The sequence below is a fragment of the Schistocerca gregaria genome, chromosome 4, assembly GCF_023897955.1.
Source record: "Schistocerca gregaria isolate iqSchGreg1 chromosome 4, iqSchGreg1.2, whole genome shotgun sequence".
Lineage (NCBI taxonomy): Eukaryota > Metazoa > Arthropoda > Insecta > Orthoptera > Acrididae > Schistocerca > Schistocerca gregaria.
In genome coordinates, this window is record NC_064923.1 from 312,917,095 (window position 1) to 313,040,172 (window position 123,078).

A 123,078-nucleotide genomic window follows, 5' to 3' on the forward strand; every position below is an offset into this window, starting at 1 on the left:
AATTCCACCTTTGTCACGGATAACAGTGGCGACGCGTCATGGCATGGAAGCAATAAGCCCTTGGTAGGTTACTGGAGGCAGTTGGCATCACATCTGCACACGCAAGACACCTAATTCCGTACATTCAGGGTAGGGAGGCAATGAGCTCTGACGCCACGTTCAATCATATTCCAGATGTGTTCGATCAGATTCAGATCTCGCGCGTTGGGATGCCATCACATCAAATGGAACACATCACTGTGTTTCCCGGACCGCTCCATCACACTCATGGCCTAGTGACATGGCGCATTATCTAGTTGAAGAATGCCACTGCCATTGGGAAGTATGATCATCCTGAAGGGGTGTACGTGGTCTACAACCAGTGTACGGTACTTCTTGACCGTCATGGTGTCTTGCATGAGCTCTACTGGGCCCAGGTATGTCCACGTGAATCTTCCCCAGAGCATAATGGAGCCGCCGTAAGTTGTACAGGTGTCAAGGAGCTGTTCCCCTGGAAGACGCCGGATTAGCGCCCTCCCATCGGCATGATGAACAAGGTATCGGGATTCATCGGACCATGCAACGCTCTGCCACTGTGTCAACGCCCAGTGCCGATGGTCATGTGCCCATTATAGTCGTAGTTGCCGCTGTCGTGATGTAAACATTGGCACATGCATAGGTCGTCGACTGTGGATGCCCAGTTTTAGGAGTATTTGGTGCACAGTGTATTCGGAAAAAATTTTACTCTGCCCAGCATTAAAGGCTGATGTTAGCTGTGCCACAGTTCGATGCCTGTTCCGTTTTACCAGTCTGCCCAGCCTACGACGTCCGATGTCACTGATGAGGGATGATCACCCAAAGCCACGATTTGTGGAGATGGTTTCACAGTGGCTTCGCCACGTGTTGAAGATGCTCACAGCAGCACTCCTCGAAGTCATGCAGTTTCCGAAATGTACGGGCCGAGTCTCTGGGCCCTCACAATCTGCCCTCGGTCAGAGTTAGATAGATCGCGCGCCTACCTCATTCTACCACACACTCACAGCACGCTCACTGATACCATATACATATTGCGTTTGGGTGGCTATCAGTCATTCCTCGCCAGGTGATGCTGCCATTGCCTGGACAGGTTTATATCGATAGTAGGTCGCTGGTCATAATGTTCTGCCTGATAAGTGTAACAAAAAATATTTTTTAGTCATCAGGTCTGGAGAACCAAAAGCAGACAGAGACATGGGGAGGAAATGGGAGTCCGGCGCATCAAAAAGAAGATAAAAAGCTGACTCAGTTATATCCAGCCAAGCTATGAGTTCCAGCATGATAAAAGTTCTTAAGAAATCCCTTTCATGCGTAACCGCACCAGAGGCCTCTGATGAATCTCTTCTGCAGATTTCTTTAGTTTCTGATCAGAGCCAGCTTCAGACTCGAATTAATTTGTTACGCTTTATGATACAGCAGCAGAGTTGGGTGAAACTGCTGCGACCCAACATTCTGACCCAAATAAAGAGTTAGAAAGGGAAAAGACTTGTAGCTCAAAAATGAAGAGCAAACTGTTTAAATAAGAAAGTCATTTACAGAATCAGGTTCCGGGTAGAGGGTATTTCCATGAACAGGTTCGCAGCGTCACGACTTAATTAAAAACGGCCCCCAACAAAATCTAGAGAAATCTGATGAATGTCACCCCAAAGGCGCAAATAATAGGCGTTCTACTAAATTTTATTTTACTAGAAAACTGAGTTACGGCGAAAAACAACATCACAGATATTTAGCTTACTCCATATCTCAAGATAAAAGTTTATTGCTTTACATGTAGACTTTTATTCACATTTTCAGACACAGATGGTAGAAGAAGGCTGGTCCCGACGGAGGTTCGAATCCTCCCTCGGGCATCGGTGTGTGTGTTAGTTCTTGGGATAATTTAGGTTAAGTAGTGTGTAAGCTTAGGGACTGGTAAAATTAAGTCCCATAAGATTTCACACACATTCACACACACAACGTATAAATGAAAAGCAACTTTGCAAACATTATCTGCGCCACGACATCCAATTACGTTAACATCCAGTTCTGTTAATAAAAAAAAATTATTAACAGAGTCAGACAAGTAAACTACTATGCCTTCATGCTTGATTATACTAGGGATATAAACCGTCTGGAACAAACGTAAATAATATTAATATTTTCCAATTTCGCAACTAGAGAGATAAAGGAACATTTCGTTGAGTTTATTGCCGTCACAGAAACAATTGGAGAGTGTTTAACAAATGCCAATTTAAAAGAACTAGAAAATAATGGCCTACATATCCAGAACTGTCGAGGACAGGAATGTGATGACGGCGCCAATAAGTTTGGCATTAATAAAGGAGTCAGAGAAAGAACACTGAGTTTTAATTCACGAGCATTCTTCAAATCGTGGGGATGTCATTGTAGGAATTTGTTTTTGATAGGTGCACCTAATACTTCTACAACAGCTAAAATATTTTTCGATTCGTCGATCAAGCTTACGTGCTCTTTACATAGTCAAGCAAACGCTTGGATTTTCTAGACATTAAAATTGAATTTAAAACGTCTCTCTGAAACACGATGGATTAGTAGGATCGGAGCAGTAAAAGCGATATTTTTGCAATTTGATAATGTCATCGGAAGTGTGAATTACCTGAAAAATAAAAGTGATGATTTCGAAACTCTTAGCGACCGTGAGGCAGCTTGAACGAAATGTTAACTTTTGTTTATTTTAATTTGTGTTTGTTTATTGTAATTTTTATTATTACAGTAATACTTTTGTAGTATGGCAACAAAATTTTTGTACGATTATTTTTAATGTATAATTCATCTCATTTAACTTATCGACAGGAAAATGAAAGAGGCCTCGCAAAGCTGATTTGCCGCCGACATTCAGTTTCTCATCTACGGCATTCAGAGACACCCGTGGTGTAGGGATAGAGTTATTTGATTAGTAATCAAAATGTCTTCGGTCCGAGGTTCGAAACCCACCACCACCTAAACCTTTGATCAAAATCATTACCAAAGGCATAACAGGTCCCCCCCCCCCCCCCCCCATTCTGCCAACGTCCTTGTCAAAAATAGCGGAGGAGCAGACAGAGGTTCAGGTCACTCTCTTGCCCTTGGGGTAAGAAACTGCCCCTAAAGGCGGAACAATCAGTAATGATCAACGGCATGAGGATGCAGAAGGCAATGGCAACCATTGCATTAATGTCGCTTAACGTGTATCCATAGGACATGTAGCCTTTAACTGGAAAAGTATTGTTAATGCGTCAGGATTGGCCAGGAGGGGAAAGCGGTAGGCACCCGTCGAGGTGAAGAATATAACATAGTTTAACCTGTGTGAAGTTTTAAACTCAGGTCTGGAGAAGCCACAGAGACTGAATGGACAGCCGCCCAAGAGAACAGGTGAGGAGGGCGTCTGATCGGTTTGGAAGCTGCCAGCAGAAGAGAGCGAACGGCGTGTCCGCTCCCGGCAGCTGGCCGCGGTTCCACCCCCACTTGACCACCTCCAAGCCTCCCTATTGGTCGGTCAGGTCGTAAGACGCGTAGTTCGGTAGCGTTACATCGTTAGCAACACGTGAGTTTAGCTGCTGATGGTTCAACACGTGAGTTTCAGGGTGGTTCTATCCCGTTCTGGGCAACGTGACTGAGAAGCTGCAGCTTACCGCGAGGCAGAAGGCACTGACGAACATAAAGTGAAAAAATAAAAATCAAATTTTTATATTAATAAATCCATTCAGTATCGGCCCTCACTGCACCGTATCTTGATGATCTCTCCATTGGTTAAGGATTCCGGAATAGTGCCCCAATCGGATCTCCGGAAGGAGCTGTCAAGTGGGAAGAATAACGAACAAAAGCATAACGTTCTACAAGTCGGCGGTGGAATCTCACAAAAGCAAGAAAAACTGAAAATGGAAATGTTTCGACTCAATCTAGATCAAACGGGAGTCAGTGAAGTGGAATGGCACAGGTGGGCACAGGTTAATATCAATGTTTCGACTCAATCTAGATCAAACGGGAGTCAGTGAAGTGGAATGGCACAGGTCGGCACAGGTTAATATCAATAGCGCCACAGAATGGTATAACGGGAGTAGCATTCGTTCTGAATAGCAAGAGAGGGTAGAGACTCAGTACTGCGAACAGTTCAGTGATAGGTCTGTTCTCATCAGAATCGACAGCAAACCAACATCGACAACGATAGTTCAAGCATACACGACGACGTCGTAAGTAGAAGATAAAGAGACAGAGAAAGTATATGAGGATTTTGAGCGGGTATTTCAGTATGTAGAGAGGGATGAAAATCTAATAATCGTGGGGAACTGGAATGCGGTTCTAGGGGAAGAAGTAGAAGAAAGGATTACGGGAGAATATGGCCTTTGTTACTAACGAAGAGAGTGGTGAAAGACCAAATGAGTTCTGCAATAAATTTCAGCTAGTAATGGCGAATACTCTACTCCAGAATAACAAGCGGAGGAGGTATACGTGGAAAAGGCCAGGAGATACGGGAAGAGTTCCGTTAGATTATATTATGGCCAGGCAGAGATTCCGAAATTAGATACTAGATTGTAAGGCACACCCAGGAGCAGATATGGACTCACATTACAGTTTAGTAGTGCTCAAGAGTAGTCAAGAAGAATCAATGCGCAAACAAGTGGGATATGAAAGTTCTCTGAGGTTATATGTACAGCGATAATGAATAGCTCAGTAGGCAGCTCAGCTGAAGAGGAATGGACATCTCTAAAAAGATAAATCAGAGAAGCTGGACCGAAAAACTTATGAACAAGAAGGTAGCTGCCAAGGAACAATGGGCAACAGAAGAAATACTTCAGTTTGTCAATGAAAGGAGGAAGTACATACATTTTCAAGGAAGAAGAAGGTGGTAAGTTCCTCTGGGACCAAACTGCTGAGGTCATCGGTCCCTAGGCTTACGCACTACTTAATCTAACTTAAACTAACTTCCGCTAAGGACAACATACACACCCATGCCCGAGTAAAGACTCGAACATCCGACGGGGGGAGTCGCGCGAACCGTGGCAAGGCGCTGAGACTGCGCAGTTACCCCAAACGACATACATGTTCAAGATAATTCAGAAGTACGGAAATACAAATTACTTCGGAATAAAATTAGTACCAAGTGCAGAGTAGTTAGGCGAAAGGGCTGCATGAAAAATGTGAGGAAATCGAAAAAGAATTGATTGTCAAAAGGATTGATTCAGCATACAGAAAAAGTCATAAATACATCGGGCGAAATCAAAATCAGGGGTGGAAACATCAAAAATGCAGTGGAGATTCCAGCTTTACATGCTGAGGAGAGAGCACACAGGAGAAATGAGTACGCTGAAGGCCTCTATGACGGGGAGACATGTCTGATAACGTGACAAAAGAAGAAACAAGAGACAATATAGAAGAGATGGTAGAACGATGGGTTCGATGACGGTTTGGATGTACCGTGCACTATTCAGTGTCCCCTCGACGATCACCAGAGGTGTGCGGCCAGTGTAGGAGATCGCTCCCCACACCATGATGCCGGGTGTTGGCCCTGTGTGCCTCGGTCGTATGCAGTCCTAATTGTGGCACTCGCCTGCACGGCGCCAAACACGCATACGACCATCATTGGCACCAAGGCAGAAGCGACTCTCATCACTGAAGACGACACGTCTCCATTCGTCCCTCCATTCCGGCCTGTCGCGACACCACTGGAGGCGGGCTGCACGATGTTGGGGCGTGAGCGGAAGACGGCCTAACGGTGTGCGGGACCGTAGCCCAGCTTCATGGAGACGGTTGCGAATGGTCCTCGCCGATACCCCAGGAGCAACAGTGTCCCTAATTTGCTGGGAAGTGGCGGTGCGGTCCCCTACGGCACTGCGTAGGATCCTACGGTCTTGGCGTGCATCCGTGCGTCGCTGCGGTCCGGTCCCAGGTCGACGGGCACGTGCACCTTCCGCCGACCACTGGTGACAACATCGATGTACTGTGGAGACCTCACGCCCCACGTGTTGAGCAATTCGGCGGTACGTCCACCCGGCCTCCCGCATGCCCACTATACGCCCTCGCTCAAAGCCCGTCAACTGCACATATGGTTCACGTCCACGCTGTCGCGGTATGCTACCAGTGTTAAAGACTGCGATGGAACTCCGTATGCCACTGCAAACTGCCTGACACTGACGGCGGCGGTGCACAAATGCTGCGCAGCTAGCGCCATTCGACGGCCAACACCGCGGTTCCTGGTGTGTCCGCTGTGCCGTGCGTGTGATCATTGCTTGTACAGCCCTCTCGCAGTGTCCGGAGCAAGTACTGTGGGTCTGACACACCGGTGTCAATGTGTTCTTTTTTCCATTTCCAGGAGTGTATAAGAAAACTGAGATGTGTGAGGTGACGACCAATTTGTGTTTAGGAAAGGTAAAGGCACCACAGTGGCAGTTCTGACGTTGCGGTTGATAATGGAAGACTGAAGGAAAATCAAAGCACATTCATAGAATTTGTCATCCTCTAAAAAACGTTCGACAATGTAAAATTTTAGTTTCCATTCTTCCGTATATTATTTTTGTGGTCATCTTCGATGCATGAGCTGTTAAACTAACTGAATGATAATTCTCTTACCTGTCGTCTCTTGCAGTCTTCCTAATTATGTGGATGACGTTTTTCAGAAAGTTTGTTGGTATATCGCCAGTCTCATTCATTCTACACACCAACGAGAATAGTCGTTTTGTTGACACTTACCATTACAATTTAAGAAATTCCGATGGAAGGTTATCCATTACTTCTGCCTCATATCATCTTAAGTCTTCCAAAGCTACTTTCAGTTCTGATTCTATTATTGGCTCCCCTATCTATTCCTAATGACTCCTGTTCGATCTTCTATCACATTACCAGACAAGCCCTCCCCAGCATAGAGGTCTTCAGTGCACTCTTTAAACCCGTCTGCTCTCTCCTCTGCATTTAACACTGAAATTCCCATTGCACTTTTAATGTTATCACCCCAGATTTTAATTTCACCGATGATTGTTTTGACGTTTCTATATGCTAGGTCAGTCCTTCCGAGGATCATTTCTTTTCCTATTTACATTTTTATGCACCCGTTTCAGTTTAGCTTCCTTGCTCTTCCTATTTATTTCATTCCTCAATGAGTTGCATTTCTGTATGTCTCTGAACGTTTTTGGACACCCTTCAGTCGTATGTCAGCTGAAGTATTTCTTCTGTTACCCATAGATTTCTGGCAGCTGCCTTCTTTGTACATATGTTTCTCTTTCCAACTTCCGTATATGCCCTTTCTAGAGATCTCCATTCCTCTTCAACTGTACTGCCTACTGAGTTATTCATTATCGCAGAATCTGTAGCCTCAGGAAGCTTCAAGCCTACCTCTTCATTCCCTACTATTTCCGTACCCCACATCTTTGGGCATTAGTTCTTCTTGAATTGAAGTTCAGCCCACTCTTCATCACTACTAAATTGTTTATCTGAATCTGCTCCTGCGTACGCCTTACAATCCAATATCTGATTTCGGAATCTCTGCCTGACCATGATGTAATGTAACTGAAATCTTCCCATATCTCCTAGCCTTTTCACGTATACCTCCTCCTCTTGTTATTCTTGAATAGCGTATTCTCCATTACTAGCTGAAATTTATTGCAGAACTCAAATGGTCCTTGTTCACTCTCTTTGCTACTGCCAAGCCCGTATTCTCCCGGAACCCTTTATTTTACTTCTTCCCGTGGAACCGCATTCCAGTTGTGATTCCAGTTCTCCATGATTATTAGACTTTCATCTCTCTTTACGTGCTGAAATACCCGCTCTATAATCTCATACATTTACTCTATTTCTTCATCTTCTGTTTAACGACGACATTTATACCTCAAATATTATTGTCGGTGTTGATTTGCTGTCCATTCCGACGAGAATAATCCTATCGCTGAACTATTCACAGTAACACACTCGCTGTCCTACCTTCCTATTCATAACGAATCCTACTTCCGTTATAGCATTCTGCGTTGCTGTTGATATTACCCTATACTCATCTGATTAGAAAACCTAGTCTCCTTTCCATTTCACTCCTCTGACCCCCACTACATCTAGATTGAGCCTTTGCATTTCTCTTTTCAGATTTTCTAGCTTTCGTACCACTTTCAAACTTATGACAGTCCACGCCCCGACACGCTGAATATTATCCTTTTGTTCGTTACTGATCCTTTTTCTCATAGTCAGCTTAACCTCGACAGTTGTCACCCGGAGATCCGTATGGGGGCCTAGTCCGGAATCTTTTGTAATGGGGAAATCATTGTGAGCTCTTTTCTGTTACTGGCCATGTCCTGTGGATACACATTATGTTATTTAATGCTGTTATTTCCATTACCTTGTTCATCCTCATACTGTTGGTAAACCCAAGACAAAAAGAGTGCCCTGAACCTCAGTCCACTTCTCCGTCCTGCGTGACAACGACATTGACGGAATGAGGGTGACTTCTTGTGCCGAAAGTCTTCGGTGGCCATTTTTATTCAAAATTTAAGGAGTCACACGGATTGAACCCAGGTGTTTTGATTTCTAGTGAAAGGTGCTGCCCCTTGTCCATGGGGGCAAAATTCAAGGTCCTTTCCTGTCATTGCTTATGCCCCTGAAAGACAGCGGCCATAGGTACTCTGCGGCATGCGTGTACAGTGTGTGTTGCCTATAATCCATTCATCTGCTCCACGTGAAAGGGGCTACATCCAGAAAGATTAAACTTGTCTGCTTCGCTTCTAAATTTTGTTTCTTACAGGAATTCATTCTTATGATTTTCTTGTTTACAATCACCCTATCAATTTTTTAGGGTTGGTAGTATGTACATGCAGCACTCCAGTACACTGGTTAGTAGACTTCGGTGAAATCTCGTCATCACGGTGAATTCAGTCACGTAGCATCGCCAGGAAGTGCCATCAAATATTTTATCTATATCAAAAGTTGTTTATCGTGATTTGATCTAGCACGACCAGACATTTGATATGAAGACTTTGAAACAATCTGTTTAAGTACACAGGGTCGTCCATTGATAGTGACCGTGCCAAGTATCCCACGAAATAAGCAGCAAACAAAAAAACTACAAAGAACGAAACTCGTGTAGGTTGAAAGGGGAAACCAGGTGGCACTATGATTGGCCCGCTAGATGGCGCTGTCATAGGGCAAACGGATATCAACTGCATTTTTTTTTTAAATACGAACCCCCACTTTTATTACATATTCCTGTAGTACGTAAAGAAATATGAATGTCTTAGTTGGACCACTTTTTTCACTTTGTGATAGATGGCGCTGTGGCGGTATTTGCTTCATGATACATTACCCGTGTTAAAATGGACCGTTTACCAATTGCGGAAAAGGTCGGTATCGTGTTGATGTATGGCTATTGTGATCAAAAGGCCTTCATGCGTGTGCTATATATGCTGCTCGGTATCCTGGACGACATCATCCAAGTATCCGGACAGATCGCCGGATAGTTACGTTATTTAAGGAAACAGGAAGTGTTCTGACACATGTGAAACGTCAACCACGACCTGCAACAAATGATGATGCCCAAGTAGGTCTTTTACCTGCTGTCGCGGCTAATCCGCACATCAGTTAGCAGAAAAATTGCGCGAGAATGGGGAATCTCAAAAACGTCGGTGTTGAGAATGCTACATCAACACCGATTGCATCCGTACCATATTTCTATGCACCAGGAATTGCATGGCGACGACTTTGAACGTCGTGTACAGTTCTGCCACTGGGCACAAGAGAAATTACGGGACGGTGACAGATTTTTTGCACGCGTTCTATTTAGCGACGAAGCGTCATTCACCAACAGTGGTAACGTAAACCGTCGTAATATGCACTATTGGGCAACGGTAAATACACGATGGCTGCGACAATTGGAACATGAGCGACCTTGGCGGATTAATGTATGGTGAGGCATAATGGGAGGAAAGATAATTGGCCCCCATATTATCGATGGCAATCTATATGGTGCAATGTATGCTGATTTCCTGCGTAATGTTCTACCGATGTTACTACAAAATGTCTCACTGCATGACAGAATGACAATGTACTTCCAACATGATGGATGTCCGGTATAGCTCACGTGCAGTTGAAATGGTATTGAATAGCATATTTCAGGACAGGTGGATTGGTCGTCGAAGCACCATAGCATGGCCCGCACGTTCTTCGGATCTGACGTCCCCGGATTTCTTTCTGTGGGGAAAGTTGAAGGATATTTGCTATCGTGATCCACCGACAACGCCTGACAACATGCGTCAGCGCATTGTCAATGCATGCGCGAACATTACGGAAGGCGAACTCCTCGCTGTTGAGATGAATGTCGTCACACGTATTGCCAAATGCATTGCATTAATGTGGTATTTACAGGTAATCATGCAGTAACAGCATGCGTTCTCAAAAATGAGAAGTTCATAAAGGTAGATCTATCACTTTGTAACAACCGAAATAAAATGTTCAAACGTACCTACGTTCTGTATTTTAATTTAAAAACCTACCTGTTACCAACAGCTCGTCTAAAATAGTGAGCCATATGTTTGTGACTATTACAGCGCCATCTATCACAAAGCGAAAAAAGTGGTACAACTAAAACATTCATATTTCTTTAAGTACTACACGAATATGTAATAAAAATTGGGGTTTCTTTTTTTTTAAATGCAGTTAATATCCGTTTGACCTATGACAGCGCCATCTAGCGGGCCAACCACAGCGCCATCTGGTTTCCCCCTTCAACCTAGACAAGTTTCGTTCTTTGCAGTTTTTTCATTTGACTCTTACTTCGATAGATATCTGACCCGTTCACGATCAATGGACCACCTTGCATACACATGTTCTTCAAATATGTTCATGTGTGATACCTTGTAGGAAATCCCTTTGGCAACATTACTGATGTGGAAATCATTGAAATGATTGTTTTGAAGAAAACCTATATTTCTTCAGAAAAGCACACCATTTTGTCAGATGCTGCGCGTTACTGTGATACCAACGATATCGCACCCGCCAGGTGAGGACGGCGAAGGCTCCAAAAGGCAGCATCATCAATGAACGCCCTCTGCACAGCATGGGTGCTCCCACAAGAGCTCACCGCCACCTCGTACTCTGCTCTAGTTGTTCGCCCTCGCCAGCAGCGGAAGATGTTTAATAATTTTTTCATAATGTGGGGTTACAGTCATAATACAGGGTGTTTCAAAAATGACCGGTATATTTGAAACGGCAATAAAAAATAACGAGCAGCGATAGAAATACACCGTTTGTTGCAATATGCTTGGGACAACAGTACATTTTCAGGCGGACAAACTTTCGAAATTACAGTAGTTCCAATTTTCAACAACAGATGGCGCTGCAAGTGATGTGAAAGACATAGAAGACAACGCAGTCTGTGGGTGCGCCATTCTGTACGTCGTCTTTCTGCTGTAAGCGTGTGCTGTTCACAACGTGCAAGTGTGCTGTGGACAACATGGTTTATTCCTTAGAACAGAGGATTTTTCTGGTGTTGGAATTCCACCGCCTAGAACACAGTGTTGTTGCAACAAGACGAAGTTTTCAACGGTGTTTTAATGTAACCAAAGGACCGAAAAGCGATACAATAAAGGATCTGTTTGAAAAATTTCAACGGACTGGGAACGTGACGGATGAACGTGCTGGAAAGGTAGGGCGACCGCGTACGGCAACCACAGAGAGCAACGCGCAGCTAGTGCAGCAGGTGATCCAACAGCGGCCTCGGGTTTCCGTTCGCCGTGTTGCAGCTGCGGTCCAAATGACGCCAACGTCCACGTATCGTCTCATGCGCCAGAGTTTACACCTCTATCCATACAAAATTCAAACGCGGCAACCCCTCAGCGCCACTACCATTGCTGCACGAGAGACATTCGCTAATGATATAGTGCACAGGATTGATGACGGCGATATGCATGTGGGCAGCATTTGGTTTACTGACGAAGCTTATTTTTACCTGGACGGCTTCGTCAATAAACAGAACTGGCGCATTTGGGGAACCGAAAAGCCCCACGTTGCAGTCCCATCGTCCCTGCATCCTCAAAAAGTACTGGTCTGGGCCGCCATTCCTTCCAAAGGAATCATTGGCCCATTTTTCAGATCCTAAACGATTACTGCATTACGCTATCTGGACATTCTTCGTGAATTTGTGGCGGTACAAACTGCCTTAGACGAGACTGCGAACACCTCGTGGTTTATGTAAGATGGTGCCCGGCCACATCGCACGGCCGACGTCTTTAATTTCCTGAATGAATATTTCGATGATCGTGTGATTACTTTGGGCTATCCGAAACATACAGGAGGCGGCGCCAGACATGAACCCCTGTGACTTCTTTCTGTGGGGACACTTGAAAGACGAGATGTACCGCCAGAATCCAGAAACAATTGAACAGCTGAAGCAGTACATCTCATCTGCATGTGAAGCCATTCCGCCAGACTCGTTGTCGAAGGTTTCGGGTAATTTCATTCAGAGACTACGCCATATTATTGCTACGCATGGTGGATATGTGGAAAATATCGTACTATAGAGTTTCTCAGACCGCAGCGCCATCTGTTGTTGACAATTGTAACTACTGTAAAACGGTGTATTTCTATCGCTGCTCGTTTAGTTTGTTTTGCCGTTTCAAATACACCGGTCATTTTTGAAACACTCTGTATATTTCTTTAGTCAGTACCGCCATTAGGCTATTTTTTATTTTCAATGTTACATTTACATGATCATGATTTCGGCTCCAAAGTGCCATTATCAAGTGTTTTAATGTTATACAGTGCCTAAGATGGCATACTGTCGTAATTAAAGTACACTATTAGACACATTGTCTAAGGGTCAATATTTCTGGTATAAGTCTACTGCTTTGTTTTATCACTCAGTATACCATCTTGACTGAATTCAGGCACTGTATAACATTAAAACACTTGATAATGGCACTTTGAAGCCGAAATCATTTTTGTGTAAATGTAACACTGAAAATAAAAAAAGAGTCTAATGGCGGTACTGACTTCAAAGCGGAAGGTGTGTGTGGCTCGGCACTTACCCCTCTCCCTGACGGCGCCTCGAAACCAACACCTTCATCCACCAGGTGAACTCAGTCGTCTTCTGGTAGTGTTAATGATAATGAACCTGTGGCTAGCGGTAGTGCTCTGTCCCATCCTGATAGTGTAGGACAATTAGCGGCGTCATGACCCCTCTAGAATACTCGGCTACCTCTTAAAGCACAGCAGTGCTACTAAAATTGAACGATGCTTTTACACAGAAGAGTTACAGAAGATCTCGGAACCAGATGTGTACCTCGTAGAGAAGGTCATACGGTGCCGAGGGCATAGAGCGTTAGTTAAATTGCTTGGTTTTCCCGCATCACAAATCATATGGATCGACGCGGACGATTTTTGCAGACTACAATCACCTCAGTAACATAAAATGCGTGATAGGAGACGCATTAGAGGTGGAGGCGGTATTTTCGACAAACTATCAGTCGAATTACACATTTCTGGATATAACTACTGCGGATCTGGAACAAAATTTGAAAAACGTTTGGTACGCCCTTGATAAGGTGGTAAATCTGCTCGACGAAGCATGTATGGAACACATCGCATACGCAGCAAATAAAGATCGTCACACCACGGATCGAATTTTAGCTGAGAATGCTAAGGCGATAAGTGCGATAAGGTATACTGGTATAGGTCAATGCATAGCAGCATTTGCATTTGCAAAAACTATTCGTGGTAAAGTTAAGCTGGGAGCGAGTCAAAGACTGATGATAATTGTGAGGTGGGTTGGGCTTTATATATCTTCAGACTCTACCCTCTATTTTTCAAATGGCCAATACAAACTCAACTGCCATACCAGCAAGTTATAACGTGCCTGCTTTTTTATTCGAACAGGTTTTTTGCAAGTGTTTGAGAAACAGAACTCAACTGTGAGGGAGAAAAAAGAGGTCTGAGACAAACATCCTTTGTTCGCTGGCGAATGCCTGGAAAATTGGATGCAGCTTCTATCTTTAGAAAAATACCCTTTGTTCATTCTGGGACAAATAGATAGCCTGACACTCTGAACGCCATCTGCAACCATCGAAATATATGTTTTTGGTTTCCATAGGGCACAGCAGTGGGAGGAAGATCCTAAACTTCGAAAACAAATCTACTGTTCATAGTAGATGCCTTGGGAATCGGAGGGTTCATTAGAATCATCTGCTATTTCTCTCTTTAACTGCTGGCTGCGGCCCCCCTGTGGCATGGAGGCTGAGGGCAAGTGGGTGCTTGCGTGGGCAAGGGAAGTGGGCAGGTGCGGGCAGCTGGACAGTTAGCCAAGCAACCCGCATGTCGTGGGTTGTGTCACTGCCCTTTAATCTCCAGACGCCGGAGCATGAGCAGGAGGCGCTATGCAGGTCCAGTAACAACACACAAGGCAAAGCAGCTGCAACAACCTGCTTGAATGCAGTCCAGTGGGGAAGAACGAGCCCCATGGTCACATGAGGTGGCTGCAGCCTGATGCAGTGAAGGGATGGTGCCAGGAACACAACTACTGCAGTCATGCTGGCAGTGACCCGTGAAGCGCCTTAATGAATTTGCGATTGCAGTATACGAAGCGATTCGGAGTTAAAGAAGAGTAATCCTGTCCTACGATATGCAAATTATGTCCTCTGCAGAGCATAATTCTCCGATTTCTCCGACTCTAATTTTTTTCGGTTTTTACCAGCTATTTCCGTTTTATACACAATTTCCGTCAACAATTTCCGTTAATATTATTACATCTGTATTAACAACTGAATTGTACAGCAAAAATTCGAAATTGCCCTCGAAATTCGAAATTGCCACCTGTAAGCTGCGGCTTTGCTTATTCTACAATTGAGAACAACTGTATAAGGTGAAATGACAAGTTTAATGTCGCAATTTTTCTCACAAAATTACACACTTTTACACAGTTTTCAACTCGACAACATAAAAACAGTGCAATGGATAACGCATCTTCCCAACATCAAAAAGTGAAATAATTTTATACTCAACAATGTTCAATATTAACTATCTGAAAGAACATTAATGGATGAAATGCATCACTGGCTCTTGTTCGCATGGTGTTGGAATTACGAAACACAGCTTTCTAAAGCTTTTTCTCTGTCCCTTGCGCAGATGTGCCACTACATGCGGACCTCCGGCCCGAATCACCTGGGTTGTTGTCACTGACCTCCCTCCTGCCACCCCTTTAAGTGGTTTCCGTCGTAACCCCCACAGTGCGCCTTCACTACGGCATTGTACAGCTGGCTAAAAGCGACCTTCATTTCCTGTTCCACCTTCTGCTCAAAGACATGCATTATATAGGAACAGTGTATTAATTACCGTCGATTGGCTTTTATCCCTTTTTGCATTCCATATTGATAGGCAAAAGTTCTCATAACTGTCTAAGTTAGGTGTCTTTCACCTTCTCATTGTGATGTATAAAGGTCTCATCCAAGGTGCGAATCTGAACATTTATTCTGCCGCCTTGGACATCAATAAGGTGGTCGGGGTAGGCGGAGGTGGAGGGATGGGGAGGGGTGGAGATGAACAGAAAAGCCACATGCAGGCTGAGGAAAACACATGACATCATCTGGGGGTAGGGGTGTGGGTGGGGAAGGGGGGAGATGGATGATAATTAATGGATCAATTTAATTACTTTGCATATCAATTTGATATCAGACATGTCCTAGCATCTCCCTACTACTCCCAGGAGCCTGGAGCCAACAATCGACATTTATTTCACTAGATGAAAGTGGTGACATTTTATATATCAGTATTGGACTTCCTGGCACTGTGGAACCAAACTGCTGAGGTCAGCGGTCACCTGGCACTGTAGCACATCTAACTGAGGGAAAATAGACGTGGCCTGGATAGATTTTTAATGCGCTGTCTCACTGAAACTACATATTTGAGCAATATGCAAGTGTTTTTGTTGTTGTTGTTGTTGTTGTTGTTGTTGTGGTCTTCAACCACAGACTGGTTTGATGCAGCTCTCCATGCTGCTCTGTCCTGTGCATGCCTCTTCATCTCCGAATAACTGCTGCAACTTAAATCCTTCTGAATCTGCTTTGTGTATTCATCTCTTGGTCTCCCTCTACGATTTTTAGCCTCCACACTTCCCTCCAGTACTAAATTGGTTATCCCTTGATGCCTCAGAACATGGCTACCATTCGATCCCTTCTTCTAGTGAAGCTGTGCCACAAATTCCTCTTTTCCTCAATTCTGTTCAATACCTCCTCATTAGTTACGTGATCTAATTATCTAATCTTCAGCATTTAGAAAACTTTTATTCTCTTCTTGTTTACACTGTTTATCGTCCATGTTTCACTTCCCTCCATGGCTACACCCGTACAAATACTTTCAGGGAAAGCTTTCTGACACTTAAATCTATACTCTATGTTAACAAATTTCCCTTTTCTTGCGATAGCTAGTCTAAATTTTAAATCCTCTCTACTTCGACCATCATCATCGGTTATTTTGTTCCCCAAATAGCAAAACTCATTTAGTACTTTAAGTGTCTCATTTCCTAATCCATTTCCCTCAGCAACAACTGATTTAATTCGACTGTATTCCTTTATCCTCATTTTGCTTTTGTTGATGTTCATCTAATATTCCCTTCAGCTGCTCTTCCAGGTTCTTTGCTGTCTCTGACAGAATAACACAAACCTCAAAGTTTTTATTTCTTCTCCATGGACTTTAATTCCTACTCCACATTTTTCTTTTGCTTCCTTTACTGCCTGGTCAATATACAGACTGAATAACATCAGGGATAGGCTACAACCCCGTCTTACTCCCTTATCAATCACTGTTTCCCTTTCATGTGCCTTGACTCTTATAACTGCCATCTGGTTTCTGTATAAACTGTAAATAGCCTATCGCACCCTGTTTTTTACACCGCCGCCTTCAGAATTTGAAAGAGAGTATTCTGTTCTACATTTTCAAAAGCTTTTTCTAACTCCACAGATGCTAGAAACGTAGGTTTGGCTTTCCTTAACCTATCTTCTAAAATAAGTCGTAGGGTCAGTATTGCATCGCGTGATCAAACATTTCTACGGAGTCCAAACTGATCTTCCTGATGTCGACTTCTACCCTTTTTTCCATTCGTTGTAAAGATTTCGTGCTATTATTTTACAACCATGACTTCTTAAACTGATAGTTCGGTAATTTCCACACCTTTCAACACGTGCTTTCTTTTGGATTGGAATTATTATATTCTTCTTGAAGTCTGAAGGTATTTCGCCTGTCTCACACATCTTGCTCACCAGATGAAGGGTTTTGTCATGACTATCTCTCCCAAGGCTATCAGTAGCTCTACTGGAATGTTGTCAACTGCTGGGGCCTTGTTTCGACTTAGGTCTTTCACTGCTCTGTCAAATTCTTCACGCAGTATCATATTTCTCATTTCATCTTCATCTACGTCCTCTACCATTTCTATAATATTGCCCTCAAGTACATCGACCTTGCACATAGTCTCTATATGGTCCTTCCACCTTCCTGTTTCCCTTCTTTGCTTAAGACTGGTTTCCCACATCAGCTCTTGATATTCATACAGGTGGTTCTCTTTTCTACAAAGGTCTCTTTAATATTCCCGTAGGCAATATCTGTGTTACCCCCAGTGATATTTGCTTCTACATCGTTACACTTGTCCTCTAACCATTCCTGCTTAGCCGATCTCACTTTGAGACGTTTGTATTCCTTTTCGTTTGCTTCATTTACTTCATTTTTATATTTTCTTCTTTCATCAATTAAATTCAATATCTCTTCTGTTACCCAAGGATTTCTACTTGCCCTCGTCTTTTTACGTACTTGATCGTGCGCTGCCTTAACTTTTTCATCTCTAAAAACTGCCAGTTCTTCTACTACTGTATTTCTTTCGCCTGTTCTTATCAACTGTTCCCTAATGCTCTCTCTGAAACTCACTACAACCTTTGGTTCTTTCAGTTTGTCCAGCCCGTCACCTTAAGTTCCTACATTTTTGCAGTTTCTTCAGATTTAATCTATAGTTCATAAGCAATAAATTGTGGTCAGAATCCACATCTGCCCCTGGAAATGTCTTACAATATAAAACCTGGTTCCTAAATCTCTGACTTACCAGTATATAATCTGTCTGAAACCTTCCAGTGTCTCCAGGCCTCTTCCACGTATACAACCTTCTTTCACGATTCGTAAACCAAGTGTTAGCTTTGATTCAGTTATGCTCTGTGCAAAATTCTACTAGGCGGCTTCCTCTTTCATTCCTTGCCCCCAGTCCATATTCATTTACTACCTTTCCTTCTATTCCTTTTCCTACATTCGAATTCCAGTTCGCATGACTATTAAATTTTCGTCTCCCTTAACTATCGGAATAATTTCTTTTATAGAATGATACATTTCTTCAATCTCTTCATCATCTGCGATGCTAGTTGGCATATAAATTTGTACTACTGTGACGGGCGTGGGCTTCCTGTCTATCTTGTTTACAATAATGCGTTCACTATGCTGTTGGTAGTAGCTTTTCCACGTTCCCATATTTTTACTCATTATTAAACCTACTGCTGCATTATGATTATTCACCTGACTAGAAGTCTTGTTCCTCCTGCCACCGAACTTCACTATTTCCCACTATATCTAACTTCAACCTATCCATTTTCCTTTTTAAGTTTTCTAACCTGACCGGTTAAGGATCTGACATTCCATGCTCCGATCCGTAGAACGCCAGTTTTGTTTCTCCTGATAATGACGTCCTCCTGAGAAGTCCCCGCCCGGATATCCGAATGAGGGACTGTTTTACCTCTGGAATATTTTTCCCAAGAGAATGCCACCGTCATTTAAGCATACAGTAAAACTGCATGCCCTCGGGAAATATGCAAGTATAAATACGAAATCCATAACGTACCGCAAGATATCTCCGGGAACTATGAAATCGAGTTTGCGCTTTGCGATGTGCTTCCGTTACGTAATCTGAGCACAGGTCACGCCATCTCCTCAGCTAATCAGGACGTAACACACATTGGACGTTATGTAGTCAGCAAATCACATTTTCATTGCGCGAACATACAAACTACTAAAAACTGTTAAGCGTGAAACATAAATAAAGTAAATGTTCCACAGTAATATACAAAATCCACAGTACAAAGCACAGCGACACTGTAACGTACCTTTAATACTGAGGAAAGTGAAGGCCCCGGTTTTTCCCGAAATGCACGGAATTATAGGCGTTAGTCGTGCTTGTAGCATTCTGTGAAAGAATTATCTCATTGCAATTCCGTTGGGCGGCTACAGTTTATATGTTAAAGTTATGTAATCATTCTTTCTGGCTCTGTACTCGTCGGAACATAAACCCGCCAAATGCTTAGTCTTTTTGCCGTATGTAGGATGGCACCTCTGACGTCCCGCAATATTCTCTTCACGTTCTGTGTGTGATCGGAACAATGTTTTGGATCTCCAAAGTTAGGCCAATGGTTCACTCTAAAGTGTCGAAAACCTTCAGTACTTAGAGTGTTGTGTGAACTGATGTAGTCGCTAACGATCATCGTCCCAGGGAGAATCAATTCTTTGATTATTACTATCAGCACTTGCTTTGGCCGAAATTCTACGGGCTCAAAGAAGCATCTATTTTTAATTTTTAATTTTTTAAACAATGTTTTCCTGTCACTGAATTGCGCCGAATACCCAATTTCCTACAATTCCACAACCTTTGTTGTCTTTCCTTTTCCCAAATTTCACTTAGTCTATTTGTCCGCCCCCGATAGCAGAGTGGTGAGCGCGACAGACTGTCAATCCAAAGGGCCCGGGTTCGATTCCCGGCTGGATCGGAGACTTTCTCCGCTCAGGGACTGGGTGTTGTGTTGTCCTAATCATCGTCATTTCATACCCATCGACACGCAAGTCGCCGAAGTGGCGTCAAATCGAAAGACTTGTACCAGGCGAACGGTCTACCCGACGGGAGGCCCTCGTCGCACGACATTTCCATTACATCGTCTATTTCAGCGAGAACACCTGGTCCCTCGAACGGTTATGAATTGTTTATCTCTCACTCGATACGCACTTCTCGACGGAAGGAATCCCACTCAGTTACCGTATTCTTAGACAGGCCGAAATCTGTGCAAGTCTTCGGTTAACAAATAGGGACCCACATCGCGCAGAAGTAGGAGATTTTTCGACGCACGTTCGCAAATCACCGAACCAAACACTATTTCGGAAACTGCTTTAATGTGCACTACATATTAACCATGCGAGCCGGCCGCTGTGGCCAAGCGGTTCTAGGCGCTTCAGTCCGGAACCACACCGCTGCTACAGTCGCAGGTTCGAATCCTGCCTCGGGCATAGATGTGTGTGACGTCCTTAGGTTAGTTAGGTTTAAGTAGTTCTACGTCTAGGGGACTGATGACCTCAGATGTTAAGTCCCACAATGCTTAGAGCCATTTGAACCATTTTTTAACCATTTGACTACCCTTCCGCATTTTCCGTGGGCGCCAGTGAGGAAAGAATTCTCGTTAGGCAAAAAATTAAAAGGTGCGTGGTACTTCGGGGATTCCATCGATTTTGGTAGTATATTATAGTTCACCAATCACGACCATAATTCAGCTTTCGTTAGTCTATAAAAGGCTACTTCACCTGCGGCACTCCAAATTGAAGACAGAAGTACGACTGGATAAACGATAGTCTACTTAAAATGGGCCCAAATTTCGTTAATATGTCACACCACTCGATACGGTATCGACGATGGTCGAACGATAACATCACGCTCGACTCGTCCAGAGCAACCGCTAGAAATGTGCTGCGAAGCGGTCACAACAAGCTATAACTCTGCTTAAAAATTGACTCTTTCATGAAACAGGAAATTTATAATTTAGGTTCTAATGGATAGCTGCCTCTGTCAATTGAAATTACGTTACGGAAAATCGGCGACGTATTTGGCCAAACACCTGATGATTCGTGACAAACAAGCTTACACATTTCACAGTTGTACTACAGGTTACTCATAACTGTATCATCAGAACCAGATTTTTTTGCTTACACATTCGTTGTCTTGGCCAAATCACAACCAAACTGTTGCATTCCAGCCCAACCTAGATCTCTGGCTACACTAGAGATCAGTCTGGCAATGCTCTTGTATCCCAGCCTTACCACACACATGGATATCGCAATATATTCTGAAAATACACACAAAAACAATCTTATCACACTCCTGGAAATCGCAAACTCGTCGTAGAACAACAGTTAAATATTTGTAACATTGAGGAATATAAATGTCACTGCTTCACTCCTTGTAATTTAACCCTAGATTAACAGACCCTCGCAAAATGTAAGATGCCGGTTGGTACCAATTCGCTGTTACCACCACCATTTTGAGCAATACAGTTGTTAGTAAGGGATGTAAAACAATCTTCTGTACTTATTTTGCGTTTGACATTTCACTGCACACATTGTAATCATAATTAAGTAGAGCATGAATTATATATTATGTCTTCCTTTGAATAAAAATGCAGCATTAAAACTGGCAATGGTTTAGTAACAATGTAGCGTTGTTACTAGGATTAAGTTCTGTTATTACGTCCAGCCAACAAACATCGCTACGAAGAAACAACGACATTTTCGGAATAAAACAGTCACGTATTTATCGCAAACCAGATAGGAATATCATTGCTTCGCTCACAGCATTTTAAGACATCCGAGCTTAACTACATCCCACATCTCTGATGGTAAAAAAGCAACCAAGATTTCCCACAATCGAAGTAGATATGAAGCCACAGTTCTCCTTGTTTCTACACTGCACGTATATTAATTTGTGTGTGCGCACGACGAAATAGTCATGCAATTGCCTGACAGCATCACGTCTGATTGTGCAACAAAAGCACATAGTACAGCATAACATCGATTTCACAGTTTTCAAAGCTATCGTAGTGCATTTAGTGGTCTTCGTATTTATGCGTAAATGTGCATTTCAATAATACAGCGTATAAATATCTGTCTAAGACACAACCTTTTCTTCTCGGTTTGTTGTGTTACAGTCAGAGGAAGTCCGATGACGATACATAAAAACTGTACCCCTGAAAGACTAGACCTCCATTGTAAAGATGTTGACATATGTTGCTGGTGCCAGTAGCATTGAAGCCTATTTGTTGTTAGAAAGAAATTCTGGAGTGCACAGTTGGTGGAGCAGTGATAAAGAGCCTCTTTCGTCATTTAAGCCGCAATAGATTTCTTGGCTTGTGTGCCATTGTTAATTTGGAAGGAGATTAACAATTATTTATTTTACAGAGCATGAGATGTCACATTTCGTTTGTCGTATTTCTATATGCAGAGTAGAAAACAAAACTCTGATTTGGAGACAAACAGCAATATCGAAATGGAACCTAGGCATGAATATAACAATATTTTATTTCTTTCTCACTGTATGTTGGTGAGTGAACATTGCCACTTCAATGGTAATAATATGGTATGGATTTTGATTGATTTGAAGCTGAAAATGCTAGTTTTGTAAAGTGATAAAATGGATATGCATAGTATATTAATTGATAACTGAGATCTTGTGTGTTTTGAATATTTTCTTTCTCTTTCTCCTCACAGTGACACAAATGCGATTTGATGTTAGATCCCAGTGAATCACCATATCAATTTGTATATGAATTTCTTGTTTTCAGTAGTAGAATAAATCTTTCCATATACTAGAATTAACGATGCTTTAATAATGCTTCCTTCTTTTGTACGTTTTACGCTATTTCTTAATGATGTTTCTTTTACTGGAGACCGGACGAGGTGACCCAGTGGTTAGCATACTGGACTCGCACTCGGGAAGTCGATGGTTCAATCCCGCGTCCGGCCATACTGATTTAGGTTTTCAGTAATTTCCCTAATCGCTCCAGGCAAATGCCAGGATAGATCCTTTGAAAGGGCACGACCGATTTCCTTCCCCACCCTTCCCTAATAGGAGCTCGTGCTCCGTCTATAATGACCTCGTTGTCAACGGGGCCTTAAACACTAATCTCCTCCTCCTCCCCTTTTAGTGGAAATGTCCTGTTGACTATTTTAGTATTAATTTTGTGTGTGCTCTCTGACCATACCTCTATTGATTCATTTTTTCTTGTCTATCCTAAGTGCCTTTTGTGTTTTTTGTGTGTTGTTAAAAATGCTCAGGATTATGAATGTCTTGTTATGTTTTATTTTAGTTATCTGCGGAGATTCTGCATAGCAGTATTTGCACTTCACTTAACTTGCCTTGTATTATGTTAGTTATAGGTACTGAAGCTGTGAATTTTTCACCTTGAATTGTCCTCAAATACAGGTTATGAGGACGCACATATACCGTAAATATAATTAGGATGTGGCATTATGTTCATGATATCGTTTGTAAGATTTTGTATAAATTCTGTACACTAAGTGTGAGTTGAAGGAGATGTAAGACACATGTTATGGATATGGAGTTCATGATATTTCAAGTTTCACTAACATTACTTTCATTCCCAGACACTGTGAAGGAAAAGCACGTATTATACATGTAGAAATTGTGGCGTTTAAAATATAATGATGGAGGTCCGTGCACAGGTGACATAAAGGAGCATTTCCCAAGGCAGAACATGTATTGTGGGGGCATCATATTACGTTGTTTATAAGACTTCTTCCTTATAAAGAAATTATTAGTTTGTTTAATGATTTCTGTTAACCTTCTTATGAATTTCACGTTCACAGAGTTGAGGAGAGAAATTCAGATTCAAATGGTCACTCATTCTACGGCTGAAAATGTGTCACGGCACATTGATTTGTGGTGTGTACAATATAGATTGACAGTAGTGTAGAGTTACATAGTCATAAGATCTGACGTTTGTGTATGGCCCTCTGGCACTCACCTAGGGTTGATTCTTGAGGAAGCTTCCAGACATGGTGCGGTGCTAGCTGCCAGGAAGTTGATGAGACTACCTAGGAAGCGTGGCTCATAGAAGCCAATTCGCAACAGTCATACCACACTGCCATATGGGACATCACACAGCGCCGTCACCAAAATCATTAATCTGTCTTCATTCCCTGTCATCAGAGTTTGCTCTTCAGCTACAACACAGTTCTGTTATGCCCTCCATACAGCCTTGTGAGTGCCTTATGTAGCCACAGACAGAGACACAACTCATTAAAGCAGCCCCCTCCAAAGCTTCATCCTTGTGTCAGTGACTGACCAAACTATGACGTGAACCATTTCAAAAACCCAGTTCACTCCCTCTCACTCAACAGCAAAATAATAAGTAACAGCTTATAAATTAGTTCACAGTAGGTTCAAATGTAGAGAACAATACTTCCTCCTAATTTTGTTTCCAAAGAGCAATATTAATTATATTGTATTTATGTATTCTTTTCAGATAAAAAACTGTTATTTGCATATGATTTCTATCTTGTTTTTCTATAACCATAAGGGCAATTTGTACATTTCAATTCTTTAATTTATGTCTATTTGAGACAGCATTAATTAAACATTCATACTTTGTTTGTGGCTTATCATGTGGACAATGTGGCTATTTCAATAATTTGATCTATATCCAAATAGGATATAAAATCGAAGGGGAGTGCGATTAAAGCTTCTTGTTACAACGTCAACTTTCAAAATTATTTTTTATTCCATGATTTCTAAATCGCAAGTATATTGCAAAAGTGTTATGCACCAAATGATCGATTACTGAAGGCATCACAGTTTTCCACTAGTTGAGTAAAGGCATGTTTGCCAGGAGATATTTTGGAGGCTATAGGTGCGAACTAATAATAGATTAGTGTGGCCACATGGTCTCTGAGTGAACCCCATTCAATGACACAAAGTTTACTACTCTATTACTGACTGTGTATTCGGCCCGCTTTTTGCATGCTGATCTCTCAGTTTTCTTGACTGATCTTCAACTTTTTTGGTTATGGACCATAGTTGTAGTAGCTTTCTGATCACCATTCTCATGCAACGAGTCACAAAAAATGTAGTGAGGGTACACACGGCATTTTGCAGCTCACTGTAATATATCCTTGTAGCATTTTCAGACGTTTAACGTGCCTTAACTTAGGTTCAAACTGAAAGTCCGTTGTTCAGTACATAGGGAGCGTCACACTTGAATAAAGAGGCTATTCTGAGACGGAGCAGAAGACATTATGACACTCTGAGTCTTTCAGTTGCGATGGGTGTGGTATATTATTGGGTTTCTGTTAATTCATCTGCATAGTAGGCATATTTTATTATATCATACTGCCATTTATTTAAATGCTTCCAGGATTTTACAATATATTTAAGTTTTTGTTCAGTTCTTTCTTATGTGAGGCCCTGTGTGGATCGTGGTTCTTGTAACAATCATATTACAGAGTCATAATAATCATACATTTCACTGAAGCTTCTGCGATTTACTTGCTTTCCCATATCCCTTGTGGAATTCACCTTCGAATATTTGACTACTTTGGTGGGTTATATACATTTTCCAATATTAATTTCAAGCTTGAATTATAATATGAAATCTCCCTTCTGCTGAAAGACTAGTCACTGTGAAATAGAATCCCAATCAGCATATTTACATAACTGCAGTCGGAATTTTTTTGCTGTTCTTTGCATGCTTAATAGCTTGGAAGGTAAGTGACTGTGTGGATGCTGTAAGATGCATACAACTTACCATATTGCAATTCTCGTAGTGCTGTATATCTTTATATTTGAAGTCTTGCGTAGAAAGACATTTGATGATTAGACAGAGCTGTGCATATTCATTGCAAATGATTTACCTATAAAGTCGATAACTTATTATGAAATTGCTAGACTTAATCACGGTCTTTACATTTTCTCAAATTTCAATTGTGCCCCAACCCCCTTTCTTTCCGTTGCATAAGGTAAACGCAGCCTACTCTTGAATATTTTTATTTGACATGGTCACATTGTGCTATAAGTCATTACTTGAGCCTAAACATTATGTAGTAAGAGGTATATACTGAGGGCATTTTGCTGGAGGTATATTTTCGTCTACTTAGAACATACAAGAAGAGCAGATAGCCTGAAATGCCAGCTTGTATACAAACATGTACTGGCTCAATTCCAGATTTTGAAATGATAAGTTGCTTCTATAGGCGTACCAATGGACGTGACGTGAAAATGGAGAAGTTGCAAAAACAGGTCTAGTACACTGTAAAAGTAAGCCAATGAAATTAATCTGGAAAGCTATAACTATGTGGGCAGCAATGACGCAGAGCATAAAAATTTCACGAGAAAGAGTACAGAAATCCTATTGAAAAACAAATATAGGGTTAAAATGTCTGATACAAATTGTACAAATACCACGAAAATTTAATTCAAAGTAAGTGTTATCCAAATAATAATGCTGAAGTCATCCACATATCATATTTCTTTAACCAATTACTGTCACAGAAGAAAGGAATACTAACTTTCAGTTAAAGAATTGAACATGTTGTGGTCCAGGACCTGTCATCTGATAAGGTCTTTAAACAAAATACAGGCAACATAGACTACCAAGTAACGGATGACTTTCATGTTTTATGTAGTCGAGAGGTGCTTTCAACCTTTCTGAGCCCAGTATCCCTGAATGCACTCACATATAAGGTAGTACATGCACCTGCTCTCATCCCCACCCCTCCCCACAGCATAATCAACATTTGCACACAACTAAAATTTAGAATGAACAAGTATTTTCCTTGAGCACGTATTATTAAATGACAATGAATAAATGATCCACAGGTTTTTAACTCTTTTATTAAACCAAGAACTAATGAGTCAGTCAGAAAATTGGTACTGCTTATTTCTAACAACCTTTTTTTATAGACTAGTCAAGCAATTATCAGTGTATTGCAACTGCTACCTACAACTCCCTCTCAGACATGAAAGCTAACCACCACATTGGGGGTATACACTTGTTACAAAACTTGCTTCCTCTGCTCGATTCTTCTCCATAGCGACATTTTCTTCGTCCAGACTCGGCATCCTAATATAAAATTAACCAAGCTAAAATATGTGCACTATACTTACTGTTTATAAATAACTTAATTCCTAGACTCCCTACTTTTGAAATGTGAAACACTTCCGGCTGCCAATGGTTTATTTCTAACTCCATATTATTAATAATAATAATGTGTAAGCTCTACAGCAATGTAATAGTAGTAGTCATTACAAATCAACTATTGTGTTGCACTGTCACTTAGTTCGTTTACTAGTTTCTAAGTGAGTAATGAAGCAATTTCTAATTTAGTGCAAGAACTTCCTATAACTCCCAGAAGACATTTTCATCACGTGTTTAAGCTTACATTAAGTATATTATGTTTCCATTTCACTGTCATAGATGCACTGTACAAAGTACAAACTATGTGTGCAGACGGTGGACTATGTGAGGAAGAAGACGTTCATAAATTCGTTTCAAAAAATTGTAACCGCCGCCGTATTGTATCACATGTTAATGCTAGTGCTGAAAACGCAAAGACTGGTAAATTGTGTAATAACAGTTTCGAGAATAATATTGTGTAAGCTCTACCGCAGTGTAGTAGCCATGACATTGTCAGTGTTGTATGGTGCTGTCAATTATCAGTACCACAGTCTTACGAAATATAGATAACAATAATCTTTTTTAAAAAATAATTTAATTTCGTGGTCAAAACACAATGCAAGCCTTTCGTTTTTAGCCCACAGAAAATTTTATTTTATCCCTCAAAGGGTAATTACGAACAGGTTGGGTACCACTATTTCCAACAACGAAAATACCTGACTCAGTGTATCTACCACGTCCAAAACACTTGAAAGAAGTTTACCTAAAATGTTGTATATTTTTTGAATAGAAACAAAATAGCAGTGAACGTTCGGATTTTTTTCCTGAGAAACAAAACTGCTGAACCTGATATCTTTGACGAAGCAAGTACGTAACGCTGTATAAGAAGATGACCTGACTGTTGGCTGTTTCTAGACTTATGTAAAGACTTTGATCTGATCACCCATGATCTGTTACTTGCCATAAAATGCGGATATAGTATTTGAACTCCAATAAAGATAATGAAAGGTCTGTTAAATAGGGAGTCGTACGAAACTTTTCTCCAATTTCAATGAATTTTTTCACTGATTTTTCTCATAGAGTAAAGTTAACCAGTGCAAAGGTTGAGGTCAAGATACAAAAAATTCATGGCTTTTTGACGCTTTCGTGGGAAAGGCCGATGTCATGGACTCGAGTCCCGGTCCAGCATTCATTTTTAATCTGCCAGGAAGTTTCATATCAGCGCTCACTCCGTTGCTGCTTTCCTGTTTTAATTGCTTCTGAGGAATAAAGTACGCAGCAGCTTGTCGAAGAATGTCTTGCGAAAAAAATAATGAATTTGTGGGGGAAGTTGAGTGTGTGAAATGCTGAGAGCGGAATTATGCCAGAATGTATGTAGAAACGATGAGATGAGTAGAAGGACCAGAACAATAAGAGTATCATTGATTTACCTACAATTATATTACATTTCAATCCATAAAAAAGGAAAAGACGACAGGAAATATTTTGATATTGCTGTATTGTTTATTTATTGCAGATTCATTGTATATGAAATGACGTCTTAGTTGTTACACTGTGCAGTACCATTTTAGACTGTACAAAATCAGTTTTCAGCAGTTAGGAGATGAGTGACAGTTCATATTGTTGACCAGTTATAAGCATCGTGGTGTGTCCATTTATTTCTCATGTCCGAGCTTCGTCCACTGGTGCTGTCAGAAGCGCGTTGGTGCTCATGAATGGAGGGAGGTTATCAGGTACTGGCGACTGCCCTTCTCCTGACAAGCAGGGTGTGTGCGATGCTGGTATTTGACGTACGGCGCGCCTTCAGCGGCCAGTGAAGTTCTGAAGAACAGCGTAGTACGAGTAGCCAGCGTTCAGCAGCTGCAACAGTTCGGTCAAAGTAAGACACTGGCAGCAAAAAGCAGAAAAATGGTGAAGATATCGAAACCCTGAAGTGAGAGGTCTACTGCCCGTGATCTACTTGTAGAAAAAAGAGTAAAATTCTGCTGGGGCGAAGTCATATTCGAACCGATTCTCCTTTACTTAATAATCTTCTAAATTGCTTTTATTGAATCTCTGGCAAGGTCAACTAATAGGATAACACCTCCAGAATGAAATTTTCACTCTATAGCGGAGTGTGCCCTGATATGAACATACTGGCAGAGTGAAACTGTGTGCTGGGCCGAGACTCTAACTCAGGACCTTTGCTATTCATGGGCAAGTGTCCTACCGACTGGGCAACCAAAGCAAGATTCACTACTCAGCCTCACAGCTTTCTGAAAACATCCTCCAGTCTGTGGCTAAGCCATGTCTCCGCAATATTCTTTCTTCCAGGAGCGCTAGTCTTGCAAGGTTCGCAGGAGAGTTTGTGTGACGTTTGGAAGGTAGGAGACGAGCTAATTTCCGAATTAAAGCTATCAGGACGGCTAATGAGCCGTCCCTGGGTAGCTCAGTCGGTAGAGCACTTGCCCACGAAAGGCAAAAGTCCCGAATTCAAAAAAATGGTTCAAATGGCTCTGAGCACTATCGCACTTAACATCTGAGGTCATCAGCCCCCTAGAACTTAGAACTACTTAAACCTAACTAACCTAAGGACATCACACACATCCGTGCCCGAAGCAGAATTCGAACCTGCGACCGTAGCGGTCGCGCCGTTCCAGACAGAAGCGCCTAGAACCGCTCGGTCACACCGTCCGCCTGTCCCGAGTTCAAGTGCCGGTCTGCCACACAGCAGTTTTAATCTGCCATGAAGTTTCAGGCTAAGATTCGTTTCTTTGTTCCATTATGCGCTAAACACTCCTCTGCCGACGGGATAACAGATCATTAATAAGATGTATATTACAAGGGAGAAGGAGTATTAGAAATTTCACTCAGGTGGCTTGTGGAATACGACGCTGATGTAGATGAATACTGGTATTTCGTCGTCGCACCATTCTAGAAATGAGGAAGGAATATGGAAACAGTTCACCTTATGAGTATGAACTATATTTCGAGGCCTTAATCTAATTCAGTATTAAGGATTCGAACAAACACTGTTAACCTTGTTCATACCGACTGATTCTCAGGGAACTGAAGTCACTGATGGTTACAGAAAGACTACAAGATTGCCTCCACAAAAAAACACCTAACTTCACCGACTACGATCGAATCACACAAAGATTAAGGCGTGGATATGTTCTCGGAAGTAGTAGCGCTTCAATACAAGAGCGAAAATTCGGATTTTGGGCCTTCGTAGGTTCCTAAAATCATTTCATCCGATCGTGGGATGGTCCTACCAAGAAGGCCACGATCAAATTCATTCACTGCTCTTATTCATTTGAACTATCACCCGATTTCCACTACACACAATGGCGATGGGCCGATAGTGCCTAATCTTCCTTTATTTTCTTCATTCATGAAGGGTTGACTTCGTTGTATTACCGCATCGTATTATCATGTTACCCCATGATATCCTATTATTACTCCATACAAAAATAGGCGGTTGTGGACTAGGTGGAATGATAACTCTCACACAATGCATCGCACAGTTTTCAAGGAAGCAGTAGAGAACCAGCCTACGAAGTTCGTATAAGCTTCCTGCATTCGGTAATGTTACTAAGGAAGGCTCTATAGCTAACGCATGTTAATGCGTTTGCTTTCAGGCGTCAAACCTCTGGGACGTAGTACCATTTTCACTTATCTGTTGGAAACTGGTGTATCTCTGTGACTGCAGTAAAATGGCCTACGAATCATACCGCTTCCGAACATGTGGTCCACAACTTTAATTAACGTCATCAATGTCATCCATCAGCCTCTCAACTTCCATCTGGCAAAAAATCGTAAACTATAGTCTCTTCTTTGCATACGTAGACGACACCGTATCCAGTAGTGGTTGTGAATATCCAGCCTTAAGAAACACAAATCATTCATACAGAATGCTGGAAAAAGCAGTCTCATATTCCAACAGAAGACAATACTGGGCAAAAAGCTAAAAGAAAAAAAGTAAAAGTCATTCATTCCTATGGTGCCTTCTGCCTCCTAACATTACAGGACTGCGTCCTCTGACGCCCCCCATTTCCTGAAATTTCTTTTTGAATAAATGGGAACAGCCAACGAACAGGTACAGAGGGAAGTCGACCCGCATAACACAGTGCTGGGAAGACGTTGCAAAGGAAGTGGAATACCTACAGAGAACTGTGACCAGCAAAAAACACAAAATAGTGTTTCACTAATGATTCTTTTTTCCTTTGATTAGTTAACTACGATACTAACATTTTAACCTGCCTCTGGGACACTGGTATTTGCAACTTTTGGCATGAATAATTATTAATAACACAAATAGATAATACTTAATGTCTCTAGTGCTAATGTCAGGTGGGCTTAACCTTCCCGAGACGGTAAGAGTCTTCCAACATTATTGTGTAAGGTGCTCCACTCAATGCCCAATGTAATCGGGAATACGGGGATAATTATAAACTTTTACTATCTTGACGAGTCCGTTTTCTAAACAACAATCGACCGCGAGCGTTGGAGCAGCTGCCGTCAGAAACTCTCCCCAGCACTGTGGTGTTCAGAAAGTGAAGCCTAGGCAAGAGTGGAGAGTTTTGTAGGGGCCATTAGCCTTACTATTGAGCGACAGAGGCTGGCAGGATTTAAAACACTGACACAGTTCAGATAAATAGATGAGTTTCTCTAATCAATAACTTTACAATTACGACAGTGTGGGCGTTAAGGTATCTGTCGGAATACCATAATAAAAAGAAGTCTAGTAGTCAAATACTCTAGTATTTGCTTTTGACAAGGAATCCCGTCGTTTTCAGACGAGATCCTTGGAAATATATGACTGGAATACACAGGTGACTGATCTCAATTCTGAAACCGTCCATACCTGGAAACTGGACCAGGAAAAATACTGTGTTTTTGTCAAGTTATTCAGTGTTGCCACTGTTGATAAACTGTTACGAAAGTGGCGTTATGAAGTAGATTTTGTGCATAGAAATGGTTATAAAAGTAAAGTTTCCATCTATAGAGTTGACATTAATTACAAAACCGTTCGTGTCTTAAATATTCCCATCAAAATTAAAAATGATAAGATTAGGGGACGTTAAATCAACTGCAAATGAAAGACGCTGGCCTCGCTTTAAACTGCAATGTTTCAATGGGGTCCGCTGTGTGGAGATGGACGTTAAGACAAATATTCCGTCTCACATAACTGTTTGTGGGTATAAGGCACAAATTGTTTATGCAGGTCAGCAAGCTACTTCAGACAGGAATGTCTGCGGCGAACTGCTGTTCTTTAAAAGTACTTTGATACAGCGTCAAAGACTTACCTTAAACGATTTGTTACCAAAGAACAGCCCGGATCAACTGGATGAGGATGTTAACGCAGCGGGCCAAGCCGATGTCCCCCTTCACAATAACAGTCAAATTCCCCCGTTAACAACAAAGGGAAACCCTGTTACCACTACACGTGAAACTAAAACGCAACCGAAAAAACGACCTCTGGAGAAAGCTGATAGTTGCTCAGAAGACGAGCTGTCCTGTACAACTCCCTCAGTTCGCAACCAAAAACAGTGCTATGCGGAGGCAGAGGAAAAGCAAGGTAGAATGCGAATGGACACTGATAAACAGAAAGGTAATAAAAACATGTGGTACTAGAAAATGAAGGGGGTGTAGTCAGTCTTAATTTGCAAGAAACAACAGGTGAAGTAGCTGATTGCAAAGCTATGGTTCAAATGACTCTGAGCACTATGGGACTTAACATCTAAGGTCATCAGTCCCCTAGAACTTGGAACTACTTAAACCTAACTAACCAAAGGACATCACACACATCCATGCCCTAGGCAGGATTCGAACCTGCGACCTTAGCGGTCGCGCGGTTCCAGTCTGAAGCGCCTAGAACCGTTCGGCCACACTGGCCGGCGCAGCAGCTATCTGTTACTAAATAAATTCAGGGAGAGGTTGCAAAACTGCCGTTTCCATTTGTTTCCCTCTATCAGGAAGTAAATGATATTAATAAAGAACAAGGAAGTGGTGGCCAAAAAGAAATCACGGACAACACCGCAGGGCAGGCGCCAGCAACAGAAATTACCAAAGCGTCTGCTGGTGTTCCAGATGAGCCGTGAAGTAAAAGAAACACGCAACCAAATGTGAATGTAGCACGCAAGCAAGGGTAGGGAAAATCTGGAAAGGGCGACTCAAGCCCAAAGAATGTTCGGTACCAAACGGTCCCACACGAATCACTGGAGAAAAAACAGAAAGCTTACAATGAAATGTCTGCTAGCGGTACAAGATAAAATCTCAGAAGTTGAAAAAGAAAAAAAACAGGACAGTAACTAATAAATCGATTAAAGTGTTATTCCATGTTCAGCGTTCCGAGAAACCTGTTAATAGTTTAACTGAACCCTGAACCACAGGAAACTAAATTAGTTCAGCAAAACTACTACATAGTGACAGAACAATGACGCAATCTTATTCTATCACCACTATAAACATAAATAAAATTACGTCCGGTTTGACATTATCGGCACTTAAGGAATTTTTTGTACGAATCCGCGACTGATATTGGCCTGTTACAACAAGTTTTAATGTCGGATTTAGTAATTCCCGGTTATGTGAGTTACATAAACGTAGGAGATATGCCACTGCTATCGACTGGTGGGTTAAAATGGCGAAGCCAAAGTTGAGGAAGGTTCTTATTCAATACAGTTCCCAGAGCTCAAGAGAAATGAAATGCACTATAGAATTTTACTACTCCGTTTTGAGAGTTCTTTATAATCAGGTCTCAGCAGGTTCCTCACTTCGGAGAGCAATCAAAAAAGTCAAAGACAAGTTACTTAATGTCAAGAGAAATCAAATGGAAGGGTTGAAAATAAAATCGAAGGCAAATTCGGTGTCAGAAGAGGAAACTACTTCCTTGTAAAATTTAGTGAAGCATACGAAAAAGGGACTGTTATTCATGAAAGTCCAACAAAAAAGGTACGATTCTCAGAACCCAGCAGGATATCATGGACGAGATCTATCGCTATTATTGCGAGCTATATTCTGTAAATCAAAGTAGTGATGCATCCTTGGACGTCCTAGCCCGACAGCTGACATAAGATTACAACGAAGATTTTCTCGAGGTTATCAGAGAAGAGGACGTGTATGAGATTCTGTCCGCCTCATCACCAAAAAATCCCCGGGAGCCGATGGTCTGCCAGCAGAGTTTTTCAGCCCCCCATGAACCATGGACATTGCCGTTGGTGAGGAGGCTTGAATGCCTCAACGATACAGATAGCCGTACCGTAGGTGCAACCACAACGGAGGGGTATCTGTTGAGAGGCCAGACAAATGTGTGGTTCCTGAAGAGGGGTAGCAGCCTCTTCAGTAGTTGCACATGCAACAGTCTGGATGATTGACTGATCTGGCCTTGTAACATGAACCAAAACGGCCTTGCTGTTGTGGTACTGCGAACGGCTGAAAGCAAGGTGAAACTACAGCCGTAATTTTTCCCGAGGGCATCCAGCTTTACTGTGTGAGGGTAAAAATCGTAAATGGAGACCAAGAGATGAATACACTAAGCAGATTCAGAAGGATGTAGGTTGCAGTAGGTACTGGGAGATGAAGAAGCTTGCACAAGATAGATTAGCATGGAGAGCTGCATCAAACCAGTCTCAGGACTGAAGACCACAACAACAACAACAACAACTGGCCAATAGTGGGTGCGAAAATCACAGACGTTGGAGGTTATTCAGCGTAAAATGATTCCGGCTGAGTTTGAGGAGAGTAAAATATTTCTTGCGCCAAAAAATAATTTAAACAAAAATTAAAATAATTTTCGCCCAATTTCACTGCTAAATTCTGATTATAAATTAATAGCTATAAAGTAAACAAGAGAATTTCATGCCTTACAATTAAAATTATTAGTAAACATCAGAACTGTGCACAAGGCAGAACCGTTTTTCAAAATCTAGCAGAATTGAGGGATATCATTGTAATAACTTCCATACCGAACATACGAAAACAGTTCTAATTAGACGTACGTATGAGAGTGGTAGAAGAACATAGCATTACAGCATGTGCAGCCGTTTTTTTACATTTCGTAATGTTACATGTAGTTCCTCCGCGGGTAAATGAACGATCAGTTCGCTTTCATTTAGCAGAACTTAAAGTACATAATGACCGGCTGTCCGCTGAAGGAAGAGTGTCACCCATAAATACATGTCGAATATACTTAAAATTATCGAAATTTGAAAGAAGACAATAAGCGAAGTTGTAATAGATTCCTTCGAAAGTGGAACCGTCATTGTAGACAAATGGAGAATGCAGGGGACGAAAGAAAGATTATAAAAAGAAAAAAATCGCTAATCTAAATTAATAATTCTGTTGCCGAAAAAGGAAAAGACACGATAAAACAATAGACCCGAATTTTGGAAGAATCGTGAACCGTTTCCACTTGGGTCGTATAATATGGATCTTATGTGTTTCCTCATGTGTTTAATGGGATTACTTTGTGTTAGATGTCTAGTCCATGCCCAGTTGCTCTCGTGCTCCATCTACAAGAACACCATTGTTGTCAGGTGGTGTCACCATCGCGAAATAATCCAGAGAATTAATGTTGTAATGTCCACAACGAACAGTATGAACAGTCATTAAATGCTTACCGAAAGGAAGGTGGCCCTCTGTATGGGGTAGACACCACCAGCAGTGAGACTTAGAGGTTTCTGTGCCCTCGCCATGACCAGCAGCAATGCTCTCTGGAATTTGATGTCGGTATCTGGCCAGCCACAACTGTATGCAGCCACGGACACCAGCTCACCCTAAAATCACGAAACAGACCAGTATTTAACTATGCAAACTGCAGACAACTCACTATCTGAAGGTTCACGGGAATTGTTCACTTTTGGAGCGAATTAGTGTTAATTCGTTGTGAAAGGTATTCTCTAATTACATTTCTGTAGTACAGGCTAATATGAGCCTACTTCGTCGAGACACTTCGGTAACTTTGAGAGATCACATGGATTCCTGTTGTTTCCGTCTATCTATTCTCTGAGATGATGCTATGTATTATCTGTAAATCAGACAATTTAGTTGTTCCCTGGTGTTCCACGAACTAATTATGTTATGACCACGGTACAGTACAGACAGAATAACAGCAGTCGAGTGGATTAGAAATGATAACTCTTTTATCCTGGAAGAGTAACAAAAGGAGGTAACACTTAGCAAGTAACCATCTGATTCTTAGGGGGTTACAAAAACAGATAACATTTGGCAAGCGACTCCTTGCAGAGGTCGTGATGAAGCCCTAACACAGTGAAGCAAGCAACACAAGGTTACATCTGCGGGCCGGTGTTGCGCCGAGAGGGGAGGTCCAGCCACAGTCGGCGGTATTTGGGAGCATATGTGCTGCGAATGAGGGACCTTTTAATAATCGGAGTAAATGGTCGACGAATACTCGAACGTCGACTGTCGTCGACTGTCCTGCGAATGAGGGCCGGAAAGATCGGTGTGTTCACGTGTCTAGGGTTTACTACCGAAGAGGACTGGTTGTCGGAGGCCGTGCGCCGCCCTAATTACTGCCTTGGCGAGCGACCACAGCGCGAACTATTTCCAGCCACGTGATCTTTGCAGAGGTAAATAGTCAAGCGATGGCTGCACGTTGTGGCTTCGATAGCGAGACGTGGCTGACTTGCAGGAGTTTTTGCTGGTTGCTGACGACGCCTGAAGCTTGGCTACCCGCTGCTTGCAGATGTGTGTGCAGTTGTCGACCAGTCAGAGTGTGGGCGCATGTACCAGATATTTCTCATATCAGACATTCCTTAGTTATAGTCTTGGAATGCCGTGGATCAAGACAGTCATGTAGACGCCGTATTTCTTGACATCTGGAAGCCATTTGGCTCGATACCTGTCCTGCGATAACTATAAAAAGCACGGTCGTACGTAGTATAAGCAGAAATTTGTAACTGGATTTTCGGTAGGGGGAACGCATCATTTTACCTCAGCTGGACAGTCCTCGGCCTAATTAACTTTAGGCGTGCCCAGGGAATTTTGTTGGGGCCATCGCTGTTCATGTTGCATATGAGGATTAACGATCTTGCAGACAATGTTAATAATAACTCAGGCATCTCGTAGATGCTGCAGTTATCTGTAATATACTGTCTGAAAAAAGCTGCACACGACTTCAGTTGGATCTCCATAAGATTTAAAAGTGGTGTACTGTCATGTGACCCAGTATCAAAGACTCACAATTAGAGTCGATCGCCGGCCGCGGTGTTCTCGCGGTTCTAGGCGCGCAGTCCGGAACCATGCGACTGCTACGGTCGCAGGTTCGAATCCTGCCTCGGGCATGGATGTGTGTGATGTCCTTAGGTTAGGGGACTAATGACCACAACAGTTGAGTCCCATAGTGCTCAGAGCCATTTGAACCATTTTTAGAGTCGATCAGCTCATTCAAGTACATGGATGTTACTGAAGCGATATGAAATGCAAACATCATAGGCTGACAAGGTAACATCACCGATTACGTCCGAATCTACCGTATATGCAGGGCTTAGCTGGAACCGAAAGTGACAGAAGGGGGATTTCCAGATGGCCAAGCATTTAGAAGTAAGTAGCATATTTGTCGCGGGGCCGGTAAAGCATGATGCAGAGCCGCGCGCGAATAGCCGAGCGGTCTGGGGCGGCGCAGTCATGGACTGTGCGGCTGATCCAGGCGGAGGTTCGAGTCCTCCCTTGGGCATGGGTGTTTCTGTTTGTCCTTAGGATAATTTAGATTAAATAGCGTGTAAGCTAAGGGACTGATGCCTTAGCAGTTAAGTCCCATAAGATTTCACACACATCTGAACATCATGATGCAGGCAGCGGTCGGCGCAGCGGGAAAAATGCGTAACGGTAACCTGAAAGCCTGTGGCCGAGCTCCTATAAGGAACTGTTTTTATTTTCGATTTTTACGTTAGTTGCACTGCAAATAAACCGAAATAATGCTCAATACATTGTATTTATTAATATTTTCATAAAAGTCATGAAAGGATAGACAAAAGAAACTTTGGTCGATGAGCACGTGAAAAAATATAGGAACGTCGTCATTACTTCATCAAAATCTCGTAAACTTACGTCAATCTTCTACAAAAACTTTGTTACTGAAGTGAAGAAGCTTTACGTGCAGCAGAACAAAATTATTCTGTTAACTGGGTTGTGTGGAGGACAAGCAAATCCAAAATTTTACAACGTGATTTTCCAAGATGAGTAAGGAGTGCCATCATGCAGTGTTAACGTGAATCCACAGCCCCAAATGCACTCGCTGCTGCAAGCCTGCGATATCTGTTATTATCATCAAGTTAAATACTTGATCAAAAAGCTTCAAAACTTGTTATATCACATCGAGAGAGAAAAAGAAATCACATCCCGACAACAGTGGATAAAAATACATTCAATTGACAATCTTTGGCGAAATCAGCGTTACGCGTGGTTCGCTACCATATTGTACAACGAGAGAGACCTTTTATGAATGCAAACTAAAGCTGTTTTCCTACAGAAACTTTAAAACCACCACGTAATTGTAAAAATGTGACTTTGTAGCTGTGCAAGAAGCCGACAAAATTACTGCTTCCTCTGTTTTTACGATGAAAATCACGGCAGAAATTGTGAATCATTAATTGCAAAACAATAAAAGTATGTAATTTTATGTACGACGTTCTCGTGTACGCTTTACAATGTTTTCCTAAAAATTTATTTGCAAACCCAAATTTTCTTTGACCACTCCTTTACATCCATTTTATGAAAATATTAATAAATACAATATATTGAGCATTATTTCGTTTTATTTACAGTGGAAGTAACGTAAAAATTGAACACAAAAAGAAAAAATACTGAACAGTGTCTGTAACCCCAGACCCTCCGAGTACCAATCTGTACTCTATTCGCTGCGGTAACCGCTGCTTCGAAATTACATTAACTTAAGTATCTCATGCCTCGCTTTATCCACGCCAAATATGCTATACTGTTCTAAACGCTTGGTCATCTGGAGCTCCCAATTCTGTCACTTTCATTTTTGGTCAAGCCGGTAGCAGACTTCTGTTTACAAACAGAATAAACCAGGAAAATGGAATCAGTCTGCAAAGGAGATTAGTTACATAACACACGTGTGACTCATCCTACAACACTGCTCAAGTGTTGGGGATCCGTACCAAATAGCACCAGCAGGGGATTTGTACGAATAGAGAGAGAGCAGTACGAATGATCAAAGGTTCTTTTGATCCATAGCAGCCCGTCACAGAGATGCTAAAAGAACTAAACTGGAAGACGCTATCCCTTGAAAGCTTACCGAGTGAGTTTCTAGAACCAGTTTTAAGTGATGAATCTATGAATATACTATGAGCCCCAAAGGTCACTCCCGTAGGGATCGCGAGGACAAGTTTAGACTAATTAAAGCGCACATAGAAGCGATTAAATAACTCTCTCCCGTGTTCCATACGTTAATGGAAAAGAAAGGGGCCCTCATAACTGGTACTTTGTGTAGTACTCTCTGGCATGCAGTTCACAGCGATTTACAGCGTGCGGACATAGATCTAGAAAGGTGTTTGTGCAGCCTTGACCAGTCGTGGAGCCTAGTTTATTGCATATGTCTTTGAAATGGTCTCTTCTAGAAATTTATGCTTCAAATAGTAATTAATGAGGTTCTTAACGTAGGTTCTTTAACCATTAAAAGCGGTCATTAATTGAGCATTGACCGTTTGCTTAAATTTGTTTGTTGATTACTGTATAGGATGTTCTTCGCCTGTCTCTACACTTTAGGTTCTTCTTCTGACCACAGTTTTCACACTGGCTGATACTCTGCTCGTGCAGTAGAAGTAACTGTAAATATTAGTCGAACCAGGGATATTGCTGTTGCACTTGATGAGACATGGCAACGTCGAGGACATCGTTCCTTGGATGATGTTGTAGGTGCTACTTCTCTGGAGAATGGAAAAGTTGTTGATGTTGAGTGCTTATCTAAGAACTGCCACACTTGCCATTGTAACACCGAACGACAAATTGAACACCAATTGTCTAAGAATTATTATTGTTACAGTGGAGGTATGCATAGTGATGGAGCACTAAAAATCTTTCAGAGGTTGGTGCCCGTTTATAACATTAGATATACCCAGTGGACTCTAAAGCTTTCAATAAAATTAATGAGTTCAATGTTTATGGTGATACCTTGGGAACAAAACTGGAGTGTTGTGGACATGTGCAAAAGAGGATGGGTGCTAGATTGACAAAGCTACGAAGAGAAATGAAAGGAAACTTGCTGTCTGACAGAAAATATCTGTCTGACCGAGGCAAATTGACAGAAACTGAAAGAACCTTTCTTCAGAGTTACTATGGACTGGCCATTAGACGAACTGCACCTCTGAATGATGTTACAGCAATGAGAAAAGCTGTATGGGCCACCAACTTTCATAATTTGTCTACAGATGACCACCCTGTTCACGGATATTGTCCTAAAGGAGCAGATTCTTGGTGTGGTTACCAAAAAGCAAAAAATGTGGTCAAATATACCATCATAAGCATTCTCTTCCTGAGCCTGTTATGAATGAAATAAAACCAACTTTTAGAGACCTGAGTAACCCTGTTTTGCTTAGTAAATGTCTTCATGAGGGCACTCAGAATACAAATGAAAGTTTCAACCATTGCATATGGGAAAGCTTACCCAAGAAGGTTTTTGTAGGACTAAATACATTAAAAGTTGGTGTACTAGATGCAGTGATATGTTTCAATGATGGAGTGATAGGAAGGTTGGAAGTCCTGAGAAATTTAGGAAGAATATGTGGTTCTAATATGGAATATCAACTGCTTGCGTCTGACAGACAATGGGTGAATGAAGCTGAACGATGTGCTCTTCAAGTTCCCAAAGAAGTAAGAGGTGCTAAAAGAAATACCAAGAGGAAGCTTGAAGATGAAGAAATACTGCAGGTGAAAACAATGCTTCAAGAATGTTCTGAGGTACAGTTTAATTGGACTCATATCTTCATTCGCAACTTCCCGCAAGTTGTATTTTTTTCAGAATTCAGGTACAAATATTTCCTAAAGTTTATAAAGCATTTTTCTGTAACTTGCAATAGTCAATACTTATGTAGTAGACCTAATCTTTATTGCAGAATCAATAAAATTATTGAAAAAATAACAGTTTTATTAGGAAAAAATTATAAAAATTAGAATGTAAGATGTGATATTTTTTATCCTTGTAATATACATAGTAGATGGAATTAAATAGGTCTAGTACCTTGACCATAATGTTATGCATACCTGGTAAAAATTTGGTCTCCTTCAAATGTATAACATTGGATTAAATGGTACCTCCATTTGAGGAAGCATTTTGGAAAAAAATTGCGTCAATTTCTTTGTAATTTTTAATAACCCCAAACAGGTTCAAAAATATTCAAAATATTTCTAATTTTTTTAGAAAGTGTGCTACATTACCTGACATCAACAAAAAATCTGTAAAACATATACCTTATAGGCAGTGCCTGAAAGAAATAGGTGTTGATTTTTACATAATATTCGACTGGAAAAGTACGTAGATTATCACGAATAGTGACTTTTTGTCTTCATACATAAGAGATATGCCTGATCTTGCTACTGGTTGCGATTTAACTGCTAGCCTTTCGAATGCTCAAGAACACAATTCTAGGTCTACTCGGTCAGTAACAACGCCTGTTACATTAAACATCACATCACACTGGCCAAATGTCCTTCCCAACACCTGAAGAGGTCAGGCCATTTGTGGAATTGTGAAAAAGAAAAGAGATAGCAAACAAACGAAAGAGAACTTGAACAGTGCTGACAGACACTGGAACGAAAGACACGTCACCACGCGAACCAGCAAGCCTCCACTCAGAAGAAAAGAGAACTCCATAAAGAGAAATATTTATGGTTGGCTTAAAAACCTGTTTCTTCAAAAAGTGACAATGGTAAACGTAAATTACATCATAGAGCTCCTCAAATAAAGCGCAGAAAGAAGGTAAGCATTCCTGAGAAAGTTCTTCAAGATGAAGAAGACTAGGATGATTCGTCTTAGGTGTCTTAAACCTTTTTCGCACAGCAATCCGTATGATTAACTGATACAATATTCAAGTTTTAAGAGGTAGATATATCTGTCACGTGTTAAAAATAACGTGAAATGAGTTTCTTATTAAGCAACAATTAGACTGTGGGACAGTGGAAGGGAAAGATGAATATAAAAGTGCTTGGCCGACATATGTGGTGAAAGAGATTCTTTTGAGACAAGATAAAATACCGTTACTAGTTAGAGTGATTTTGCCATGAGTGATAAGGTCCTGATATCATCAAAAGAGGAGGAGGTCAGTGAAGACAGTAGCGTTCTCGGGAAGAAAAGAAAGGAAATTCATCTACTTAGCGTTGTACAGGATATGTTACTATAATTAGACTCTAATGTAAGAGAGTTAAACAGTAAGATGGATGCTAGTTACAACGGTATGAGATTTGACAGTCAAGAATTAAGATATAAGTTAGATTCTAATACTGTTAAATCAAATTCTAGTAGTGTCAAACCGGAGGGTAGAACAGATGATAATTATAAGGTACTGAAGTCTGATCTGTACAAATTCGAGTCCAACTGTTAAGCATTCAAATCAGGTTTAAACCTAAACAAGTGAACAAAGAAGGTTTTCTTTAGGTTGACTTCAGTTTAATACAACATGCATTGGAAATGACAGTGCAGTAAGAATTGAATAGATGCCACGAGAATTTTTCAATATTTAAGGCGGGAGTCTCTTAGGAAGTACATAATTTGAGCGCTGAAACCATGGCACTGACAGGTTGAGGAAGGAACAGATGTCGGACTGTTGGTGCCAGTAACACTTAAGTCACTGAAATAACGAATTTCTATGAACTAGCTTTAAGAACAAAGCCGAGGTAATTGAAACATTATCCACTGATATAAGTAAGATGAAATCTGATGCAATACAACTGGTGGAAGAAGTACAGGAGAAATGTGTTGGCTATCATAAACTAAGGTGCTTACATCTGGTGTCAAAAACCTATAAATCAAGCCAATCGGAATCTAATGTATGTACACATGTTAGACTGCCGGCCAGGGTGGCCGAGCGGTTCTAGGCGTTCAGTCTGGAACCGCGCGACTGCTACGGTCGCAGGTACGAACCCTGCCTCGGGCTTGGATGTGTGTGATGTCCTTAGGTTAGTTAGGTTGAAGTAGTTCTAAGTTCTAGGGGACTAATGACCACACATGTTAAGTCACGTAGCGCTCAGAGCCATTTGAATCATTTGAGACATGTTAGACTGGTGTGTAAGAGGGATTCAGCGAGTAACGATGAATTTGTACTACCTAGGTGGATTAATGGTGATCCAGCGGGCAACCTACGCTCAGCAGCTATTGTGAAATTATTCGAGGGAATGGCAGAATGTAAAGTAAATTAGTATTTTGGTTGATATTCAGGAGGAGAAGTAATTGTGTAGGCAACTAAATATTTAGATAACTTTAAGCCATGAGATGTGTTCCAGTTAGCCCTTATGAAGCATTTATAAGTCTGAGCGACTATAGTGGGCTGTACCTTTAATAGATCGGTAGAAAGTAAAGACTTGCCAGAATCCCAGTGATGGATATGTTATGTTGAGGACTCCTGAGAGCATTACAGGTGCGGTGTTTCTCATGTTGCCAGTCACAGGGCTGGAGGGACTTTCAGTAATGTCAAAGCAGGAACAGGAACATTGTAGTTCTTTACATTTATTTACTTTTATTTACTTATCTCAGAAGGGCAATGGCCTTATCATGTATTTATTTACCTGCACTTGAAGGAGAAGAGTCGTAGTAAGAGGATTTTATATCACTCCATAATGCAAGCAACACTCTTAAGTATTCAGTTGTTTTGTTGGTGTTGCATGAAATTTAACGTTAAACAGAATCACTGGAGCGGCGACAGAGAGCAAATTTAGTGTTAAATTTATTCTTTGGTGGCACTAAAGCGTGGGTGTGTGGTAGGTCATGGAATTACTTTTGTGGGATCCCATACTGAATGAATATTTTACTGTCGAAAAAGATTTTTTGGTAGTATGCGTGTTTCCCATAATGTTAGTTGTAAAAATAGAAGAGCCTTTATTTTAAACCAAAGTGTAAAAATGTCATTGTAGGTATAAATTATTTGAGTCGTGAAAGAGGGGAAGAAACGAAAATAATTGTCTTCACCTGTTCCCGCACGCTGTGAGCTCCGAGACAGTAGACCAGCAGCTGCATGCTGACTGCTGGTGCCGTTACCAACACCTTGATCAGCGATCCGCTCTCGGCGTTCTGTGAACAAACGATATTCTCCTCATTTCTTCATCGATGTTTTAATGTCATACAATCTAGATTACGACGCTCGAATTTTTCCCGCTTCGGCAACAAATGGTAACGAGAGCAAAAAATGTGTGTTTTATATATTTACTAGTTATTACATAGCGTAGGAACTAAGTTGTCCCTTCGTGTTCCCCGTCAATTTGTGAAGCTCTTTCTCTTGAATAAATCATCCAGTTTTTCTAAAATTGTTATCATTTTTTCGTCTGTACAACATATGAAGTCACGGTGAGAGTTTGCGATCACGAGAGGGTCGACTTCGTTATCAGTGGACATTATTATTTTATAGTTCGTAAAGGCTGTTATACTGAAATGTCTTTCATTTGTACTTTAAAGCAGGGGTTCCCAACAAAATTTTCTCGTGAACCCCCTCATCGAGCATGATTGGTACCTTCTCATATCACAGTATCAAGTACCTAAAAAAGCCAAATTAAGAGACTTTTTATACGTTTTCTATTTTTGGTACCTAGAAAAAACATGGGTGTATTCATTATTGAAAAAATATTGAGAGGCCAAAACAAAAAAACTGTTATCATACGAAATATGTTTAATATATTTTTTATCCTAGTAGCTCGCGGACCCCCGGGGGATCCGCGGACCACCTGTTGGGAACCACTGCTTTAAAGTATAATGTACGGTTCCACAAGCTGCGACATTGTCACGAATGAAACAGTGACCCGTATATACGAGGCGTTCAGTGACCTGATGTCAGATGTGGCTTTCAGGTTAACAGCACCCTAAAACTGCGAATAAAACATGAACTGAAAGGGAAGTATGACAAATGTGAGGCTATGGAGTACACAGGATTGACTGCAGTAACTGTCACGAATATTATATCGGCCAAACAGGCCGCTCCTTTAAATTAAGGTTTAAATAACGCTCACAGCCACAGAACAAAACTGCTTTGGGAGAGCATTTATCTGAAACTGGTCATTCGTTAAGGAGCATTGAGAATTGTATTCGTATTGTAGACAGAATGAAAGAAGGCCGTGGGCGTAATTTGTACGAGGAGCTTGAATTTTATGAAGAGAAAAAGAAAGAGCGACTTCATGCCCAATACCTACTTTGCTTTAGTTGACAATGGTTAATTTTAATCTCTGAACGCCCCTGTTATATATAGTTTGTTTATAGTTTCAGCTAGTATTGAGTGCCTCACATATTTACTTCGTTTTCGTACGTTTTCCGCATGGCTCTAGTATTTCCTTCTTCCTTCTCTGTTCATTTCATAGACTGCATTATCTAGATAATGTGGATCACGCACTGTTACGGAATTTTATCATTCTTTTGTTGCAACGGAGTACCGCAGGGTACGAGGGGCTTTCTGGCAGTAACGTTCCTCCAGCCACTTGTCGCCTACGAGGAATTCTGGCGTTAGCGATAATAGAGGGCGCTGATTATGTGCAGCACTATGTTTTCTTTAATTGTCGTTTCTTTAGCGATTTGTTTTATGGTTTGAATACTATCCTGTGCACTACCAAAAGTGTTTATTATTTATGTCATTATCTAGAATATTGGCACTAGAGCATATGTCAACTACTGTCTCTTAAATCTTCCTCTTGTTAACAATCTGACTTTTGTCGTGTTCTATTTCATCGCTTTTTATTACTGTAAACCCTTTTATACGTTATAAGCTCATTACAGACTTCACTATTGTATCCCCCTTTATTTTACGCTGTTCAGTTAATTATTGAAAACTAGTGTATCCCGACATTAGCGACATCTGGTGAACTTACAACTCAAATATCTTGTGGTTACTGTACGGCAGCTTGCCTTAAACAATAGTACTACTGACAAAATTATTCGTGCATGTGATGTTATTTACATATATTTGACGATGCTGGTGCTGATTTTGCGTTTAACATTTAACGATGCCACTATGGCTCCAATACATTAGGACTTTGTTTTTGTAAAACAGGTATGCCTCTTCATACTTAAACCTCACAAATATTTATAGTTGTCAGAAGTAGGTACTTTTCATTATGCTCTATTTATTGTTTTTAAACTGTAGACAGTCTGCGAGTGTATTTTTTTTTGCCATTCCTTTATGCAGATCTGATTATGGTCATTATAGATCGAAACCGGTAATTTATTACAATACGGTTACTGGAACAACATTTGGAGCTTAATATTGTACGTGTTTTGTTCTGAGAGTTGTAGTGATGATTGGTGAAATTATTTTTATCCTTTTCTAATTATCAGACAGAAAGAGTTCGCCAAAGATCGTGCAAAAATGCGCTGGCATTTAAGAAGCAATCAGTGCAAAGTCTGATTTATTTAAAATATTTGTCAACGTCGTCCTTCGTATCAGTGATAAAGTTCGAACCTGGATATTGAACGTGTACAAAGAAGGATAACACGAATAGTCACATGGAAGACCGCCACGAACATGTTGGTAAATCTGAACTGCTCCCGTAGGGATCAAGAAGACTAGTTATAGAGCACACAGAGGCGTTTAAGCAGTTATCGCTGCCGGGCTTCTTAGGTGAATGGAATGAGGAGAAGCCCCTGTAAGTTTTACAGTCGGACTCCCTCTATCATGCACTTCACAGTTGTTTGAGAAGTGTATATGTAGATCTATGTGTAGAAAAAAACGAGTAATACTTCTGTTGAAAAAAAGCTGTTTATATAACTACATTGCGAACTTCTCTATCCGCGTTGGGGTAGAACGAAATGGATAATTAATACTTTGTAATGAAATCAGCGAGAATATGTTGTTGAGTACAGTCCTACAGCAGCTCCGTAATATTATTCAGAGCTGTAATCGGTGGATGAGAATCGAACAAAAATATAACACGTCGCTTGCTGCAAGACACCAAGAATATCGAAACATAGCCAGGACCAACATATGACGGACTAATGAAATTAATTCACCACACAAAGAGAGTACCCCGAGAAGGATCACGTAACACCATAGTTAGTGTAGACCCTGTCAGTTTCAATACAACTGCAGTCTACATCTCTACTAATACTCCTTTTCTTATTATACATATTCTAAAAAAACTCAGTTTTGTGGGTGGTTGCATATAAGCAACTTGGGTTGTGAAGAGAAAGGAGGAGGAACTGATTGAACTGCTATAATGGATGCAGCGAAAATTCAAAGCTACCTTCTCTGCGTATCAACAGTAATTACATATTTTTATATTTCGTGTATGAAGCAATGTTTAACATATTATACCATCTTCCCACTGCTCACCCACACTTGACTAAAAAAAATGGTTCAAATGGCTCTGAGCACTATGGGACGTAACATCTGAGGTCATCAGTCCCCTAGAACTTAGAACTACTTAAACCTAACTAACCTAAGGACATCAGACACATCCATGCCCGAGGCAGGATTCGAACCTGCGACCGTAGCGGTCACGCTGTTCCAGACTGAAGCGCCTACAACCGCACTGCCACCCGGGCCGGCACACTTGACTCAAATTCTTAGTTCCTGCCTAATGCTAATCCTATTGTCCTGCTGCGATTTTTATGCAAGATAATTGTATTGCAACTTCACAAATCTTGGGTTGCACATGGTATATGTTCAATAATTTATATGACCGACGCTTTTGGTTGTGGACGCTTCTTATTAGACACCAATTTCAACCTAGCGATACTTCAGTTTGAAGTCACCATCTTCGCATCTTTACAAAAGCATTTGACTCAGATTAGTGCCTATTGGAAATTTAACTATGAAAATTACCCGACTATAGATGAAACCTCATACACGACAATTATTGTTTCTCAACACTTACTAGCAATTGTGAATCTTAAACACTTGAGCAAATTCAATACGAACACAACTTTTCAATGACTTTTAATAGTACTTTTCCGCCTAAATTCTTTAATTAATATTCTATCGCCCTTGCACTTCTTGTCTCTCGTCGATATTTAATTAACTTTCAATATTTAATATTATTCAGTATCAGCTTGTTTCATTCTCCCTGCATTCCCACGAGTTGCAACCTACTGGCCGACTCTCTGACACTCGACTCTCGACTCTTGATAGACGTACGAGCGCTCAGATCGTACAACTTGTACAGTAAGAAAGAAACCGCCCAACTCATGATCGCTTGCAAAAGAAAAGTTATGGTACCGCTGTTCCTCGTGTGGTGGCTGTGTCTCGCCTCTCATACAAACTTTTTCTCGAACAGAAGTGCTGTGAACGGAAGTGGCACCGACTGTGTCTCGCATAGCTTCTCCGAGGAAAGCGGAAGTGACAGATATCCTACCCCATTTGCCATTCGATGCCGCCGTAGACAAAGGACATGATGGACGAGGGTTGCTAGTTCACTTATGTTAAAATCCGATAAAGATGAAAATAGCCCGCCAGTCTAACGCGCTGCTTCCCGAGTGGGAAGGCATGCCGGTCCCGAGCACGAATCCGCCTGATGGATTAGTGTCGAGGTCCGGTGTGCTGGCCAGCCTGTGGATGGTTTTTAAGGCCGTTTTCCATCTGCCTCGGAGAATGCGGGCTTGTTCCCCTTATTCCACCTCTTTTACACTATGTCGGCAGTTGCTGCGCAAAAACTGTCTCCACGTATGTGTACACCATAATTAGTCTACCACGCAAACATTTAGGGCTACACTCGTCTGGTATGAGACGTTCCCAGGGGGGAGGGGGCGGGGGGTGTCTACCGGGGGCCGAACCGCACAATAACCCTGGGTTAGGTGTGGGGCGGCGAAGGGGTGGGTGGGCTGCTGTGGCCTGTTGTGGGGTCGTGGACCACTGAGGGTTGCGGCGGGACGAAGCCTCTCCGTCGTTTCAACGTCCCCAGTTCAATACACAAGATCGAAATACGAAAAAACGACGCAACGCTGTGCATCATAAATACCCAACGGCTACTGTAGTTGTGCCCCACGTGACATGTTTTTTATCTAATGAAAAACCGGGAACAAAGAAATAGCAGTCGTCGTCATCCGATTTGTGTCGGTAGTTCATGCTACTGCCAGCACAAGCGCGGAGAGTTTCATCATACTGAAGAAAGTCTATCGTTTCCTTATAGAAAAGGTTTATTTTCACGAACACTGTACATGTACTCATATACATGGAATGTATTCGCAGTTGCGAATGCAAACAACCATCAGCTGTATCAGGGGATGACGACAATGAAAATTTGTGCCGGTCCGGGACACGAAACCGGATTTCTCGCTTTACATAAGCAGTTGCCTTAATTGCTTGGGCTACCCGTGCACAACTCACTGCCAGACCCAAACTTCCGTATGTCGTCGTTTCTGCGTCGCAACCTGTACTTATTCACACATTATGTGATTCCTCTACAGAGGAGAACATTTTAACTGAGAGTCACTGCATTGTATCGGTGGATAAACACGATACTTCAGCGCCCGTTATTAAGAATAACGATGCAGTGCTCCTTCGCACGTACATGCCTGATCCCAGGCAGCGGCCTTCAATTAAAATGTCCTCTCCTGCACGGGAATTACATCGTGCGTGTACGAGTATAGGCTTTGATGCAGGGACGACGACATATGGATGTTTTGGTCTGGCTGTGGGCCGTGTACTGATAGCTAAACAGCCACCTGTGCATGGTTGGTAGAAACGTGTGCGCCAAGATGTTTAACTACGTGGCGTGCGACAGGGTGCTACAGGAAGCCAAACGTGGATTATGTTTCCGTCATTCCGACGGCAACTTAGGGCCCGTTACCGTCGATCAATCCGGTCTCGGCATGCGAACGATGGAGATATACGAGCTGCCGTTCGAATTACTCGCAGAAACCGTCATTGTGGCGCTCGGATCCTACTGCAATGGGATCTCAGGCTCGTATCGATCTGCAGAGTCACTTGTGGTACTTTCTTATCGAAGGCTGCCGTGCCATTATAGTGCATAACGGTCAGCCCTGCACCTGTTCCACTTGTGGCCAGGAGGGCCATTTTCGGTAATGTGTCGCACAGCTCCCATTGTCAGAAGCGTCCCACGCTGATCACCCTACCAGTAACTTGCGCGGCGACCCTCGCCACGCCTACAGCTTCGCCCAGCACGTCGCATGGTCTCCCCGACAGGCACGTCCCTCTACCCCATCACCCTTCGGGCGGTGCAGTCGCTCCACCCGACGACATAGCCGGCATCAGGACGCCGGCGACGGTCGCCACAGGCGGGTACCTCTCCGAAATACCGGCATAACTCCTTCACTGAATCGACAATAGCCTTCGAATCAGGCCGACACTCCTCCTTGCCATCCTCAGATGCTGAGGAACATGTGAACAAACAACGTTCACCTCCTCGGCGCAAACGTCGTCGCCACTCGCTCATAGGTCCTCACGACACTCCTACCCAAGACAATGGAGGCGCTACTGAACCAGCAAACAGTCCTATGTTGGTGTCGGTGGGCGGCTCTAACGATGATCAGCACGATTTGCCAGGTGGGCAACCAGTGGAAGCCCCCAGTACCGACCGGTATACAAGTTAACATGTCTGTCTCCCTGCTGACTCTGATGATCTCTCTCGCCACAATGACATTCACATGGACACTGAAGAAACATTTACACGGGGGTGTAGGATGACAATATGGAGGAATGAATGCCTCCTCCACAGGGACCCACCCCCCAAATAGGTTGCTCGTCAATATTGGAATCGACACCTGGTGGCCAGAGTGAAGGGCTCTCCCTGAGGTCCACTACCCATACTGCCGCCAGCGATTGTAGATGTACGTCCATACCTGCTAACACGCACCTACCAGTTCGTCACATTGAACATCGACATGATCGGTACCACACCAAAGCTGCAGCTCCTCTATGGGGTATCCGGGCCTCCAATGTCGATGTCACCCTTCTTGAGGAAGTTTATGTTGCCACAATACCACGGGTTTACGGCTATGACTCATAAACTCTGTAGGAGACCACTCGGGGATCAGACTGGCATTTTACATTCGCAAAAGGATCCAAGGCACAGACATTACACTCCTCCCACCTGGCTGTGACATGGCTGACACTATCTTTGACATGCACATAGCCAATATCTATTTCCCAGCTAGCTCCACAAATCGTCGGCAGTGGTCCACATTCTTCGCAGACGATATGACTCCTCCATTTTCCAGACGTTATGATCGCTTCGTCGTCTGCTGCGATTCCAACTGTGTCGAAAGACGAGACTCCTGGCTATTAGCCATGCCCAACGCTGTGCACCTTAGTCGAAGACTATCAATTCGTAACGTTTGGCAAAAAATTGACGGTGACGTCCCTCGTTATACCAATTATTCAGCGCATTCTGCGAGCAGACGCAATTGACAAGCGCATGAAGAACAAGTCGCTGGGACCAGATGGTCTTCCAAGGGAGTTCTACTGGGCGTTCACCACTTTAATGCTCCCTCACTGGACAGAAATGCTTCACGAACTCTGTACTTCTGCCTTCCAGATACCACACGAATTTGTCACTGACGTTCTTCTACCAGTGCCTAAACCATCAGGAGCGACCAATGTCTCTTCATATCGCCCCCTTACATTAATGAACGTAGATTATAAAACCTATATGTGCCCCTTAGCGGCGTGCACACGCACTGTCTTACCTTAGGTCATTTTACCAGAACAGACTGCATATGGTTGGGATACCCTTCAAACGGCTTTGGTGGATAGCTGTGACCTCATCACGATAGCCACAGGCTCTATGTGCCGCTGATCTCCATTGATTTTGCAAGTGACTTTCATCACATTCGACACCCATTTCTCCTATCAGTATGAGGTTTCCGCGACTCTTTGTCGATGCTATTCGCCAGCTTCTGCTTCGTGGTGTCCCCGTGGTCTAGGTCAATGGGAGACTTGTTGGATCAATACCTACATGCCACTGTATTCCACTCTGTGCGTCAAGGATGCCGCATTTGACGTTACTGTATGCCATCGCACTGGAGTCTCATATCTCCAGTCTTACGACTCTCCCACAGGGTCTCTCCCACAGGCAGTCATACGTATCGCTGCAGGGCCTACGCAGATGAGCTACTGAACCACTCCACACCAGAACTCAATGACACTATCAACTGGATCAAGTAGAATGGACATATTTTGGGTAGCATCCTTAACATCGGCGAATCAATGATGCATATTGGACATGCACTCGAGGCTGTGGCGCTGGACCTGCTTCCTATCTGTACCACTCTCTGTTGCTTACAAGGGAACCTCCCCATCGCACCCCCCTCAGATTTAGTTATAAGTTGGCACAGTGGATAGGCCTTGAAAAACTGAACACAGATCAATCGAGAAAAACAAGAAGTTGTGTGGAACTGAAGAAAATAGGCAAAATATACAAACTGAGTAGTCCATGCGAAAGATAGGCAACATCAAGGACAACGTGAGCTCAGGAGCACCGTGGTCCCGTGGTTAGCGTGAGCTGCTCCCAAAGAGGAGGTCCTTGGTTCAAGTCTTCCCTCGTGTGAAAAGTTTTAATTTTTTATTTTCAGGCAATTATTATCTGTCCGTTCGATGCGAGGTAACTGCGCTGTAGTATGGGGACGCTACATCTAAACAAACATCGAAACATATGACGTCACTCGACTACGGCGCACGGAAGAGAGAGTATTCCTGCTAACAAGCTCCCTGGCTGACAGTTGCCTGTTCGCTACTTCGGACGAGAGTGCATTAAATACGTGAGTTGTATTCCGTGGGCAATATGAATCCAGCAAATATAGCTCGCTACTTCAATAATAATCGCACGGTTTTGCGGTACAGTCGCAAAACACAGACACTAAACTTATTGCAGTCAACAGAGACGTCAATGAACGAACGAACAGATCATAACTTTGAGAAGATAAATAAAGTAAACTTTTCGCTCGAGGTAAGACTTGAACCAAGGACCTCTCGTTCCGTAGCTGCTCACGCTAACCAAGGAACCACGGCGCTCCTGAGCTTAGACAATCCTTGATGTTGCCTATCTTGTGCATGGACTGCTCAGTTTGTATATTTTGCTTAATTTTTTCATAGTTCCACACAACTTCTTCCTGTTTTCTCGATTGATCTGTGTGCAGTTTTTCAAGGCCTATCGGCTGTGCCAACGTCTAACAAAATCTGAAGGGAGTGCGATGGGGAGGTTCCCTTGTTAGCGATCAACTGTAGGGGCTCCACACACTGCACCGTGGCATTGGCTTATTGCCAGTTTTTTCAGTCCATACAGCACCACGTTCACTGACATGTCCTCTGTAGTTGGTGTGAGTTTTACATCAACAGATATGTGGCTCGTAAACTGGTACACATTGCCCATATCCTCCCTACTTGGTCACCAGTTTCAATTGCTGTCGGATACTTCATGTCAGCTGGGACACTTTTCAAGGTCCACAAAACTCTACCATAGCCTCCTCTAAAAGGCGTCCTTGGACTTGTCTATGTTTAAGCATGATCCACCGCTCTCTTTGTGTATCCTGTGTTGCATCATAGGTGGGGGTCCTGCTCCTCTGTAACTCGCAGTCTCTTGAACATCCTTTGACTAGCTTCTCTGCAACTCGCTATCGGCTAGCATATATCTCTCCGTTGTTATACCATATCATACCGTATTTCGTCGAACTCAGTTACGTTTGGAACAATCTCCCAGTCACCCACGCTCCCTGTTGGCAGAACTTTTATCCTTTGTTTACATCGTCCACCCCTCCCACACCATGGAGGTACAACACCCATACATTAACTGGCACCCGGTTTGGAGATTCTTCTATGCACCCTTTTTACCATCGAACGTGTTTGTACTTTGGTATGTCATAGACAACGATACGTTTTCGTCCAATCGATGACTGCAGCATATAGGACTAGCTACGTCACCACTTTGTTCTGACTGCCAACTTGGCAGAACCAAAGAGCACCGTCTGAAGCGCTCCCTGAAATGTGAGGTATGGCTTCTCATCCAACGCATCATGGGCGGTTACTTCCGCGCCCCGCCAACGACAGTTACTTCAGAGTTTCTGCTGTTGCCCAGACTACACACTACCCTCTTGCAAAACAAGCATACCCCATTTGGTTTCGAAGAAGGCTTCAGAATAACTCTTTCACAACGGCCCACATATGGTCTTCGACTTCTAGAATTGCATTATGTTCGTGCACAGTACGCTCACCCGGTCGCCACATTACCAACGAAATTTCGCCGGATATCTGCTCCACAGCATTTTTCTTGACCCCCCCCTTCCTCCCCCCCCCCCCCCCTATAGTTGGAGTGTGCCCCGTCTCCTCATTTCGCGGCACATCCCTGATTACTTTCCACCGTAAAATGCGCTTACACGTAAAGGCCAACGAACGCTATTGCACGAACACAAAATGACAAAAAAATTTAAAGAAAAAAATCAAACCTTGTTTTATGGTTATTGCTGTCCCTCATTCATATCGCCCTTAAGGATCGACGCTCGAACGATTGCCCAGTTTTCGTTATCTTAGTTTTCTTAGGAGGGGGGAGAGGGGCGTTAGTTGTAGTTTGGACGGCAACGCCTGAAGAGGGGTCAGTTTATTTTTGTTTGGTAGGGTCCCAAGTGTCGGTGCCCCGTAAGGCTAGTCCTGATTTTTTGTTGCTTTCTGCTGTGTACCCTTAATGCGCCAATCCAAAAAAGAAAAAAAAATAGCAGTGAAGTCAAGTGATCGCGAAAAGTGGGAAATCCGGTTTCAAATCCCTGTCCGGTACAAATTTTCCTTATCATTGTTCCCTTATACAACTGATGGTTGTTCTTATTAACAACAGCGAATATATTTCATGTAGTTAATAACGGCTGTAGTCACCACAGTGCCTGTTTCTTCGGATATGCATGCATATCTGATGAAACATTACCTTGTTCTTATAACACAGATACTACAAAATCGTACATAACACTGTACAGGTAATGGGCTATCTTCCAAAGATAAGCACTGTAGAAAGAAAGGTTCAAATGGCCTTAAGCACTATGGGACTTAACATCTATCCCCTAGACTTAGAACTACTTAAATCTAACTAAGCTAAGGACATCACACACATCCATGCCCAAGACAGGAACCGAACCTGCGACCATAACAGCAGCACGGTTCCGGACTGAAGCACCTAGAACCGCTCCGCCACAGCGACCGGTGGAGGAAGAAAGATGGATGCGTTGGTTACACTGATGAGGCGCTGATGACCTCGATGTTGAGCACCCATAAGCCCCAACCCCCCCCCCCCCCCCCCCCCAAACACTGATGCACTGATCAGGCAAAACGCTGTAACCATGCCACATCGCGCGAATGAGTGCCGCCTCGTGGCATTGCGGGCATGTGACACGGTGCAGGACGTACTGTATGTTAGCGGAACAGAGACGGATGCAGCATCATTCTAGCGACGATACGGGACGCAGATGGGAAAATTTAGTGACGTAAGCGATTTTTACAAAAGCCAAATCCTTATACCCTGGCACCTGGGAACGAGCATCTCAGAAGTGGCGAAGCTGGCTATTCTTTTCCTATTGCGTGAACATCTACGAAAAGTGATTCAAGGGAGGTGAAAACACGAATAGGCTACAGAGTGTTGGCTGTCCACAATTCATCATAGAACTTGCTAGTCAGAGGTTTGCCCGCTCTATAAATCGGGATAGGCGGCGATCTGTGACAGATCTGACGAAAGAGTACAAGGCTGGTGGAGGCACGTTTCGGAGCACGCCGTTCAGTGCACGTTGTTGAACATGGGGATCCGCAGCAGACGACCCCTGTGTGTAGCCACGTTGATCCAACGACATCGTCGATTGCGCCTGCAGTGGGCAGAGGATCGTCGGGATTGGACAATGGATGGATGAAAACGTGTCACCTAGTCTGATGAATCACGTTTATTGTCACACCAAATCGATCATAGAAGCAGACCTGCTAATGTAGTATTATTATGTGCTGATATTCTCTGCTATATTGTAACCAAATGATAAACGATCTTTCCTTCTGTGTATTCGCAGCACATTACACTTGTCTACATTGAGAATCAATTGCCATTCCCTGCACCATGCGTCAATTCGTTGCAGATCCTCCTGCATTTCAGTAGAATTTTCCATTGTTACAAACTCTCGATATACTACAGCATCATCCGCAAAAAGCCTCAGTAAATTTCCGATGTTATCCACGAGGTCATTTATATATATTGTGAATAGCAACGGTCCTACGACACATCCCCTGCGGCACACCTGAAATCACTCTTACTTCGGAAGACTTCTCTCTATTCAGAATGACATGCTGCGTTCTGTCATCTAGAAACTCTTCAATCCAATCACACAATTGGTATGATAGTCCATATGCTCTTACTTTGTTCATTAAACGACTGTGGGGAACTTTATCAAACGCCTTGCGGCAGTCAATAAACACGGCATCTCGTGGATGAATAGCGCGAGCTGGGTTTCACACGATCGTTTTTTTCGAAACCCATGCTGATTCCTACAGAGTAGATTTCTAGTCTCCAGAAAAGTCATTATAGTCGAACATAATACGTGTTCCAAAATTCTACAACTAATCGACGTTACCGATATAGGTCTATAGTTCTGCACATCTGTTCGGCGTCCCTTCTTGAAAACGGGGATGACCTGTGCCCTTTTCCAATCCTTTGGAACGCTTCTCTTTTCTAGAGACCTACGGTACACCGCTGCAAGAAGGGTGGCAAGTTCCTTCGCGTACTCTGTGTAAAATCGAACTGGTATCCCATCAGGTCCAGCGGCCTTTCCTCTTTTGAGCGATTTTAATTGTTTTTCTATCCCTCTGTCATCTGTTTCGATATCTACCATTTTGTCATCTGTGCAATAATTTAGAGAAGGGACTACAGTGCAGTCGTCCTCTGTGAAACAGCTTTGGAAAAAGACATTTAGTATTTCGGTCTTTAGTCTTTCCTCTGTTTCAGTATCATTTTGGTCACAGAGTGTCTGGATATTTTGTTTTGATCCACCTACCGCCTTCACGTACGACCAGAATTTCTTAGGATTTTCTGCCAAGTCAATACATAGAACTCTACTTTCGAATTCGTTGAACGTCTCTCGAATAGCTTCGTGTAATTTTTGTTCGTCTGCAAAGCTTTGGCTATGTTTATGTTTGCTGTGAAGTTCCCTTTGCTTCCGTAGCAATTTTCTAACTCGATTGTTGTACCACGGTGGCTCTTTTCCATCTCTTACGGTCTTGCTTGGCACATACTCATGTAACGCATATTGTACGACGGTTTTGAACTTTGTCTGCTGATCCTCAGCACTATCTGTACTTGAGATAAAACTTTTGTGTTGAGCCGTCAAGTACTCTGAAATCTGCTTTTTGTCACTTTTGCTGAACAGAAAAATTTTCCTACCTTTTTTAATATTTCTATTTACGGCTGAAATCACCGATGCTGTAAGCGCTTTATGATCGCTGATTCCCTGTTCTGCGTTAACTGTTTCAAATAATTCGGGTCTGTTTGACACCAGAAGGTCTAATATGTTATCACCACGAGTCTGTTCTCTGTTTAACTGCTCAAGGTAGTTTTCAGATAATGCACTTTAAAAAATTTCACTGGGTTCTTTGTCCCTGCCACCCGTTATAAACGTTTGAGTATCCCAGTCTATATCTGGTAAATTAAAATCTCCACCCAAAGCTATAACATGGTCGGCAAATCTATTCGAAATATTTTCTAAATTTTCCGTCAGGAGTAATCGACAACAGCACGACAGCTTTGCACTACGTGAACATTATTGTAGACCATCTACATCCCTTCATACTTGAAGCCTATCCTGACAACGATGGCATCTACCAACACGACAACTGTCCGCTTCACAAGGCCAGAACCTTACTACCATAGTTCGAGGAGCATGATAGTGAATTCCTGCTGATCTCTAGGTCACCAAATTTTCCAGATATGAATCCGATGAGACATACAGTATATCGTACGCAATCGGGCGTTAGCTCTATGGCCACAAACTACTGGTTCATAATTTACGGGAATTGCGTGATCAGTACGTAGACATTTGTTACAATATACCAATCGAAAAATACCGAGGCCTTGGTGAATCGATAATACACAGAATTAATGCTGAGTTGTGTTGCAGATATGGATCCACACACTATTGAGTGGTGATCATTACGTTTTGGGACAGCAGCGCAATTTCGAGAACTTGTTATAGGCGTCACTACTAAGCGCATCTCAGGTATTTGACGGTGACGAGCCAGGTCTCACACCTCTCCGACGCCGACGCCAAGGTCATAAAAGTCGAAGCACAAGCTTCCTAAAGGTAAGTCTGTGTAATTTGAGCCCCGTTTTAAGCAAAAGCTAGTCTTTCATGCTTCTCAATGTTTATGACGTCATATCTCCTGAACTATGTATCGTGCAACGACACAAATTTGCGGGTACTTTCAGCGGTATACGTGACTAGTGTCTGCAAAATGTGTTGTGAATGGAGTCTGTAGTAAAGAAACAATAAATTAAAATATCATGCCTGATGCTAAAGTATTATTGCGTAAACTACGAAAGCGTAAGCAATTTAGTTTCGTCCTTTCATTATTTTTTGGGATCTGTCTGCGAGAAAAAGTTCGTACAGGTTGTGAAATTATGTGTAAAATGTGTTGTAAGTTGCTAAATGCAATCATTTTTAATTACTGCGTGAATATATTCTTGCTGTTTGAACGCGGTGATTTACGCTGCCCCACGGCACATACACTCAAGGAAGATTCGGTTTAACGTCCCGTCAACATCGAGGTCATTAGAGACGGGAAATATACACTCTTTCTAAGTGTAATACTTGCCTTATGCGTTAAAACTTTAACATAAGATTATACCTCTTAATGAGTAGATTATTATACCGTTTCAATTTTTTTAATCCAGTCAATAATTACATGAAAAATTGAAAATCAGATCTTTGTTGTTCTTGGAAGCAGTCAGATAGCAAACCTAGGAATGAACCGGCTTAGCAGCTCTTTAAGATTTTTCTGTATGTAATATGTTTCTATAATACTTAAAGTCAAAACGCAGAAAATGATGCGCTTGTCTGTCGCTTATACAAAGACGCAACCTTTGATAGCGCTATATCAATTTGTATGATGGAACAGTAAATGGCATCTGATTTACTAGTCTAACAGCTTTCAGGTGGAGCCTGATACCGGTCTGTACAGACTTTCGACGGGGAAAGACTGTCGGTGTCAGGTTAAGTGGTAAACCTCTAACAACAGTTTCAAATCTAGCTGGAGTACCTAGCTCTCCTGCGTTGACGTCATTCCCATTAGGAGACATCATATTCCGGGATTACACTGTCCTCTCTTTTATTCCAAAAAATTCTCATTTTTGTTCATTGCGTATTTGTTAGCATCAAACATGCGAAGTTTCCCAGTGATTCGGAGTCCACTTTAAACTGTAAGTCCCTCTATAACAGGCTGGGTAAGTCCGTTTAAAGTTTGGAGGAAGGCATGGGCATACCACCTCTAGCAGGGCCATGCCTACTTAAGCACTCTGGTGTCCAATCCAAAATTCGGATCGAAGACGGTTTTAATTTACTGAAGTAAGATTGAAATAAGCGCTCGGTGTCGAGCGCCACAATTGCGGGGTTTGAATGTTATCATTTCATAGTCGTCTGTATTTTAAAAATTAAGAACCAGTAACATTCCTGCAGCGTCTCTAAGAGAATTTAAATACTTTATTGGTGAGATATAGAACAAAAATTCATATCGGACTATTTGGGATTTATATAAGCTTTTCGGATGCTTCGGCTATCAGTATTTGGGTTACGCCCTAGTCCTTGCGTTGTAACTACCATCATAAATATTACTTAATGATAAGTGCGTGTATACTAATGGATAGGCTAAACTACTCTCCTGACAAAGGTTCGTTTTATGGGGCAGCCGCAACTGTATAAGCCCATTGTAAAATGAAGAAACCACACAACAGCAGCTTAATCCACTATCTTTTATTGTGTAGACGGCTGGTTCCGCAACACTTAATGTTCCATTATGTGGTGTAGACTGTAATAATGAAAATATTGTGTTGTACAAGAATGGGAGGGGATCCTAAAGTCTGATGAATCAGATAACAAACTATAATGCTAAAATTGCAAATGGTTCAAATGGCTCTAAGAACTATGGGACTTAACATAGGAGGTCATCAGTTCCCTAGACTTAGAGCTACTTAACCTAACTAACCTAAGGACATCAAACACATCCATGTCCGAGGCAGGATTCGAACCTGCGACCTTAGCAGCCGCGTGGTTTCGTACTGAAGAGCCTAGAACCGCTCGGTCACAGGGGCCGGCGCTGAAATTTATAAATTAAAAGAGAGAACAGGACGTTACTTAAAAATAAAATCATTCCTCTGCCCAGTGTTGTCATGGTTCCATGTCCAAAGGATTAAAGGGACCTAAAAAATCAGAAAAAACTGACTTCACGACCTGACACTAAAAGCCACCAGAATCTTGAAACACGTAAAATGCAATAAAAATGGGGGGGGGGGGGGAGAGAGAGAGAAATCGTATATTGTCTAAAATTACTTACATAAATTGCATAACTATGTTATAGTAAATACTAGCCTTAGTACATACGCTGCACACGACCCATAGCGTAGGCACGGTATGAAACTCACATGCGATTGATGACCTGTTCGAACTGGAAAAGTGGAAAGTAACAGCAAATAGGAGACGGAATCATCACAAAAACAAGAGGAAAAGAGGACCTGTACATTTTTAAAAAAATAGTGACATTATCACGTTATATGGACCATCAGATTGTTTGGATAATGTCATAATTACCTAAAATATTTTTAAGATGCAAGTCAGAGTTTTCGTTAATCGTATAGAGAGGATTGAAATGAAGACTTCTTAAGATTTAAATTTCTTCCAGGACATTGAGTCTCTGACCTTAGTCTGCGTTGTGTAAAATAGTTAAGTTACCGCTAACCTGCTGCAACTCACCCGAGTTGTCAATCTAATGCATTGTCAGAGCTGACCTGGAAATGGCCAGGTCCTTATGTTCTTTAAATCTCGTATAAAAATTCCTGTCTGTCTGACCAAATGGTTAAGTGATTTTATTTGTAAATAACGTCCTGTTATCACTTTTAATTTATTCTGGTTAGAAATTTTACCCACATAGCTCCTAATCTGATATTTCAGACTCGAGGACCCCCTTCCATTCTTACGTAAGACAATATTTTCATTATTACGGTTTACAACAAATAATGGAACTTTAAGTGTTCTGAGACTGGTCATGGTCGCAATAAAAGATTGTGGATTAAGCCACTGTTGTGCGGTTTCTTCATTTTACAAAGTGTTCTTTCCTCGCAAATGGCAAAAGAAAATAAGTTGCCCCAGGAGCAGAGGTTTAGTGCGACGGAGTGTAATACATGTAACTGTCTCTGTCAATATGAACATAAGCGTATAAATTAATTTCGCCTCCCAGAACAACAGTAAACATTCTGTAAGTTGTTAGCAGTTCTTCCTGAGGCTACTGGAACGTAACTTAGCGGACAGTGCCTCTCGTAATAAATCTGTGCATGTGACATTTTCCATTGAAGTATTATAGGATTTTTCATGCAAATGTCAGATAACCACATTCGTTTTTGGCGTGTGTTCTAAGCCGATTTGTCTGCGGTCTTCAGGGGGGCGAGGTACACTGAGGTGACAAATAGTCATGCGATAGCGATGTGCACGTATACAGATGGCGGTCGTATCGCGTACACGAGGTGTAAATGGCAGTGCACTGGCGTAGCTTTCCTTCTATGAGAAGGCGGGAAAATCCCGCAACCGGCTCGTCCTTGGCCTGGACCACCAACCACACCACAGGCCAACAACACGTTGGCCTGATCTGCTGCTAGAGTAATTTTCTCGCAGCAGACACAGAATGTCATTACCACATCATCCTTGAAAAATTCGTGTAGGTAAGGTTGTTCTTTCCCTCCCCTCAGGAGCAGCAGAAACAGCATTTCTATGCTTACACTGCTCAACACGCCGAGCAAGGAAAGCTCGTCAAAGAAGCGTCAACGTCAGGAGCTGTGATTTGGACTCAGATGATTCATGTGTAAAGGTTTCCGACGTGATTATGGCCGCACGACGGCAATTAACAGACTTTGAACGCGGAATGGTAGGTGGAGCTAGACGAATGGAACATTCCATTTCGGGAATCGTTAGGGAGTTCAATAATCCGAGATCCATAGTGTCAAGCGTGTGTCAAATTTCAGACATTACCTCTCACTATGGACAACGCAGTGACCGACAAATTTCACTTAACGACCGAGAGCAGCAGCATTTGCGTAGACGTGTTAGTGCTAACAGACAAGCAACATTGAGTCAAATAACCACAGGGATCAATGTAGGCCGTACGACGAACGTATCCTTTTGGACAGCGCGGCAAAATCTGGCGTTTAATCGGCTATGGCAACGACCGACGGGCGTCCCTTTGCTAACACCAAGACATCATCTGCTCCGCCTCTCCTGGACTCTTTGCCATATCGGTTGGATCCTAGACAACTGGAAAACAGTGGCCTGGTCAGATGAGTCCCCATTATAGTTGGTAAGAGCTGTTGGTGGGGTTAGAGTAGCGCAGACCCTACGAAGCCACGGACCCAAGTTCTCAACGAGGCACTGTGAAAGCTGGTGGTGGCTCTGTAATGGTACTCGCTGTGTTTACATCTAATGAACTGGAGCCTTTGGTCCAACTGAAACGATCATTGACTGGAAATTGTTCGGCTACTTGGAGACTATTATCACCCATTCGTGGGTTTCATGTTCCCAAACAACGATGGAAATTTTGTGGACGACAATTCGTCATGTCACCGGGCCACAATTCTTCGTGATTGGTTTGGAGAAAATTCGAGCAAGTGATTTGGTCACTCAGATCGGCCAATATGAATCCAGTCGAATATTTATGAGATATAATCGGGAGGTCAGTTCGTGCACAAAATCCAGCAACGGCAACACTTCCGCAATTATACGAGGTGCATTCAAGTTCTAAGGCCTCCGATTTTTTTTCTAATTAACTACTCACCCGAAATCGATGAAACTGGCGTTACTTCTCGGCGTAATCGCCCTGCAGACGTAAACACAACTCTGACGCCATGATTCCATGGCAGTGGCGAAGGCTTCGTTAGGAGTCTGTTTTGACCACTGGAAAACCGCTGAGGCAATAGCAGCAGGGCTGGTGAATGTGCGGGCACGGAGAGTGTCTTTCATTGTTGAAAAAAGCCAAAAGTCACTAGGAGCCAGGTCAGGTGACTAGGGAGCATAACGAATCACATCAAAGTTGTTATCACGAAGAAACTGTTGTGTAACGTTAGCTCGATGTGCGGGTGCGTTGTCTTGGTGAAACAGCACACGCGCAGCCCTTCCCAGACGTTTTTGTTGCAGTGCAGGAAGGAATTTGTTCTTCAAAACATTTTCGTAGGATGCACCTGTTACCGTAGTGGCCTTTGGAACGCAATGGGTAAGGATTACGCCCTCGCTGTCCCAGAACATGGACACCATCATTTTTTCAGCACTGGCGGTTACCCGAAATTTTTTTGGTGGCGCTGAATCTGTGTGCTTCCATTGAGCTGACTGGCGCTTTCTTTCAGGATTGAAAAACGGCATCCACTTCTCATCCATTGTCACAACCGACGAAAAGAAAGTCCCATTCATGCTGTCGTTGTGCGTCAACATTGCTTGGCAACATGCCACACGGGCAGCCATGTGGTCGTCCGTCAGCATTCGTGGCACCCACCTGGATGACACTTTTCGCATTTTCAGGTCGTCATGCAGGATTGTGTGCGCACAATCCACAGAAATGCCAACTCTGGAGGCGATTTGTTCAACAGTCATTCGGCGATCCCCCAAAACAATTCTCTCCACTTTCTCGATCATGTCGTCATACCGGCTTGTGCGAGCCTGAGGTTGTTTCGGTTTGTTGTCACACAATGTTCTGCCTTCATTAAACTGTCGCACCCACGAACGCACTTTCGACACATCCATAACTCCATCACCACATGTCTCCTTCAACTGTCGATGAATTTCAGTTGGTTTCACACCACGCAGTTTCAGAAAACGAATGATTGCCCGCTGTTCAAGTAAGGAAAACGTCGCCAATTTAAGTATTTAAAACAGTTCTCATTCTCGCCACTGGCGGTAAAATTCCATCTGCCGTACGGTGCTGCCATCTCTGGGACGTATTGAGAATGAACGCGGCCTCATTTTAAAACAATTTGTATGTTTCTATCTCTTTCCAGTCCGGAGAAAAAAACTCGGAGGCCTCAGAACTTGAATGCACCTCGTAGATGGCTATAGAGATTACATGGCTCAGTATTTCTATAGAGTACTGCCAGTCAAGTGCACTTACAACGCTAGATCTACGATCCGTTCCTGGCGTCCTAATTTTCGTTTCTATTTTCTTTTATCCTTCAGAAATTCGATAACAGCAAGTCATCCATCGAAAAATCGTCCCAAGTATGCCCTTTAATTTAACCGATGTACTTTACGGTAATGCATAACGTCTCCATATTCTTCGTTCTACAATTCCTTTTAAAACTGTTGTAACGGACAATATAATGACACGACTGACTTCTGAAAATTTGTTATTCGTACCACCAATGCTCCAAGCCTTCAAATTTAGCACATAGAGCTTCTTGATGTACAAAACACTGAATCCCATATAAATCATCTTCGATTGTAGTAATGTTATGTTCTTTCATTGTCAACTAAAACTTTAAATTGTTTCTGCTTGGCATTTTAATGCCGTTTCGTGGCAAATCCGTGACACCTGTCGTTTATTAGACTTTGCATTTGATATCTCGAATTCTCATCTTTCCTTACTGCGATTTCCATCCATTTTTATAGGTTTACTGTGGTGGTGCTCTTTTTGTACAAACAGCCACTGGACCTGTGAACTTCCTTTCAACAACGAACAAATAGCAAAGGTTAAACAGCACAGAGAGCAGGATTCTATCGAACTGAAGGAATTCATGTTGACAGGAAAATAACGCACCAAATGTCACGAGAAACGGTGCAACGTCGCATGCTAAATGATATGTCGCGCTGTACACAGTTCCGAGAAGAGCCGTGTAAAGCTGAGACGTCCCGAGGACTGCCGTGACATGCAGAATCTTGGTATGCATGCATGGAGCAACTTGTACATGTGAGCAGTTTTGCATACGGTGGCTGACACTGACGTAGATAGAGGAGAGTAATGATACGAGGGCTATTCGGAAAGTATGGAACGATAGGTCGCGAAATGGAAACCACAGTGAAAATCAAAACTGTTTTATTTGCAACGGTTAGCTACATCTCCCAGCAACTTCTCTACACAGTCGCCACTCAGACTTAAACATTTTCTACTCTGGACTACAGCTCGTTGTCTGAGTCAAAATATTGTCTTCATAGCCAGCGGTTCATTTGAGCAGAGATGAACTTCAGGGGTAGCCAATTAAGGGCTGTATTGTGGGTTATCAATCACTTCCCTTCGAAAACGCTGCAGGAGCATCTTCATTGCCCCTGCAGAGTGCTGCCGAGAATTGTCGTGCAGAACGAACGGCATGACAGTTACGCTATGTGGATTGCATAGCTTCAGGCAAAATGTTTCGCCAAGCCCTTATACTTGGCGGGAGACCCTAATTTCTAGCCACATTTACGTTCTCACTGTGAGCTCAGAACTGAAAAGAGTGACATGATGCGATCGACGGGCGTACTAGACACAGTGCCCAACGCATCTTTGTAAAGCTTCATCAGATTTTCACTGTATTTTCCATTTCGCGACAGATATTTCCTTTCTTTCCGAATAACCCTCGTATTACTGTCTCCAGAACGAAATTTTTACCCTGCTGTGGAGAGTGCGCTGTGACTTCGTGGCAGATTAACACTGCGTGCTGGACCGCGAATCAAACTCAGGGCTTTCGCCTTTCGCAGGCAAGTGCCCTACCGACTGAGACACTCAAGCATGACTCACGAGCCGTTCTCGCAGCTTTACTTCCCCAAGTACTGATAGAAGTGCAGCTGTGAAAGCGGCTAGCGAGTTGTGCTTGGGTAGCATGTGTCAGCGTAAGACAAAGTCCTCAGAGTCTCAGTCCAGCACGCAGTTTTAACCCGTCAGGATGTTTGATATCACTATTTCCTGTCGTATTGTCAAACCAGTTCAGTGCCTTATTGATGGAACAATAGCTCCCACACATGGGAAGTGATATGAATATTCAATGCTTGAGAGAATACCACCTGTCAGAGGAGGATGTGCAGTACTTATACCCATCGTCTATGGGCATTCAAATCCTAATGGTTTGAATAATGGGACACATGGAACCTCACTGGGAACTGAGACCCAAGTAACTCGAACCTAATGGTACAGATTCGTCATTTTCTACCTTCTCTGTTATTAGTAAAAGTAACGTTAATCTTGTTTGTCAACATAATCTTGCAAATCGGTTATGATGTATAGCACATAGGTTATTGATGTATGGTGTATGGTGGTATCTTCAAACCCAGTTGTTCATTTTTCTGAGTGAAACAGTAAATACAAAAGTACCGTAATTCACATTGTGACTCACCAGGTAAACGATACCGATATAGCTCGCTGTTGAGACTCGTAGTAAAGTTACTTCTTCGGCTGAGTTCTATCTTCTATGATGATGTGGATAAGAATAGTCACAGAGATATTGTTTAAGACTGTTTAAGGTTTTAAAATTCTTATTCATTTCCAAACCATCATGCTATTAAGGTATTGGGCAAAATTTCCTGCATACAATTCAACACGAATTTACTTACATACGCTGCCGGGAAAATGAGCATGCAGCCGTTGAAGACTCCGAGGGCCAGCTGCAGCATTGCGATGGGATTCATCACTCTTTCTAGGTGTTTGATGAACCTGAAAAGTAAAGAAATAATGTAAGTAACAAAATAATAATGATGATAAATGTAAATCCGTAGTCTATTCATTATTTGCATCAAAAGGGTTATTTCATTCGCATATTTGTAGATCCATAATTGTACAGGGTGTTCGGCAATTCCCTTTACAAACTTCTTCGACATGTAGAGGGGAAAGAGATACAATATTCTGAATAGTAATTCATTTCCAGAAAGGTAACGTTTCTGTGCTACAGCCGTTTAAAAACATGTTTACTAGCTGGCTACGAACAGGGTAGCTGCGGTGAGCGATGGTTACGTCGAATTTGCTAATGTCATTTGACTTCTGTCCTACTTCTCTGACCTGGTTTGAGCCTCATTCACGTGTCTGTGAGTGTTAGACCAACATGGCTGAGTCCACATTTGCAGAATAAACCGAGATGATACTACTGAATGGCCAAGCTCATGGTAATGGAAATTCTCCTCGTCGCCTTTATCAAGATCGTTATCCAAAACTTCCGACTCCATCACATACCCTTTACGCCACAATTAAGCAACGGCTTCGAGAAAGGGTAGCTTCAAGGTCAGCAGCAAGGTCAGATGTGAATGTGGAGGAGAATGGAGAGAATAAGATGGATGGAAAGAGCGAGTAATGAAAAAGTATTGTAAAGGATTGGTGAGAAAAGATGTCTGCTGAAGGTTGTAAGAGAAAAGAAAAATAACTGTTTGGAACATTCATTAAAGAGAGAGAGAATTGGTCAGACGTGACCGAGTACATCATATTTTGAGGATCCACTCGTTAATAGCCAAAGAAATTGCTCGTGTACTACTTGGCGGGTTCTCTTCAACGTGATGCAGTACCGCTTCTTCCAGTTCGGGCGTGCGGCGTCCCTTTGGAGCACTACAGTCACGCCTGCTTTCCTTCATCATCATCATCGTCATCATCAGTGGTCTGCCAATAGGCACGTTTTCACATGGTAGTTCTCCAGGCTGTCCGGTCTGCTGCCATCCTCTTCAGGTCTGCATAATTTCCTCTTCCCTTTATGTCGTCTATCATTTCGTATCTTCTTCTTCCTCTCGGTCTTCTCCCACAAACCAATCCTTCCAAAGCATCTGCGTTAGCAACCTCAACTAAGGAGGTGTGTCCACAGATCCCGAAGTGAACAGGCGTGACGTACCAACAAATATGTGGAGAAGAAATTATCGCAACGACCGTTTTGATGTGCAACTGAATTTGAATGTGCAACTGAATTTGAAACTGGATTTCCTATTTCTCATGAACAATCGTCCTAATCTTGAGCAGCTCTGGCTCTAGTACAAATTCTGATGTGTCACTTTAGCTATATCAGATTTTGTCTGAATCAGGTTGATTGACTGCCAATAGCCCAACAGCATTGTCGAACAGTGCAACCGTCTTTGCCTGTTTATGTGCATTACTTTATATTTATATACGTTCCAAGTCAACTGAGAGTTTCTGCACCAATCATCGATCTTTTGGAAATGTTCCTGCGTGTTACTACAGTGTTTTGCCGTTGCAACTTTCCTATAAATAACAACATTGTCCGCGAACAGTCTCGCCTGAGCGTCCACGTTATCTATTGTTCATTTATGTACTTGTAAACTTTCAGTATTTGAGAGGGCCACAACGAAAAATAAGCGATCGCAGAATAATGAATCAGGTACTGAATCAGATTTTGTCTGGATCTAGAACTTCCTAGCAGATACAACAAAACACGTCGTTCTTGGTGGGACGAAGTTCAAAGACGTAAAAGCAATTTTGGGAGCATGTCAATTGACTTTTATAACCTATTCACTGCTTGCGACGTACAGGATGGTTATAACTCAGTTCTCGCTATTTGATCGAATGTGGACTGCATATTCAACTTACTAGCAATGTTGTTCTTGTTGTGTGCTGAAGGATTTGCGTTGTTGGTGGTGTCAGCGCCGGTAGAGGTATGGCGACGTAGGAATGAAATGCAAGCACCAGAGTTCATTGCAGTTGCAGACAGTCGGCTTGGGTCTGCTGGACAAGTTGAGCTGTGCTTTACTCGTAAAACTTTTTAGCAGAACAACAGCAATAGTGCTGCTGCTCTTCGCGACTATCCGTGCATTGCTCTTTAGCTCCCTCGGTTACTCCGTGACACATTTGGAAAAAACCGAAACATTGGCCGGTCTTTCTAAACTGCGTGGACACTGAGATCTTCAGATTTCAACTCGTGTGACTTCAGGCTGTGGGGATATATCGAGGACAGGTTTTATCAACGAGAGGCAAATACACGTTGGTGGTTGTAGATAAGCATAGCGAGAGAGGTAGCCGACATCCCACTTGAGATGTTTCGGGCGGCAGTACAGAAAACTCTAATGCGATTCCAGGCTGTTGTGGATGTAGATTTTCATCACATTGAGCAACTTTTGTAACCTATAACGTAAACATGATACTCAGTTAACAAATGTTACCTTCTACTGTGGAAATTAAAATGTGTTTATTTCATTGGTTTATTCGTTATTTCTCTTCCGCGTGTCCTCACACATGTTTCTACAAAGTTTCATTGTCCTACGATCACTTGTTTTTCATGGAGGCCCTATAAAATAGCGAAAGTTTAATTGTAAACATCCCATATATAAATGAACAGTGGATGACGTGGAAGCACGGGTGAGACTGTTCCCGGACAATATTCTTCTTTACAGGAAGACTGCAACGCCAAAACACTGTAGTGAAACCCAGGAAGATTTCCAAAATATCGGTTATTGGTGCGGGAACTGGCAGTTGACCTGGAACGTAAATAAACATAATGCAATGCCGGCCGGAGTGGCTGCGGGTTCTAGGCGCTACAGTCTGGAGCCGAGCGACCGCTACGGTCGCAGGTTCGAATCCTGCCTCGGGCATGGATGTGTGTGATGTCCTTAGGTTAGTTAGGTTTAATTAGTTCTAAGTTCTAGGCGACTGATGACCTCAGAACTTAAGTCGCATAGTGCTCAGAGCCATTTGAACCATTTGAACCAAACATAATGCAATGCATAGGAACAGACGAGGAGGGTCCCATTGTTCGACAATTGTTGGGCTATTGGCGATCAATTACTGGAAAGAATAGCAACTGTAAAACACCTAGGAGTAACCATTAGTAGCGACGTAAAATGTAATGAGTGCGTAAAAACAATTGTGGGGAAAGCATATGGCAGGCTGATCTTCATTGGAGGAGACGTAAGGTTATGTGGCTTCAAATGGCTTCCGCTCTTGTCCTGAAGCGGTGCTAGTCCCGTGGTGGGAGAATCTCTGCATGTAAGACTCCAGGAACTCTGAAGGAATCATCAAGAGACGACGAGTAATTGGATCAGTCCAGCAGACTTGCTTAAATAGCCTAGGCGACTCCTCATGAAAGGCAGCAAATTATTAGGGGACTCATGACCTCAGATGTTAAGTCCCATAGAGCTCAGAACCATTTGAACCATTTTGGAGCAGCAAATTATTCTAGTCCCAGTCCTGGAGCAAATTTTCTTGTGGTACTTTCGAGTAAATGTTTTAAGTGGGGTAGGACGTCAAACGGGCCGACTTGGAGCAGGAGAGGCACCACAGGGCATTTTAATTTCCACTGTCTATACTTTTACAAGTAAATTCATAAAACTTTGTCAGCATGACCAGGAAGGATTCAGGATTCACTCTCGTAGCAGCGGAAGTTGAAAAACATAGCAAAGAAATTTTTTTACATGTGAAATTTCATCATTTTTTTCACTTACTATTGGCTGCATTTGTTGCTATGGGTACACTTTTCTTCATTAGTAAGAGAGACTGTTCGATGAATTTTGCACGGCATACAAACCATACTTACAGGTGTCTGAAACTTTAGAATCTATTTAATTTATGAAAAAATGAATGAGCTGTTACGTTTTGAACTTTATGTTTAGAAAAAAATCAAATTTTGCAGTTAATTACCTCAATTTTTACCATAGTTTTTAATAGATTTGGAAAATTCTAGAGTTTCATAGACCTGTAAGTATGGTTTGTATGCTGTGCAAAATTCATCAAAGAATCTCTCTTACTTGTAAAGAAAATTGCACCTATAGCAACAAATGCAGCCAACAGTAAGTGAAAAATGATGAAATGTCATATCTAAAAAGAATTATTTTGTTATGTTTTTGCACTTCCACTGCTATGAGTGTGAATCGTGAATCCTTCTTGGTCATGCTGACAAAGTTTTATGCATTTATTTGTAAAAGCATAGACAGTAGAAAATAAAATGTCCTGTGGTGCCTCTCCTGCTCCAAGTCGGCCCGTTTGACGTCCTACCCAATTTGAGTATATGTTCTACGTTCATATATACCTTGTGATATCCTGATGAGTCTGGATACAAAGACATAAATCCTTGTAGGTGTCATCAATCATTGAATCATTCTTCACTGCTACGTTTCGCGGATGCAAATCAGCGATTCGCGAGCCCACTAATTTCAACTGAGCTCCGATGAGAATCATAACTGCTGTAAAGAAGCAGTCCAAATGCACATTGATTAAACAAATGATTATGAGAGAGGTGCCCTGTAAGGCGTAGGACAGTTCGTACAGTGGGAAGGTTGTCGTATTCGCCATGGGCAGCTGCTGGAAGGGCAGTCTCTTGTCGCCAGTGGAAGCGATCAGTGATGCAACGGTCCACAGGGTGAGCAGGGAGAGGTTGTACGCGTCCAGACCTTTGGAGATGCGACTGGCGCGTTGGCGAGCCCCCCTGAAAATTGCCTCGCGCGACGGCTGGTCGCGCACGTACTCTGTCTGGCGCTCCACCAGCGCGTCCAACCAGCGCACCAGGAAACAGAAACTGCCCTCGTTACGGAGGAAGATCGCCACCTTGAGCACTCCGACGATTATCACCGACACGTTGGACAGCGCCAGTGTGTAGTCTTCCAGCTCTCCTCGCAGTGTGCAGAGGTTGATGCCGGCTTCGGCAATGTGACCCAAGCACAGTGTGACTGTGGTGGCAATAAAGATGCGAAATAGTTGCAAGTGTTGCAATGGCCACAGACCAGATACATTCAGAAAACGCACGTTGTATTTGAGAACGGAGCTAGCAGTGTACTGCCATGTCAGCGGCTGTGATCTCTGTGGATCCCAGTCCATGACGAACAACGACCAAAATCAGAGACTGCTGCGCTCCCAAAGCCCCTTCCTTGCCTCCACCGTTCTCTGCCCAGTACGAGCACCACTTTTCCAGCATCGGCTCCGTCCCCCTCATGATCGCTGCTCTTATAAGCGAAGAGTGCGAGATCAATACAGAGGACGCCGAACATTTTTATTACAAAATTTTCTGACATCCAAATAGGTCTCACCGCAAGTTAAAGAGAATTCCTAATCCGTGTAACAGAATCTCTTAATTAAATGCGCATGACGCTGATTTACGTCACACCTCCGTACATAACTTATACCAACGGCTGTACGGAAAGTATTGCGTAGCCTATCACTAAAATCCGACAAGCGTACTCAAGTACCTCTACAAATAAGTAATACATTCCGGTTTGGAGTGCCCCAGCTTGCATCATTACAAATATTATTCAAAGGGAATATTCCTCACTCAGCACAAATTCTGTTTCTCGCCGTGTAAACGAGAAAATTTATGCACGAATAATTAACCAGACTCGATTAAAACTACGAGTAATTGCAAGTCAGCTGTAAACACAGCTTGCGTACCCCGAACGGAATCAGATTTCTAAGCTAATTAATAAATCACTTAGTGCTTCTGTTTTCTAATTTATGCTCGAGGTGGACCGTTCCTCAATGTCGGTAAACTGAACGCATATTGTACTAGAGGTTTCCCTTCCCGTTCAGCACAGTAATTTACTCGTAGGACCGAATGTAGCACAGTAGACAAGAGGCGGAAGCGGCAGAAACATGTATATATAATTTCAGAAAACTGTTTCCTTCCATGGTTAAAATGTGGACTACTGCCTACACTCGGACCTATTGGCAGTACACTTTTGTTCTCAGCACACCTTGTAGTTCTACTGACATCTCCGCTGCTGGCGCTAGTGTGCCAGGATAGTTTTTTTTTGTATTTGTCAACAGTTACTGAAGAGGGATGCAGGTAGACGTATCTAGGAGTAAGTCCTTATACTTATTATTGTGTCTTTCTAATTATAAAACGTAAGCATACAGAAATATTCCTCCTCGTTTTACCTAAAGGTCGTATATTATGTAAGAGTTGTGCATATGCAAATTAAGAAATCTTACAATATGTTATTATATTTTCCAAACAACAAAAAGTCAGTCATAATTCACCCATCTCTTAACCATTTACATCTGGAAGTCGTACCCTGAATCGTCAACGTTCTTCGTCGCCGCTCAAATTCATTTTAAGCTAATCAAGACTGTGGCAGTTTTTACGTCACAGACACAACACCGACGCTCTTCAAAGAAACATACAAAGAGACCGCTGTCTTGCAGACTCTTATCTACAACCCTTGTTGTAAGAAAGGCGGTCCGAAGACTTTGTTGATATCAGAGGAACATGCAGTCTCAAACACTTTTCATTAAAAAAACTTGTCCACTTTCACTATGCATGTTGAGTGAAACGTTGAGCGTAAATACTACGATGCAAACGATTCTTCAGTTTAAAACTGTAATATTCTGGTTAGTTCTAGACATGCTGAAACTTGGAAATATCACGGTAAGACCTACGGATGCTATTCAAAATTGTTCAGAAATACGGAATACAGACTATTTGTCTATAACCAGAAGAGAGCACTCCAACCTCTAGTTCAGTTATACCTTAACGGAATTTTTTGAACGAAAATAAAAGATAATGGCAACGAATTTCAGTGAACTGCTGAAAACAGGTTCTCAAGGTCCCAATACCCTATATTCAGTGCCTTTGTGTGCAATGTTTTCTTGACTAGATCCTGGAGATGGCTCGATGTTGTTTTTCTCCGAAATGACGATGAGACATCTTATTGTATTATGTAAATTGAAAGTGGAGGGGGAGAAAAGAAAGGAAAGGCAAGGAACTAATGATGTCAGCTGCATCGGGACTGCATGCGGAATCAGCTGCGACGAGTGAAAATGTGTGCTGGATCGGGGCTCGAAAACAGGATCTCCTGCCTCTTACGCAGTTGCGTCTACTACACCCCACGCGTACACAGTGTTTACCGCAAATGCGAGAATAAACTCGGCACACACCCCAGCTGCCCCACACTTCGTCTAGCGTCACCTATTCGCAGTTCCCGTCCGCACCCTTCGTTCTTACTAGTTTTAGAGTCCTGCTCAAGGTCGAAAGTAAAGGTGCATCCGCGATGAAGGTTACAATTGTCCACCGAGGCGAATCAATTATATGAATGCATACTGTCTGCTCTTTCGGACATGTCTGAAAGAACAGACGCCATAAATTCATGGTTCAAATGGCTCTGAGCACTATGGGACTTAACATCTGAGGTCATCAGTCCCCTAGAACTTAGAACTAATTAAACCTAACTAACCTAAGGACATCACGCACACCCAAGCCCGAAGCAGGATTCGAATCTGCGACGGTAGCGGTCGCTCGGCTCGAGACTGTAGCGCCTAGAACCGCACGGCCACTCCGGCCGGCATTCATATTGCCTTTGTGTATGTAATACGAAGTTGATAGTTGAAACGAATGTGTGTGAAATGTAGAGGAGACGAATATGAAAGCAAAGGAAGGGAAGGGAAGGGAAAAATGCGATCCATAACAGTCGTATAGCCACTGCTGTCAAATAAGACAACAAGATAAATTTCCCAAATTAATAACGAGAAATCATAGACACCATTGTTACATAAAATAACCCAATGACACAGCGACTACAAAGAGAACCAAGAGGCAATGTTTTAACATCCCGCTGACAACTATATAGATAAAAACGTAACGCAAGTTCGGAAAGGACAAAACGAATAGTACCCTGCTTCAGTAACAGAATTATTGTGGTGTGATACTAAAAATGGAAGTCCAACGAAGCAAATAGCTACGGCACTGAGTCAATAATCAAACAATAAAGTTCACAATACACTTTGTCATATTTTTTCACTTTAGAATTATTTTCAACGTGTTTTAGTGTCTTTCACTTTAATGCTTAAGAGAAAGTAGACTACTCATGCTAAGTTCTACTACCTAACCAGCTGTAAGCATTCTCACTAGGAATTTTCAACGTTCTGTATGGTGAATGTTGAACATATCTGACAAGTTTTGCATACAGGTGGTACGCCTTATGAATTCTGGGAAACATCTAATGCCGCTGTTCGTTATCGTACAGTGCTTGTAATGTAATAGCTTCTTAGTGCTGATAATTTTTTCTTTTAAATATCTGTTCTCATTTAACAAATTTATTTTATTTGTGACAACTTCTTTCATTGTTTCAGTAAGATGAAACGAAGTAAGCAAATTGAAATCACTTTTGTGAGAGACACTAGAAAAGTTACGAAGAAAGCGTGAAATTGGAGAAAGTCGGCACGGAAGTAGCACTGCTGTGCCGGGTAGTTGAGGCAGTCTGGAGTTTGCACGGGAGTGGATGGAGTGAAAGCGGGCGGCGGCAGTCTGTTGTGCTGTGGCTGGGGCCGTTTGTCACTCATACATGTCGCCGACAACTGCCGCCGCTTTGTCGGCGTCCTAAGCATCTCGCCGAAAGCGGCAGGCGGGTACTCTAGAGGTACGAGTGGTTTTAAGTGCCTGTCTTCTTCTAAATATTTCGTTGGTATTCGCGATAAATTAGAAGGTCTTATATACAACCAGCTTTTCTAATGGTACAGCTTTATGATCACTCACTGCTGGTAGTTGGTGTTACAGTTTCAAGAACTGACTTCCAACTAAATTTTTCGGTAAATTCTCACATACGTTCAAAATTCTTTAAAAAGGACTATTGTATTTTGATACATGGAGGCGCCAAGTATTCAAGTTTCTAGAATAAAATGGATTTGTTTTCATTAACACAGTTAAGGTTAAGAGTCCTATACACGCAACAATCATTTCTGGAATTTGATTTCACGTATCATCAACGTTAAAAAGTTCATTCAAACGGTACATCAGTGTCCTACAGAAATCGCAAGACAGAACAATCACATGCCTGAACTTATAACTAATGCTTGCTTACGTGTATTGTACTGCTTTTTTGTTTGTTTGGTTGACATGTGGATTGTCCTTATATAATCTGCATGGGAGTTGTCTACAAGGCTGTAAAAAAAAAGAGTCGCTGTTGCTATCGTGTTGTTTTCAGCATTCCTGGCCTGTAGAATGTCTGAAGACTTAGAAAAGATACTAGTTTAATGACTAGACTGGGTGGGGATTACTACGAGAGCAAAACTGCAAATTAATGTGCATGTACGACCTCTAGTACCTACTATTGCATTGTCACGTCTACTTGCTGTCTTACTTAATCCATTGAAGCAGAAATCATCTTATATGTGCCATTAGAATGCTTTACACTCAGTATGAAGTTTTAATCATAATTTTCTCCTTTAGAGTTGTTGTGTTGTACGGTACAATCATCGCGAATTAAACAGAAGCTTTGCGTTGTATTTTGCTACGATCCACTAGCCGCCTAATTAGACTGACAAACTTATTATTTTCTAAATTACTGTTTTGGCAAGTTCTAAGCATTTTGTCCGTTGTACATTCAATTTCATTGTAATTTACTCGCGTCCCATCTTTTTTTTGATCGGTTTGGGTATAGTCGGACGTACGTCTCGAATATGGTGTTTAGCAATACCAAAGTGGTTTCCATAACATATATTACCAAGAGAGGGAGGGGTTGGATACCTTATGCTCACCACAAACAAATTAAAGGAAAACAAATTTCGTTAATTGTTTTTGATTTTTATTCACAGCATACTATTTAAAGATACATAGATATGTAAGAAGGATCCACAACTTGAAAATACGAATATAACAGTTGCAAAAGGTCACACTTGCTACCAAGACTTAAATGTTTTGACTGATTTTAGTGAATAATTAAAAAAACGACGATATATGCCATGAGAAATCCTTAAAAAACAATAAATATTTTTTATTTAAAATGTAAATTACATGACTAGGTTAGAATATTTCCGAAAGGTGGGTGCAAAATACCTCTCGCCCGCCACCCTTTGGTACTGCGAGGGCTCAGTTCAGTACCTCGATTGGCTACACAATCCAAGCCAATGAAGAATCTGGTTGAACCGTCGTATCGTATGTTCAACTTAAAGTAATCTGGAAATTTCCGAGACTGATTAAGTAAATTACAGTTTGTTCCTAGGTTTCTGTGGTGATTTAGCATTTGTTCCGTATACAGGATGATCAGAAATAGCCTAAAAAGCTTGCAAGGATATTGCAGGGTAATCTGTGCAGAGAAATAATTACTAAGAAAAAGATCCGACACGTTAAACCGTTTCAGAGTTATTTAGCATTGAAGTTAAGCAGTCAACACGTTGAGCTTGCAAAATTTGAGCGGCCCGCCAGAGACGCTGTCGCCAAACGCCTTCTTCGTTTAGTTTCCTAAAATCGAACAAGAGAGCGATACAAAAACTGTACACGGGACGGCACTAATCGTCGCCCTTGAGCAAAAGGCTAAGCAGTCTCGTATTCGGGCCGCTTGTATTTACGCGCGATAGCCTGCTTGCCCAACCCCAATGCTGATTAACTCGAAAACGGCTCAACGGGTAAAATTTTTTTTCTTAACAACTATTTCTCAGCACAGTCTCTCTTTCAAACCCTTACAAGCTTTTTAGACTGTTTCTGACCACCATGTATATTGAGATACTTTTTCTAGTACAAAAATATGATACATTGATGATTTTTATTTCGTTTTTACTCTTCCAGTCTTCTATTAATCTATCTCCTCCTTTACCCTCTTTTTTCCAGAGGTTCGTCCCCCAAGTTCTCTGTCCATCTCATGCATTGCCTCTCTCTGGCCATTTCCTGCACCCCTCCTTCCACTCTCTGTGCTATTCCTTCTGTCCCTCTCTCTGTCAGTCTGCTCCTCCCCCCCCCCCCCCAATCGATCGCCTCCTTGCCTCTCGACCATCTTCTCCTCCTCCCTTTTCCATCTCCTCCTACCCCCCTATTCCCTCTCCTCCTCCCACTCTCCTTTCCATCTGCTGCTACCCCTCTCTTTTTCTGTCTCCTCGTTCTGACTCCTCCTATCCATCTCCAGTTCCGCCCTCCTGCTGCTCATCTCGTCCTTCCTTCTCTATCTGACCATCTCCTGCTCTTTCCTTTCTCTGCCCATCTCCTTCTCTTCACTTTCTCTGTCCATTTCCATCCTATCCTCTCCACCTCCTCCTCTCTCCTCTCCTTGTCCATCTCTTTTTCTCCCTGTCTGTCCATCTCCCCTCTCCCATCACTCTCTCCGTTGCCCTCTCCCTGTCTCTGTTAATCTCTTTCTCTCCTCTATCTGTGTCTATCTCCTTCTCCTTCCCTGTCTGCTGTCTGCCTATCTCCTCACCCCCCCCCCTCCCCCATTCTCTCTCCACAATGTCAGCCCCATCCCAATAGGTGACTGGTCATTCATACCCCCCACAGTATTTCTTTCCAGATCGTGACCTAAGATGAACCAAATTTGATTGAAATATTAACTGACGTTTATTAAATTTGATTGGAATCGTTCCACCTCTTTAGGATGAGATTTTTACCCTTGGCTTCGCCCACGTATTCATATGTCAGATATATTTTACATACATTTAATACATATGACAAGTATAAGTACGCACATTTCACCTATATCTCCAGCGAATTTCACCCCGCTGTTTCATTTTCACACAGCTCCATGTTTGTGACGTTTTATCACTTGAATTGTGTCTTACAATAATTTTGCCACAACACCCGGTGGTATATGTAGATACTCTCTGCGAAATATGTTGCGAACAGAGTTAGTGGCAAAAAAGTAATAAATTTAAACTTCATACATGGTGCGGCAGTATTTCACGCATCTCAGTGTTTGACATCTTATCTCATGACCTATGTCCCGTGCAATGATATAATTTTGTTGGTACATGCAGTGGTATACGTGAATACTGTCTGCAAAATGTATCGCGAATACAGTCAGTAGTGAAGAAGTTATTAAAAAAGTCATACCTCATGCGGTAGTTTTAGTGCCTGAATATCGAAAATGTAGTAAGCGATATAGTTTTCTTTCCTTTCATCATTTTGTGGGAGTTGTTGTCGAGAGAAAATGTCGCAGAGGTTTGAAATTATGTGTAAAGTTGGTTGAACTCACGTTGTCCAATACTTGGTGAATAACTTACGAATACTCGCGCATCGTGCATTGCAATGCGTTTACACCCCCCGCCGATAGGTATGTGGTTCTTATCCCAATAGCGATTCTTTCCATTTGTAAGTGATACGGGTACCAAGTTTGGTTGAAATCGTCCAGTGATTTAGGAGAAGCTACGGAACACTAATGAATAGATTCATAAATACGTACATCCATTTATTTATTTATTTTTTTATTATCTATTTATTCGTCCACATACATTTGGTACAATAGCATTGGTCATGTCAGAAACATTACAGAAACAATATACACACTTAAAACATTAACAAAATAAGATAGGATAGGATAGGTGGTTCTTATCCCAATAGCGATTCTTTCCATTTGTAAGTGATACGGGTACCAAGTTTGGTTGAAATCGTCCAGTGATTTAGGAGGTTCTACGGAACACTTATTAATAGATTCATAAATACGTACATCCATTTATTTATTTATTTATCTATTATCTATTTATTCGTCCACATACATTTGGTACAATAGCATTGGTCATGTCAGAAACATTGCAGAAACAATATACACACTTAAAACATTAACAAAATAAGATAGGATAGGGTGAGGATGGGGTAGGAAATCGACAATAACTTTATCAAAGAAACCATCCTAACATTCGCCTTAGCGACAAGGGCAAACCATGGAAATCCAAGTCGGGGTGGTCGGACGAAAAATAAACCCTAGTCCTCCCGAACTCGAATCAAGTGCATTACGACAGGAGTAGACACCTCTTTCGGTACGACACTGGAAGGTGATTCACAAAATACATAATAAGGAAATCAATGAACAAAAAAATTTTAATACAAAAACACTACTGAAAAATGGAAATATTTGAATAATTCACATAACACTGCAGAAGAGTACAAAATACATAGTAATCAGTCAATGACGTAGGCAAATCATGAAACTCTGATCTCAAAAAGCCATCAAAAAATGAAACACACGAGCACATTATGTAGCACTGCTAAAAAGTATAACGCACGAATGCACAAAAAGCTGCCGACACTACAACCATTACAATTAGGCTAGCACCAGATCTCTTACCATAGGAGGTGTATTACACTACATCGAAAACAGAGGAAACAGAAAACCAAGAGCAGGAGCGTTCCTTACAAGACAAACATTGCATAGGTGGTACACTACCTAACAGAATCGAAATAATTCGACAGTGAGTGAGGTCCTTCAGTCTTCTGACCGGTTTGATGCGGCGCGACACAAATTCCTCTCCTGTTCCGACCTCTTCATCTCAGAGTAGCACTTGCAACCTACGTTCTCAGTTATTTTCCGTCTTCCTCTACAGCCATCTACAGCTGTCTCTAGTACCACGGAATTCATTCCCTGATGTCTTAAGAGATGTCTTGTCATCCTGTCGCTTCTTCTTGTCAGTGTTTTCCACATATTCCTTTCCTCTCCGATTCTGCGCAAAACCTACGCATTCCTTACCTTATCAACCCACCTAAATTTCAACATTTGTCTGTAGCACCACATCTCAAATGCTTCGATTCTCTTCTGTTCCAGTTTCCCCGCAGTCCAGTTTTGATTACCATGCAATGCTGCACTCCAGACGTACATTCTCAGAAAATTCTTCCTCAAATTAAGGTCTCTGTTTGATACTAATACACTTCTCTTGGACATGAATGCCCTTTATGCCATTGCTATTCTGCTTTTTATGTCCTCTTTGCTCCGTCCATCGTTGGTTATTTTGCTGCCTAGGTAGTAGAATTCCTCAAGTTTATCTACTTCGTGACCATCAATCCTGATGTTACGTTTCTCACTCTCCTCATTTCTGCTACTTCTCATCTTTCTTCGACTCATTAGGCTGTTCATTCCATGCAGAAGATCCTGTAATTCTTCTTCACTTTCATTCAGGATACCAATGTCACTAGCGAATCATATCACTGTATCGTTTATATCCTTTCTCCTTGAATTTTAATCGCACTCTTGAACCTTTTTTATTTCCATCATTGCTTCTTCGATATACAGATTGAACAGCAGAGGTGAATACATACCTGTATTACACCCTTTTTAATCCGAGCATTTCGTTCTTGGTCGTCCACTCTTATCATTCCCTCTTGGCTCTTGTACATATTGTATATTATCCGTCTCTCGCTATAGCTTACACCTATTTTTCACAGGATTTCGGACATCTTGCACCATTTTACATTTTTGAACGCGTTTTCAAGGACGAAAAATCTTATGAATGTGTCTTGACTTTTCTTTAGTCTTGCTTCCATTATCAACCGCAACCTCAGAATTGCTTCTCTAGTGCCTTTACCTTTCCTAAAGTCAAACTAATCGTCATCTAACACATCCCCGGTTTTCTTTTCCATTCTTCTGTGTGTTATTCTTGTCAGCAACTTGGATGCATCAGCTGTTAAGCTGATCTGGCGATAATTCTCGCTCTTGTCAACTCTTGCAGTCTTCCGCATTGTGCGGATGATATTTTTCCGAAAGTGGGGTGGTATGTCGCCATATTCATACATTCTACACACCAACGTGAACAGCCACTTCCCCCAAAGATTTTAGAAACTCTGATGGAATGTTATTTATCCCTTCTGCCTTATTTAATCTTAAGTCCTCCAAAGCTCTTTTAAATTCTGATTCTGATACTGGATGTCTCATCTCTTCTAAATCGACTCCTGTTTGTTTCCCCCTCACAGAGGCCTTCAGTGTACTCTTTCCACCTGTCCGATCTCTCCATTGCATTTAACAGTGGAATTCCTGTTGCACTCTTAATGTTACCACCCTTGCTTTCAATTGCACCGAAGGTTGTTTAGACTTTCTTTTATAGTGAGTCAGTGCTCCCGACAACCTTTTCTTTTTTGTTTTCTTCACATTTTTCAAGCAGCCATTTCGTCTTAGCATCCCTGTGCTTCCTATTTATTTCATTCCTCACTGCCTTGTATTTCTGTATTCCTGAGTTTCCCTGAACATTTTTGTAATTCCTTCTTTCATTGAGCATATGTTACCAATGGTTTTTTCACCCTTACCTTCTTTGTACCTATGTTTTTCTTTTCAACTTCAGTGAGTGGCCTTTTTAGATATGTCCGCTCCTCTTCAACTGTAGTGCCTTCTGAGCTATTCCTTATTGCTGTATGTATAGCCTTAGAGAACTTCAAGGGTATCTCGTCATTCTTTATTACTTTCGTATCCTACTCCTATGCATACTGATTCTTCCTGGCTAGTCTCTCAAACTTCAGCCTACTCTTCATCACCACTACATTGCGATCTGAGTCTGTATCTGCTACTGATACGCCTTACAATCCAGTATCTGATTTCGGAATCCCTGCCTGACCATTTTGTAATCTACCTGAAATCTTCCCGTATCACCCGCCCTTTTCCAAGTATCCCTCCTCTTCTTGTGGTTCTTGAACAGAATACTCGCTATTACTAGCTGCAATTTATTACAGAACTCAATTAGTCTTTCTCCTCTCTCACTCCTTGTCCCAAGTCCATATTCTTCTGTAACCTCTTCTTCTCCTCCCTCCCCTACTACAGAATTCCATTTCCCCATGAGTATTAGGTCTTCATCTCCCTTTACATACTAAATTACTCTTCCTACATCCTCATATACTTTCTCTATCTCCTCATCTTCTGCTTGAGATGTCGGCCTGTGTACCTGAACAATCGTTGTCGATGTCGGTTTATTGTCGTTTCTGATAAGAACAACCCTATCATTGAACTGTCCACAGTAATACATTCTTTGCTCTACCTTCCTATTCATAAAGAATCCTACTTCCGTTATATCATTTGCTGCTCCTGTTGATGTTACCCTACACTGATATGATCCGAAATCCTTGTCTTCTTCCCATTTCACTTCATTGACCCCTACTGTATTTAGACTGAGCATTTGCATTTCCCTTTTCAGGTATTCTAGCTTCTCTACCAAATTCAAGCTTCTGACATTCCACGCCCCGACTCATAGAACGTCGTCCTTCCACCGGTTATTCAATCTTTTTCTCATGGTTACCTCCTTCTTGGCAGTTCCCTCCTGGAAATCTGGATGAGGGACGATTCCGGAATCTTTTGCCAGTGGATCATGACACTTCTTCAACTACAAGCCGCATGTTCTGCCGATACACGTTATGTGTCTCTAATGCAGTGGTTTCCATTGCCTTCTTCATGGTCATGCCGTTGATCATTGCCGATTCTTTCTCCTTTAAAGGCAGTTTCCCACCCCATGGGCAAGAGAGAGTCCTGAGCCTCCGTTCGCTCCTCTGCCCCCTTTGACAAGGCCGTTGGCAGAATGAGAGTGACTTTATATGCCAGAAGCCTTCAGCCGCCAATGCTGATTATTAATCAAAATTAAAGCGGTGACAGGTTTCGAACCCGGGACCGACAACGTCTCGATTAATATTAGACTACCCCTTTTTTGTTGATCTCATTTTATTCGTTAGCGGTCGTTGTATTTGTTCGCGGCGGACGTCCCATGACGCTTGTTCAAGTTCATTGTTGATCCATTCACTCAGTTTTTTTATTACAGATGGCAGGTAGCCCTCTGACCGGACACCCCGAGCTACCGCGCGTGTTGTTTTTTTTATATAAAGTTACATAAACGTACCTTTGTTTTTGTTTGCATGTATATGTTCAAATGTGCGTGAATTCCTAAAGGACTAAACTGATAAGGCCACCGGTTCCTAGACCTACACCCTACTTAATTAACTTATGTTAAGAACAACACACACACACACATGCCCGAGGGAGGCCTCGAACCTCCGGCGGGAGGGGTCGCGCAGTCCATGACACATACCCCTAGACCATGGATGCAATCTGCTAAACTGCTAGCCGGTGGCCGAGCGGTTCTAGGCGCTACAGTCCGGAACCGCGCGACCGCTACGGGCGCAGGTTCCAATCCTGCCTCGGGCATGGATGTGTGTGATGTCCTTAGGTTAGTTAGGTTTAAGTAGTTCTAAGTTCTAGGGGACTGGTGACCTCAGAAGTTAAGTCCCATAGTGCTCAGAGCCATGTGAACCATTCTTTTTTTGCCAAACTGTTAGCAATCATATAAATTAACATATTCATTTACATTGTAGAAACACTTCTCAACAAGAAATGATTTTACTCTATCTAAATGCCGTTTCCATCTCCAACCTCTTAATGTATGTTGGCAGCACATAATAATGAATGACACTAAAGTGGATCACATACCTTTGAGTGCGGATTGTTTTAATTCGTTGTATGTGAAGAAATCGGAGATGATTAGTATGTCAACAAATCTAGCTGTAGTCATCAACAAACATTCGTATATGTACGAAGAGGGCACAATAAGCAGCAGGCAAAACATAACTCTTTGAAAAGGGGCTCGCAATGAGCCCTATCCCGACCATTTGACATGATTCGAATAACTCTTTTCTGTAATGTAAAAATTTCATTTAACCTACTATTTATTTCATCACAGAAAACTTTTCCAAAATCTGCAAGGGATTGGAAGTAACCAAAATAAGCCATCTGAGAAACAAACTTTAAAAATAATTCTCAGAGCAAAACACGCAGAACTAAGCTTCTGGGAAAAATTAGTCACATGTTCTTTATAGTTTACGCCTTGGTCAAGACACATTCCTAAATCTTTTGTGCATCATACCCTTTCTAACTCATTTCTACCTAGTACCAGATGGAAATCTTGGTTTTGAATCGACTTCGGAAATTATACATAGTTTGTTTTCTTCACATTTAAGGTCAGCCTGTTGGCAATCAACCATAAATCCCAGGACGTAAGGACTTTGAGTTGTAGCGGACAGAGAATCCTTAACATCACTCACTATTGCACTAGCCTTATCTGCAGACAACATGGTCTTGGCTGCAATGTCTAAGGTGTATATATAATTTACATAAATAAGGAACAGAACGGGGCCTAACACACCACTCTGGAGTACACCTATTTCGACTTTCCATGCATCAAATACCACTCTGATTTTGTGATCAGCATGGCATGATACGAGCTCCACAAGCTGTAATTTATCTTGCAAATATGTCTTCTATTCCTTTTATCCCCGCTGCATCCACCTTACCTAGAACAACTTCGTGACTGACCGTATCAAAAGCTGTAGAAAGATATAAATTATCCCTCATCATTATTATTGCAACCAGTTTACTGTCTGTTTCATCAATGTAGTCACGTATCGCTGTTTCTCTATTCCTGCCTATACGAAAACCCTGATGGTTATTATTCAGCAGGCTGTGGTCGTCTAAGTACTAGGCGATTCGTTGTTTTATTAATCTCTCAGTTATTTCAAAGAATCTCGAAAGGATTGAAATGGGTCCGTAGTTTTCAACTATTTGACTATTTTCAGGCTTCAATAGAGATACCACTTCCGATATTTTTAATCGTGGAGAGAACAAAACCTCAGTGAACGATAAATCAACAATGTGGGCAAACGACTGTGCAATTTGTGAAGCAATATCTTTTATAAGTGACACTGGTACTTCATCTACACCACCTCACTGTTTGCAGTTGACGCTTTTAAGCACCTTTCTACTTCATGCTCATTAGTGGTAATTAACCTTATGCTGTATGCTGGTGTGCAAAACCTAAGTTTATCCTGATCTGTGAAATTTAATATCAATTCCATTTTTGTAATATGTATGGATTCACAGAAATTGACAAGTTGACAGATTATATCTCTGTGTAATATAATTCTGAAGGTAATTTTGTCGTCAGTGTTCTGTGACAAGACGCTTATGCAATTGTTAGCGTTGGTCCTCCTTTTCTTTCTGTAGACTGTGATAATTCTGACATCTTAGACGTCGATCGAAGTTGTTGCCCTTGAGGCTCTCCTCAGTGAACGACATGTTGATTAGAAAACTGTTAAACACGCTTTGGAATTAACAGCGTTGTTTGAGACTATTCTATTTGTATTGCCTTCAAATCTCACACAGAAACTTACCTTTCTTTACCATGTGTTGCATTAATCAGGCTACTCAGTGGCAGTTCCTTTGCTTTATGAATGTTGTTATGAATCAAATGAAAACTGCAAAAATGACTCGCACCTTGATTTCGGAAACATCTCAATACTCATTTGACTACAAGAAATTGCTACTTACGCCACTTGTCCTGGAGATAAAAATAAACTTACCAGGAACCCCTTGAGTGCGACGTTGCAAGTTCAATGTTTATAAGGCTCATTTGAAAGTGTTGTGTTAACAGTTATGACAGGAAAAATATTAGCTGTTAACGAATCACGATGTGTATTTGGAGGGTATAATATAATAAAATGATAATATAATAGGATAGGGAATGAATGATAATAAAATGTTGGAATGTGTGGCTTTTTTAAAATGGATGAATTAAAGACATTAATTCTTTGGCATGAAGGACAAGCACAATAAGCTAGGCATTGCCTGTAACGGGAAAGGAATCATTTTAGTTTACATTTATATAAATAAATCGTCTTCCTAGTATTTTATGCGTACCCATTATTAATATTATGTCCGATCGCCGTCTCCTTGACTGTGGCCGTGTTGTTATTGGGCTTCCGTTCTTCTTATTGCATTACTACTTGAAATAATAATAACTCTCACAAATATTCTGTTAATAAAACACTACTATATTTCTGTTCGATGCACATAGAAAATACACACAATGGCGGTCTGCAATTACTCGCTAAAAAAATGGCGGTTCTCACTCGTTCACTCACTGAGCGAAACCTTCCTTCCAACTACTCGTACAAGAACAAAAACTGCTCTGTCTTTTAACATCTGAAAGTCAAAAATACCTGACGGTAGGCACAGGCTCTACGCTGGGCTACTACCACCTCATCTTTTCTCTTTGCTTTTAAAGAGGATGAAAACATAAAAGTAAGAAATGCAAAAGGTATATCACAATTGCCCCCCTACTGTATACAGTCGGGAATAAGTCTCTTTATTTAGTGAGACAGTATACAGTAGCCTTATTTACCTTGGGGCTCATGTTGAGTCATATGGTGCAAGTCAATGGAGTTTTAATACCCTTAAGCTACTACAAGTAAGTCTACGAAGTTCATTTCCTTGTTCATTACAAATTCATACATATACATTCACATACACTTATATCACATAACGACATTCACATATATTTATATTACATAATCGTACGTCCATGTCGTGCTAACGTCTTAGTCTGTGATTTTTCATTATACTTGTTAAGCTGTATGGACAGGAGAAAAATTTTACATTTCGTAAATTGTCCTCGCCATGTTTTAAAAATTGTTTTTCTCACTGGCTTTTGGTTGATTGGCCGTTCTGAGAAGGTGTCTTTTCAGCACACGCTATCTCATTGTTCGCTGCGCTTATGGCTAGCAGCAGCTCATTGTTTACCGCGCCCGTCGCAGTGACGCGATCGCCACGTGAGCAGCAGCACTGCCCGCGCATCCATCGTAATGTCGCTCCGGGCTCATGAAGTCGGTGTTGTATATGCCCTCCAGTCCGGAGACTGGATACGACGGATTCAGCTCCAACGCTCAACCCGAAGAACACAAATACATCATCTCGCGCCTGGACGAGGTTTTCGCACAGCAAGGTGAGGTAAGGGCGGCACTGCAGAACTCGGCATTGTCTTCCGTTGTTCATTGTAGTTCATCGGTCCTCACACCACAACTCGTGGTTATACGGATTTCCTCTCATTTTTCCGTCGCACACGCATCACACTCACTGTATTCACTTCGCCACATTGTAGCGTTTACTCTTACTACGGCTCAGCCGTTATTTTCACTATTATTAGGCCTTAACATTTTTGTATTACTTCACACGTGCGAGTGTTTTACTCGTCCGTCGCGTTGCACTTCACATACATACATAAATGCTTCCTTTTCAAGAATAAAATTTCACATAAAATTGACAATAGTACATACATTTTACATAGACAAAAACGTTGACAATAATAAAGTCGACATACAAATTTACAATTCATACTCATTTCATATATGGACTCCATGACATGCACCCTCTTACACACTAATATGCAAATCAGAAGGAATCTTTAATTTATTCTGAATATTTGGGTTTCCTGTTCCTTTCTTGCAAGACCGACCTCCTGCACGTTTTTACATTCACAACTACACATAGAAAACAGTACATACATACATTTTACATAGACTTCGACATTGACAATATTATAGTTGGCAAATAAATGTACAGTCCACATTCACACTTCGTATATGGACTTCATGTTAAACAGCTTGTTACACACCAATAAGTAAATTAGAAGGAATCTTGCATTTGTTCAGAATGTTGGCACCTTTTTCGTTCTTGTCTTGCAAGACCGACTTGCGCATTTTTACGTTCACAGATACACACAGAAAGCAGTACATACATACATTTTACATAGACTTCGACATTGACAATAATATAGTTGACAACTAAATGTACAATTCACCTTCAGTTTTCATTTATGGATTCCATGTTTGGTATCGTTTTACACACTAATAAGTAAATTAGAAGGAATCTTTCATTTGTTCTGAATATTTGCATTTTCTTCTCTTGACTTGCAGGCCCGACCTCCTGCGCGTTTATACCTTCACAAAAACACATAGAAAATACGTTCCAGCACTACTCACTACATGGAAAAAGAAGATTTGCTAAGGTCTGCTTCAGAGATCAAGCTACTTCTAAGATTGCTACTTGTAGTGCGTCGTTAGTGTACTTATTCTATCCTTGGCATTTGATAGACACCATACTACGTACAATATGTACAAGTGCTCGTTTGTGAGCGAGTGTGTAGGATGTTTTTTCCTTTGACAGTCCTGACTTCATCACTGCTTGTTAATCGTCGTAATATTACACATTCATGTACACATATTTCAAGTCATATTTCTGCCTTATTGATGCGACGACATGTTCGTGTTTACCCTTTGTAACGTGTGGCCGATACTTTTACTGTATTTTTTCCATGTGTAATTCCACTCATAATTCATTCCCGCGAAAGAAGAACGTGCTTATGTTAAAGTACAGTTTTCGCTTCTGCGTGTGTCAAGAACTCAGTGTAGAAAATATTGTTTCACTGCATTTTGTGCTCGTTCCTCATACGAATCGTATATCATATTTTCTTTAATATTCACCTTATAGTTACTCAAGTTGTAACAGTTAGTCGCTAAAGAAATATTTTTCATACTAATTTGTTTTACTTTCTGACGCCTGTGTAGCAGATCACTGTATTGTAGTGTACTTTAAATATAGCGTGTACCTTTGTTACTATGGACTCCACTGTTTCTTCTTTATTCTTCACTGCTTCTTCAAGATGGTCGTTTTCATAATTACTTACCGTACATACATCATCATACTTTGCTTTCCACACTCACACAACCATTCATTCTAAGACTTAAAACTATATAATCTATTCTTTCTTACGTCGCCTTCGTGGCCCTTTCCTAGGTACCACTGCAAAATTAATCTTCATATTCATCGCCGTATATCCATGTAATTATTCATTAAAAAATCTTCCACATAAATCGCCATTTATACTCATGTATTACCTGCAGGGTTCTCACACTAGAACCACCGCCCTATTTATTTCTTCTCACAAATATAAATAAACTCATATTACTCTAATACACTTTCATTCTCTTCCTAGATTCATTCATGCATGTATGTCGACCACAAACGTAGATTAACTAATTAATACCTCCAATCGAATCTAAAACTTTTCACACTCTCTCTACTTCCAAGTATTATCCAGCAGTGAAATTAATTTGTTTCTGTATATTGCTTTTTTTAAACATACAGTGCTTACCTCAGTTATTTTGTTTTAGTTCGTATAATTACGTTGTGTGCGTTTTGGTTGGTTTTCGTATTTACTTAGCTTATCTCCCGCAAGTTGTACGATTTATGTTGACAGTTTTACTCAGCTGCTTATGCTTTTCGTATAAGGTACCATGTAATTAATAGCAACTAACATAAGTGAGTTCTGTAATAGCAAATTTGTAGGTATGTATTCTCCCTATACGTCACGCTCGCTAATTCTAATGTTGTCTGTAAAGAAGTGTAGTCTTATAAGTGCACAATTGCTCCTCTCGCTAAATCTCGTACGATATGTTATTTTGTAGTTTACGTCTCCGTCACACGCACTTTTCTATGTGTATATTTCATTCTACGTTTCCCATCGTCACTGACTTGCGTGCTGTATGTAAGCCGCTTAGTTCTCAATAAAGTTCAGTGCTAATCGTGTTCTTTTAAGTGTACATGTTGTTACTTTTCTTTTAAACTTGTCTTAATACTGTTGTATATAGTCTGATAGGAACATCTGTGTATATTTTCTTCTCCTTTGAATACTCATACTTATTTCTAACTATGTACATTCAATAGCCTATGTTAAGTTCACAATTTTAGCGTATTCTACGCTCCTTATACTTTACTTGCACCGATGCGGTCCTTTTCTTAAAACTACGTATGCTTTACTTAATGATATACTCTTAAAATTAGTGCTCTTTACAGTATAGTCTCCATCTTGGGGATAAATGTCTGTTCGTTTTGTTTGTGTAACTGATTTACGTTAGAGTAATGAGCTGATAGGTACTTCATTTCGTGTCGCTTCTGTTTTGTCCAGTGGCAGCGCAGCGCGTGTGGGGTTGTCGGATGGGTTCTAGGACCCCTGTTGTTTTAAAGGACCGAGACTTAATTTAGCTCCTGCCTTCTGTCTGATAAGTTTTAGGGAACGAAACTGATGGTTTGGTGTCGTCTTGAGTGTTATTTTGTTGTGTACCTGTAGTCGGGTGTAATTTGCTTAGACGTGGAATTGTCGAGTGATTGTCATTTTCGGGAATTTGGTGATGGTGTGCTCTGGGTTTATACCGACGTTGCGGATGTGGGGGTATTGGGAGACTGCGGCTTTGGTGAAGAATGATTCGGATTTCTGTTTGATGATGTCGGTGATGTGGGGGAAGTTTGTGAGGTTGTATAGATTTCTGTTTGACTGATAACGGGGTGCATTGGTAGCCAGTCGGAGGAATCTGTTGTGAACTGCTTGTACTTTCTTCAAGTTCTTGTCGCTGGTCAGCGACCAGAGTTCCGACCCGTATAAGATGGCTGGAAATACTATCATTTTATACATCTTTAGTTTAGTTCTAATAGTTAGCCCATTCCCTTTCAGTAGTGGATACAACTGTGATATGGCTTGGGACCCCTTGTTGCAGATTTGCGTGAGGTGCTGTTTGAAGGTCATTCTCTTATCAAAAACTAATCCTAAGTACTTAACATTATCTTGCCAGACTAGATCTGTGTCGTTAAACCTAATAATGATGTTTGGACTCATCCTCCGATGTGTGAACATGATGGCTTGAGTCGTGGTGCTGTTTATTGTGACCTTCCATAGGTTTGCCCACTTCTGAATTATCTCAAGGTGCTCTTGTAGTTTCCTTGCGATAAAGTGGAGATTTGGTCCACTCCTATACAGGGCCGTGTCATCAGCAAAGAGGGAGAGTTGACCTCCTCTTAGCTGTGGTATGTCATTTGTATAAACAGAGTAGAGGACTGGGCCCATTACGGAGCCTTGCGGCACTCCAGCTTCTACCTGTTTGATCGAGCTGTCGGCTCCTGATAAGCGCACATAGAAGGTGCGGTTTCGAAGGAAGGAAGTTAGCATGTGTAGGAGGTGTTTAGGACAGCCGTATTCATTGAGCTTGTATGTCAGGCCATAGTGCCAGACGCGGTCGAAGGCTTTCTCTATGTCGAGAAAGACCGCGCCCGTACTATGCCTGATGTTTTTGGCCTTGCATATGTATTCAGTTAGTCTCATAGCTTGGTGTATTGTGCTATGTTCCTGCCTGAATCCAAACTGTTCCGGTATGATAATATTGTTCTCTTTGAGGAATCTGTCCAGTTCTTTCAGAATGATTTTTTCTAGCACTTTTCCCAAGAAGCACAGGAGTGAGATCGGCCTGTGGTTTTGAGGAAAGAGGTGGTCCTTCTGTGGTTTTGGAATCGTTATTACTTTAGCTTTCTTCCATGGGAGTGGGAAGTAGTTCCTTTCCAGGCAAGCATTTAGGATGTGCGTGATGAATTCCAGTGTGTTTGGTGCCAGGTGTTTGAGGTGCAATGGGCTGACTTTGTCTGGGCCACCTGCTTTCTTGTTGCCTATAGTTTTTATTATTACGCTAACTTCCTCCGCTTTACTGGTCTAAAGGATGTTGGGACTGGGGCCCTGAGGATCCTGTTGACACAGGCGATCACCTGCTCTTCGTGGTCGTCACTTACCTGATCGTTCGTATTTGGTGTTCTGAATTGTAACTCCAGGGAGTCGGCCATAGCTTCCGCCCTTTCTTGTGGTTCATAGACTATTCCATTTCTACCGTGGAGTGGTTGGAGCGAGGTGTTGCCTGTTTTTCGTGACTTGATGACCCTCCAGAACTTATCTGGTGTGCTCTCCATGTCCGTTAGGAGGGCTTCCCAGCAGATACTTCTGTGTGTTTGAAGTTCCCTCTTGACCCTCCTGGCTAATCGGTACATCTGTGCCCTGTCGGCTGGGTCTCTATAATTCTGCCACCTGTGCCTGTAATATTTCTTCTCAGCTAAGAGGTCCTGTATATGATGTGGTAGATCAGTTCTGGAGGTTGTATGGGCAATAGTTACCGTGGCCTTCCTGCCACACTCCGTTATGACCTCCGTTATCTCATCTATAGCCCTGTTGATGTCTCTTCGAGAGCGGAGTTGACCCACAGGTGGTGTTGACTGTTCAGTTAAGTTGGTATACCTCTCCCAGTTTGTGTGTGATGTTCTTATGGTCCGTGTATCTACCTGTCTTGTGGGGTCACCTCCTAGAGTGAGGATCACTGGATTGTGATCAGAGTCTAGGTCGTTGATGACTCTGATCGATGTCTGGAGCCTGATGTTCTTCAGCAGGTAGATATCTAGGATGTCTGGCCTATGTTGAGAATAGTAAGGGTAGTGGGTCTGAACATCTGGTGCTATCACAGCAATGTTTCTGCGTGCATTTAGGTATGGACGCAGAATCCTGCCATTTCTGTTTGTGGTTCTACAGTGCCAGTCGCCGTGTTTAGAGTTGAAGTCTCCACCTAGGATAACTGCGTCTGCCTGGTTGAATAGGATATCCAAGTCGTCCGTTTGGAGGTTGAGCGTCCCCGGCGGGTTGTAGACTGCCGCGATATTCATCAGTCTGCCTCCTATTTTAGTTTCTATGGCGGTGGCTTCAGCCCTACGCAGTCCTGGCAGTTGTACCTGGCGATAGGCTAATCTGTTTTTGATGAGCACAGCCTCCAGGTCTATTCGGCCTGTCCTTTCTGACGACTGTGTAGTTTCTGATTTTAAAAGAGGTGCTTGGTTCTAGGTGGGTCTCCGTGATTAGGGCAATGTCTACCCTGTGCGTATCAAGGAACTCCTGTGAATGCCGATTCGCTTAAATTCTAGTATGGTTTCCGTCGCGATGCGCAGTGTGTCTTTGCGCATCTAGCTGAGGACACTGAACTCAACCGTGCTTTTTTGCCTACTCGACCCCTACGATCAGCTGTTAGCCGCTTCGTATGTAATTGTTATAAGTACACTCCGCTTCAAGCGCGGCTGCGCATCTCAGTACTCTTCATCGCTCGTGCCGCTAGCTCAAAGCTCGCGCGCTGTGAATTCCTTTCTTTTCCATCGCTCTTGTTTAATTATTTTTATGTATTGTAACTACGTAATCTAATGATTTTCACTCGTCCACTATTGTGTACAATTGTTTTATTTCTTCCCATATATTTAGTGTTCTCTTAAGGAATATGAAAAAGTTTCTTGTGTTTCTATAGATATTTAAGTCTTACGAAAGCTCAATACCAAAATTACAAGAAAAATCTCTAACGACTAGTTTGCATTCTCATCTCTGCATTTTAGATAGTAGAAGAAAATTGAACATTACTTATTGACTAAACAGGACAGTAGAAGAGGGAGAGGGCAACGAAAATATAAATATTGTACCCCCTAGCTGGAGAGGAACCGAGCGCCAATCGGTTTATTCGTCATAGAGTGACAAACCTCCTACCTACTGTTGTCAAAGTTTTCCCTCGGATTCCTAATGTCTCGGCCATTGCCGTACCTATAGGGCTGATATTTATTTTCGTACCCTCGGTCACCCTGTGGCTGGTGGGTAGGCTGATAGTACGGATTGCCGTTGTGACGCGGCGGTGCATACGGATGCCATTCATTCATACGCACACGACCACTACAGTTTCCAAATCCATTGCCGTTACCATAGTTGTTCTTTCCGTTTGGGTAGTGTTCATTACCGTTACGATAACTAGGCATGGCTTGCCTATCCTCATGAATCAGATCTATTGAGTCGAGCACTGAAAGAAAATACTCAAGGTCGTATTCGGGAACAGTTACTAATTTTTCCCTAACATTTGCAGGTAACTTGTTCTTTAAGATTTTCAATACATCTACATGAGAGATCGGATTATTCCAGTAACGGGTCTTGTTTAGATATGTTTCAAAATAGTTTCTTAGCCCCCCGAATTTTGAATGATATGGTACTGGGTTAAATACATCTCGTCTTAACCTCTCCTGGATAGCTGTAGACCAGTATTTATCTAAAAATGCATTCTCAAACTGATCATATGTCTCGCAAAGTTCTGACATCTCCGTAGCCCACAAAAGGGCATCACCTTCGGTATGTCCTACTACATATTTGATCTTTTGAGCTTCTGTCCAAGTCCTCGGCAGTACATTTCTGAAGGCTCGGACAAACACTACCGGGTGCGTTCGCTTTTTCTCATTTGAGAATACGGGAAACTGTCGATGTTTTATTAAGCTCTCATCCATTAACAACGCTGTCCAGGAGGGCGGAACAGCATTTCCCTGCAGTGACGGTATATTTGTTTCACAAAAATTTTGCCCGTTGCTCGCGTCGTGCGTCGACATGCGGTCGCGCGGCGTGGGTTGGGCATTGTTGTCCGCGCCACTGATTCCTCCCACTGGCGGATGGCTGTTTAACGCTCCGCTTACCGCCCCCGGCGATGATATTACCGTACTTTGTTTGCTAACTATTTCGTCCCTTAACCTTTGTTCTACCTGTCTGATATCCTGTTCTATGCGTTTTAAGATTTCTTCTTCCCTTTCCCCCATTACTTCCTTTACCGCTTCCACATAAGTGCGCTATTCACGTACGCATTTTTCTGCGAACGTTGTGTTTTCGTCCTTTGTATTACTCTTTACCGTTTCGTAAAGCTGCACAATGTCTGAATTGATTCTCTTGTGTTCTAACTTGAGTAACCCTATCTCCACTGTGATTTTCTCTACATTTTCTGGCAAGTCGTCACAGAAAGAATGTAGTTTCGCTACTTCTGATTGTACATTGTCTAAGTTAACCTGCGTATTCTTTTGCATTGCCTGTAAATTCTCTTGGGTTTCTCTAATACCGGATAGCTCCTGTCGATATGTGTGTGTTAGTGTCTCAAAATTTTCTCTCATTATGCCTTTTAATTTCTCACCCATATCATGAACTGAAATTTGCACTTGTTCATTAGTTTTCCTATCCACCTCCGTGGAGATTTGCGAAATCTGCTGTGTGAACTTCGTATCCATGTTATTGAGTTCTGTGCGCAAACTTTGTACCTCGCCTGAAATGTGCGTCATGTTTGTATTTACCTTCGCGATCTTGGACTTTACTGTGGTCATGTCTGCTTTCATGTTAGTCATGTCTGCTTTCATGTTAGTCATGTCTGCTTGTATTATGTCTAAACTCGACATCTTTGAATTAATTGTGTTCATGTTAGTTTGTATAGTTTCTGTTGAAGCTCGAAATAATGCTTGCATATCTTCTCTATTCATTTCCGGCCTACGCCTGTCAGCATCTGCGTCTGTACTACGCGTACTATGTTCATTTAAAATATTCTCCTGCCTTGAGTTGTCATTAATTTCGTCTATTGTAATCAAAGTATTGCTGGTAATGAAATGTTCTGTATTCACGGGCGTCGAATGCAACAATGGCATGTTGCGCCCAGCATCCAAATAATCACCGCTTAACGGTTCTAAACCACTCATTGTTGCGTTTTGTAAATGCACATCCACTACATTGGCATTTTGATTTTCGAATGACATTTCCTTATTGTTTTGACTCTCCATTATAGAAACTCTTAAGGCACTACAGTTATCAAAATCAGTATTTTCTCTCTTTAGATTTCACTTTCCTGGTACTCAACGCTGAAAATGCATATACAGCTGTATGTAATTGTAATCTTAGTTGTTGTTCGGTCAATATCTTTTCAGTACTAATAAAGAAATCTCATTGTCTCTACTCAAATACAATAGCGTTACTCTCTGAAGCTTTAGGTTCTGGATTTTAGGAAATAGGTGCTTGGGTTTTCTAATATGCTTACTGGGAACGCATTTTCTATATGCATTGCGCGGTCCTACCTGATTGTTGTCTTGTAACTATTACATCCTCTATTGTGCTTTGTTGTACGTTCTTGGTATTGTCGTCCTCTTCCTTCTAATTTATTTATTATTTCCTTTCAGTATCACATCACCGTCTCCGTCACATCATCAGCGTACATGGAACATAAAGAAATTGTTAACATACATGTATATTCATTTTCCTACCAATACTAGTACTCACAGTTTTGCCCACTACGTATCGTGCCTGTCACTTGTCGCCACTTTATAATATAATAAAATGATAATATAATAGGATAGGGAATGAATGATAATAAAATGTTGGAATGTGTGGCTTTTTTAAAATGGATGGATTAAAGAGATTAATTCTTTGGCATGAAGGACAAGCACAATAAGCTAGGCATTGCCTGTAATGGGAAAGGAATCATTTTAGTTTATATTTATATAAATAAATCGTCTTCATAGTATTTTATGCGTACCAATTATTAATATTATGTGCGATCGCCGTCTCCTTGACTGTGGCCGTGTTGTTATATTCGGATCTTCATAAATTTTCCGAAGTACACAGGTGGGCTTCTGTTCTTCTTATTGCATTACTACTTGAAATAATAATAACTCTCACAAATATTCTGTTAATAAAACACTACTATATTTCTGTTCGATGCACATAGAAAATACACACAATGGCGGTCTGCAATTACTCGCTAAAAAATGGCGGTTCTCACTCGTTCACTCACTGAGCGAAACCTTCCTTCCAACTACTCGTACAAGAACAAAAACTGCTCTGTCTTTTAACATCTGAAAGTCAAAAATACCTGACGGTAGGCACAGGCTCTACGCTGGGCTACTACCACCTCATCTTTTCTCTTTGCTTTTAAAGAGGATGAAAACATAAAAGTAAGAAATGGAAAAGGTATATCACAAGGGCGAAAGAAAATGAGTGTCTTGGAGCTGTAGAGATTAGTCTTCTATTGGATATATGTATTACACTTCACAAAATGGGCATCTTCGACATTCAAGAAATGTTAACTTGTACCATGAACATCAACTGAAAAATGGCGCGCCATACTGATCATAAAGGTTCGGAACATCAAGATCAAAACCGAACTCCTTGGGAGTTATAAAGCGTGCAGGACGTTCACCTAGGTATCCACTCTTAAAGAATGCGGGTCCAGGGGTTAGAAGAGGCAAGAGGTATTCCTGCCTGTCGTAAGAGGCGACTAAAAGGAGTCTCACACGTTTCGGCATTTATTTGCTGGTCCCTTATAGGGTTTGACATCCATTTTTCAAAATTTTTCCGAAGAGCGAGCCATTTGACGAAGGGCGCCCATGTGGTTCATGATGTCCATCGTGCCTTAAGATCTGTTCCCCGCTTTCTCGTAGTCGCATTTCAGTCCCGCTCATTCTCCATCTCTTGGGCGAGGCCACCTTCCTGGGTGCGTTTTCCACCATGCACTATGCATTGTCGCTTTCTGCGACCAGGATGACCATGGACTTGTTTGCACCTGATATCTAGCATGGTGGCCAATCCGTTGTGGTGGGGCCGCCATGTACCCTGCCGGTTGTAGCCCCCTGACAACACAGAGATCGCTCTGCTGATACCTGCACCGTTAACTCCCCACGTATGCCAAGGAGTAGATACCCCTCACCCTGGGGCATCAGGACTCCCAGCAATGGACATCCTGCTTGGTGTCCATTGCTGGGACCGAGTGGCGCCTGTGGGGAAGGCCCCTGCTCAGAGTGGGTGGCAGATAGCGCGTGGTGAAGTGTACCAGGTCATCACTTGTTGGTGATCAAACACCAGCTGTCTCTAAGTGTTCTACGTCTTAGTACAACGCAAGGAAGTATGACCCTAAATCATTCCCTCTCTAGCCACACCATGGAAGGAATGCCAGGTTAAGAATGGCAGTGAACCTTATTCAACTTGGTTCCTCGTATGTACGAGAACTGATGGGGGCACCATTGTTTCAATGAAGCCACATTTTCTTAGACCATTTAGAGGACAAGTTTGGGGAAGTGCAGGGCTTGTCCAAAACGCGGTCAGGGTCAGTCTTGATAAGAAAAGCATCCACTGCCCAGTCACGGGCCTTACTCACTTGTGACATGCTGTGGGATGTTTCCGTTACCATCACGCCCCATTAGAGCTTAAACATGGTGGAGGGTATTATATTCCATAGGGACCTTCTTTTGCAGCCTGACGACGAGCTGCCCACCAACTTAGAGCGACAAGGCGTTCATTTTGAGTGGCACGTCCATCGGGATCCGAGGGATAACCAGGTTGCCACTGTTGCCTTCATACGGGCGTTCAGGGGTGACACATTGCCCGAGAAGGTCAAGGTGATGGTCTACAACTGTGCTGTAAAGCCATATGTCCCTTCCCCTATGTGGTGCTTTAAGTGCTGGAAGTTCAGTCATAAGTCTTTCCACTGTACTTCCAGAGTCACATGTCGAGATTGTGGACGTCCATCTCATCCTAGTACTCTATGGTCCCTGCCACCCATCTGCGGCAGAAAACACGATTCCTTGCTCTTTAGGGTGACCACAGCGAAAGGTAGTCCCTTGGTAGTCGCCCGAAGTCGCTGAAGCAATTAAGGAGCGTCGGGGAGCTCTACAGGGGCATAAGAGGCACCCTTGCGTGGAGAACCTCATAGCCTTTAAATGGCTCCATGCTTGTGTTCACCATATTATCAAACGACGGAAGCAGGAGTGTTGGGAGAGGTACGTCTCGACCATTGGATGCAATACGTCACCTTCCCAAGTCTGAGCAAAGATCAAACGTGTTTTCGGGTACCAGACTCCAATAGGTGTTCCCGGTGTTAACATAAATGGCTTGTTTGCTGAGCACTATGCTCGAGCCTCTACGTCGGAGAATTACCCCCCAGCTTTTTGCCCTCTCAAATGGCAGCTGGAAGGGAAAGTGATTTCTTTCACTAAACACCACATTGAATCCTATAACGCCCCATTTACAGAATGGGAGCTCCTCAGTGCCCCGCACACTGCCCCGACACAGCTCCTGGGCCAGATCGGATCCACAGTCAGATGATTAAACAACTTTCATCTGACTACAAGTGATATCTCCTCGTCATCTTCAACTGGACTTCGCGCGATGATGTCTTTCCATCGCAATGGTGGGAGAGCACCACCATTCTGGTGCTCAAACCTGGTAAAAACCCGCTTGGTGTGGATAGCTATAGGTCCACAGCCTAACCAACGTTCTTTTGTATGGTGTGTCGTGGTTGGGTTATGCCCTGGAGTACGTGGGCTACTGGCTCCGCTGGCTCCACGTCAGGGCGGCTTCCGCCAGAGTCGCTCTACCACTGACAATCTCGTGTCCCTCTTGTCTGCCATCAGAACAGCCTTTTCCAGACCTGGTTGCCATCATTTTTTATTTACGAAAAGCATATGACGCGACCTGGTGACATCGTATTCTTGCCACACTATACGAGTGGGGTCTCCAAGGCCTGCTCCCGATTTTTAACCAAAATTTCCTGTCACTTTGTACTTTCTGTGTCAAAGTTGGTGCCTCTCATAGTTCCATCCATATCCAGGCAATGGGGTCCTGCAGGGCTCTGTAATGAGTGGCCATTAACGGTCTAGCGGCAGCTGTAGGCCATCTGTTTCGCCTTCTCTGCATGTGGATGACTTCTGCATTTCTTACTGCTCCTCCAGTACTGTGTTGCTGAGCGGCGCCTACAGGGAGCCATTCACAATGCGGAGTCATGGGCTCTAGCTCACGGCTTCCAGTCGTGTGTCCAGCGCAAAGTCGTGTGTCATGCACTTCTGTTGGCGTCATACCTTTCATTTGGAACCAGAACTTCTGCTTACTGTCAATCCACTCAATGTAGTGGAGTCATATCGATTCTTAGGACTGGTTTTCGATGCCCAATTCGCCTTGGCTACCTCACCTTCATCAACTTAAGCGGAAATGCTGCAGCACCTCAGTGTCCTCCGCTACCTGAGCAACACCAAGTGGGGTGCAGATCGCTCTTGTTGCTGCAGCTCTTGTTCAATCCCGCCTTGACTATGCGACTGTGGTTTATAGTTCGGCGGCGCCCTGGGACGCGTTTACTGGACGCAGTGCACCACTGAACCGTTCACCTAGCGACCGGCTCTTTTAGAAAGAGTCTGATGACCATCACCACTGAGGCGTTCACCTAGCGACCGGCTCTTTTAGAAAGAGTCTGATGACCAATTTCCTGGTGGAGGCTCGAGTCCCTCCATTGCAGATTAGGTGTGCACAACTGCTCACCAGTTACGTTTCACACGTTTGTAGTTCTCCTGCGCATCCGAATTACCATCTTCTTTTCCTACCCACAGCAGCCAGTCTTCGGCATTGGTGGCCCAGGTCAGGCCTGACGATTGCAGTTCTCTCTGAACTGGTGTCCTTCCCTTTACTACCTATACTTGAGGTCCATTCACATACACCACCATGGTGTACACCTAGGCCGCGGCATCGCCTGGACCTTTCACATGGCCCTAAGGACTCAGTTAACCCTGCTACACTCTGCTGTCACTTCCTCTCGATTCTCGACATGTACCAGTGTCATGAAGTGGTTTATACTGATGGCTCGATGGCCCATGCTCACGTTGGCTTTGCCTATGTTCACGGAGGACATATAGAACAACACTCCTTGCCTGATGGTTTCAGTGCTGGCGGCCATATTTCGTACTCTTGAGCACATCTGCTAACGCCCAGGCGAGTCTTTCTCCTGTGTACTGTCTCCTTGAGCAGCCTGCAAGCTATCGACCAATGCTAATCCCGTCACCCTTTGGTAGCGACCATCCAGCAGTCCATCTATGCCCTGGAACGGTACGGCCGTTCAGTGGTGTTTGTCTGGACCCCAGGTCACATTGGAATCCCAGGCAACGAACTTGCCGACAAACTGGCCAAACAGGCTATGCGGAAACCGCTTATGGAGATGGGCACCTCTGAATCTGACCTGCGTTCTGACTTACGCCACAGGGTTTTTCGGCTTTGGGAGACGGAATGGCATAACAGTTCAAACAACAAACTGAGCATCATTAAGGAGACTACGAGTGTGTCGGGTGTCTTCCATGTGGTCATCTCACAAGGAATCAGTTGTCCTCTCCTGGCTCCGCATTGGCCACGCTTGGGCGACCCACGGTTACCTCCTGCACCGTGATGACCCGCCTTAGTGTTGATGTGAGGCCCGGTTGACAGTGGCCCATCTTCTGGTGAACTGTCCCACTTTGACTGCCCAGCGACGGAATCTTTGGTTACCAGACTGATTGCCGCTAATTTTATCGGACAACGCCTCCTTGGCCAATTTATGTTTTATTCGTGATGGTGGGTTTTATCATTTGATCTAAGTTTTAGCGCATGTCTTTTGTCCCTCTGTGTCCTCCACCCTAGTGCTTTTAGGATGAAGGTTTTAATGTGTTGCACAGTGGCTGGCTTCTCCTTTTTATTCTCATGGTCAGCCAGACATGGTCATCTGTCCATTTACACGTTTATTGCCCTTCATCTTTCTTGTGATTTTTCCTTTCATTCCATTTTGTGTTGTCAGTCTCGTCTGATTTAGTCTCACACTTGTGGCATTCTTTTATTCGGAGCAAGAGACTGATGACCTTGTAGTTTGAACCCTTACCCCCTCCCCCTCTTTTAATCCACCAACAAACCAATCAACCAACCTTGAATATCCATAGTTTTTTCTTATGCACTACTCGGTCATACTGCTGTGCATTTATTCTAAATCTGTTCATAATAGTCTTTTTACTATGCTGACGATACTCTTCCATGTACGTAATTATGTTTAGTATCTGCTCCATGGACAACAGTTGTCCTTTGCCCGCACAGTCGAACGTATACACTACATATACCATTGACTCATCTCCTTTCTGACTCTTCTCCTTTCTGACGAAATATCAACTTCAGCAGCTGTTGTTGTAGATGCAATACCATGTTTGCTTCCTTTATCGTTGCCTTTGTATTGTATTGTATTATATGTTAACCGGGGACCTAGAAGTGATGGAGAGGCTCCGTCCCCGCCACAGCCACAGTGGTCCACAACCCCACAACGACTACCACAGTCCACTTCACCCCTCCGCCACCACACATCGAACCCAGGGTTAATGTGCGGTTCGGACCCCGGTGGACCCCCTCCCCAGGGAACATCTCACACCAGACGAGTGTAGCCCCTATGTTTGTGTGGTAGAGTAATGGTCGGATACGCGTACGTGGAGAACTTGTTTGTGCAGCAGTCGCCGACATAGTCTAACTGAGACTGAATAAGGAGAATCAGCCCACATTCGCCAAGGCAGATGGGAAACCGCCTAAAACCATCCACAGACTGGCCAGTTCACTAGACCTCGACACAAATCCATCGTTGCCATTGATCTACTCTGAGTCAATGCCACAAGCACTGCAGCACTGTTGAGTGTTACTCATCGTCTAAGCAGTTCAACTACACTCCATAGCGTAATACTGTGATCGCTATTGGATGCCTCCAGTCCCGCCCTCCATTAGTAGCCAATATCGTGGTTGTATGGTAGACAATATGTGGAGCGTCGAATGCCATAAACATCGTTGGTCTTTCACGACCTCGCACTCAGAAGGTTCCCTGTCAGATAATCACAACGCAGTTCAGTAGAGCGTGCTTTGTCTCCCGTCGTAAATGGGACAATGCTATTTGTGTACACTTGTTCAACTTGTCAACGTGTCTCGAAGGGTCATTTTCCGATTGGACGGTGCCCCCACACTCACTTTAGGCAAGGTGGGTCGTCAGCATTTATATGTATCCTCTGAATTAGCGTACACTCCAGCGGCGCCTTTCGAAAGTTCAACCACTATAGTGAAGATCTGCCTCGTAGTGGTTGTTAGAGATCCACAACGCCTCTTGGCGTCCATTACGGATGATGACAGTACAAAACTTCCGGCACTGTGGTGAATAGACAGGCGGGCAAGGGAACGCCTGGAGTGGAGGTTTGATCTACAGCGTCTATTCTCATCGCCGGCAAGTTCAGGATTCTCCTGGTGTCTAATGATGGACGTAATAGTGTGTGTAGCCGCCCGAATTCCACCGCACGTCACGAGGCGGAATATATTCTAAGTCTGTTATGTACTAACGACGTCATCTTGCTTTCGGATTGATATATATATAGTGCATTTAAAATAAGTTGCGACTTTTACAGTTAAGCACGAAGCGAGTGGAGGGAAGCGTAGTTGCCAGCGTGTGTATGGCGCGTCAGCAGATGACCACATGCGGAATGTGACAGGGTCGCTTGACTGCGTGTACGGCAAGCTGGCCGATCTGCGATCTTCCTGAAACGATTTTAAACAATCTGTTTGGTAATAACGCTCATTCTCTCACATCCTATAGTTAAATAAGTCGTCAGCTTCATGACGAACCACCTATCATTTCGTTAATGGTCATAGTTATTGTGATTTTTCGCTAGTAGGTAAATCACTACAAGAAATTCTTAGTTTTGCAGTGAAAAACAAGTGTCGCTATGAATTTGTGTTTGTTGCGTGTTAGGTTGCATTTTGCTGTGTATTAAATGTAGATAATATATTGAATTATCCTTTCAACTTGCCAGAATATCGCTGCTTGTTTCAAATCTTGAGAAAATGGAATGTACATGGAGCACTCCGGCACGAACCCGTGCGTCAGTGAAAAAAGTATAACGAAATATTCATGAATTCTTCGTATCTCATAAATGGTTTGACATATCGAAACAAGATTTTGGTGTTTTGCCATATGATTATTATGCGGAATTTCCCATCTACAGCGATATTCAAGCGACTGCAGATTTTTTCAAAGAAATAATTTAATTATATAGGGCCATGTTGAAATGTGAACTGCTGTGGGTTTTGTAAAAATATAAGTGAAGAAGTTACACGTTTACTTTTATACTGAGAATTTGCTGTTTCATAGACTACTGAACTGACTTGCACTCAGTTGTTAGTTTAATAATACACTATTTCAGGATTATGTCGCAATTTCAACTGCATTACAAAGTAAGTGAAATGAATATTTCTAGTCTCTGCCGTGTTTTAACAAGAGAAGATTTTAAAGCGGCAGCAGGAGAAGTTACGTATTCCTCAAAACTCGTCACAGTCCTTCATGAATCAATGTCTCCTCAATTACCTTCTAGGTATTATGGCTGACAACGCAAGACCTGCCATGTCGCGTAACATTTGAAGTAGCTTCTGTTATCAGCATTTCAATCACAGTGAGCGTAAACTTCTTGCAGCATTACTTTTCACCTAGGCCCATATATTCTGTCGAATTTAAATCAGTATGATGCGGATGTAGACTGATTAAACTATGTCCTTTACCGTTTGCCAGTTCGCATGAAGTTCCATTAACTTTGCCTTATACATGCTAGGTTAAACTTCATCTCATGGAACATTTCTTTATACCTGGAGCAAAATATTCGCTTTCTTCCGTTGCATTCTTGGAGCTTTATGCACCACAACAGAATGGTATGGCGTTTCGTTCATTACTGTTGTCGAATTCCAAAAAATGTTTCGCAGCAGAACGTTATCTCCCAGCGGTTGAACGTGTTCTTGGACGACACTTTTATTGCAAATCTCGTATTCAGATGCACTGCACTGTCCTCATTAGTGGAAGGCCAACACAAAACACTTGTTCACTATACATGACGACTACAAATCTCTTCAACGCCAGAAAATACGACTTTACTACGAGAGCTGACAAACGTTGATGCATCTACAGTGTGACACCACGTGGTACTGTTCACTCACGGTCTGGCAACAGGGGCGCTTTACCAGCCGGACCTCTGGCGGCGAGTTAGGGAAAACCGGCTCGCCCTTGGTGTTACCTAGACAACGGCGTCATGTCCCCCTCTGGCCAGCCAAACATCAAAAGTCGCAACTAATTTTAAACGCACTATAAGTAACCACAGATGTGCGTAGTTGCGGGGCAGCGCTGGAAAGTAATGCCTCATTTTTTATGTGAAAACTTAAAGCTTTTGAAAATAAAACAAACGTTATTAACGTTCTACATCTTACTATTCATGCCTACATATTTGTAGCCCTCTGCCGCTAGAGGGCTCTGAACATGACGGTTTGTAAAAATAACTGTGTCGGTGCGTGAGAAACAGCATGCTGTAATCGAATTTCGATGTCGAAGAGTCCGGCCACACATGAAGCACCCTCTCCTTCGGCGTGACAATACCAGACAGCACACGAGCGCAGCGACATCTGCAACGACCCGACACCTTGAGGACACTGCCACCGATCGTCCTCCATACAGTCCCGACTTGGCCGCATCCGATTTTCATCTGTTCTGAAACTTAAGAACACCCTCGACGACTTCATTTTGATAGTGGTGAAGCGATGCAAGCAGAGGTGAGATTGTGGCTCTGTGACAAAAATTCAGACATTCTTCAGTGAAGGTGTCAACAAACTAGTCTCTCATTGGGAGGAATCTGTTCACCACGAGGGTGACTATGTTGAGAAATAAATATGTACACATGAAGAATAAAGGTTTAGAATGTTAATTACGTTTGTTTTATTTAACAAGCTTTGAGTATTCATAGAAAATTTTGGAGGCATTGCCTTTCAGCATGTTCTAGTTTCAGTTGCCGAGGTGCCTCCATGACCTGTTCATAGTATGTACAACCGGCTTTCTACTATCTACCAATCGCCTTACGACTTTGAGATAGCCTATAATATAGCTACATCCACTGCTGCCTATCAGCCTTTATTCCATGATCCTGCAGTTGTGTGATACTATGTGGTAGTATTCAGCCACAGCTAGTTCATCTGCTGCTGTGTCATAAACAAACATTAATGTCTTGTAACGACGACATCTGAGAGAGGAAAGTTTTCCAAAGCAGTAATTTCGTCTCTGTTATTATTATTTATACGACTAGCCCAATTTTGACCGCCGTTAAGAACAGTAGGTTAGCACGAAGTCAAACTGAATACTACACGCAACTGCAGGACCACGTAATAATATTGTCCGAGGCTCCAATAGTTGTTCGCTTAGACAATAATAGCACTGACGGAGTTACTGTATTGAAAACTTTTCTCCCAGAGGTGTCATCTCATACAAGACATTAAAGTTGTTCGAGACTGTGGTCGTATTCTGACTGCGCTGGTGCATCTGTTGCCTTTGATAAAACGTTGTGCTTTCCAATATTGGTGTACATGGTGGTCAAAACTGGCTTACTTCACCTGTTGTTCGTGCAGATAATACAAGCTGCCTCTGAAAAATCGATGAATGGCCTCATTTCTTAAAAACCGCGCTGGGTAGAACACGCAGTGAGAGACATGACACATCTCCCTCTATACTCATAGTACAAATCTTCGAAGTGAAGCAGTGGTGCCCGCTGCGACCAAGGTAAGGGAGACAGTGTGGGAACTCCTGTCAATGCGAAATGAAGCAACACGTTAACGTGGAGTTTTGTTCAAATTAGGAAAACGGTGACGGAGATTATGTAGGCAGCTAGAGTACGGTGTTAAAGCAGTAAGTAAAAAGTGTATTCGTGAAGGGTTTAAACGCTTTAGAGACGGAAATGAAGGTGTCGAGGATGGGCCGCGTTTGGGTCGACTGTCAACAAGCACAAACTCAGAGGACATTAACCGATTGCGACGGATCATTTCAAATGATCGACAGCTGTCTTTAAGAATGATATTACAAGAGTCGAAGATAAGCAAAGACAGTGTAAGCGCTATTGTTCACGAACATCTGAAAAAACGGAACGTTTGTGACGGGTTTGCGCTGCACACCCTGGCAGACGAGCAGAAGCAAACACTGATGGAAACGTCAGGAGGTTTTGTCGACATATCAGACCGAAATCAGCAGGTTTTGGAAGCCATCATTATGGGATATGAGACAAGGCGCTGGCAGTACGATCAGGTGACCAAGAGACAGTCAATGCTACAGTGTTCATCGTCCTGCCGCCTCGCAAAAAAAGAAAAAGAAAAATATACAACTACAAAGCTAGCGCAAGTTGCGACCGCAGTTGCAACAAAGTTTTGGTTTGAGTATGAGTTTTACATTTACAGTATAAATATGGACACAATATATGCTATCGACACAATGTTCAGTCACAGAATTCAATAACTAGGGTGGCAAAAGATTACAAAGATGAAAATCCACGGAGTATAAAGTGCCAGAAACGGAGATGTTTATCACAGTATGAGCACTACATGAAGACGTGTTCCGTCTGACATCAAAAATACGTTCGAGTGGTGTTCGAAACCTCTCTGGTCTGAGGTCATCATATTCAGCTACAGTTCAGGAGTAGTGAACAAAGTCTGCGAAGACTGGAGAACAGAACTGATGATGGAGAATACAAATCAGCAACGAAACTGAATTATTCGTCGATGGTGCGAACTGTTAGTCGTTAAGGTTACTGTGGTCTCCGATCTGCTTCAGCACCGCCTCAGACTGTCGGAAGAGCAGACTGTAAGGTGTGCATCCAGGAGGCTGGTCTTGACTGTATATATAACGAGGATAGAATCCCAGTTGGTATGGGTAGTGGTGGATTGAAAGGGAATACACCAAAATTTAGACAACACTAAAAACATTCATTTTGATCCCAGCATTAGCACATTCCAAGAAGGTTTGAACACTTTACTTCCTTCCCTAAGTGAATTTTCAGTCAGAAATTACCAAGCTCCTTTAGCACAATTAACGCACTGGGGCAAGCCAAACACAGCTAGCGTATAACCTGTCAAACTTACCTAGACATTTACTGAAATGGAACAGACAAAAAACTCCAGTAACGGTCTGCTACGTTTGTCTCTTTCTTTAGCAAACTTCGTTAGTTTTTATACATTCGTCAGAAACTTTACATTCATTGAGATTCCCCAAGAACTTAAATAAATGACACTACAGCAGAAACGTTTCTTTCACAATCAGTTAAAGTAGTGACCTCCAGACCCTGTCGTGGAACGAACAGTTATTCCTTTCCCTTACTGACAACAGTCAGAAGAATTCAAGTAAATGGCACTACTAGTGACATAAGACTAATTCGTGTCCCACTTGGGTTAGCCAACAAAGCAACGTCCTGTCACCCATAAACGAAGAACCAGTTATATATCGACTGACAGGAAAACTGTGAAATGGCCATAAGCCACCCATAATTTTTATCAGGCAACTTGCCAATCAATATTTGTCATGAATTTAACGTATGGTGTCAGGCCGCACAATTACAAGCAGTCCCTAGCTCATACTCAGCTCTTTGTGGGTTGAAAATTTGACATACATACATACATACAACTCCTTAAACTAAACTAAACCAGTTATAAGAAAAATACAACAAGTAAACTTCCATGAATATCACGCACACACACTCTTAAGCTTAATAATGATATTTCCAATGAATTAAAAGAAAATATTGAATGGGCAGGATCAGGATTCTATAGGGCTCCTAAGATCACTTTCTCAAAAAAGATCAAGCCACTTTATGTAGAAATAATAAAAAACTTCAGCTTAGCGAAATTCTCATGATACACACTATACATCTGCTATGTGGAAACCGACTATATTAAAAAAGCACAAGAAGTTTTATCTTCTAATAGTGTATTCAATTGAACTTTATTTTACTACATTAAAAAAGCACAAGAATTTTTATCTACTAATAGTGTATTCAATTGCACTTTCGATCCTACCACTAAATTCGTTGGCGAAACAAGAATGTCATTAAAATATGAAATTTTTTAACCCCTTCCCAAAAACAGACCATTGTGCCTTTGAATCCCAGAACAGCCACCTTGTGTGGCACACTTAAGCTACATAAGAGTGGTACCAGTTTGATGTCAGTTGCTAATGGAATCGATTCTCCTGATTATCATTCATCTAAAGAGTTAAATAATTTCCTGAGCAGGCATTATTATTTTCCAGCCTCTAACACTGTGACAAATTGGGACGAACCCATAAAACTTTTAAATCAGACCACCATTATATATCTCACCAAAATGTATACAAATATCCCGACTAAAGAAGTAATACCAATTACAGAATCCAGTCTAAGGCAACTTGTTAACTTAGAGTTTCAAATAACTAATGAAATTCTTGCTCTCCTAAAGATGGTTCTAGACCACAATTGCAATGGTACACCACGCTACCAAAGTACCCCTTAGTGAAAAGGAATATATGATAAAAATGTGTAATTCATACACTAAAATACCCTAATTAGGTACTATTTCAAATTAGATTGGTCAATGCCACAAAAATCTGGGGTCACAATGGCATTTTTTACACGAAAAAGAATTGGTCTTCAGTATAGGCACCACGAAGCTAAGACCCAAACCACCATATAGGCTCAGGCATTAATCAAATTAAGTGCAATGATTACCAATGCCTCTACATCGCGCAGATTGGGTGCACTTTTAACATAGGATTCAAGGAACATCTAGACCATAATAATAAGTCCACTTTGTCCAGTCATTTGAAAATCAAGGGCCATTTCATTGGTGACAAAATACCAATTTGAGTATCCTCCATCGTCACCACAAAGGCCACATCATTAATTTATTAAACAAAATAGAAATTATGCACAGCTTACACCAGAACACTTCAACATTCCGAACGAGCAAACCACACAGAAACACATGTATCTTCTACATTCTTATTATTCTTTTTTGAAATAGCGCTCAGACCTCATCAATATTCCTCTTAAACGTCTCTCCCAAAGGAATTGTAATTTTCTTTTTATCCCTTTATTTTAGTCGCCAACTGGCGCTATTTCTCCTTGTGTATATTTACTTGCCCCTATGCTTAGTTGTTTACCTAGCTTGCCACTATGGGCGTGTTTGTGGCTTCTTTAAGTTTAAATTTTACCTTTTTATAATTTTTAACAGACTGTTGGGCGCTGGCACTATTTATGCCCAATTACATTACTTTTTTTATTTTGACAATGAACTTCTAACCATCTTTCATTCAGTTACATATTCGCATTATGTATCCGTTTGCTAATGATCGTGCTAGTCAGCTCAGACGCTATTTGCCAATAGAGGGCTTTACTTTCCCTTGCAAGTGATGGTCATTAGCTTTCGTGAACAACAGCTTCCTACCATCATAACACACTGTATCTCAGCCTCATGTGTAGCTGCCACCTCCTGCAGCCTGTAGTCCAATGTATGGTGGCCACACACATCATGGTGGAAGTTGTCTAACGTTGTTCATTGAAACTCTTAGTTTTGTCCCCTTTTTTCCTTCCTTTGGCTGCTCCCATCTTTAGACAATTTTTTTGAGCATCTTGTGTGACATCATGTTTCAATATGACCAACCCCACCACATCAGTTTCATATTTATAGTTGGGTAGTGTATTCCCACTATTCTTATAACAAACAAGTGTTAAGTGACAAACAGTATCTTGTCATAGTTTCTCCATTTTCCTATTGCAGCCTTGTTCACCTGAAGCTGGTCTTATAATCACCCAAAACCAGTTGTGATTGAACCAATAAAACTATTTGCAGCTGAAGTGGTTTGTTGTCTGGGACCATTGTGAAATTTTTCGATGTTAGGGAAGATCCTAGTGAAGATGTTAGTTATCTGAAATCTGGCCATCTTAAAAATACCTAATTCTACTCATGTGTCTGATAGTGATGGTGATGATCATTTAAACACTAAACAAAAGTAATTATTCATAAACCCTGGTGATAACATGGGAAAAGATGAAAGTTTTCTTTACAACATTTGGATGAGATTAAAAAAAGAGCATTGTATCAAGTCCTTTTGGAAAAATTTGGCAGAGATAAGCAAACAACTGTATCCAGAATGGTGGAGAAAGTGTCCAGAAGTATTTTTAACCATTTCAAAGACAGTGTAAGTAGTACTAAGCAAATAAGTCTATAGAGACCCAAACTGAAAATGGTAGCGGAAAGAATAAAGGACACAATTCTGCACAAACATTACACTAGATGAAGGTTATCTAATATCAGTATTAATAGTAATGGTAGCAATACCGAAATAAATCGCATACAGTGTGATAAGTTAAAGAAATATTTGGTGCCACATCTTGTAAATTAGGGGGACCAATACAGTTTGAAAACACAAATTTACCTACAGGTATTGGTTGAAAGAAAAGAATTTCACAGACACATTAACTCAAGAGAGTATTAATCATATCAGAATACAATACAGTTGGCAAACAAAGGTACTGAGCTGTACAATGTTATTTCCTTTAAATTGCTGAACATTGTAATGAAATTCTTTCTCTTATTACAGCCACCTTTTCAGCTGCACCTTCTTATTTTCATTTTCCTAGGAGTTCACCAACCATTTCAGTGGCTTGACTTCTCAGCCAGAAAGTGTTCTATAGTTTCCGTTATTACAGATTCTTGTTGTTCACAGTTATCATCATCTGTTGCGGAGTAACTGTTCTCAACATTCTCACCCACCCTTGCAGTCACCTTTTCTACATATGTTCGGAAGCCATGCTTGTTTCCAAATCTTTACTTAGTTCGACATCCGTGCTTCTCCTGTTCCCTTAATATCTATATTCTGTTATGCTTATGGACTGATGACCATACCAGTTAAGTCCCATAAGATAAAAAAAAATTCTGTTATGCTCCATCATCTGCAATCTGTGAGGTCTTCAGACAAAACACTTTTGAAACACTTTGTTCAATTTTGCAGGGAAGACATCTCTAGCCAATGTTATTTTCCCTTTTTCTGGATGCCCAGTCTGTAAGGTTTCATGATTTCTGAATATTCAACCATTACATGAGGTTGTCTTTCTGGTTCAAATTTGGCACATTCGTTTTTCATTGTTGCCTTTGCACAACATCCGATTAATCGCAAATGACTAATGTTAGGTTCTCGTCCATCCATCATTTGTAGAGAGTTACTCCATCGTTTGCTGTCGTCAGGCGCCTATTTCGTAATTAATTTGCCGTTACTAATGCTTCACTTCAGAAATGTGACATTTCAATCTCCAAAAGCATACATTGCACAGTATCTGAACTGCTTTGGTTTAAGCATTCTGAGACACCTATTTGTTAAGGCGTGGCAGGGGTGGTCAGTTTCCTACAAACTCCCTTTCGCAGATATATTTCGAATCTTTTACTCATATATTTATCTCAAAAATTGTCCGAATGCAGCAATCTTGTTGTTTTCTTCTGAAAATTTTCGACATAGGCTTTGTGTTCCTTGAATGAATGGAACACTTACTTTTTACTTTATGTAAATATATTACCGTATATCTAGAGTAATCATCAATGACTGTGACAACATATTTGACTCCACCAAGTGACTGCAGGCCGGAGACACAACTTACATCACTGTGCATCAAATGCGGTGAACACAGAAGGAATTCAAGAGGTCATGTATCTTCAGGCTGCGTCTCTATTGCCACTGGAGTGTGTCAAGGCTCAGTACTGGGTCCACTGCTTTGCCTCTCTCTACAGAACATGAAAAAATCAGCATATTTGCTGATGACACCGCTATGTCAGTTAATAATCCTTCAGGAAATATATTAAGTGAGGTGTAAATAAGGTATTTCCAAATGTAGTAAACTGTTTTCGAATTAAGTCTTTCAAAAAGATAAATTACATTCATTTATCTACAGTACTAAAGTCATAGATGGAATAAATCTAAAAATGAGTGAGCTGGAGACTGAAAAAAGTGGGTTCTGAAAGTTGTTGGATCTACAAATCGACAGGAAACTTAAGTGGCAGTACCATAATCAAGATCTCTGCAAAAGATTAAGCCTTTAAAATAATACCTGACACTAGGGAGATGAGAAAATAAAAGAGCATATTTCGGCTATTTTCATCCACTTACAATCTGTGATATAATATTCTGGGGAAATCAACTGAAAGGAAAAAGAAGAAGAAGAAGAAGAAGAAGTGTTCTGTGCACAGACGTCAGCTATAAGAATTGTGTGTGAAATCTATCCTAGGCACTCATGAAGAAATTTGTTTACAACTACTGCTCAGTATATTTTTTTCCCAGATGTGTTCGTTACGGCCTGCCGGAGTGGCCTTGCGGTTCTAGGCGCTACAGTCTGCAGCCGAGTGACCGCTACGGTCGCAGGTTCGTATCCTGCCTCGGGCATGGATTTGTGTGATGGCCTTAGGTTAGTTAGGTTAAAGTAGTTCTAAGTTCTAGGGGGCTGATGACCTCAGAAGTAAAGTCCCATAGTGCTCAGAGCCATTTGAACCATTTTTGTGTTCGTTACTAAAAATAGCGACTTGCTCAAAACCATAGGAAAGTTAACGTTCACTGTCATATAAAAAAAAGGTAGGGTGCAGAAGGGGGTCCTGTACAGTGGCACAAAGATTTTTAATGACCTCTCACCACACATGAAGATCTGGCTCGAAATATGCCCAAGTTTCAAGAAAAAACGAGGCAGTTACTTCCAGTTGGGTCTCGGGTCTCATTAGTGTACAGATGAGTTTCTTAGTGACAGTGCATAATATTTCCTCAGTATGTATAAATCTATTTTTGTTCCCTATATGGATCATTCTTTGCTTATGTGTACAGTAACTTAAATTATGCATACTGTATATTTCAAGTGAAGTCGTGTAGGGTAGCTTATATGTTGAATTGTTTATTAGTTTCTATTATTTGCATCATATTATCAATATAATAAGCTCAATAGACTCGCGAACTAAACTTTATATGGTTAAAAATGACTCGGTCTATAACCAGTGACCTGTTTACATATGGATCTGTGGAACTTGAAATAAAGAAATAAATAAAAATCATAGATATTCACTTGCTCTGTTTTCAGTTTGGGGAAAGACTTGGCTTTCATCTTGCCTTCAGTGTACACTACACGCAACTGCTATATATGAAGTCAACACCGATGATAAGCATGGGGTTGGCGTCCAAGGCTGCACAGAACTATTCATTTTGTTACCTTTAGCCGAACACGTGCTCATCACAGTACTAGTAAAGAAACAATAAATATTCCGTGTCTTTTCGTAGCTATAAGACAACAGAAAAAGGTGGCAGGTACAAATTCCTCTTAGGCAAAAATTATTTATATCACCATTTCAGGTTCCAGTATCATGCTATTGGTGAACATCCTTAATATGTGACATCTGACTGTGCTTAGTTAACAATTCATATAGATACTAGGCTCTACTTCCCATCTTTCACCACACCTCAACTTCAGGTGATTCACACGTGTGTGTTGCACTTTATTACATACCATTCCTGGCTTTTCTCAGGAAAAAATTTAAGCTTCATAGGATTCCCAGTGCACCACTAAACGTATCGTCATTTCCTTCCAGGTTCAGGCATTCAGCCTTGTAAATTGATACTGCTGAAAACTTCGATATTTTACATCTCTTTATGCCTAGTTGAGTCTCAATCAGACACACAAGCTGTCTGGTTAATAGTGGGTTCAAATTCAGATCATGAACAAAAACTCATCTCATCATTTAATGACTAATAAGACTTCTGTAGTGTCATTTATTGTAATAAAGTTTAATCTACAAGTGTTAGGGACTGTCTCATCTCTAATAATGTGTTTTCTAATACCTATTCTATCATGGTATTAATTTATATCTGAACTGATTGGCATCATGAACATTATTCTCTGGTGGTCCTTTGTGGTAACTGGTGTGTGAAGTCAAACGACAAAACCTACAGGTTTCAGCATTTAGAGGACCTGTGACCCAGCTATGTTATGTTGTCTGTAATGAGTAGTGGCCCACATTTCTAGTTGTGAAGCATACATTTCTAGTGTTTATTTACTTTTCTATATTGTGTTATGGGCTGTGGAAGTATGGGGAATGTTGTTAACAAATATGTACGTTTATGTCATAATTTTCTGTTACCAGTGTAGCTTTTGCATGGTGCCTCACTGCATAGTGACATAACATCATGAAACTTGGACCACGTATAGAAAGAACTGCTACAGTATAGTACAGAAAATAACTCAAAGAAGTGCACAGTGAGATGTACAGCAGTTATGCTTTTAATCAAACTACTGGGTCAATCCACTTCAAATCACCCAGGCGATGTTGCTCAACATTTTTGATTTTCTTGATTTTTTTTATCATGGCTCACAAAACACAGTTTTAAAAATGTTTGTAAGTCATAGTTTTTTCTGGCAGCCATTTTGACAATGGCGGTTGGGCAAATTTTAGTAGAAATCGACGTTTTCGGAAAGTTTAATTGTCAAGTTATTTTTAAAGATATCAGAATAATTCAAAAACCAGCGTGCTCAGCATGAAATGAACTTCAGGCAAATTTTTTTAAAATTTTTCTATCATGCAAGACAGTCATTCAGACTCTTTCTGTAAAGACTCTGAAAAAATTGATCAATCTTCACTTTTTAGGGACTTTAATTTTCATGAAGGAAGAGAGACTCACTAATATTATGTTATCTCTGTGTTGTGTACTTACATAACTACCTGCAGTAAAAGTTGCAGTCCTGAGAACGCACTCCTGTTTTTTCTAGAGCTTTTCAAAAATGGCCAGAACCCTTCTAACGTCAATTTTTGCAGGTCAGTATCTAAAAAGGGACTGAATGAAAACAAGTGAAAATTTTACAGAATGTTCTTTATTCTCATGGGAATATCTCACAAAAAATTATGACTGAGACTCAACTACATTGAGAGTAATAGCTGTGTTTTCTTCTCTTCTGTCACTGGTTAGCTGGTTTTCAGTAACTCTCAGACAATGTTCAACTTGCTTGAGGTATATTTCACTAAAATTAAAAATGTTATCATGCGTTATTGGGAAAAGCACTGCTGCACATGGACTTCATACAAGAACCAAAACAGATGAGAAAAAGATAAAAGGAGATCAAACATGTTCAATTTTAATGAACAGTACTCTGACCTCTTCAGCAATATTATATCCTAGCTTTCCTGAACATCTTTATTCAATATAATTACATACGGTCAATAAAAATTTGTTTTTATCATCAGTCCTTGTACCATTTGTCATTAAAATTTTTGTGTCATTTTTCCCATACAAAGGACATTACATCACATATGCCTCCACTGTCTGCTGTAAGTAAACACATCAGTATTTGTCGATGATAGTAGACAGTAGTTGCATAACTCACTGAAAACACAAAATTACAATTTCTTGCATGTACAGTCACAAACCCATAAAACACTGACAGATTTCTAATTAGTTTCTATATTCTTGAAAACTATAAGGTGAGGATCATGGTCTGGGGATGTAATGCCTTTATTATTAGACAAAGGATATGTATAGAGCATCAGGAATTGTTTGTAACTTTTCTTCATTACTGTCACTTGAAGGGTCAAAGTGAAAGTTAAAACTAAAATTCAACAGAAACATAAAATTTACAAACAACATTTTTAAAATACTTAATACTACTCACAGGTTAACCGAACAGTTTTTTGCTGTATCTTTACAGGAGAGCATTTCCTATATAAAAATGTCTTTCAGTTGTTCCTTAAGGAGTGACTTCATAAATTTTCATTTTTCAGGTCAGTCAACATTGTACATACAGCTTTATGGTTATATTGTGTCTAACACCATTTCCTCTCAAGTAGATTTGTTTTGGACCAACCAATGGAATGCATAGTGTTGTCAGTACTTCAGTTCATGTGAGTGCCTGGTAGAAATCAAAGACAGCACAAGATGTTGTATATAAAGCCAAGACATCAGTTTGCTAGGTTTGCCACAGAATTGTAATTTACTTTGACCCCTACACTTCACTGCAAAAGTCAATTTATCATTTAATTGAGAACCATTTACAGATATGCACCATAAAATTGTATCGTTTTTTCCTTTCTACAAACTTCACTTTATCTAAGTCTCATTTATCCCTCCCTCAATGTTCTGATAACTGTCATAGTTAAGTAGAGTCATAGCTGAGTACAGCTTTCATATACACTTTTACATACAGTGATCTTTACATATAAAGTTACATTAAAGTTCAAGTTCTTACTTTTGCAATACAATGAAAAATTTCCTTTACAGTAATTACATCATACATTCTCTTTTGTTATCTGTTTTGTTGTCTATTTTCTCGTGACAGTGGGCTAATTAATTGCACTGCATGTTATCAATTCCACATCGGCTATAAGAAAATTTTAATCAAAAATCTGTAATTCACACAACAACAACAATTGTATTTGACAGTATCCAAGGAATAGTTTACTACTGTATCTACTTTGGAGACTTTTTGTTGCAGAAATCTTCTACAAATAGAAAAGACATGACTGATGCAATTGGAATGTGTTGCTGAAGCAGACATTAAAACGGATTGTTTAGTGTAACCTGACATTTACCCAATGAGCATTTATAATATGTGCATGTTTACATGGATAATTCTGAATAGGAAGCGACATCGTATTCACACTTTCTTGATCCAAAATATTATTTCAAATTTGCATTCGTTGTATTGTTTGCACCTTTCCAACTTCAGTATGTTTTCTACATAAGCAATCATTGTTCATCGTTGTAACTGTCATTTTACCTTTCCAATAGCAGTAAGTATGTGTGTCTACCTTTAATCATTTCTTCATCAGCCATTTTTGTAACTATAAATATTTACATAATTAATCTCGTTTTCCCATGTAGCAAGTCATAATAATCGATATAACTTTGCCGAGTAGTTTGCAATGCATTATTTCCCACTTATGCAGAAATGCATGACTGTTCTACTAATATAATCCCTTCAAGCACAAGCAACACAGAGTATTCTACTTAGTGTAACTGTTGTGCACAGTTCTAAAAAATGTATTTTATGCAAGCATTTTACCATCTGAACGTGTTCTGTATTAATTTCATGTGAAATGCAAATAGTTACATCCTGATTGTGGATGAAAGGTTAAATTTACTCTATATTATGAAACATTTTCACATTTTCAGCGAAAACATACTCTAGTGACTGTTGTGTAACTCAATTCTTCAATGATCTTCCATGACTCACTGTACATATCAGAACTCCCAGCATACATTTTCACCTCTTACATTGCAATTACCATTACTTTTACATCCACAATAATGAGTATTCATTCTGTACATGTTTTGCTACTCCATATATTGTTTGTCTTCACACACACTCATATGTTTGTACATAATTATACATTTCTTACTACTGTATCTACACAATATCCTCTTCTACTAATTGGTATGTGCACCTGCATCATTCACTTAAAATTTACCACTAAACAAGATAATTAAGTGCTTGACTTCCCATAGGTTAGCCAGTGCGCCATTCCTATCTGAGCACAATATTTGCCGAGTAGTATGCAATGCATTATTTCCCACTTATGTGAAATGTTATCTATCCTCTATGTCTTCCACTGACCATAAGTGTGTTCACACATTAACTCTTGTGTTGGTAGGATAATTTGCGCAATTTGTTACATTTGTCACTCGTAGAATTTAATTTTCAGTATTTTTTTTTTTTGCATTGAATTATATTGTCAGTGCTTTATAATAGTATGATTTACTGTTATGTCTCAAAATCATAACCCATTCTACCCATATTATTCATTGCATTTAACTATGTTGCGTTACTGGAGTTGTTATTAATGGCCATTATTGCACATATTTGTAAATATTATAAGTTTAATTAGCTTGTAGTATAGTGCAGTTCAGATTTTTGTATATAATGATTCACATTTCCCTTCTTGGTCATTTTTATTAAGTCTAAACTTAAAATTAACATTTTTACAGTTTTACCAGTACCTTCATTATTGGGTACATCATCAGAATATAATTCATCTCCAATATCCTGCTACCAGTCATACCGTAAAATGTGTATATATTCACTTTGTGTGCCTCCAGTATTTCCATCAGTAGTCACAGGGCACTTTGCATGACCAGTCAGTGTTTTCTATTGGAAATGGCGGAGTAACAATTTCATGATTGATTTGATTGATTTCGATTTTATTTCGTGTTCCATAGGTCCATCTGTGTTGGGTTCACAAGGACGTGGAATGAGTCCGTTGTTTTACAAATAGAGTATGGTGCTCTTACAGCATAGAGAGACATTTGAGTACATAATTATATAAAAATTTATACAGTAATTTCTTTGAGCAGCAATACAGAAAAAAGACGATACATATTTCCTTAGAATCATTAAAGCACTACAGAAAAACAGATACAGAGCACACACAGCTACAGAGCTCAAGTTAAATAAGATTCTTAGTGGCATTATGTCAGTATGTATTATATAATATTAAAATTTTACTATTTATTTTTTAAAAATTCATTTAGACTAGCTTTTTCTAGCAGAAATATTTTTAGTGCTTTCTTCCACGTACTCTTGTTATGAATCTCTGTCTTTATTTCAGGAGGAAGGGTGTTGAAGAGTTTTGTTCCGGGGTAGTGGACACTCTTTTGCGCCAAGCCCAAATTTCTATGCTTGCTGCGTATGTCATTCTTCCTCCGTGTGTTATTCTCATGATAATTACTGTTTGGTTGAAATATTTCTATAATTTTACAGACAATACACATGAGATAAAAAATATATTGCCATGTAGTTGTGTATATTTTGAGTTTTCTAAAGCTATTTCTACACAAGTCTCTTGGGCACAATCCACGTATAACTCTTAAAACTTGCTTCTGAGCAATGAACACTTTCCTTGCTAATGGCTGGTTGGCCCAAAAAATAATGCCATATTCAATGAGTGAATGAAAATAGCCACAGTAGCCACTTTTACACTGTTAGGTTCGACACATGTAGTGACAACCTGTAAAGCATATGTAACAGAGCTAAACCTCTTACAAAGAACTATAATATGGGAATACCAGTTCATTTTCTTGTCCAAGTGCACTCCAAGAAATTTTGTTGTTTCCATTCTTTCTATTGGCTGATTACCACATGTCACACTTATATCTCTCTCTCTCCCTCTTTCTGTTTTTGTACAGAACTGAATAAAGCTGATCTTACTCGAATTTAATGAGAGACCATTCACCTTGAACCAATGAACCACACCTGAGAGTATAAGATTAATGGATTCATCAAGATCTGTTCTACTGCTCATAAAATTGTGGTATCATCAGCAATAATGTAAATTTACATGGCAGGCTTGTGCATGATGATAGATCATTTATAAAAATCAGGAATAATAGTGGCCCAAGAATTGAGCCTTGAGGCACCCCACATGTAATGGACACCATTCAGAATGTGAGGAAACGTCACATACTCCAACTGAGCTATTCAAGACAACTTTTTGTTTTCTGTCTTGGAGGTACGACTTTAGCTAATTGCCTGCAACACCACTTATTCCTACCAACTTCGCTTTTTGCAAGAGAATCTGGTGAGCATCACAGTCAAATGCTTTAGACAAATTGCAGAAGTCACCAAGTGCTAGCATTTTTTCATTATGGGTTTCTAAGACTTCCTTTGCAAGGGCATAGAGTGTGTCTTCTAATGAACAGCCCTTTTAAAATCCAAATTGGCTCTTGCTGAGAACTCCATTCTTCATGAGATGATCAGTAATTGTTACATATATTAGCTTTTCTAGAATTTTAGAGAAAGCTGTCAGCAAAGAGATAGGTCAATAGTTATTCAGTTCAGTTCAGTTCAGTTTTACCGCCCTTTTGTGCAGGGGTTCCACAATGGCATACTTAAGTCTACTGGGGAAAACACCTTTCTGAAAATATGACAGAGAATGTCCCTTATCTACACACAAGAATGTTTCACTAAATTATTAGAAATATTAGCAACCCACGCAGAGTTCTTACTTTTTAGAGACATGCTGAGTTTTTTTTTTTTAATTTCATCTACAGTGACAGGTTTAAGGTGCATTTCTGAAATTGTGTTTGAATATATGGCTTGACAAAGAGCTACAGCTTCATCAACATTGGGCTTGACAAAGAGCTACAGCTTCATCAACATTGGGCTTGCAACCAATGTGTTCAGTTACTGATAGGAAGTGCTTATTAAAAATGTCAGCCACACTTTTGGGGTTATCTACTAGCGTATCTTCATATCTGATCTTATTTACGTCTTCTTTGCTTGTTGTATCTCTTCCTGCTTCTTTTTTTTAAAATGGTCCAAATTGTTTTTATTTTATTGTTAGAATTACTTATTTTCTTCTCATAATAAAGGGCTTTTGATTTCTGTATTAGTTTCTTTAAAATTTTACAGTATTATCTATTGTGTTCCCATTTTTCTACGTCTTTAGATACTCTTATTGCATCATAAGATTCCCTTTTGGTCTTACATGATTGTTTTACACCTTTTGTAATGCAAGGCTTGCTTACAGAATTGGAAGCACTATTTCTGACCCATTTCTTTGGAAACATTTATTCAAAAAGAGCACAGAATTCATTTATAAAACAGTTAAATTTAGTGTCATAAAGACAAGTCCATTTGCTGCAACCTATGGTTGAAAGTTTCTTCTGCCTCTTCGTTCATTAATCTTATGAATTTCCACTGAGGAAATTGTTGTTTGAACAGGTTAACATCATAAAGAGTGAGAATTTGTCCATCATGATCTGAAAGCCCCTTATAAACTGCCTGACAGTATAATTCTGATGTCTACTTACATCTAAAAAAATTTTATCTATCATAGTTTGGGACTCGGATGTAATTCTTGTTGGGAAGTTTATTACCAACATCACAATCTCAAAGTTAATTTTATTCTTATTTTCTGTCATGCAGTTTACATTGAAATCACCTAAAACTACAATATCCTTTGCTTTTGCAATTTCGCCTGTCAGCAGTAGTTCCATTATATGTAGCTAGCACAATTATTGTATAGAAGTTAGTTATTACCTCTGTTGCACATTTCTTAATGTACTCAGATTTTCTGTAATATTGGGTATTATAACTGGTCTACACTGAGGTGAGAAAAGTCACGGGATAGCGATAACATATACAGATGGTATCACGTACACAAGGTATAAGAGGACAGTGCATTGGCAGAGATGATATTTTTTCTCAGGTGATTCATGTAAAAAGGTTCTGACATAATTACAGCTGCATGATCGGAATTAAGATTTTGAATGCAGATTGGCAGTTGAAGCCAGATGCATGGGGTATTCCTTTTTGGAAATTGTTATGGAATTCATATTCAAAGATCCACAGTGTCAAGAGTGTGTCCAGAATAACAAACTTCAGGCATTACCTCTCAACATGGGCAGTGCAGAGGCTGATGGCCTTTACTTAATGATGAAGAACAATGGCGTTTGCATGGAGTTGTCAATGCTAAAAGAGAATGAAAACTGTGTGAAATAACTATAGAAATCAATTTGGGGTATACAGCAGACCTATACATTTGAACAGTGTGTTGAGATTTGGTGATAATGGGCTAAGGAAGCAGACGGCCAAAGCAAGTGCAAGTGACGTAAAAAAAATTTAAAAATCGAATTTTCAAAAATATATTCATTTTGTAGCGCACATCTTTCTGAAGAATCTGATACATAAAACATATATGTTCGAGGAAATGTAAGGCAAGTTACTTGGTCTTATGTGTGCCGGAGTGCAGTGCCACCTCTCCTCACACAGCATTCTTCTATCGCACGCCACTATATTTCGCTGCGTGTATATTTTGTACTGGATGCCATCAAACTATATTCAGGACAGTGGAAATTAAAATATCCTGTGGTGCCTCTCCTGCTCCCAGTCGCCCAGTTTGACACACTGCCCCTCATTTCGGAAGGAAAAAAAAAAACTCGCAATTAATACTGGATGGGATTATTTGTAATCGGGAGGACAAGAAATCAACAGAAAATTTGCACTCTTTATAAACTCTACCAGCTGGTGAGCAAGATGTATGAGACAGGTGAAATACCCTCAGACTTCAAGAAGAAGATAATAATTACCGAA

The 123,078-nt window shown here is 41.5% G+C and overlaps 1 protein-coding gene across 1 annotated transcript; it reads right to left on the reverse strand.

The window, feature by feature from the left end:
- Nucleotides 1-28,745: 28,745 nt before the first annotated feature.
- LOC126268071 (odorant receptor 43a-like) lies at nucleotides 28,746-72,049 on the reverse strand. Its single transcript, XM_049973509.1, has 5 exons — nucleotides 71,220-72,049; nucleotides 66,823-66,922; nucleotides 44,086-44,187; nucleotides 35,546-35,701; nucleotides 28,746-28,802 (listed from the first exon to the last, which is right to left on the reverse strand). The coding sequence occupies exons 1-5, from the start codon at nucleotides 72,002-72,004 to the stop codon at nucleotides 28,746-28,748; spliced, it is 1,200 nt and encodes a 399-aa protein (XP_049829466.1). The 5' UTR covers nucleotides 72,005-72,049.
- Between the last annotated feature and the right edge of the window lie 51,029 nt (nucleotides 72,050-123,078).

Bases quoted from the DNA above. Each gene is read 5' to 3' on its own strand.
- LOC126268071 (XM_049973509.1), bottom strand. From the start codon at position 72,004: ATGGACTGGGATCCACAGAGATCACAGCCGCTGACATGGCAGTACACT. The intron at 44,188-66,822 runs GTAAGTAAATTC...GTTTGTTCACAG, and splicing joins TCATTTTCCCGGCAGCGTAT to AACGCCGAGAGCGGATCGCT. The intron at 28,803-35,545 runs GTAAGCATTTAA...GAACTGTTGCAG, and splicing joins AGAGGGCCACCTTCCTTTCG to CTGCTGAACGCTGGCTACTC.